Genomic DNA, 142,866 nt, shown 5'->3' on the forward strand with positions numbered 1-142,866 from the left:
TGTTGTGTTTTCATTTCCATGCCATTCAGAATAGCTGGTAGTTTCCATTCTGGTTTATTCTTTGATCTGTGGGTTATTTAGTTTTCAAATACTTGGAGGCCTCCCAGAGATCTCTGTTATTGATTTCTAATTGCACTGTGGTTGGACATCATACCTTGTGTGATTTCAGTCCTGGGAGATTGCTCCCTGGTCCATCCTGGTGCACTGTGTGCTCTGTGGCTGCAGTGGGAAGGGTTGTACACATGTCAGGTCTGGTCAATGCTGTTGACTGAGTCTACCGTGTGTCTGCTGAGTTTCTGCCTATTTGTTCTGCCAGCCACTGAAAGAATGGTATTGAAAATTATGGATTTGTCTATTTCTCCTGGACTTTCCATCAGGTTTTGCTTTATATACTTTGAAGCTCCCTTATTAGGTGCACAAACACTTAGGACCACTAAGTTCTCTCAATTAGTTTATTCCTTCATCAAAATGAAGTGACTTTCAGGGTGCCTGGGTGGCTCAGTTGGTGGAGTATCCCACTTCTGATTTCAGATCAGGTGACTCTCTCTTGGGTCCTGAGATCGAGCCCCATGTCAGACTCTGCACTCTATGGGGAGTCTGCTTGAGATTCTCTCCCTCTGCCCCTTCCCTACTCTCCTGCTCTCTCACTCTCTCTATCAAAATAAATAAAATATTTTTTAAAAAATGAAGTGACATTCTTTCCCTCTGGTTCTATTATTTGGTCTGAGATCTGCTTTTTGTGATATTGGTGAAGCACCTCTAACTTCTTTTGATTCATGTAAATATGACTTTTTTCTTCCCATTCTTTTACTCTTAATCCATTTGTGTGTCTTACAGCCTATAACTGGGTCTTGATTTTTTTAAATCCATTCTGACAATCACCTTTTTTAATCAGGAGAGTTATTTTCATTGCATGTGATTACTGAGGTGGCTAGTTTTGAACTTTTTTTTAAGATTTTTTATTTACTTATTCATGAGGGACACACACAGAGAGAGGCAGAGACATAGGCAGAGGGAGAAGCAGGCTCCACGCAGGGAGCCTGATGTGGGACTCGATCCCAGGACCCCAGGATCATGCCCTGAGCCAAAGGCAGACTCTCAGCCGCTGAGCCACCCAGGCATCCCAGTTTTGAACTTTATCATCTTGCTATTTGTTTCTATTTGTCCACTCTTTTGTTTCTTTTCTCCTCTATTTCTTTAGGATTGAGTATTTTTGTGTGTGTGATCTCATTTTATCTCCATTGCTAACACATTCTCTGTAACTCTGCTTTGCCATTTCAGTGGTTGCTCTAGGGCTAAGAGTATTTATCTTATTCCAGTCTGCCTGTGAGGGCTGTTGCGGCCCTTCACATACACTGCACTCCCACCCTGCCCCTCCTGGCCTTCCTGATGTTCTTGTCATGCATTTCACTTTTACGTGTTGTAAACCCCACAATATAGCAAGGTGTTTAAAGCTATTTTCTTTTAGAGAGATTTAAATAATACAAGAAAAATCTTTCCAAGTTCCATGTTGGCTTCATTTCTGGTGCTCTTCACTTCTGTGGGTAGATCCAGATTTTCCTTCTGCCTGAAGGGGCTCCCTCTAACATTTCTTGAAGTGTGGGTCTGCTGGTGAGGAATTTTTTTCAGCTTTTGTGTGTCTGAAAAGGTTATCATTTTGCCTTCACTTTTGAAAGATATTTTCCATGGGTATAGAATTCTAGGTTGACTTTTATTTTTTTTTAAGTACACACTTCTAAAATTTTGCTCCACTGTCTTCTTGCTTAGATTGTTTCCAGGGAGAAATCTGATGTCACTCCTATTTTTATTCTGTATGGAATATATTTTCTCCCCCTCTGGTCACTTTTAAGATTTTCTCTTCATCACTTTGACTCTGACGTGTTTGGCACAGTTACAGCTGTATTTCCTGTGTCTGATGCTGGGTGAACCTCTTGGATGTGGGCTTATAGCTTCCATCAAGTTTGGAACATTTTTGGCTGCCATTTCTTTAAATACTTTCCCTGCCCCTCCCCACCCTATTATTTCCTCCAGGGACTCAGGTCCTTGGATATGGAGACACTTGACATTGTCACATAGCTCAGAAAGTTTGTATTCCTTTCTGTGTCTCACTTTGCGTAGCTTCCGTTTCGGTGCCCCATGTTCACAAAGCTTGGATTCCCAATAACCCGCTGTTAATCCCATCTGGAGAGCTTCTCCTGTCTTCCAGTGGCTCTAATTTTCAAACACAGAATACAGTTAAAACAATTTTTATTGTCTTCACTAATACCAACATCTGTGTCCATTCCAGTTTGATTTTGATACCATTTTCAACATATGCCCTATTTTCCTGCTTCTTTGCCTGCTTGATCCTCTTTGATTGGAGGCCAGATAGGGTGAATGCTACTCTGTAGGATGCTGGATATTGTTGAACTTGCACAAATCTTAAACTGTGTTCTGAATACAGTTAAGTTTGATCCTGTCAGCTCCTGCTCTCATCATTTGTTGGATGGGGCTGGAGCTGAGCACCTGTCCTAATGCCTCATGGTGTGAAACTCTCTCCAGTCTCCTCAGCTGTAACAGGTGTTGTTCTCGGTCTTGTCAGAGCTCCAGACACCATTTCCTCAATCCTCTCCGGTGGTTCCTTCCCCAATCTGTTTTCCCCACAAACACGTGCTGCCCAGATTTCTGTTGTGCCCTCATGGGACCCTCTGCAGATCTCTAGGTCTCCATCCCTCAGGAATTATTATCCTTCCTTGCCTGAGGTCCAGAGTCTTGAAAACTATTGTTTCTATGTTTTTCTGTTTACTTTGTTGTTACCTTTTCAGAACGGAGGATAAATTCAGACCCTGTTACTCTATCTTGGCCAGATGAGGAAGTAATAAACTCAATTTTAACAAACATTCCTTGTATTGAGAAGAAGATCTATAAAAACGTGGTAGATAGTCTTCCCAGATCCTCTTCCAGGGAGGATCTGCTGCCTGCCACGGTGGGGCCAGCCTCCAGCTACTTTGCGTTACTCTCTGCTGCGACCCCCCAGAGCAGCCCACACCCAGCCACCTGGAGTAGCCTGGCCATTCAGCCCAATGTGGGGCATTCTGAAGGGCAGCGTGGACTCCAGCCTCCCCACCTGGATCAGATGTGTGGTCTGCCTTCCCTCTGTTTCATCTACTTCTTCCCCTTCCGTGTCTTGTACCCCAAACTGTGTTTCAGCTTCTGCTTTCAGAGAACCTGACCTGCAGGACCAATGCTCAGGTGGTGCATGTGGCCAGATATCAGCCCCCAGGGGCTCTTCTCCACATGAACTGAAAGCTCACCACTAGAATTTGTTTCTATTTTTTAAATTTTTTTTATTTTATTATTTATGATAGTCGCACACACACACATAGAGAGAGAGAGAGAGAGAAGGAGAGAGAGAGAGAGGCAGAGACACAGGCAGAGGGAGAAGCAGGTTCCATGCACCGGGAGCCCGACGTAGGATTTGATCCCGGGTCTCCAGGATCGCACCCTGGGCCAAAGGCAGGCGCCAAACCGCTGCGCCACCCAGGAATCCCTAGAATTTGTTTCTAAAAGACCATCTGGTCTTCAGCATGTAGATGTGTGTGTGTGTGCGTGACTTAGAAAGTCTTGTTCTCTTGACAAACTGTATCCAAAGGTTAATTCCCAAGACCTTTATTGCAGGGGAAAGTCATGAAAGAAGGGGAATAGGCCATAGAAGCTGGGACACACTATATATGTTTGTCTTATGATGGCATCATTAAATGACTATTTTTGGAAGCCCTTAAAGCAATTGGAATTCACCCATTTCTCAAGGCACTGATTTAAAAACTTGACAAGTTTCTGGACATGCTTAAGAAGAATCAAGCTCTGGAGTAACACAGTGCATAATTTCTACGTCACCTCTGTCAGCTTGTGTCCTGAAGGGAAAACTATGTGAATTAAACGCAAACATGAGTTAAACACACACGAGCCATGTGCATCATCCCTGCACTGTGTGCGCCACACTCTGGAATTTCTGTGGCACCAGGGGAATATCCTCAACAACACTCATCAGAAATCCCAGCCACCTGGTGAGACGTGGTCCCCACAGAGCTTGCACATCCACATGTTGGTTCTCCACAACTTAGGCACATCTGGTTGATGCAATTTCCTTCCATGTCCCGGCTCTATGCACTCAGTACCTACCATGCCCCAGGCCAGTGACATCTGTGAAATATGTTCTTCAGCAGGCATCAAAGGACATTTGGCAAGAGCATACCATACTGGGTACTCCATGGGAGTACTGGGAATCCTCACAACCACCGCTTTATTTTTTTTAATTTTTTTATTTATTATTTATGATAGTCACACAGATATATAGAGAGAGGCAGAGACACAAGCAGAGGGAGAAGCAGGCTCCATGCACCGGGAGCCCGACGTGGGATTCAATCCCGGGTCTCCAGGATCGCGCCCTGGGCCAAAGGCGGGCGCCAAACCGCTGCGCCACCCAGGGATCCCACAACCACTGCTTTAGATGGTAACTGTGCGAGGAAGCTGGGAATATCCCAAGACACTAGGTTATACGCCCATGGACACATGGCTAGGAAGGGGCCACACAGAAGAAGACGGCTTATGGCACCAAGAGCAGAGTCCCTTCCACTTGGCCACCCCACGACTTCCTGGAGCTTGTGAGGAGGATGGGCTGGGTGTCCTTAGCACACTTGATGTGGTGCCTACCACTCGGGGGACATCCAACACATGCTGGCTACTGATGACATCATAAAGGCCTCCACAACATCAAACCCACTGCGGGCTCATAGGGGGAAGGGAAGGAAGAGGACCCCTCACTTTCCCTCCATGAGTAGGGGGCTCAGGATGAACACGCATGTTTCTGCTGGGGAGATCGCCACCCACCACAATGCAGAACCACTGAGAATTTATGGCAGACAAAACCGATTTTTGAAGGCAGAGTCCTAACAGCAACACCGAATAGCACACTCTCCTCTGGAGCCCTCCTACTGGCATGGCCGGCCTGCCCAGGAGTGTCCTCATGTCCTTGCAGGAGGAGGGACAGCTGAAGGAACAGAGCAGACGCCTGGTGGCCCAGGAGGTCAGCTGAAGCAGGGAGTCACAGGGACCGAGCAGCCTAACGCTGGTAGGCGCTGCTCCATAACCTGTGAGGCGAGGAGCACCCCTGGCCTTCCGGGGTGGCTGAGGGAAGCAGATGGGCTAGAACTAAAGCTGACTGGCCTTGTGTCCAATTCATCTCTGAGTTTTATCTGACACGGGATCATCCTCAAGTCTGTACCAAAGGGGCATACTCCACATGTCAAATTACCCTTGAAGGTCCCCTGACTGGGCTGTGGGGTGCAGAGGACACACAGTTTTGTACTGTCATGCTGCACACACGGGCGTGTGAGTGCACCACATATGGAGCCTCGTACGGAACATGGCGAGAGTTCATGTACCCCCTGAGCACAAACGTGCTCAGCTCTCAAAATGGACGAGCAGAAACCAACAGGAGGACCTCAGCTTCACTGCTCCCACCCTACCCCACCCTGTGTCTTTGTTTTGGGGATGGCAAGGGGTAGCCAAATCCTCCTAAATCTGAAGATGCTGTAACTGCTTGAGCACCGCTCTCTGAGGTCCCCTAAATCCTGCTGTGGGCTATGCCCCTGGGCTCCAGCGTGGGGAGCGAAGAGTACAGTCAGTGCTGCAGTGGGAATGTTTTTGGAAAGGAATCGTCTGCTATACTCCTGAGCAAACACCTGATTTCAGCTGTAAGGCTGAGCAAGTTGGCAGATTGGGCAGCCCGGCGAGAACTGGGTACCAGATCCGCGGCTCCCCATGCTCTCCGCACGTTTGAGCGAGCTAGCTGTGCTCCAGGGCGTCGGTGCCTCTGGTGCCTCCTCACACCCATCCAGTGCCTATTCAGTCAGGATGGCTCTCTGCAACCCACTGCTTCCTCCTTCCCTCAGAGAGATGACCTAAAACAGGCACAAACCTGGGGCAGGTTTCCGTCACCAAGGGGAGGCTACCGCCTGCCAGCCCTCTCCTGGGTTTCTTGTCCCTGAGGATGCTCACAGACTACTATGACACACAGGAGAGTACCAACAGGGAGGAAGCAAGTCTCCTGGGATGAGCGAAGACCCGGGCTGCCTACAGGAGAGGGCACCTGCACTGGGGACTGGGGACACAAGTGTACTGACCGCACGCATCTCTCCTTTGCTGCATTCCAGGCTGTGGCATCTGGGGACTGCACAGGGACAGGCCATGCCCGGAGATGGGGAGGAGCTCGCCTGGGGGCTGCCTCCACTAGCAAACCAGCCCACGTGGAGCTTCATAGCGGCCTCTGCCGCCTTCATGTCCCCTCACCGCGCCCACCCTGCTCACCTAGCACCAGCTGCCAGACATCCCCTGTGCCCAGAACCTGCTGAGGTCACTCACACAGCTACTCCCAAACCTGCTACACTCTGCCTCACCTGTTCCTTCCCATGGAAGTTACAGTAACTGGCCAGCTGACCCTGGTGCTCCCATGAGCCCCCCAACCCCGGCAGGTCTACCCCTTGGGAACTGTGGGTAATGAGCTGCCTTCTGATCTGATGGCCACCTCCCACACCCAAGTGGTAATAAAACCTACATTTTCGGGCAGCCCCAGTGGCACAGCGGTTTAGCGCTGCCTGCAGCCCGGGGTGTGATCCTGGAGACTTGGGATGGAGTCCCGCGTCGGGCTCCCTGCATGGAGCCTGCTTCTCCCTCTGCCTGTGTCTCTGCCTCTCTCTCTCTGAATAAATAAATAAATAAATCTTAAAAAAAAATAAAACCTACATTTTCAAGCAGGATAAACAAGGCCAGGTGCCACCGTCACAATCTACCTGTTCAGCAAACTTTGACTCCACATGCTCTATGCTGGGGATGTGAGGGTGGATAGGACAGACACCTCTGGGCCCCCTTGGAGGCTCTGGACATGAGAGGGGGACACCCATGCCACACAGCCACCATGCCAGTGCCGCCCCCGGGGTAAGTAACTGTGCCCATTTCTCTTTGGAGGATGCGTGGGGTACTCCAGTGACCAAAGGGGACGCTCTGGACCAAGTCCCAGCTGCACTAAGTGTGTGTCCAGACAGGGGATGGTCGGTGTGTGTGCGTGTGTAGGTGGGGCACGGCAGCTGGGACCTGGTCCGGAGAACCATTCTTTGAGAAACTGTGTTGAGTAGAAGAAACTGGTTGTGAGTCAAGGATGCTGTATTATCCTGTCTCTAGAACTGTGGCAAAACCAAGCCCCAGAGGAAGGGGTCACGGGTGTCCCGTGTGCCCTGGGGGCCGCTGGCTGCCTGGCGAGAAGGTAACACCCTCCACCTCGATCTGGGGGATCCCATGGAGACATGTACGTGATTTATGGGGGTGAAGGACCAGCTGCGTGCCCTCCCCCCACCGTGCGGTGGTGGGGACAGGACGGCGGTGCACACTCAGCGTGGCAGGAACCTGAAGCCGGTCCCTGTGTGGGTGACCTGGGGACCCCACCCTGCCCCCACAGCTCCTCCCTCAGCTGTTCCAGGGTACCTGTCAGCAGGTTACTAACGCTGATGTTCTCAAAGTGACCATGCAGAGGGTGTGGCTTCCCCTCCTTGCTGTTTCTACCGCTGACCCTTCAGCCTGGCATGGGCAACCTTGAGAGGACTTTAAAACAAACACACAAATAAGTGAAACTTCCATGTTGAAAAATGAAAAGCATGAGTCAATCCAAGCATCTGGCATTTTGAACTGCCTCCCCCACCCCCATGTCCGCCCCACGGATGACTGTCCGGTCCGGCCTCCACCTGTGATGGGCTGCCCTCTGTTCCACAGCTCCCCCTCCTGAGATCCATTTTGCGTTTCTTCCTCCCTTCCCCTCCAAATCCCCGAGGGACCTGCAGGAGCTTATGGTGATTCTTGCGCTCCAGCTTGGGGGACAGACAAACATCAGGTCCCCGGATGGGTGGTGTGGATTATGATTTCCAGGTCCAGCTGCTGGCTCCCTGCTGCCCACAGGACAGAGTGCAGAGCCCTTTGCAGGACCTGTTGTACCCCTCAATAGGGCCTCACCTGCCCTGCTGGGGGCATGTCTCACTTCCTCCTCGGAAGCTCTCACCAGTAGACCCGCCCAGCATCTCCAGGTGTGGGCCCCTCCCCAGACCCTAGAATCCACCACTCTCTCTTCCCGGGATGCCCTCCCAACCTGCATCTGCCCTCTGTTCTATATCATATCCACCATCCACCGTGGTGCTCCCGCAGGTGCTAATGAACACTCCTTGCCCCCCGCCTGAGGGAGGAGGAGGGTTCTGGCTGCCTGTCTGCATTTTGCCAGGTATCCCCAGGCCTTTCGTGGGGCAGACTCTGAGGCCTGCTGACCAGAAAGAGAACTGCCACCTTGGCAGAGGGCCCCAAGCCTCTCTGTTTCCAACAGTGGACCGCAGAACTGCCCACTGGCACAGCAGGACCAGCCCAGGCCTGCCTGTGGGAGCCAGGGAGCAGTAGCATGGGGCTAGAGGCGCCAGGCCTTCCTCCAGGGACAAGACGCAAGGGCAGTTCCTCAGACCCCCTGGGCACTGGCCGGCATGGGGGGCAAATTACAGCCAGCCTGCCGCACAGCTCACCTGATACAAGTGGGTCTTACGTGTAAGACGTAGTAAGAAACAGACATGCAAATACACAATACGTAAGGTAGACCACATGTGGCCTGTGAGTCTAACACACTCACTTCCCAGCCCTTTACTGAGCTTGCTGACCTCTCTGATACAGAAGATAAACCGCCCACTTGAGTGTTCTGCAGGCTTGTTCCAGCTCCGGGGCCCGGGGGGCTGTGCGACCCTCCTGCTTGCACACGACAGTCTCCAGTGTGCACTTAGCTCCCCCTCGCTTCTAGCCCCTGCGGAGAGGGGGCCTGGGCCCTCCTGGCCTGTGGGGGCGCGAGGAGTGTGGACAGTGGGAAGCCCAGCCAGGCTGTTGCCACAGCCCCTCTCGCTGTCCTCATGTCCAAGGAGGCAGGCACAGGCCGCAGCCTCCACCTGAGCCAGGGAGCGGAGGCCTGGAGAGGGGTGGTGAACTGCCTGGGGCTGTACCTCATGAAAATGGAGAGGCTGATGTCGCGCGATGCTCCGCGGGCTGTGCCCGCACTGCTGATGGGCTGCGCTGCTCACCTATGAGGTCCTGCAGGCGAGGACGGTCCCTGTGAGACGCATGGCCTCCTTCCACTCCTGACGTGCTTGTGAGGCCAGAGGCAGCAGGGAGAAAGCAATAAGGACCCACTGTCCGCCCTCAGCCTCAGCCTCCATTCTAGAAGCACAAAGTCAGCACCAGACCTGCTGGACACACGGGCTGGCCGTGGGGGCCGCGGAGCTGCCACTCTGTGGGCTCACCAGCACCGTGCACGCACACTGCCCTGCACTCACCGTGCTGCTCCCCTGCCTTCGGTTCACACAGAGGGAGAGAGAATCTCTAGCAATCCAGCACGAAGCCTGACATGGGGCTTGATCTCTTGACCCTGAGATCACTAGCTGAGCTGAAACCAAGAGTCAGACACTCAACCGACGAAGCTGCCTAGGCGCCCTGGTATTTACTGTTCCAGCCATCCATCAGTGAGCCGCTCGGCTTGCCCAGTACATCTGCTATTGTGTGGCCATCCCCACTGTCCATCTCTAGGACCGAGCTCGCGCAGGTGGCATCACAGGGCCTGGAGGGGTGGGTGCAGCCGAGTGAGCCCCTCTGGGCACGGGGGTCAGCGCACCAAGGGGGGAGGGTGGGGTCCATGCTGCTTCCGGGGGACAGGGATGGAGGTCAGCCTGTGGGCTTGGGGCCAGCCTGGGCGTTGACCTGAGAAAGGCTAACACGCTCTGCCTTCCTGCCCCGTCTTGGCCCTGTGGCTTTCTGACTGGTGCATGGGGCTCCCGTCTGCCCCTCCCTCCATGGCCCTGTTCCGTGGCACAGACTGCTCTATGTGCCCCTTGGACGCTGTGCCACAGCCAGGTGCCTGCTGATCTGGGAGTCAGATTTCAGTCAGAAGCTGCCTGCCTTCCAAGAACCCGCAGCCCCCAGATGTGGACGTGAGTGGGATTCCAGGACAACCAGCCCAGAGAGGTCACTTGACCTAGGAGGCTGTGCAGAGAGGGTCCACCCAGGACGGCCCAGAAGTGTAGATGTCACCGGAAGAAGGGTGGAGGCAGAGCAGGAGGGGGCTCAGAGGTCATGGGGGTCATGGGCTCCCTGAGACCATGGGACTTGGGAAGGGAGGAGGAGGAGGGGAGGAGACTCTCCTTAGAAAGGCAGAGGTGCGGGTCTGGCCAGGGGATGGGGCACAGACCACTGCCCAGGAGACTGAGCTGAACAGATGGTGGTCATGGACAAGAGCGAGGCAGGGCCTCGGGGGTTCACCAGCGCAGAGGTCTGAGCTCACCGGAGGGCCTGTGGGCGCACAGGCAGGGCCGTGTCCTCATTCACAAGCACGAGCTCCTGTGAGGACAGACCCACAGGTTGTGGGAGCTCCCGAGCTGCACCCAGGCGCCACCATGGACACGCAGGACAGCGTGGTGCACCTGGTCAGGGCCCAGGCCTGCGGCTGCCTGACAGCTGAGGCAGAACCAGGACAGAGTGGCCACGCAGGGACAGCTCCGACCTGCTGCCAGATCTCTGTGATGCTGGTTCTGTGACTGGGGGTCTGCAAGACTAGGAACGTGAGAGGTAGAGTGCTTGGCTATGTTAACTCATTACACCTGAGTTTCAAGTAAGCAGCCCCTGGGGGACTTCCTGGGGGAGGCGGCCGAGCTGCGGTGGCTGAGGGGGGCTGGACCGTGGGGCGCAGCCCTGGGGGGTGGCGGGGGCTCCTCCAGACCAGGCTGGCCCTAGGAGCTGGAGAGGGTCACACCCCGCGACTGCATGTGCCCCAGTCGGCGGTCAGCGCCCCAGGCGGATCTGCCCCAGCCAGGCAGCTGTTTCTGCGTCCCCTCCACCCTCTCCCAGCAGGGCCTAGAGCCAGCTCCCTGGCTCAGGGGCAGGGGGGACCCCACAGAGGAGCATGGCCCCGCCTGTCGCGGCACACCCCGCATCCATGTACCCGAGTGCCTCGGTTCCTCGGGGAGGGGACAGGCCGGCCTGGCGGGAGGCACTGCCAGCTTGGGGGCCCGGCCTCGGGGACACACTTCTGTATGTAAGTGGAGACAAGCACGTCTCGGGCTGGCGGAGGCCCTGCAGCGGCAGGGAGGGGTCGCGGCCACAGTGAGGAAAGCGTCAAGACGGGCCGTGCTGCCCACCGTGTGCATGGGTCTCACACACGGGCCTGGGTGGGGGTGCTGAAACCTGGCACCAGCGTGAGGCCAGCGTCTCCCACAGCCCAGGACGGGAGGGTCTGGTCCCAGAGCCACGGCCGGAAGCACCTCCGCGGCGGCGGCTTCTCCATTCCCCACCCTCCTCTTCCCAGGGGAATACGGCTCTGGGGCCCTGCTCCTCCGCAGAAACAGCCCATCCTCCCAGGGCCACCCGCACCCTGGGGCGCCGGCTGCTTGTTCCTGTCACCCCCGGGGCTGGAAGGGGCCGCAGTGAGGCCCGCGCGAGTGACGCCGGACAGAACGAACATGGTCCTGCCTTTCATTCAACTTCCCCCCCATCCCACGCAGACACAGGCCTTCTGAAGAGCCATTTCTTGTTTGCCAAGGGTTTGTTTTGCACACGGGGTTTCTTCATGACTCACAGTCCCTGGGTGGCGGCCAGGAGGCTCTGTCAGAGTTCCCGGGGGATGATTTCCGGCGGCAGCAGCACCCTCGCGGGAGGTGGCGGCCCGAGCCTTTCAGGGGCACGTAATTAAATCGAGGTTTCTGTGCGCTCACGCGAGTATGTGACTGCCAGTTGTCAACGTTCTCCATGGCTGAAAAAGCAATCAGGCGGCGAAGGCAGCTCAATCTCCCCTGAACCCTTCAGGCAGAGAAAGCAGGAAGACAAACATCTGGCGGGAGAGGCCGAGCTCCCAATGGGCGGGGTGGCCAGAAAGTCCACGCATGAGTCACAGTCTGGGCAAACAGTCTCTCACTTTTACCAACGGAGCAGGCCATGTGGGACGTCTGTTAAAAAGCAGATTCTCCTCAGATCGGTCCTTCAGAAACAAACCTTTACAATCAGAACTGCATTTCGCTTCGTGTAAAGATGGCTGAGATGCAGACACAGGGCTCCCGCTGCAAAAATACCCCGATGCGGAGCGGCTCTGTGGCGGTGCAGCTCAACCAGTGCGAGCGAGCCATGTCTTTTCACTTTAAAACAGCAGCACGGGTATGATGTGGGCAAACGTGCGCTGCTATGGAAATTCAAGAACACTTAAAGCTCCTGTGCCCTCGACTGTGATGGCCTGTGTCCCCACCCGCTCCTACGGGTTCTCCTTCCAAAACACAATTTCCTGTCTTGTCACAAATACGGTCTCTTTTTGGAACAGTGTTATCGAGGTGAAATTGGCACAGGGTATTCCAAATGTGCAGCTGGAAGCCTCTGACAGGAAGCCGTGAACTTCATCTGGGAACCCAGCAGCCGGGTCAGCATCGCGAAGGGTGCATCTCCCCAGGGGCCTCCCCCAGCCCCGGGCGGCCAGATCTGTGCGCGGTCCCCACACGTTCTCCACATTCCCTAGTTTTATGTACAAGGGGTTACATGGCGCCTCCGCCTTTCGCCTGGCTTCTTCCCCTCGGCACCGAGAGGCTGAGTCACTGCGGCCGCGGTACAAATCACTGAGAGTTGGCCGCGTGGCATCCTACGTGTGGATCCAGCACCGTGAGGTTTTCCAGATTCCTGTTCACGGACTCTTGTGCTGTTTGCAGTGTTTCGCTGGTCCACACACAGCTGCTGTCGACACCCCTGGACAAATTTTTGTCTGGATGTATAGGGATGGAACGTCCAGGTCACACACCCCTGAAGCCCCTGCCAGACCGCTTTCCAAAACGTGTACCGCTTTCCATCCCCACTTGCAGCCTGAGTCGGTGCCTATGTCTCTGGATCCCTACCCACACGAGGTGCCCTCGGTCTTCTGCATTCTCAGCATTTTACAAGGTGTGCATGGTATCTCCTTGTGGTTTTTATTCACATTTCTGTGAATTCCAGTAAACATACGGTGTTATATGAGTGGCAGCATACACTGCAGTGATTCAACACTTCCTTACATCACCTCCCTCATCCCATCCCCAACCATCTCCCATCTGATGACCAGCAGTGTGTTTTCTGCATTTAGGAGTCTGTTTCTTGGTTTGTCTTTTTTTCCTTGTCTGTTTCATTTCTTAAATTCCACATTAGTGAAAGCACGTGGTATTGGTCTTTCTCTATCTCACTTAGCATTCTATGCTCCGGCTCCATCCAGATGGCAGATGGTAAGATTTCATCCTTTCTGACGGCTGAGTAATATTCCATTGTCTGTATAGACCACATCTTCTTTACCATTCATCTGTCAATGGATATTTGAGTTTTTTCCAGAATTTGGCTATTGTAGATAATGCATGCATCCCTTTGAATGAGTGTTGTGTTTTTTGGGTAAATGCTTCGTAGTGCAATTGCTAGATCATAGGTAGTTATATTTTTAATTTTTGAGGCACCTCCACACAGTTTTCTACAGTGGCTGCTCTAGTTTACATTCCCACCAACAGTGTACCCAGGTTTTCCTTTCTCCACACCCTCACCAATACTTGTGTTTCCTGATTGGTTAATTTTAGCCATTCTGACAGGTGTGAGGTGGTTTTGATTTGCATTTCCTTGATGATGAGTGATGTTGAGCATCTTTTCATGTGCCTGTCTTCTCATTTTTAAATCAGATTATTTGATTTTTTGGTGTTAAGTTGTATAAGTTCTTCATATATTTTAGATACTAGCCCTTTATCAGATATGTCATTTACAAATATCTTCTCCCATCCTGTAGGTTGTCTTTTAGTTCTGTTGGTATTTTCCTTTGCTGTGCAGATTCATTTGCCTTTCCACAACTAATAAAAGATGCTTAGCATCTTTTCATTTACTTATTTGCCAATTCTGTATTTTTGGTGGTGTCTTCAAATCTTTGGCACTTTTATAAGTTTGGGCTGCTCTTCTTTTACCTTGTTGAGTTTTGAGAGGTTTCACATAGTCCTTTATCAGATACATGCTTTGCAAAGAGTCTCTCCTAGTCTGCGGCTTGTCTTCATTTTTTTAAATAGTGTCCTTTGAAGAGCAGAAGTTTTTAATCTTGATGTAGTCCAGTTTATCAGCTTGTTCTTTAATGGACCACACTTGTTGTGTCATATCCAACAAATCTCTGATTAGTCTAAGGTCACATATATTTTCTCTTAGAAATTTTACAGTTTAAAATTTTACATTTAAAAGTTGATTTTTGTAGGTAATCCAAGGGTTTTTAATTATTGTTGTCATTTTGCATATGAATGTGCAATTGTTCTGGTGCCATTTGTTGAAAGACTCTCCTCTCTCCATATTGCCTTTTCATCTTTGTCCAAACTTGGGTGTCCACATGCATGTAGGTCTCTCTCTGGACTATCCTGTCCCATTGATGCACCTGCTATCTTTGTATGAGTACTGCACAGTTTTGGTTAGTGTAGCTTTCTAATAATTCTTGAAATCAAGTAGCATTAGTTTGCCAATTGTGTTCTTTTCCAAAGTTCTTTTGGCTGTTCTGGATCCTCTGTCTTTCCATATGAACTTCAGGATCAGTTTGTCAACTTCTACAAGAAAAGCCTGCTTGGACTTTGATTAGGATTGTATGGAATCCAGAGGTCAATCTAAACAGACATATTAATCATCTTGACCCCTCTGACTTACGAACGGGTGTATTTCTCCATCTTCTTAGGTCTGTTGAAATTTCTCTGGGAAATATTTTGTTGTTTTCAGTGTGCAGGTGCAGTGAGTTGAATGCCACTTATCTTCCCCTGCCCCATTCTGTCCATGCCCTCATCCCAGAGCCTGAGAACTTGAGTTTATTTTTTTAAAGATTTATTTATTTATTTATTTATTTATGAGAGAGAGAGAGAGAGAGAGGGGGGCAGAGACACAGGAGGAGGGGAAACAGGCTCCTTGCCAGGAGCCTGACATGGGACTTGATCCTGGGACTCCAGGATTGCGCCCTGGGCCAAAGGCAGGCGCTAAACTGCTGAGCCACCCAGGGATCCCCAGAACTTGAGTTTATTTGGAGAGTTTTGCAGTTGTTCTTGAAGGTCTCGAGAGGAGATCATCCCAGATTATCCATATGGACCTAAATCTGTCCTTATTAGAGCTCCACAGAGGACAGAGAAACAGAAGACAGTGTGAAGATGGAGGCAGAAGCTGGAAGAGGCAGGGAGGCTCCTCCCCTGGAGTCTGTGGCTGGAAGCCCCCCAGTCTGTGATAATCTGTTGTGGCCCTTGGAAATGGACACAACAGGTGGCTCACATTTTCTGTCAGATTCATCCCTTAGCATTTGATGCTCTGGTAACTGCCATTGTTCAACCTCAGATTCTTTATTGCTGATACGTAGAGATTCAGTGGGTTTTGGTGAACTGATCTTGTGTCTCCCCACTTCACTAAACTCACATAATAGTTGTCATAGTATTTTCTGTAGATTCCATCAGATTTTTTTACATGGATAGTCACATCTGAAAATAAAAATGGTTTTACTTTCTCCTCTGAATGCATCATACTTGTTTTTCCTGCCTGATCTCACCAGCCAGAACCTCTAGCATAATGTGGACAGGAGTGGGGCAAGCCCTCCCTAAGCTCTTCCTGATCTCAGGGGGAGAGCACTCCCCTCTTTTCCTCCACCCTCTTCCTTCTTTTACCCACAATTGTTGATCCCTGCTCTGTGCCAGGAGTTACATGGCATGTGGCAGGATCACGGATGGGGAGAAAGAAAACCAACTGAGCATCATGTGCGTAAGTGCCGAGAGACAGTCACATGCGTGCACAAGCACCGGAGAGGGGAGGAAACACAAATGACCTCCTGGAACACATGATGAAACTCACCGGGACACCATCTCACACCAGTGGAATTCAGCAGAAACAAAGAACGCAGTAAGTACTAAGTGTTGGCAAGGCCACTGAACAATGGGAACGCTCATTCACCATGGCTGGGATGATAAATGGATGCAATCAAGGTTTTAGAAAAACCTTGTCATTGAAAAGGAAACTGGACATATGTGTGCCCTGAAGCCATAAATTCCACTCGCAGCTCCACAGACTAGAAAAACTTCCTATTGTGCCCCCACATGTTTATATTTACCTACAAATATAAACCATCCAAATGCCAATCACAAGTCAAAGGGGCAAATTGTGGGGCATCCACACAAGAGCTGCCACACCCCAGTGAACACACAGGAACCGCAGCGCTACATATACCTACACAGATAAATGTGAGGAATGTGTTGGACGTGAGTGAGTCACAGGAGAATATATATTGTGTTCTTCAATTTGTATAGAGTTAAAGAAACAAGCAAAACCAAGGGATGTGCTGTTTGAGGTGACACAATAGAGAAGCACACAGCAGGTACATTGGAAGCACTGCGGAGTGTGTGGGTCAGCTCAGACTGCTCCAACAAACACCATGGCCCCGGATGACACAATAGAAATATATGTTCTCATAGCTTTGGAGGCGGGAAGTCCAAGGTCCAGGCTCGGGCAGGCCGGCCCCCCGAGGCCTCTCTCCTGGCAGGTGGACACCGTCCTCCCTGCGTCCTCACCTGGTCATCCCTCCATGTGTGTCTGTGTCTTCATTTCCTCTACTTCATGGGGACATGGGTCATGTTGGATTAGGGCCACCCCAGTGACCTCATCCTTCACTAATCACATCTGCAATGATCTGATGTTCAAATACAGTCACATTCTAGGTACCAGGGGTTAGAACTTCAACATGAATTTCAGGATATAATTCAGCCTGTAATATCCCTCCACCTCCTTGGACCGTATAGTCATGTAGCTGAATTTGACTATACTTAATATACTCTGTTCCAAGGAATCAGAGCTGAGTTTTGAAGGATGCTCAGAATTAAGTGAGTGACAGTGTTAAGAATCAGGCTTCCAGACTTCCTGGTGGCTTAGCAGTTGAACGTCTGCCTTCGGCTTAGGGCATGATCCTGGGGTCCTGGGATCAAGTCCCACATTGGGCTCCCTGCATGGAGCCTTCTTCTCCCTCTATCTGTGTCTCTGCCTCTCTCTCTCTGTGTCTCTCATGAATAAATAAATAAAATCTTTAGAAAAAAATGAGGCTTCCAGCAATAGTTCCAAGCATGTGCTAAACCAGGCTCCCGATGGAAGACAAACGACTGAGAAAATGACCCCGTGTGTCCCCAGCATCAGCAGAGTGTCACACACAGAGGAGGCAGGGCATTGCTTGCTGAAAGAGGAGGAGTTTCACATTGGTCCCTCCTACTTGTTTTGAAGCCACTGTGATCACAGAGAATAGTCTTAGAAAATAATTCATCATCTAATCTAAACTCTGCTAAAATAATTCAGGAAATATCACCTACTGGCCTCAGGAGCATTAAATTTAATATTAGGTTGAACCACAGGAAATAGCCACATTTGATCATTTTTGACCTGTAGGCTATTTATTCTACATAGTTCAGTCTAATTCAGTGTCTGAGTATTTTTAATTTAATTTTATTTTTAAGAGAAGAAAGAAAATGAGAAAGCAACTCACTAAGTCAAAGCCAAGAACTATTTTCAGGCTGTAATTAAACGGCCATGTAAGCAGGAAACTACTCCAAAAATATAACTTCTCCCCAAAACAGGCAATCTGAAGGGTAAAACATCTTTTCATTTTCATCAAGAAAGCCAGGAAGTGAGGACATAATAGCCCTCTGTTGTGATCTAAATTACCGTGGATGCATGAAACTTTTATTTCCAGCGCATGGGGCCTGATGATCATAAAGTCTGGTTTGGACACTGTGTTTCATGACTGGATGTTTTAAACAACGGCTGACAGCAAAGGTTTCCCTGAGCTACACTGCTCAGGCATCCATCGTGATAGCTTGCAAGACAGGTTTACTGTCAGTGGCAGGCAAGTCAGAGGCCAGCTCACACCTAGGGGCATAACTAAAATAAAATGCCTGACTGCATCATAGGATTAGTTGAATTTTTCTCCGGCCACGTTATCTGTAAACGATTTTCATGCATCTAGCACCAAATAGGCTCCTTTAGATAAGGTGATACTCTTGAGCCATTATTCATAAAAATAAAAAGCACCAAAGGGAATGTCCTTCTTGATTTACTTGCACTGAAAATATATTGATCCTTGTTCACTTGGAACAACAAGAACAAAGATGTCTTGAGTAAACTGTCAGATTTAATCACTCCCCGAAATTACTTGTGGGCCTTCAGCTCTCAGGAGCTTGGGGAATGCATGTTGTCTACAGCAGCATATTGTCTCTGGAGATTTCTTTAGACATCTAGAGAATTGGCTGAAACAGCACACGAGCACATGAGCAGGTGTCCTCCATTTGAGAGAAAACAGAAATTTTATTGAAGTTGGACACATGGTTTTTCACGGGCCCCCGACATGATGAAAGCACATGCTCTTCCTGAGATAAGACTGAGCAGCTGGCTATAGACTGAGTTCTGCAAACAGATAAAACAATCTCAAAACCAGCAGCACTTGGTGCAGAGGGCATCCATGAACTCTGAGAGAGAAAACTGGTAAGTGGCCGGAAATCCTGTGCTTCCTAAGTGAGATACGCTGAGACATGCGACAGTAGCAGGGCAGCCCCACCGGCTTTGCAGGACAGAGGAGGCAGGTACCTTCACCCAGTCACGAACAGCTCGGTGCTCCACAGAGCCCCCCCGGAGCCTGGTGCCGATAAGGTCTATAGTCCCCAGCGGGCACTCTGTCAGTAGTGCACAGGCAGGCGGCTTTGGAAAGGAGGAGGTCATGGTCCAGAGTCGGTCAGACTGGGACTCCCCCAGGCAAGGGCAAACAGTGCTTCTAGACAATGCACATGCATGGCCACAGTGTGGGTGTGTATGCTCTTGCCCTTCATGCTTCCATTGAGCTGAATCCCGCAACCCTGTAAGCTCTTCAGGTTGGAAGAACGATCCTTCGGGCTGCAGAGAACTCCTCATCCACTCAAAAATAGGAAGGCAGGAACCCCAGCAGCCTTAAGATTCCCTTCACCTGCTCCCCCCAGAGCTCCCCTCTCCCCTCCAGCCTGCCTGCTCATCCTGCACCAGCAGAGTCCGGCATGACTAGAGCCTGGCTGATGTCCAGGCCACGACCCTGTCTGCCCATTAGGCTCATCCCATCGCCAATCACACCTGTATCATCAGGACCCCAAGAGCTCCAAGCTAAACATGCATGAGGGCTATGGGTTGTTCTTTTCATACTTTTATTCAAATGCACACAAAGCCTGCAAATAGCCTCATTTCTCTCTCCCATCAGCTCTTGTCCTCGGGCTGGCACTGCCGCGGTCACATCGTAGCCGTGCAAGACCATCTCAGACACTTGGGCCGATAGCCATTTGTCCAGTGAGGCATGCTGGCAGCTGCCCACGTGAGACTTACAGAAATGACGGTAAACATCTTTTTGGGTAAAAAACATATTTTTATAATGTACCTTTGGATATAATGACATAATGTACCTTCTTTCCTGTGTTAGGCACTTAAAAATGAGAAATTTTGGGATCCCTGGGTGGCGCAGCGGTTTGGCGCCTGCCTTTGGCCCAGGGCGCGATCCTGGAGACCCAGGATCGAATCCCACGTCGGGTTCCCAGTGCATGGAGCCTGTTTCTCCCTCTGCCTGTGTCTCTGCCTCTCTCTCTGCATGACTATCGTAAATTTAAAAAAAAAAAAATGAGAAATTTCAAGAACAGCCAACCCAGTTCATTAAAATTCACTGGATCTGATTTCCTAAGAAAATTCAAACAGTGTGGGAGGAAACAGCATTCTTCATCTGCCACTGGAGTTCATAGGACAGAGAAAGACTACAATATTTCTGATGCGCCTGTGCCTCATTCAGAGATGCAGGAGTTGGGGCATCTCATCCATGGTTAGCCTCCTTCCCCCCAAATTCTGTCTCTAAAGTTAGGTCATAGCCTTAGCGTGGAATTTGTTAGATGAATATCTCATTTATTGGGAGAAATGATCACCTTCTTATGGCCTCTGGCACTGCTCACATTCATCATGGCTTCAACGGCTCAATGGTTGAGCCACCATTGGTATGATTCACAAAGACTAGTTAGGCAGTTACTAGGTAGGTAGTAACTAGTTCACTTGTTTCTTATCTAGAGCCCGTAGGGTGATCATGGCCTATGTGTATCATGTTTAATTTAAGAATCCTAGTTCTCAGAGTGATGCGTGGCTGAAGATCTGGCCCCAAGACGATGGTGGAAGGTGTGGGCTGGTGGTCACGCTGCTGCACAGAGCCTGCCCCGCCTGATGGTCCTCCCTGTGGAGTACTGCTTCCGAGCAGCTGCCCACATGGCCTTCCTCTGTGAAGACGCTGTTTGGTGGGCGTCAGGCTAGACATTCTGGGAAACGCTCCTGCCTCCTGTGGCAGCAGAGGTTGGCACTAGGGTCTGGAGGCCTGTTCAAGAGCAAGGCTACCTCCTGCAGTAAAAATCCCAACCGCTTCAGTCAACCCTTCAACACAAAGCTAAATTGGTCTGAAAAACAGTATTACTTTGAAACCCTTTGACACATTTGTAAAAAGAAAAACAAAAAGCTTGCAAATTAAAAAAAAAATCCTTAAAAACTGCTGTGTCAATAGCTTTCTTATTAACAAATACAAAACAGTTTAAGACACTTTGTGACTTCCATAGGCCATGGTTCAGGGGTACTGATCCCCACTGAAATCTTACTACTAAAATGACCTATTTGGTAAAACTCCAGCAAGGGTTCCACAAAATAACTGTTTCAGAAAGAAGAGTTACAACTTGCTTCAAAATGTCAAAAAGAATAAAGATGTAAACACCACATACTTAACATGTTTTTACAATAATATTAATTCTGTCAAATAAATACAAGGAAGTGGCACCAACATGATGGCAATTTTGACACAAAAATGTAGCTCCCGGATAGTTTAAAATAAATAATTGCTCCCAACAGAAATGAGTGTTCTGAGCACAAGCCAAGAGCGTCTGACATTAAAGTGCTGTGAGACCAAGTGGCTTCAGGTTCCAACCTGATCACCTGTGCGCAGAAATGCCACCTAGGTCTCCGGGTCCGAGCTGTCCGCTACGGGTGAAGTGGCACTAAACGCCAGACTGAAGTCCGTCTTTTGTCATTTTCCTGTTTTCTTCCAGCGTGTGTTTAAAAATTTTCTTCAGGGTGTCGTAAACCACTGGTCCATTTTCGGAGTCAAAATCAACCTGCTGACAGAGAACACATAGACTCAGGACACCAACCATAACAGAATCATAATTAGCTGATTTTGGGTGAAAAGAAAGGGGGAATGGAGAAAAACCTGACTTACAACACAATTCTATACAATAAAACAGCACCCACAACATGGTGCACACATTAATTTTAATTGAGAGACCACAATAGAAATGTCAATCCTGTCAATACTGCCCTTCTGGATCTCCTGCTCCATGTGCACTCTCAGAGACCGCCAACCACCAGAGGGCAGAGCTCTGAATCTGGAGCCTAACCACTCATGGGGGGTGGGGGGGCTGGGAATGGACACGAGGGGAGGCGTCCTCACCGCTGTAGGGGCTACCCTGCTCACACCCACCCTCTGTCCCAGGCACACCACAATAGCTGCCACCTTAGGGTTTCTTGAGTGGTAAATGTGAGAGTCCCATGTGTCCGTCTGCCATGGAGAAAACATCCACAGGCCTTAGTGTCCTTGCCCTTTCCTGGGACATACTGTGTCCATGTATTTGGGCTGTTTGCCCAAGCTCAGTGGGCTGCAGGGTCAAGTGATGATAGGACAGAGGCCCAGAGCGATTCCCACACCTCTTCCCCATCCCCTCCCACAGAACATGCGGCTCCACAGGAGGGCCCGCAGAGGCTCCAGCCTGGCTAACACGTGTGTGGACTCAAGACAGCCAGGTCAAACAAATAATTCTAGGATCCGGGCAGCGTGTATGTCACAATCACGTGGCTGCCCTGGCCCTTGGAGGTCCCCATACCCCAGAGGTGAGGGTTGCCAGGTGGGGTGGTACAGCAGGGGCTTTGCATCCTGGGTGACCTCCCTGGGCACAGGTGACCCCACTGTCTGTCGAGGGGCTGCGGCAAGCCTGGAGAGCTCTGGCCCAAGGGGCACGGGACATCCTCCCTAGAAGAGTGGACCCAGCATGAGGGTGGGTGGTCAGGGCCTCCATTCATGGGACTACGCACCCGAAGACAGAGCCACGAAAATCCCTCAACCATTCCAAAGCTGGGTTTGGAACAACTGTGTTTAACTTTCCATCAGGATTCCCCTAAAAGGCCAACAGAAACTGCAGAGAGTTCCTACCACATTAAGAGAAACCAACACTAAGGATTTTTTTCAGTTACATTCAGAAATTTCATTATATCGCCTAACCTATCTGCAAAAGCTTCTCATTAACGGTAATAATGGTTTGAATTGTCCACATTGCTAAGCACCCAACTGCCACCCCCCCAAGGGCAGGTGGCCTCATGGTCTGTGAAGACATAAACGTGAGGCGCAAAGGACCATGCATGCACTGTGGGTCTGAGCCACTGGTCTGGAAACTGTTGGGAAGAAACCAAGAGGCCGCAAAGCTCTGGAGATGGAATGGGAAGTGGGTTAGGCTGCACTTCAGAGTGTGCAGGGGGAGGCCGTGGGGAGCACGCACCATCATATGGGGCATCAGGCATCGTTGCTACCATTTACCGCAGACACCGAGGCTGAAAAACTGGGCTTCATCACAGGGTCACATTCCCTGTGAGAGTAACCAGACTGAAGGGGTGAGGGGAGCTCTCCTCCTGACATGGCCCCGGTTCTCCCTTCAGCCAGAACAGAGGCTGCAAGCCTGAAGGCTGTGCGTAGATTTTTCTTTTTTTTTTTACTTTCTGCTTTTTTTTTTACTTTCTGCCCAACCGGGGCCAGGCACTGGGTCATCGATGCTGGATGCTGGGTTCTCAGTGGCCGGTTACCTGTGGAGGCCCAAAGAAGACGGGCTTGGCCAGAAAACATTTCTCTGACTCCTGCCTGGCACATGATTTTCAAGATTTTTCTCAACATCCAATTGTTTTCATCTGAAAGCTCTTTGTTCCTATGTTCTCCTTCAAAAACCCACAGTTAAGCTTTTTCCAATATATCAGTGTTGAGAAACAAGTATTTTTTGGCCAAAGTCTACAACTATGTTTGAGAAATGTTAAACACACTTCATGCAGGTTTTATTTCAGAGCAGGTGGGAGACCCTGGATTCTGGTTTACAAGCTGTGGCCGGCAGCGTGGGACTTACCTTGGTGAAGGCTTTAATGGCACGGGCGAGGATGGCCTCCTCCACGTCTGCGGGCACTGCCTGCAGGCTCACTACGCAGTGCAGCACGCACAGGATGGTCTGGTGTTGGCCCTGTGCTGGCAGAAATCACAATCAAACAAGTGGTTTGGAAAATGCCTCAAGACATAGACTCAAAGCCACTGTGGAGCCGGGTGCTGGAGTGGGACCAGGCCGCGTCACCTCAAACACCCAACTGTCTACCCAAGGGCTCTGGTGCTGTTCCTGTGCGGTGTTAACACTGTCTGACAAGCTTTCAAGGAGGTAAAAATCAAAGCTGATGACACCAAGTATAACTGAAAATGAATATAAGTGTAATTTCCAGTCAAATGTCTTCCTCGCAGGGAGCTGATGAGAGAGAATCCACTCGTCTCTGGACAAAACTGCTTGAGTTCAGGTGGTGGATGCTGACATGCCACGGCGGGACAGCAGGACGGGGACGGGGACATGTAGTGGGGACCCGCGTCAGCACGTGCATGCCTGTGGCAGGAGCTGCAGAGGAATGGGGTGCTCTCCCAGTGCGCCCACTGGAACCTAACAGGGAGGGTCCCCGAGGAACGTGCCCGACTGGACTCCCAGGGGCTGTTCGCTCTACAGGAGCCAGGGAGACACTTTGCATCTGGAGCTCATGTGCACCCAGTATGCTCCCCACAGAGCCACTGACTTGGCTCCTGAAGATCTACTGTGAGGGCGTACTCGGAAATGGGGAGAACCCAGCAAGCATAAGTGATTGTCACAGGGATGGCTGGTGGGGGAATGTGAATATCCTAGAGCGGGGCTGCAGGGGAGGAGGGCCAGGTGCGGCAGGAGCCCCATGATGGGTGGGTGTGAGCTGTGTGCCAGAGCCACCGGGGGTTGCATCCTGCTGACACATGCTGCTGGCCTTTCCTGTAAGACGGGGCCTTGCCCTGTCCAGGCCACGTTGATGAATGAAGGGGACAACGGAAATCATGACCTGGTGAGGGCCTGGCCACCCCTGGGGTGACCTCCGCCCCCAGCCCCTCACCCAGGGGCCGGGAGGGCAGCCTACAGAAGGGACTCTAAAGGTGTGCATGCATGTGCATCTGGGTCTATGTGTGATTGAAGTGGACAGTTGTCCAAGCCCAGGTAACAAATGCAGAGAAGTTTGATGGAAAGCCTTCGCCATGTTTGTGGTGCTGCTGGGGGTACAGGCATTCTCCCCGTCTGGTTCACAGCTCCTATGTATGACGCTGGCTTGCATTTCTTAGCTTGAAAACATGTACATTAGACCCAGATGTGGGATTCTGCATGTAAAGCCCACACTGAGGGCCTCAGCTAACTTCGCCAGACAGTCTCCTTACCTTCTCTAATAGAAACAACGCTTCTGCGGCATCTGCATGGCTGGCAACCAGTGTGTCCACGTCCTCTTTGGTGATCACAGGCTCCTTCAGCTGCTCCACCCAGGACCACATTAGACTGCACAGGACAAAAGGGTCCCTTTCGCCGCATATTCTTTCCCAAGCTCCATCTCGGGAATTTAGTTCTTTCTAAAAAGAAGGGAAGAAAGAGAAAAGTGGGGGAGGGGTGGGAGGGGAAGAGGAAGGGGAGGAGAGGGAGCAAGGCGGAGGGGCAGGGATGGATGAGGGAAGGGAGGCAGGGGAGGGAGAAGGAGGAAGGGGGGGGCAATGATGATGAGGAGGGATGGGGGAGGGATGGGGGGACAGGGAGGCAGCACATGCTGAGGTCTGAAGGCCCTCATCCTGTCCATGAGCGAAGGTCTCGGGCCCTGAGACACACACCGCCCCCCATCCGCCACCGCCCGGGGTGGCACACAGGGCTGAGATGCTGAGTCTCTCCGAGCCTCGGTTTCCGTCTTTGAAGTTGGCCGCAGCCCCATGGGTGTGCTAAAGCCACTGAGAGAGGGACTGGCTGGCCCAAAAGCTCAGCTCTCTGCCCCACTCTGAAACCATAGACGCTGCTCAGGAAGAGGGAGCCTTCCTTTTAGGTTCCTTGGGACAAAACAGAAATATGTACTGCGATGATATAGAATGGTGGATGACATAGCACAAATAAGACAACATTTTCAAGTTACCCCAGAATGAGGAAAAGCTAAGACTTCCAAGTGTGCCCCAGAAAACTGCTGAATGGCGGGCAGCTGCGGCAGACACAGCTCTCTCACCCACCTTTTCAGAGTCCCCTGCAGGCCTGGACGCAGCCAGCCCCACACCCTGAGACTGGATGGGGCGGGGCAAGCTGGCCTTGCCCACATGCCACGTGCTGGGGGTTAAACAGGAGCCCCTAACAGTTTGCTGTGCAGAGACCAGGGGAAAAGCAGGAAGAATTTTAACTTCTGATGGGGCTCAGATGTATGTGCTAGTAAATAGAGCGTATACAGCAAGCGCAATCCTTGCACATTTGTTCATTCATGCCTCCAGTATTTTCATAAGACTTAGGACAGCCGGTAGCACATAACCTACCCGATTCCTACAACACCTGTAGTGAGACCCTGATGGCAGGTGTGTGGGTGCAGGGAAGAGGGTGCTTACCCAGGAGACCAAAGCACAACAGGGCAGACAGCTTTCATTCCCTAGGTTGTGCATGAGTCCAGATGTGATACTCCTGCCCCCGCCAGGGTCCTTGGCTCTGGGCTCCTCTGGTTCCTCTTTATTATTTCATAAAGAAGGCACTATGTTTAGTTGTGTGGAGGCCCTGTTCCCCACGGGTCATACACATTCGGGCCATGTGACCTTGAGCATGTGTCTTGACCCCCGTGACCCTTGGCTTTCCTACCTGTGATACTTAACTCATGTGGACTGTGAAGATTCACGAAGGATCTTGGGGTACCCTCTGCCCTACGGGTCCCTGCAATGTAGCAGACGAGAGGGTCCAGCACAGGAACAGGCTGCACTGTGCTGCCCAAATCACAGTTCACTGGGCTCTTTCCAGAACTCAGCTATGTTTTATTGCTCAAAGGCACATAACAAAATCCAGAAAGTGAAATAAAGGGCAAGCCTATCCAAACAAAAGGGTCATGTTCACCCCCGGAAAATGCTTTTGTGTGTGAAGTGCTGCAACAGTCCACCGTGCTAGGCTGACCTGGGAGGGAGGGGGCCAGCCACGTGTCCTCACAGATCGAGGCTGACTGACCCAAAGGCTTGTTCACTTTGGAGTAAGAAGTCACTACATTTAACCATTGGCTCAGCAAACATCTGCAGTTCTGACTTACAGCATGCACATGCTCTGCAGCCGCACAGCTGGGACTGGGTGCAAGGCTCTGTGGCTAGTATTCCCAACTCTGTATCTGGAAGGTTCTGACCCTCCTGGAACATGTATCGGCCTTGCTTAATTTATGTAGACTACAGAGGAGCAGCCACACAAATAATTTGTGGAAGATGATGGGCTAACAAGTCTAGACTTCACTGAACCAGGCCTCCCCAGGTCAGCCGCACATTTGGGCAGTTAACTAGTCTCTGGTAACTAGGTGTTAAGGCCTGCCTTTTGTCTACACCAGCTGCTCATTCAGGGCAAAGAGCACAACCAATTGAAGACTGTGTTTCTAATCAAAATACACCACAAAAAGGGTTAAAATTTAAAATTTCACATTCTGGGCAGCCCGGGTGGCTCAGAGGTTTAGCACCACCTTCAGTCCAGGGCCTGATCCTGGGGACCCAGGATCGAGTCCCAAGTCGGGCTCCCTGCATGGAGCCTACTTCTCCCTCTGCCTGTGTCTCTGCCTCTCTCTCTGGGTCTCTCATGAATAAATAAAATCTTTAAAAAAAATAAAATTTCACATTCTAATTTAAGCAAAAGCCAAGAAATGGCCCTGAAGACACAATCTTAGGTAAAACTAATGTACTAGGCACGTGGGCAGCTCAGTAAGTAAAGGATCTGACTCCATTTTGGGGCAGGTCATGATCTCAGGGTCATGAGATTGAGCCCCAGGTCAGGCTCTGTGCTGAACCTGGAGCCTGCTTGGGATCCTCTCTCTCCCGCTGCCCCTCCCTCCACACTCCTCTCACTCTCTCTACATAAATAACATCTTTGACAGCATCCGTCACGTGTTCTGACCTCACTCAACACTTGGATTGATGACTTTGGAAAAGAATTTTCTCTGATTTCACTTGGTCAGTGGTTCTCCAAGCATGGCTCCCTATCAGACTCAGGTTAGAGATGCTCACATCAGTTCCTAAAGCTGTGTGCTGTGGTCTGTCCGTCCACGCACCCAGTGGGAAAGCAGAAAGCTGCCACAGGTATTGGTATCAATGCCCTGCTCCAAGGACCCCGCTAAGTGCTAAACATCGAGCACTTTCACACAGAGATCAAGAAACCTGAAATTCAAAAGTTAGGTATTACACCAACAGGTCTTCAAATTCCTGTAACCCTTGAATTTGGTAACATGTATTACATTTTTGCTCTGCCATATGTATTTCTCACACAAACACAATTAAATGAAATATAAGTACCTGCCACATTTCTACCTTCCTTTTCACCTCCTCTTCTGCACATTCATTTAAACTTGCCAGGGCTTTGGCTGCCAGTATTCTCCTGGCTTCGACACTCAATTCAGACTGTAAAGCAGTGTTTGGAGCAACTGTGGGCAGATCTTTGCTGTTGGGGACTTGAGTGTGTCCAGCCGAGAAGGGTGCTTTGGGGCTGAAGCCACAAGACACAGGGCTGCGGGAAGGGTCGGAGCAGCAGCCAGCAGGAGTTTTGCACTGACAGCGGGGCACTTGCTGCGGAGAACAGCCTGGCTCCTTGGCAATATCTGCATGGTCCAGTAGAGCTGGTTCCCCAGGATTGTATGAACCTGAAACACCTGAAGAGAAGGTTCTGCTCCGCGGAACTTCCTTTGCCATAGTCTCCTTATGGAAAACCGGTGCCCCCTCATCTTTGAGTCCTTCCAGGCCTCCAAATTTAGCCTGATTCCAGAAAGAGAACGTATTTCGGACCAGCGTTTCCTTACTTGGATCAAGCTGCGGAGACTGAGGGGTGTGCCAGTGGCTTATGGGCTTCTGCTGCTCGGGGTCATGACCAAGCAAGGCCGGGGCAGGTCCTGTCCACGGAGCACTGCCATGCTCCAGAAGCGACTCAGCCCGCTTTAAATCTGAGTCGCTGTAGCTGAATTGCCTTTTCAGGTGAGTCAGGGGCTGAAGGCACTCGACATTCCGCCTCTTCCAAAGAGGGTCAATCTCTTGCTCGCTGGAAAGAATCACATCCTGATTCTCAAAGTCTGTGGCCACTGCGGTTGGGGGGAAGGAATCTGACACGTCGCTGCCCTGCTGCAGCAACTCTTTATCCAGCTGCAGGGTGATCATCTCAGAAACCGTCTTTTCAATTTCGGCAGACAGGCTGGGCACTTCGGCCACCTCTTCTGTCACCACTGGCCTATTCTCGGCTAAGTCCAGGAGCAATTTGCAAATGAGGTGGATAATTTTGGGAATGTGTTTCAGAAGTCGGGCCTCATAACCATGAAGCAGATGCCGCTGGCGAATGAGATACTGCGCTAGAGTAACAGCGTGTGCTTTGGGGTCACAGCAAGAGAATATATTGCGAAGAGGAATCAGAAACTGAGTAAATTCCCTCACACACAGCAGTTGTCCTCGAGTTTGTATGGAATTGGGCCGCTTTGCCCGAACAAATATAATTGCTTGGTCAGCAGTCATCCTTGTTGCAAAAACTAAGTAACATGCTATTAAAACACCTAGAGGGAAAGAGAAGATGGGTATGAAAACACATATAACTTATCACTCTTGGAGATTTAAATTTTGAATATGTGGTAAATCATTTAAAGGAACATTTTAAGGACAGTTATAACTTACTGACTTCTTGTGCAAGTGTTTATTCCCCTGTCTATATGTCATTTCTCCCCATGACTGAGAATCCACACTCATCTCTGTACCCTGAGAGGGAAAGTGTTGGTGAGGGGATGGGAGAGAGAGTGTGGTGAGGGGATGAGGGAGAGCATGTGGGTGAGGGGATGAGGGAGAGACTGTGGTGAGGGGATGGGGGAGAGTATGTGGTGGGGGGGATGAGGGAAAGAGTGGGTGAGGGGATGAGGGAGAGCATGTAGGTGAGGGGACAAGGGAGAGAGTGTGGTGGGGGGATGAGGGAGAGAGTGTGGTGGGGGGATGAGGGAGAGAGTGTGGGTGAGGGGAAGGTCCAGGCAGAGTTATGGACTGACTGGATGGAATATTCTAAGAGCAGTTCAGAGCAGGAAGTACAGCAGGAACACTTTTACCCCGTTGAAGAGGGTCTAAGGAATATAAGGAGCGAGCACAGTCCACTCTACTACCTGCCCTGGCTCACACTTACTTCCCACTCCTGCCATCTTTGCCATCACCTGTTGCCACATTCCCAGCCTGGCATTCTTCCTTTTTGGGTGTATTTTCTCTGGGAATTATTCACATTAACAGTTTATTTCTGGAGTTTTGTCTGCACTAATAGTTTTCTCCAGACCAAGACGTAACTTTATAAATACTTATTATTAAAAGAAACAACCTTAACGTTATAGATATCATTATTCTTGTTAACTAATATTAAATTAAAATGAATAACATAATTGGTGATAAATAATTAATCCAACTGATAGTTAACTAATAGGAGGGTAAAAGGCAAGTCAAAAGACATCTGTATGGTTCACTAAGTCTGTCAATCACGTCATAGATGATAATCAGGACTTCTGCAAACTGCACGGCTCTTAGTAGGGGCAGTGACTCAGAAATCTTTCTCACTGGGACACGGCACTTCAGAGAAAGTATGGAGACTGCAGTGCGGTCGTACAGAACCCCCAGGAACAGTGAGGCCTTGGCTGGACCCTAAGAGCTGATGTTCTAGGCGGGGTTGAGTCCTCACCTGAACGCCCTCGCCAGCAGGTGGGAGACCTGGAAGCAGGTACACAGGGACTCATGGACAGTGCTGAGCTTGGATGTCTGGTTGGACCCGAAGACAACTAATAGCCTAATCCTGTGGTATTTATTTTTGTGTCAGTATCAGCACTGCATTGACATTTGCTGCATTTTTAAGTAAAATAATTTATTTTTATTTGGAATTTTAGGCACAGATAGACTCTCTTCGCAAATATAATCCTTCCAGCCATGAATTTAAATCTTGGCTCTGCCACTTACTAACGTAGCAAATTATTTAACCTCCTTCAAAAGTCACATTGTTGCTAAAGACTTAACCAGTGTGTGTAAAATGCTTAGAACACACAAAGTGAGACAATGCTTTCTACTGTCATTACTTTGGTTAAGGAAAATTACATTTTTAAAAGACATTACTCATTAAAATAATGTGCTGGGGTTTTTTCCTTTGAAGAAAAACCAGAGTGGTCATTTAGTGAGCTGTGGAAACCCATCTGTTTACTAAATATGAGGAGTTTTCAGGCCTAAATCTCTCAAAAGAGAGAGATTGTGAGAGATAATACTCTCACAAAAAAATGGTCACTGAAACTGTTTAAGATATTTCAAATTTTCTGTTGTTCCTACCATTTGACTTCAAAACATTGATCGGATTCTGAAAAATATTTATCTTCTAGAGTTATGAAATATTATTCTTTACATATTTAAATATGTTACAAGACAATAAGTCCACTTCCTAGAATTTACCTGTTCGACCAAGCCCTGCATGACAATGGACAGCTACTTTTCCTTCTTGTAAGGCAAATGTCATCACCTTCACCATATCTAAGATGGTGGTAAGCGATGCTACACCATAATCCTTCCATCCAAAATTGTAGAAATAAACTGGATGATGAAAATAAGAAAACAGGAAAAAACAATCAACATACAGGAGATATCCTTGCATAGCCATTTGAAGAGAGTGAGTGAAGTCACGAGAAGTGTAAAGCTGTAAGGCACATGTATTGAACTGGATGCGTAGGCCTAAAATAATAGGCTTTTTACATTTCCAGCAAGTTCATTGTTAACAACACTTCTTACAAAGCACCTTCTATATTACCTAAGACATTGCCTGCTAAAACTCAGCCAGAAAGAATTACGATGAAACAGGATTGGAAATTAATAAAGCCCATGACCTTTGCCCAAATCACTCAGCTACGGAGGGAAGGCAGGGCATGTTGTGTAAGCACGGAGATGTGTCTGAAGGACTGATAAGTGGCACAGGTGGGGACATACAGATTTTCCATCCAGGGGAGACAAAAAAGCTAGATACACGCTTCTTAAGAACAAGTCCCCAAAGTGGCCAGGGTTGGTCCTTTCCAGCCTGGTCCTGACTCCATCCCTAGGCTCCCAAGACTGGGGCTTCTGGGACTGTCACCTAAAGAACCCCTGATTTCCACCCGGAAGCAGAGCTGGACAGCAATAAAAGCATGAGTTAGTCCTGTGTCCAAATCCTGTTGCCACGCACATGCTGTGTGATCCAGGCAAGTGGGTGCTCACTGCACCTGCATGGTGCCTGTGTGAAGCAGAAAGTACTCCGGGATGGTCCAGGGCACTGTTACGGTAGCGAATGTGGACATTGTCTTGACAGGGCTCCTCCCAGGATCCCTCCCACAGACAAAAGCAATCCTGTACTTTGAGCAGCAGCACTAGAGAAGAATGGTGGCATTATTTGGAATCAGCGCTCATCTTCTCTGTGGGGAGCCCGCCCCTGCCCCCGCAGAAAGCGGTCATTCTATCACCCTGTGAGCTGACGAGTCTGGGTACTGTTCTTGGTGACTCATGGAGGGGAGGTGGAACACTCACTGCCAGCCTCCATGAAAGCTTCAGGAAGGTACGTGAAGCCGCTTTCCTGTTCCAGAGGGTTCCCACAGCTGGCATGTTCACCCGGGCGCTGCAGGTTGATGATTGTTTTTATGCCGTGGCTTACAGGAGAAAAGAAAAAAGTCATCACATTGAGAGCTAGGGTTTTAAAAAAACCAACCCATTTTTGGCAATAATAAACATTATTAATCACTCTCCAAACCTCAATTTCCTAGTTGAAATAAGCTGCCTATTGTTTAACTATTTGAAGCCAAAAGCAATGGATGAGAAAACTCAAGTTGGCTTAGCAAGTGTGTCAGCAACGTGGCCTTTACCTCTGGAATTGCTCAATGAGGTGATACTTCTCCAGGAGCTCGGTGGACGGGCGAGCCATAGCCAGGATATTCTCAGTGACCCTAGAAAGGAGCAGGGGCTGGTGAGATGCAAAAACCTGGAAGGTTCTAGCTCTAAGAACTAAGAGAATGAGATATCAAGTCCCTATTTTTTCTACGATGTTAACAACTCTTGAACAATTTTCTTTTATTCATTCATTCATTCATTCGAGACACAGAGAGAAAGGCAGAGACACAGGCAGAGGGAGAAGCAGGCTCCCTGTGGGGAGACCGATGTGGGACTCGATCCCAGGACCCCAGGATCACCACCTGAGCTGAAGGCACTCAGCCCCGAGCCACGCAGGTGCCCCTAGAACAATTTTCTTATATAGGTTCTGGCTTCAATTTTGCACCCTGATGAGGGCTCTAAGAAACCTGAATCCCTGAAAAAAACCCCAGCATGTAAAGTATCTGTGGACTCTGGCAGCATATTTCCAAGGACTCTCATGAGACTTTGGAGGGCCTGGTAGATGTCCCTCGTTCTGCAGCCAAAATAACTCTGCCCCTTGGTTACTGATGGTGTTAAGCAGCGATAACGCCCGCCTCGCCGGGTTGGCAGGAGCATTCAATACCATGTGGGTGTGAAATCTTTAGCACAAATTCTGGCGTGTGGTTATGAATAAATGCTGAGTTATTGTAATTCAGCAGAACATATGGGCTTGGCAGTCCACTGGGCCTGGTTTCAAGTGCTGGCTTTTCTATGTCTAGCTGGGTAGTAGGTTACTCTGGACCCCAGTTCCTTCATCAGTACAATGACACTAACCATGGCTACTTTTCAGGAGCCTTATGAAGATGATGTGATAGTTTGACAGTGTCTAGCACAGTGCCTGGCCTGAGGATAGACGGGCAGAGGCCCAACAGACAACCGCCACCCCCCCCCCCCACAAGGGCTCTGGTGATAGATAAGCCAGGCAGTCTGTCAGGAGCAGTGGGTCACACGAGCCCAAGGAGTGACGGAGACATCAGCTGAGCAGAGCACGATCCCAAAAGACATCATGCCTCCCCACGGGGGCAAGCCCTGAAATTTGATGGGGGCCCCCCCAAATTCAGTAGCACTTATACGGAGAGAAGGAGAGAAGTGCTGTGAAAGCACGGGAGGTGAAAAAGACTCAGATGTTTAGTCAACAATGACCCAAAAACATCACTATGATCTCAAGCTGCGTTATTGGAGACCTGTGGTCTGACTGCACTGAGGCACAGCACTTGCTTTCGCACAACAGTCTTCAGACCAGACTGTGATCTGTGGGGAACAGTAGCAACAGCAGATCCCAACTCTGTTACCACACACGTGCCAGCCAGGCCTGTGTGAAAAAGCCCCAGCTGCAGGTTAGGGAGGCCAGCTGACAAAAATCTAGTCTGGAAATGGATTTTCACTGCTGGAAATGATCCACCACTAGTGTTCTTTAAACCCCAAATTCCTCTCAGCAGATTTCAAAGGCAACATGGCTTGATGATCAGAATCTGTCAGAGATATCACTATATCAAAAGAGGCCTACTCAATAGTTTACTATTAATAAGGAGAAGAGGGAAGCCAAGCCCTCTGAAAGGCAGGTCGCATCTGCACACCACAAACCATGCAGCATCTTACCCTGTGCTGAGCCCACAAGGCGTTCCACTGTGTACTGAGGCAACGGACAGTGTATTTGTGTATAAGCGTGCCCTTTCATACAGAAGACGGGAACAAAAGAAAAACGGGGCTAATATATACCCGTGTGAAAGGGACAAAACATGTAATTACCTCCTGCCTTCTCAAATGTGTAGCTGAACACGTTATTTCTAGCAACTTGAGAAGATATCTTAACAATAAATGATAACGAGAGCTATCTTGTTATCATTTCTTTAAGATAGGTTACGTACATCATTTCATCAATAAAAGCCCTACCAGTTGGTTTTATTATTTCTGTTTTACAGATGAGGTTTGGCATGCTGAGATCACACAGCTCATCATGCTGCAGGCCAGGCAGAGGTGCGGTGCTCTGACTTCACACCCACACGCGGTCTCCTCCACAGCCACTGCCTGCTGCACACCCACAGGGTCACTTACCACGACGAGTAGACCCCCTTAATGGCTTGCTCCTGCTCACTCCAGCGGGCGGGGTTTTCATACTTGCACGCTCTGCCACCACACGCCATGGAGCAGGCCATGTGTCCGGGAATCACATGCCGTAAGCGCTCTCCGACTTTCGTGTACTTTGGTGTTGGACGTCCTGAGTTTCCTAGAACATACAAGGGAGGAAGGACTCAAGATTCCACTCTCCAAATGGAACAGTAACACCAGAAACAGCTTCCATGTTATCTCAGGATTGTAGATGACAAGCCGGTGCTACATTTCTGTCATTTTGTCAGAAATAAAACCGTTTCCTTTTCATCTGAGTGCACGGTCTCTTAATACAGAAAAGGTTTCCACACACAATAATCTCCACCTGTCACATTGGTAATGAAGAGGAAGAAACAGTAAAAGCAGATCTCTTAACAAGGGGATGACTTTTTTCAAAAATTACATTTTTTAATGCAAAAGCACAAAACATTTAATCCCTTTATCTGCTAGTACATGTCCACTGAAGCTCTTAGCACAACAGAGAGTAGAAAGAACAACGGAGAATTAACCGTCAACAGTCTGAATTTAAACTCAAAGCTGTGCTTTACTTTTTCTCTGGAGGCAGGTTGGGTTTCCTTCGGCACAGCTGACTGAGGCCACGGCCACCATCACCTGGAGAGAGGATGAGGACAGTGTCTGGGCGGCCGAGCCACGCCGGTCCTGCTGCAGGATGGGGTCCGAAGACGAGTGCCGGCGGCCCTGGAGGAAGGAGCTGAGGAAGGGCAGGGCGGAGCACCGCCGGGGCAGGTCCTGCATGGCTGGGCTGCGGGGACAGCACGGGACTGCAGCGCACCAGCCTGCTCCACCACCAAGTTCCGCTGAGCCACCCCGCACCGCCCTTCGAGACCTGACAGCCGCTGGGGATAGGCTGATTTGTTTCCATGGCGACGAACAAAGAAACTACTGATTCCCGCTCTGAGCCATACAGGCGGAGTCCCACATGAAACGACAGCCTTTTGGACAGATTGTTCAAGGAGAGGGAAGTACATGTATTTTAAATAGATTACACTAAATTGCAGCTGTGCTGTTTTGTTTCTCATCCACCGTGGATAGGTCTGCCAGCACAAACAATTACACCTGACGCGGTGCAATAAATTTAGAAAAATGCGTTTATGATACAGACACTGCCTTTTATACACATACTGAAAGGTGTAAATTCTGCTATTCCTTAGGTACCTATTATCTGAACATTCTGAAAAAGCTTCTCGTTCTACTTCTCTCTGGAACAGGGAAAATAGGAAGTGAACCGTAATGAAGTAGGATGCGTAGTGTACCTCGTAACATGAATAAAACAGCATTTAGTTCATCAAAACCAGAAAGTCCCCTAGAACTTTCTTGATGGAACTGTTAAAAAAAAAAAAAAGAAAGAAATGCTTGGACAGAACACATTAAATGTCTGTAGGGCCCATGTTTCAATCAGAAGACATGGGCTTCCAGAACGTGAAAACACAGACCCAGATCATGCCTGCATCAGGTGGGCAGGCGGCTCTGCCTGGCACAGACTCCAGGACCCCATCCTATGCCTGTTGTCACCCACTGTGGGGGAAACGAAGCTCCAGGAAGGTCTCTGGGGAGGCTGGCGGAAAAAATCCACCAAGAATCACATTCTTCTCAGGAGCTGGATGAGGAGGAGGCTGTGATGTGAGGGCAAAGGATGCGGAGAACACAGAAACTCTCACACTGCCACCGCCTCCGCCTGGGAGAATACCAGGCCCGCCCCAGCCCGCGTCTCTGTCTCCAGCGGGTTCTTAGCCCCATACAGATGGAAACAACCTCGGGTCACAGAGGCCACTCTGGTTTGTGTGCTCGGTGACACTGGAAGTATGTGCCCTTTCCAGCGCTCCCCCACCTCCCACCTGAACAGACTCTGTCAAACAGGATGGACATGGAGCTCCATGTGGTGCCCGAACTCCTCCCCAAGGGCCGGTTCACACCCTTGTTATGTGCACAAGGTGACCGAAAAGAATTTTCTTTAATGTAAGCAATGGAGGAGAAGCAGGGCCTCCACAGAGCCTTACAAGAGAGGGAGGCCTGGTGGCCTAGCCCTAGTGCACACAAAGCCAGGGCGCTGCACCAGCCACGCAGGGTAGGGGGTCCAGGCAGGTCTCTGTGGGGGCTCTGGGCCTGTGGGACAGTGATGCCAGGAATGGACTTATGGGAGGCCCGACGACATGTAGGTGGACAGACAGCAACCAGGGCGCTGGCAAGAGGCCGAGGAGGCTCAGGTGGCCATGGGGAAGCCCAGCACAGAGCTCTGGGGGCACCACGGCACAAGGAGCAGCAGCCCAAGTCCCAGGAAGTTGGCGCCAGTGCGGGAGTGGGAGGTGCACGTCTGCAGACCAGGCCCCTCTGTGGGGTTTTCAACAGCACCGAGCATGAAAATGAATTTGACGACGGCTGGCCTCATCTGGGCGATGCCGAGAAGGGGTAGCTGTGCATCAGCTCAAGAACTATCTCTGCTGTGACATGTGGAGAACCAAGCCGACCTCCCACAAACGTGTAACTACCCGTGTGGGCTCACTGGCGCTCAGGGCCCCCGCAGCCAGGTCTTCAGTGAAGCGGAGTCAAAGGCAAACACGAGTCTGCACCGTCCCTCGATTCCCGAGGGTGTGGGGGCCACATCTGCTGCTCAAGAGGGGCTCTGTCCCCCCGTGAGTGCTCCTTCCCCACACAGCAGGACTGTTACCCACCATCTCCAGCTCCACACTCTTTGTTGGCAAAATGCCTAAACTGCGGCCAAACCCATCTTTGAAAGCCAGTTTTTATTTATGCTAAATGGCATAAAGTCATCTAACAACCTAAAAATCCACCAAAAATTTTAAGTTGGGATGAATCACAGATTGTCAGTGATGAACTGTTCCAACTCTCAGAGGTAACATTTTAATATGTAAATTACCAGCAGGAAAACCAACAGAGGCCCTCTCTAGATACAGGAGCCCTGTGATGTCATGACTAATAAAATGGGATGTTTCTGAGTGGTTTTGTGAAGGGCCAAGCTGTCCGCAGACACTTAAAAGGTAGAGTGTCCTCCTGGCAGCCATGGAGAGAACATCACTGTCATTTATTTGCAGGCCACTAGAATCCACATGAGTGCAGGTGTCCCACCCCCTGCTAAGAGCTCATGTTTTTGCTCCTCTGACGTGTTCTTCTAAGGACGGAGGAAGTCAAACGTCTGCATCCCAGGGCCATGGACTCAGGGGTGCTGCCATGCTACCGTTCGTCTTCTGCTTACCTCCACACATGCCGTCTCTAAAGAGACCAGGCTCCAGGAGAAAGCAGGAACACAAGACAAGGGGTACTCCCCAGGGCCCATCCTATACAGTCCATGCCTCTGCTGCCACCGGGGCATGGAGAACGTGAGCACTGGGCTCCGGGCTCCATACCGTTATACCTTTGTGGCCCTCAACCTGACTGCAGGTGGGCAATAGGCCTTCCCCGACACACGACAGTGCTAAAGGGCTGCGGGAGTCCCTGGTCACTACAAACGCGGGCTGTCTACCCCAGGGGTGCACACAGGAAGCAACAGGGAGACCCTCTGTGATTCCTCTTCACTCCGCACACCTGGTGGTCAGAGTGGAACCCCAGGCTCCAGTCATTTTCTCTTATACTCAAGATCTCAGAAGGGGCTGAGAACAAAGCCATGTGACCGTGGGCCGAGGGCACAGTGGGAGCTGGATAACCACATGTCCTCAGCTGGAAGCCACCAGAGCACTCACATCCGGGAGCAGCTTCTGCTTGCCGTGCTTTGTGGTGGGAGGCACAGCTACCAAACTCTCAGTGGCTGGACGGCCCAATGCGTGAACACGGGCTCTACTTCTTTCCTCCAAAAATTAAAACAAAGCATCTCTTTGACTTTGCAAGATCTTCAAGTATCTGAAGCAGAACTTCTCCAGGTCATCCCCTCCAAGGGCCGCAGTTTCTTAATTGTTCCAGCGTTCCTGCGTACATGACTGTTTCCAGACCCCTCACCACAGGCCCATGTCAGAAGGCCTTCCTCCATTCCCCTTCTTGGCAAAACTTCACATGCAGGTCGCCTGTCCCACCTATCGCTCTGGCCTCTGCCTCCACCAGCCACTGAATCCTGCTCTAGCTAAGGTCTCCGATGGTGCCGGACGGCTGTGGTCTCAGTAGGTTGCTCAGCAGCACACACCACAGCTGGACAATTCAGTTTGATGTTAAAAATTTTTTGGAGAAGACTTTACATTTCATTTTGAAGCAATCTCAAACTTACAGAAAACGATAATAAAGTATTTTTTTCTTGAGCCATCTGAGAATAAGCTGCTGATACACTGCCCTATTACCCCAAATAATTTAGCATATGTTTCCCATAAACAAGACATCCTGTAGATTCCCCCAAGCCAGAAGGTTACGACAGACACAGGACCAGGTGCCTCTGTCCCCAGATCTCATGCTCCTTGCGGCAAATCAGCCTACAGCATGTCAGAACCACATATTGGCCCACATCTCACCGATTTGCTCCAGGGCAAGCTCCAGTCTTTCCCTGACTTGTGCAGGGAACACGCCCATTATTTGGCAGACGATCTGTTTCCTCATGATGAGACCCAAGTAGCCCGGGTGCTCACGGCTGAGCAGTGGTGCTTAGGACACGAGTCCGGGCGCTGGGTGTGCTCCTAGCCATCAGCATGCAGGCCCTCCGGGCGGACAGGTACCCTCCCAACCTGACCCGAGGACCTAATGCCCAAGTGGGGCCCTCTGCGTGGGTGTCATGGCTGGGGCCGCCCCTTGTGGTAAAATATATATAACACAAGATAGGCCACTGCAGCCCTTTTGAAGGGCACACTACCTACACTGGCGTTAAGGACATCCGTCTGCATGTGTGACCATCCCACCATCTATCCCCATTAAACACTAATTCCTCATCTCCCCCGCCCCAGCGCCTGGCACCCACCCCTCTCTCTGTCCCTAGAATGTGAGCACTCCAGGTCTCCTGCAGATGAGGGGTTGCACAGTGCCCTCCTTGCATGTCTGGCTGCTGTCGCTCAGTGTAGTGTCCTCAGGGTCCACCTACACTCTGTGGGGTGTTTCCCGCTTTGGGCTACTGCGATCGTCTCCAGGAATGTGGGTGCACAGACACCTGCCGAGTCTGCTTTCTGTTCTCTGCTTACAGCCAGAAGCAGAACTGCTGGATTACATCCTAACTGCTTTTTAAATTTTTTGAGAAATGCCCATGCAGATGTCCATGGTGGCTGCACCACCCACACCAGCAGGAAGATGAGGGCCCCGGTTTCTCCACGTGTCACTGACACCAGTCATTTCCAGTCCTCGTGCTGGCTAACAGCCATCCAACTGGACACACAGTGGTACCTCAGTGTGGTTTTCACCTGCATGTCTGTAATGGGTACAGTGAACGTCTCCTGCGCATGTGGGGCCTCTGTGTGTCCTTTCAGAGACACATCTATTGCACCTGTTTCTGAACCCGCTCGCTCATGTTTGCTTGTTGAGATCTAGGATTCTCTACACCTTCTGGAGACTGGCCCGAATGAGAGGGATATGTGATCTGCAAGCAGTCTCTCCCATTCACAGACAGACTTTCCTTTCTGCTGATGGCATCATTTGTGAAGGAAAGTTTTAAATTTTGATGAAGTCTGATTTATCTACTGTTTGTTGCCTGTACTGTGCCTGTACTGTTGCCTGTACTGTTGGTGTCACAGCCACGAAATCACTGCCAAATCCAGGGTCCTGCAGCATTTCCCCTGGAAATGCTCTAAGAGTTTTATACCTTCAGCTCTTACGTTTAGGATTTTGAGCTATTTTGAGTTAACTTTTGTGCATGGCACACGGTAAGGGCCCAATGTCATTCCCCTACACATGTACACCCAGATTGTCCACCACCAACTGGTGACAGTCTCGTCGCCCTTGGCAGATGGCATCTGACCACCTACGTGAGGGGTCTCACTGGGATCTCTATTTCAGTCACTGGTTTACGTCTGTCTCTGTGCCGGGACCACCCTGTCTATGGACTAATCACTTGTCCTCGCCCACTGTCTCCCCAGCTTGGCAGTCTGCCTTCCCAGTGTGGGACCCTGATCGCTAGTTCCAGGACCAGCACAGAAGTCCTGATTTGAAGATTCTTGTGTGCATTTATTCTAACCTGTCTGGGCACCTCAGCACCTTGCAGGGCAGAAAAGTCACAGGTGTGACTTGAAGATACGCTGTGATGAGCCCAAAATCTGCAGCCTCCGGGGGCCGAAGCCTCCTGCTAAGACACTGGAAAATGCTACCAAATGTTTAAAGAAGAATTAAAACTGGTTTTCAAAATATCTTCCAGAAAACAGATGAGGAAGGAACATTTCCAACCCCTTTTATGAAGCTAGGATTACTCTTTTACCTAAGCAGACAGGGATAGTACAAAAAAAGGGGATGACAGTCCAGTGTCTCCCCAGAACTTAAGACAAAATCTTGAATAAAGTGTCAGCAAACCAAGCCGAGCGATGCATGAATGACTGTATGGCACTGCCAAATGGGATGTACTGCAGGTATGGGAAGGACGGTTAGACATCAAAAACCAATATAATCCACCACATCAATGAGCTAGAGAAGACATGATTCTATCAATGGACACAGAAAAAGCACACGACAAATTCCAACAACATCCGTGACAAAAGATCTGAGTAATTTCACAGTGGAGGGCACTGGGTTACCCTTGCTCCAGAGCGCCTGCAAAATCTTCTCCAGGGTCAGCGGGAAGGCAAGGCTGTCTGCCCTCCTAATGTCCTCTCTGCTCTGAAGTATCAGCCCGCCACAATGAGGAAAGGAGAGAATGGCACAGAGACTGTAAAGAAAAGAAAGAAAATGCCCCTTATCTGCAGATGTGATTATTTATACAGAAAATCCCAAGGAATCTCCCAGAACCTTCTGGGCCTAGTTAGTGAGGCCAGCAACCAGGATGAGACACCACCACACACCTGCAGGGACGGGAAGGTAACAGTGACAGCCCCTCACCCCATGGGCTGCAGGGGGACCTGACCACTTATCCACTGCTGGGAGACGTAAAATGACACATACATTTTGGATAATCCCTTGGCAGTTTCAGAGAAAACTAAACATGCCCCTGCCACACGCATGACCCAGGGGGCGCCCTCCTGACCAATTCTCCCAGAGTGACAGAAACTCCTGCTCATGTGTCAACCCGCATGTGTGCGTTTCTAGCAGCTCTGTCCAAGATTGCCCCGGACTGCAACAACCAGGCCACCCTTCAGAAGTGGATGGGTCGACCCCATGGCACAGCCCTGCTGGTGAGTGCCATTCAGCATTAACAAGCACACCGGAGAGACACACAAACCAAGGGAACGAGGCCAGGCAAGAAGAGCCATGTTTAAAGGTCCTGTGCTGTATGACTTCATTCATGGGGAAATGGGGACAGATCAGTTCTTGTGAGGGGCCAGATCATGGGTGGAAGTGGGTCTGGATACAGAAGGGCAACAGGAGGATCCCTGTAGTGACAGCGTGGTCCCGTATCCTTTTTTTTAGAGAGAGAAAGTGAGCATGGCTGAGCATGGGGTAAGGGAGAGAGAGAGCAGGAGAGGGAATCTCAAGCAGGCTACACACCCAGTGTGGAGCACAACCCTGAGATCACGACCTGAGCCGAGAACAAGAGGCAGACACCCAACCGACCGAATATCCAGGCGCCCCGGTGCTGTCCTATATGGTGACTGTAACTACATCAACATCCTGGCTGCGATATCACGTTGCATCTGCAAGACATTACCAGTGGTGGAAACTGCCTCAAGGGTCTTTCTGTTTGCAACTGGCAGTTGCGTGTGATGGTACAGTTACCTCAGTTAATTAAAAGTGTATACATAATCAAACACAGCCATGAGGCAGGCCTCAGGGGGAGGGTCACGTAGCAGAAGTTGGGCCCAACACAAGGAGGTGCTGGCAGGTGACCCCTGAATGGCATGCATGTGAACTGCATGTGCCTTTGGTAAATACAGCACAATATGGTGAATGTGTTTTCTCTACCTTGCTTTATTGTACAATTACAGTATGTAACACACGAAAGCTGTGTCAATCAATGGTTATGGATAAGGCTCCCGGTCAACAAGCAGCTGGCAGGGTTCAAGTCCTTGGGGAGTCACAAGTTCTCTGTGGATTCTCACTGTGCACACTTATTGACACATTCATCCTAGCTCTGCCCTTGCAGTAGTGAGCATATCATGGTTCCTGGACATGATTCTCCACTGAAAGGGACCAGAGCTCCCTGGGTGACTCCAGGGCTGGGACAGGGAAAAGAGGAAAAGACCACTGGGCCAGGAAGCAGGTGCACAGGGATGGTGGAGTGCTGCCCGCACCGACTGATAAAGGATGTTTGGGAGGACTTCCTTCCAATTGCCAGGTCTCAGGAAGAACACTCTTGGTTTCCTGGAGAGAGACGGCCCCCCCTGGTGGCTGGTTGGATTGCTACAATCATGGAGAGCCAGATGCTCCCAGAGGACAAAGAAGTCCCGTACCTGGAGGCACCCTTCCTCCTTTACTCCTCCTTATATCACCTGATCCACCCTAGGGGACAGTCCTTCAGAGCTCCCTGAGCAGGAGCACTACTGTGAACAATGCGAACCAACAGCAGGCCACAAGAAAATCACGCAAAGGGCACTGCCAAGAAAAATGATTCAACATCTCGCTGAATGCTGGTGGTGGTGGCCCCACTGGTGGTGCCAATGTGGCAGGAAGTCAGGGTGTGCCCCTGGCTTAGCACCTGCGACGGTGGGACAGCCTGAGGGCCGGTGTGGCAGCCAGAGGTGCAGTCATGGCGCCCTTCCTTTCCAGGGTTGCCGTGGAAAAGATCCAAACTGAGGGATGGCACAGAGGAGAGAAAGACTGGGGGACCTGGGGCTCTGTGCTCCTCAACGTGCCTCTAAGTGACACTTGGAGGAAGGAGAGAAGAAAGAAAGGAAAGCTTGACTCACAAGGAGGTGTTTGATGAGAGGAGCAGATAATTTCAGTCTGAGAGGATAACACAGGAGATAAACGTTGTTTTCAACATGTCTTCTCAAAAGACCTGTTATTCAGGATTTTGAAAATGAATTTTAATAGGTCAAAACAGTGAGGCAGAAATAAACAAAAGCCATAAGCAGCAGCTGCACTCAGGATCCCAGTATGATGCCTTGAGCTGTGTGTCTTGTCTGCTCACACTGTTTTATTAAGGCCACTTTGTACAAAGAGGCAACAAGTATATCAAAGCACTCTTACCCTTCATGTTTGCAGCATATGCACTGTTATTCACCAAAGTGGAACATGGTTCTTCATTTTCGGGCAAGATGCCCGCAGGCATGGTAGTCTGTTGAAGGAAAAAAAAAAGGATTAGTTTTTGAGAATTTACCTATGGCATGTTCATTTATGAATCACCTATCAAGTGCCAGACTTCTGCTGCCTATAATAGCCATTAGCTAAATGTCTCCCCAGCACCTGAAATGTGACTAGTACAGACTCGAGATGTGCTGTGTCAAATGTCAAATACAAGATTTTGTGTCTAGCACAAAATAGACTAAAATAGTTCACTACAATTTTTTTTACCTTGATTCTACATTGAAATATTTTTGATATACTGGGTTAAATAAAATATATTATCAAAATTAATTTTCTCTGATTCTTTTTATCCTTAATGTTGCTGTTAGAAAATCTAAAATTGACTACAAGGCTCACACTATATTCCACTGGACAGTGCCATGCTACGAGATATGGACATTATAGACACAAACCCACTGCTAACATGAGACTCAATGGGGAAAACCTGAAAACTTTAATAATATTGTAATAACTTTGTATGGTGACAGATGGTACCTAGATTTATTGTGGTGATTATTTTGTAATGTATATAAATATCGAATCACTATGTTATATACCTGAAATAAATATAACTATACTTAAATGAAAAAATGAATTTTAAACTGCCTGCTTCAGAGCTTATTAGCCCTGTTCCCTATTGGGACATTTGCCCCTTTCTTATTGACTTACAAGATGTTTTTCTATATTAAGAATATCAATTCTTCATTAAAAAAATCATACACCAATGGGTGAGCCAAGAAATCAAAGAAATAAGAAATGGAGACAAATTAAAATGAAAACACAAGGGTCCAAGCCACACAGAAAAGAATGAAACTGGACCATTTTCTTACACTATACACAAAAATAGACTCAAGGGATCCCTGTGTGGCTCAGCGGTTTAGCGCCTGCCTTTGGCCCAGGGCGCGATCCTGGGGTCCCGGGATCAAGTCCTGCGTCAGGCTCCCAGCATGGAGCCTGCTTCTCCCTCCTCCTGTGTCTCTGCCTCTCTCTCTCTATGTCTATCATAAATAAATAAATCTTTAAAAAAATAGACTCAAAATAGATGAAAGATCTGAATGTGAAACAGAAATCCATCAAAAGCCTAGCATCAAACACAGGCAGCACCTTCTTGGACATCAGCTGTAGCAAATTTGCAAGATACATCTCCAACACAAGGGAAACAAAAGCAAAAATGAACTATTGGGACTTCATCAAGATATAAAGCTTTTGTACAGCAAAGGAAATAGTCAACAAAACTAAAAGACAACCTATAGAATGGTTGAAGATATTTGCAAATATCTTATCAGATAAAGGGCTAGTATCCGAAATCTATAAAGAATGTATCAAGGGATCCCTGGGTGGCGCAGCGGTTTGGCGCCTGCCTTTGGCCCAGGGCGCGATCCTGGAGACCCGGGATCGAATCCCATGTCGGGCTCCCGGTGCATGGAGCCTGCTTCTCCCTCTGCCTGTGTCTCTGCCTCTCTCTCTGTGTGTGCGACTATCATAAATAAATAAAAATTAAAAAAAAATTAAAAAAAAAAAAGAATGTATCAAGCTTAACACCCCCAAAACAAAAAAAATCCAGTCATGAAATGAGCAGAAGACATGAACAGACATTTCTCCAAAAACAACCTACATATGGTCAACAAGCACATGAGAAAATGCTCTGTATCACTGGTCATCGGGGAATACAAATCAAAATCATAATGAGATACCATCTCACACCAGTGAGAATGGGTAAAATCACCAGGAAACAACAGATGTTGGTGAGGATGTGGAGAAAGGGGAACCCTCTCACACTGAGGATTGCTGGAGGGGAGGTGGGTGGAGGACGGGGTAACTAGGTGATGGCATTAAGGAGGGCACGTGATATAATGAGGGGGTTATATGCAACTGATGAATCACTGAACTGTACCTCTGAAACTAATAATACACTATATGTTAATTAATTGAATTTAAATAAAAATTAAAAATTAAAAAAAATACAAACACAAGGGTCCAGAATCTTTGGGATGCAGCCAAAGTGGTTCTAAGAGGAAGTTTACAGCAATAACTGACCTCTCTCAAGAAGCAAGAAACATCTCTAATAAATAACCTGACTGTGGGGAATCCCTGGGTGGCTCAGCCGTTGCACCTACCTTTGGCCCAGGATGTGATCTTGGAGTCCTGGGATCGAGTCCCATATCAGGCTCCCTGCATGGAGCCTGCTTCTGTCTCTGCCTCTCTCTCTCTGTCTTTCATGAATAAATAAATAAAATCTTAAAAAAATAATAATAACCTGACCTTACACCAGAATGAGCTAGAAAAAGAACAAGCAAAGCCCAAACCAGTAGAAGGCAGCTGAAATCATCAAGAATAGAGCAGAAATGGGGCTCCTGGATGGTTCAGTCAGCTGGGCATCCACCTCTTGATTTTGACTTGGGTCATGATCTCGGGGTCCTGGGATTGAGCCCCAAGTTGGGCTACGTGTTCAGTGTAGAGTCTGCTTGAGGATTCTCTTCCCCTCTCTCTGCCCCTCCCCCCACTAGCACACATGCACACACACACTCTCTCAAATAAGTAAATCTTTAAAAAAATATTCAAGCAGGAAATAAATGATATAGAAACTAAAGAAACCAATAGAACAGATCAATGAAATCAGGAGGTGATTTTCTGAAAAGATCAACAAAATTGATAAACCTCTAGCCAGACTCATCAAAAAAAAAAAAAAAAAAAACAGAGAGGGGACTCAAATAAAATCAATAATCAAGGAGGAGAAATAACAACCAAAAACACAGGAATACAAACAATTTAAGAGACTACTATGAAAAATTATATGCCAAGAAATTGGATAACCTAGAAGAAGCAGACAAATTCCTAGAAACATATAAACTACCAAAATTGAAGCAGGAAGAAATAGAAAATTTGAACAGACTGATTACCAGCAATGAAACTGAATCAGTAATCAACAAACTCCCATAAGCAAAAGCCCAGGACCTGATGACTTCACAGGCAAATTCTACCAAACATTTAAAGAAGAGTTAATCTCTATTCTTCTCAAACTATTCCAAAAAATAGAAGAGAAAGGAAAACTTCCAAATTCATTCTATGAGGTCAGCGTTACCCTGATACCAAAACCAGATCAAGACACCACTAAAATAGGGAACTACAGGCCAATATCTCTGATTAACACTGATGCAAAAATCCTCAACAAAATACTAGCAAACCAAATCTAACAATATATTTAAAAAATCATTCATCACAGTCAAGTGGGATTTATTCTTGGGATGCAAGAGTAGTTCAACATTCATAAATGAATCAATGTGATACATCACATCAATAAGAGAAAGGATAAGAACCACATGGTCATTTCAATAGATGTAGAAAAAAGCACTTACAAAGCACAACAACCATTCATGATAAAAACCCTTAAGGAAGTAGGGTTAAAAGGAACATGCTTCAACATAATAAAGGCCATATATGAAAAACCCACAGCTAATCATCCTCAATGGGGAAAAACTGAGAGCTCTTCCCCTAAGAGAAGAGGTTGGATTAAGTTTAGAAGACAAGGATGTCTACTCTCACCACTTTTATTCAACATAGTACTGGAAGTCCTACCCACACCAATCAGACAACAAAAAGAAATAAAAGGCATCCAGATTAGTAAGAAAGAAGTAAAATTCTATTGGCAGATGATGTGATACTGTAGTAGAAAACCTGATAGACTCCACCAAAAAACTACTAAAACTGATTAACTTCAGCAAAGTTGCAGGATATAAAATCAATGTACAGACAGCTGTTGTGTTTTTTATACAACAATAATGAAGTGGTAGAAAGATAAATTAAGAAAACAGTTTCATTTGTAAATGTACGAAAAGTAATAAAACCCCTAAGAATCAACATAATCAAGGATGTGAAAGATTTGTACTCTGAAAACTACAAAACACTGATGAAAAGAACTGAAGACAACACAAAGAAATGGAAAGACATTTAATGCTCATGACTTGGCAGAACAAATATTGTTAAAATGTCTATACTACCCAGAGCCATCTCCAGATTTAATGCAATCCCTAACAAAATGCCAACAGCATTTTTCATGAAACTAGAACAAACAATCCTAAAATTATTATGGAACCACAGAAGACCCCAAATAGCCAAAGCAATCTTGAAAAAGAAAAAACATAACTAGTAGTATCACAATTCCAGACTTCAAGTTATATTACAAAGCTGTAGTAATCAAAACAATACAGTGCTGACATAAAAACAGACACACAGATCAATGGAACAGAATAGAAAGCCCATGAAAAAAACCCCACAATTATGTGGTCAATTAATCTTCAACAAAGCAGGTTAGAATACCCAATGGGAAAAATATATTCTCTTCAATAAATGGTGTTGGGGAAGCAGGACAGCTACATGCAAAAGAATCAAACTGGATCACTTTCTTACACCATACACAAAAATAAATGCAAAATGGATCAAGGACCTAAATGTGAGACCTGAAGCCATAAAGTCCTAGAAGGGAGGACAGGCAGTAATGTTTCTGACATCAGCTGTGGCAACATTTTTCTAGATATGCCTCCTGAGGCAAAGGAAATAATAGCAAAAATAAACCAACAGGACCACATCAAAATAAAAAGCTTTTGTACAGTGAAAGAAACAATCAACAAAACTAAAAGGCAATCTGTACTGAACGAGAGAAGATATTTGCAAATGACATATCTGATAAAGGGTTAGTATAAAAATATATAAGGAACTTATAAAATTCAATACTCAGAAAACAAATAATCCAGTTATAAAATGGGCAGAAGTCATGAATAGACATTTTTTCAAAGAAGACATCCAGACAAATGACACGACAGACACATTAAAAGATGCTCAACATCACTCATCATCAGGGAAATATAAATCAAAACCACAATAAGATATGACCTCACACCTGTCCGAATCGCTAAAATAAAAAAGACAAGAAACAAGTGTTGGCAAGGATGTAGAGAAAAAAAAGAATCCCTTGTGCACTACTGGTAGAAACGCAAAAATGCAAACTAGTGCAGTTGCTCTGGAAAACAGTATAGAGTTTCCTCAAAAAGTTAAAAATAGAACAAACCTATGATCCATTAATCATACTACTGGGTGTTTGCTTCCTCCCCCTAAAAACGTGAATTCAAAGGGATACATGCACCCCTATATCCACTATAGCATTTACGATAGCCAAGATATGGAAGCAGCCCAAGCATCCATTGACTGATGAATGGATAAAGATGTGGCATGTGTGTGCACACACACACAATGGAGTATTACTAAGCCATTAAAAAAGAATGAAATCTTGTGTGGAAATTAAGAAACCAAACAAAGAGCACAGGAAGAGAGAGAGAGAGAAACCAAGAAACACACTCTTACCTACAGAGAACACACTGATGGTTGGGGGGGGGGTAGGTGATGGATGGGGAGGACAGGTAATGGGAGGAAGGAGTGCACCTGTCGTGATGAGCACGGAGTGATGTATGAAGTGTTGAATCACTATATTGTACACCTGAAACTAATATAACACTGTGTGTTAACTACTGGAATTAAAGCTTAAAACTTAAAACGGCACAGTCGGTGAAGCATCTGCCTTTAGTTCAGGTTATGATCCTGGGGTCATGGGATTGAGCCCCACGTCCGGCTCCCTGCTCAGCAGGAAGTCTGCTTCCCCCCTCTCTCTCCCTGCCCACCTGCCCAACATGCTCTCTCTCCCAAATAAATAGATAAAATCTTTTTTAAGAACGTAATTTTAAAAATCACACTTTTAAGAATTAGTTTATCATATATATGTTCTTGGTGTATTTTGCCTAGCAGTACTACTGGTTTCATGTTGTCCAACCTGTGAGATTTTTCCTATAACTTTAACTTTCCTACCAAAATAAGAAAAGTTTCTCTAATGCAGCATGTAGATCTCAATTTAATAATAGATAATAGATAAATGCTATCCCTTTGTTGCAGGCTGACAGTATTGCTAAAACATATAGTTAATCTACAAAATTAAAGATGGCCCATCTTCAAACAATATCATATGTATCCAAATGTGACTATAAAAGTCATCTTAAAAATAGTAAAATAAAGTAAAATAAAAGCTCTATTTGTTAATAATCTATGTGTGGCTTAAATATATGTCAAACAACACGAATACATGCTTTTTATGAAAAAGTAATTCTTTTAACCTAGAAAAGCCAGTGAAAAAAGGAAAGTATTCTTGAATGGTCTAATTACCTGAGAGTTACTGTATATGCTTAGAGTAAACTATAAACCTTCAAAGATCCGAGATATGTAATAAACATCAGTTTGGGAAATGGAGTATTTCCAGACCTTTCAGTCTGAGAGTTAAAACAGATAATCAAAACCATCCACACAGGCTCCTCTTCCTTCTCCTTGCAGCCGCTCATCACCTGCTCTGATCTACAAAGTCTAGCAGCCCCAGTTCCACTGCCCGACAAAGTGAACAGCCTCCTCTTTGCCCAAACACTGGTCCTGCTGTCGGCTTCACCTTCCAGCTTCCTCCAGGAAACCCCAATTAATTACCCAACGACCTCAACCACTCACTTCTCTTGTCTCATTAGATTAATTCTTTGGAACCAGTAGGGCAGCTGTAGGGCAGCCTTCATTCCAGGCTAGATCAGTCTCATGGTTTAAGTGACATCTCTCCGAGGCTTCCACCTGCTCCTCTGGGTGTCACAAGGCCTTTCTTCTCTGGCTGGTGGGCACACGATCCGCTTCCAGCCCTTGAGAGCCCTGGCAGTTGTACTGTCCACTCCTTCCTGCGTCTGTCCCCAGCCTTGGGTAGTGTGCACGAATCAGTATTCAGGTAAACACCGGGACCAGCAGAGACTGGCAGGCCCTCTGCACGCGGCCACCGCCCTCTCCGTGCTGCTCCTGTCATCACAAACTCTAGCCACTCTGGCTCTTGGCACATCCCCGAGGACGCTCTTCCTCCCATGCGGCAGCTGGAAACTGCTTCCAGGGAAGAAGCCAGTGCCATCTCAGGCTACCCGTGTCTTTTCTCGTCTCAGAGATTATCGTCCCGAGCTGCCTTTCTACAGTCCCAAACCCATTTTTATATACTTTGTCTGGTTTTCCAGTTGTCTAAGGCAGAAGGGTAACCCTGGTCTCTGTAATTTCACTGTGGTTGGAAGCAGAATCCCCTCCCTGGATCTCTCTGAATAACTGGAAGTCACGGGAACTCTGCCTGAAGACACTGACATATATAGTCCCACTGGATATAACTGCTGCCCAATCACATCCAGCCCGATGAGGTTAAACTATATCGAACAGCCAGAAGTTCTGTGTTTAAACTTTGACTCTGTTCATTGCCAGCTATACAAAATTTAAGCTTCAATTTTCTCTTCTGCAAAATGAGAATTATTATATCTTTTTTAGCTTGTTGTGGGGATAAAGAACGATTGTTTGAGCCTGTGCTTTTCTAGTATAATTTCTGGCATATAGTTATCCAATATAGTACTGTTATTTTAATTTGCAAACCAATATCAGAGTATGAGACTTCATTAAGTATTCCCTTCATTATCTATAAAACAGTCCTGCTGGCAGTTAGTAATGGCTGACTTTCTCAAGAAGATTTATAAAACATTAACTTCATTCACAACTGAATTCATTTCATGAGTCCTGGTTGCAGAGTCAGGAGAAAGAGGGTTGGAACAGCAATCCTGTCATTTCACTGTACAATCATCTTATTTAATTTCATTTCCTGCTGCTAATGACAGATATTTTGCTCTCTCTATCCTACAATTTGCTTTCATCCCAAGAAGTTCTTCAAAATGACTCAACATTTAGGATTAATCACAGGCTCACTAATTAGTACCTAATACTTTAAATTCAGAACAGCAATGGATGATCACTCATACCATTAAGAAGAGTCGTCACAAAGTAAGAGTTTGACATAAAGAATGTTCTCCTTCATAAAGGTCATTTCACACAAAAGACGGGCTCTGTGGTGATTCAAGTTCTGAGGTCATCGCTTTCTCTTCCATCTTCCCGACAAAAAGCCTGCAGGTGTACTTTAGGGGAGAATGTGTGGGGACTGTGTTAAAAGTGCAGGGGGTAAGGGATGCCTGGATGGCTCCGTGGTTAAGCATCTGCCTTTGGCTCAAGTCATGATCCGGGGGTCCTGGGATCGAGTCCCACATTGGGCTCCCCTGCAGGAAGCCTGCTTCTCCCTCTGCCTGTGTTTCTGCCTCTCTCTGTCTCTCATGAATAAATAAATAAATAAAATCATATTTAAAAAAAAGAAGAAGAAGAAATGCTGGGAGGTCAGAAGTGCAGCATAATCCTCCCCAGACTTGCAGAGCACTTGTGCTCCACTGGCATCAGGGCCATCAGGGATGCCTCAAGATACCTGAGGTGGGACCTCTGGTGAGGAGTCAACCTGCACTCTACCTCTCCTGATGCAAGAGGCCCTCTGCCCACATTAAAGACATGTGTCAGCAGGATTACTTCCTACATGGCAATCATGGTAGAAGAATTTGAGGTTGAAAAATTTAAGTTTGTACAGGCAAAAATAGGGATCTCCAAGTATGGGAGTGAACTTAGAGAAGTTATATACTTTTTTGTTCACAAATAAAACACATAAGCTTAGTCCATGCCAGTCATTGTTCCAAGACCCTTATTTGTCTTAACTCATAATCCTCACTACAACACCATTTGGGGATTACTACTATTACTTCAATAAAAAAAAATACTGTATTTTAGAGCAGTTTTAGGTTCATAGCAAAACCAAATGGAAGGTACAAGGAGTTCCTCTGGTACACCTTGTTCCAATCCCACACGCACAGCCTCCCTATCAAAACTCTGGTCTGATAGCACATTTATTATAGCCGATGAGCCCACATGGACTCATCGTCATCACCCAGAGCCCACAGTTTACTTTAGGGCTCACTCTTGATGGTGGACATTTTATGGATTTGGATAAATATAGATGAACACATATGTGCCATCATAGGATCACACAGAGAATTTTCATTGTTCTAAAAATCCTCTGTGCTCCATTCAGCCATCCCCTTCTCTGTCCTACCCCAACAACTCCTGATCTTTCACTGTCTCCACAGATTTGCCTTTCCCAGAATGTCATATAATTGAAATCAAACAGTACATCACCTTTTCAGATTAGCTTCTTTCATTTCGTGATAGGCATTTAAGATTTCTACATGTCTTCATCGCCTGGCAGTCCATTTCTTCTGAGTGCTGGATAATATTCTATTATCTAGATGAACCACATTTTATTTATCCAGTCATCTGCTGAAGGACATCTGACTTGCTTCTAAGGCTCGGCAGTTATGAATGAAGCTGTTGTATGTATTCATGTGTAGGTGTTTGTGTGTGCATAGTTCTCAGCTCCTACGGGCAAACACCAAGGAGCATGACTGCTGGATCTTCTGGCAAAAATGTGTTTAGTTTCATACATTATTCCCATTTTACAGATTAGAAAACAAACGTAAAGAAAAGTCAAATGCCTATAATCACGGCTATTAAATAGTGGAGCTAGGATCTGAATTCACACCTTTTACTCTTTTTTTTAAGATTTTATTTATTTATTTATGATAGACATAGAGAGAGAGAGAGAGAGGCAGAGACACAGGCAGAGGGAGAAACAGGCTCCATGCCGGGAGCCCGACATGGGACTCGATCCCAGGACTCCAAGATCATGCCCTGGGCCAAAGGCAGGCGCTAAACCGCTGAGCCACCCAAGGATCCCCCACCTTTTACTCTTTTTGTGCTCTTCACCACCACGCATACAGCCTCTCAACAGCAAAGACCTCACACTGGATAAAAGAAACTTCAATGTTACTGTATGCATCTTAACTCTGCTACCCTGATTATTCCTTAGCTTGCAGGAAAACTTCAGACCTCTCTATCCACAGCAAGATTTTCAAAATTGTTTTGCTTTGTGCAGACATTTTGCTAATCCTTTAGCCAAATCTTAATTCACTGATGTGCCAAAGACAAGTATCAAGAACAAAGCTCCTTTACACATTCTGGCCACCTCCCCCTGAACAGAAACAAAAACACAGCTGATCTGACTGCACAGTCATAAAATCCACACACGTTAGACAGAGTTGTTGCCACTTAACAGCTCTGTGATCTTAAGCACATTTACTAGTATCTCGTAGACTCACATCTGCCCTGCAGTCATTGCCGAGATGACCTACAAGCCCATATAACAGACCTAATTCCATGCCTTATCAATAATTCAGTTGATTATTGATAGCAGCCAGAGTGACCTTGTTAACTTCAGCCAAGTCATGCTACCCCTCTCTTCAAAACCCATCTTTCCACCCTGTTCACAATTTAAACCAGCTCCCCTTCCCTGTTTCATTGTTCTCCTCAGGATTTTTGAAGAAAACACACCTAACATGGTGCATACTTTACTGATTTATTCCTTTTATTGTCTGTCTTCCCCTACTAGAATAGAATCTCAGCTCCTTGAAGGCATATAGTTTTGTCTGCTTTGTCAACTACTGCATAGAACAGAGCCCAGTGCATAGCAGGTCCTCAGTAAAGACTGAATGAATGAATACATGAATTACTGCTCAAAGGTAGCTGCCACCAACACCACCATTTAGTCTCACTGAACCTCAACCTTTCCATCTGTAAAGGGGAAACCGTAATCATGCCTTTCCTCATGTCAAGGTTATTGCTGAGGCCATGAAAGGAAACAACAGTATCACTGTACAAAAACAAAGAGTGGCATTTCTCTTAGCTTTCCTGATCACATTTATGTCTCTAACTTCTTGCAGGTCTTCAACCAGACAGATCTGTGTTCTTTCTAATTCCTTGAGAGGTGGGTGTTTATTTTCAACCCTTGACCCAAATTTTATCTGCTTTAGGATGGCTTCCCTAATACCAACTACACATTTTCTTACATCCCTTATCATGTAGGGCTGACTGAAGATGTAGTGGCCCGGATGCTATAAAGCATAGCTTCCTGATACCACACTAGTATTTTGTCCTTAAGGAATTAAAGCACTCTTTATGATTCCACATGAAGTAAAACAAACAACCTCACTTCTGAATCTGCACCTCAAAAAAAAATGATGAAACTGGATAAAATTCTTTTTCTCCTCAAATCACCCCTGGGGGCAGGCAGGCAACATTTAAAAAATGTTTTTTTGTTCTTGAGACCCCTCCAGCCTTTTCCAGCAAGCTAAGTCCTCAGGGAAAGGACTAAGGGCTGCCTTGAATATACTGATGTCTTACAGTTTGCTATGAATTTCACCCACTTCTGTGATCTCACACCTTAAATGCACCTCAGGGAAGGTCATTGGGCTCTCAGGAGACTCATCACACATCAGGGAAAAACAACACCACAGCAGGATCCTTGCTTTTTTATCATTTAAAGAAATATGCTGTTTGGTTCAGATTCTTCAGAAAACATATTATGATAAAGCAAATGGGTAAAATGTTAACCACAGGTGGAGCAGATTTTTTGCTAGCAAGGTTTTCATTGTCCCTAGCCTTTTCCTGCAGCCACACAAGGTTCATTCTTACAGGTTTGAACCCACCTGACATCAATGTCACCACCATAGATAACTTCAAATTCATCAAGATATCAACAGTTACCGATCTGACACCTATCAGAGGGGTTTTCTTAAAAACCCAGACTTTTGGGTCCTACCCACAGAATTTCCACTCAGTAGGTCTGGGTGTGGCTGAGAATCTGCATTTCTACCTGGTTTCCAGCAATACTTTGAGAACTGCTGCATTAGGTAAACCATTACATTTATCTAACAGCAGATATTAATAGAGGTTACTGTGAAAGTGTGTCTCCTGGGTTCTGTTCAGCTGTCAGATAATAAAACCTTCCTTTTACAGTTCCTCAATCTTCATGAAATTCTGAAATGCATTAAGAAGCCCCATATCATCAACCAGACCTAGAAAAAGCTTCATATTCCTAGGTGAGACCTGGGTACTAATATTCCTCCCTAAATCTTAGTTTGGACCAAGTGATCACCTGGAATCAGGTCACTGACATGTGGTTGTTATCAGCAGGAAGTAAGACTCCCCACAGGACCACTTTTTGGTCAAGCAACAAATACCACACCATTTTGGACAGCATAATTTGGATTATTAACCAACAGATGTTTATTAACTGAATATTCCTTTTCATAAGTACATAAATATTTTGGATATATAATTATGTTCACATTTAAATATCCCTATGACATACTGTTCAATTTTTTCTCTATTTCAGGTAGTTCAACATGAAAAACTTAAAACAGGTAAAGCAGCTTGTGATTCTCTTGATTATTCCCATTTATTTCTAGACTATGAAGATAACGTGATTTTCTATCTCTTCAACTCCTGAACTATTTCCCTATGAGAAAACTATTCTGTGAAACATATTTCAAATACTTGGGTGACAAGCCTGGGTGATTTAAAACATAAGCAGGTATGTGGCTCCTGGCTCTTCAAAGGCTTAGATCAGACCTTCTATAGCAAGATATACAGAATGTCTGGTTTAGATGGTGGATTAGGGCTTATAAACTAGCTTTCTCCTTCTAAGACTTCAGTGAAAAGATATTTAAAAAAGAATAATCTGACAGAGCAAGGAACAAGAAGAGGTTATCTGTGGACTAGTTACCTCAGTAAGCTTCTGGAGGAAAGAAAACAGGTAGAAATAAGCCACTAAGCTACAGTTGAGGAAGTTGCAGCTCAGAATATGCCATGCAGAGAGTATACCCCCCATAGAACATAGGGCTGCATCTCATCAGAAAGATGGAAGAGAGAGGAAGGTAACCATCTTCCAAGTATTGAAAGAAATAGTTAACCAAGAATTCCATGTCCAGCTAAACTTTCCCTGAAAAAAATGAAGGAGAAATTAAAACATCTCCAGGTTTAAAAACAAACCATCCCCCCCCCCCAAAAAAAAAACCCGCAACAAAACAAAATAGAATTTGTTGATAGCAGACTTGCCTTATGAGAAATACTATACTTGAGGCCAAAATAAAGGACACTAAAGGGTAACCAGAATCCACACAAAGAAAGAGTAATAAAAAGTTCATGAAATAGGTATTATAAAAATAACTATAAATGGGGTGTCTGTGTAGCCCAGTAGGTTAAGCATCCAACTTAATTTTGGATCAGGTCATGATCTCAGGGTCGTGAGATTCATGCTCAGCTCAGAATCTGCTTGTGATCCTCTCTCTCCCTCTCCCTCCATCCCTCCCTCTGCTCTTTCTCAGCCCCCTGCCACACACACATTCTCTCTCAATAAAATCTTTTAAAAAATATAATATGAAAGAAGGCAAGAATCAAGGAATAAAGAAATGTGAAAGACATAGGACATATAAAAAACAAATATAAACATGGCAGGCATAAATTCTAATTTATCAGTAATTATATTAAATGTAAATGGATCACATGCCCACTCACTCAAGTAAAAGACTAGCAGAATGGATTTTAAAATGATCCATCTAACAAAAAATATATAAGATCTACATAAGAAATACTACAAAACTCTGATAAAATCAAAGAAAAACTAAATACATGGAGAGCTATTTATATTCACGGATAGGAAGGTTCACTATTGTCAAGATGTCAATTCTTCTCAATATATAGATTCAATGCAGTCCTGGCCAAAATAACAATAAGTTATTTTATAGACATCATTAAAATGATTCTAAAGTTTATATGGAGAAGCAAAAGACTTAGAATAGCCAACACAATACTTAGAACAAAGCTGGAGGACTAACACTACCCAACTTCAAAACTTACTATAAAGTGATAATAATCTAAACAGTTTGGAATTGGCCAAAGCACAAAAATATAGATCCATAGAACAGAAGGCCCTGAAATAAACTGACATAAACACAGTCAACTGATTTTTGACAAAGGAGCAAAGTTGACACAAGGAATGGAGGAAATACAGTCTCTTCAACAAATGGTGTTGGGACAACTGGATACCTACTTAAAAAAAAAAATCTAGACACAAACCTTACACTCTTCCTAAAAATTAACTCAAGTGGATGGCAGACCTCACCAAAAAATGCAAACCCACAAATATCCTAGAAGAGAACTCGGGAGAAAACCTAGATGATCCCTAGTGTAGTGATGCCTTTTTTTTTTTTTTTTTTTAGTGATGCCTTTTTAGATACAACACCAAACACATGACCTAGGAAGGAAATAATTCATAAGCTGGAATTGATTATAAAATTATGCTTTGCAAAAGGCAATAGCAAGAGAATGAGAAGATAAGCCAGAGTCTGGGAGAAAATATCTGCAAAAGACACATCCAACTATAGTAAGATGAAATAAATTACTAGAAAGATACAAACTACCAAGAATACCTTCATGAAGAAATAGAAAAATCTGAACAGATCTACAAGTAAAGAAATTAAATTATTTAAAAAACTTCACACAGGGACAGGTGGCTCAGTGGTTGAGCGTTTGCCTTTGGCCCAGGGTGTGATCCCGGGGTCCTGGGATGGAGTCCCACATCAGACTCTCTGCATGGAGCCTGTTTCTCCCTCTGCCTGTGTCTCTGCCTCTCTCTGTGTCTCTCATGAATAAATAAATAAAATATTTTAAAAAACAAAAAACTTCACACAAAGAAATGCCAAGCCAAGATGTGGTTTTACTAGTGAGTTCTACCATTTATTTATTTTTTTAAAAAATAAATTTTATTTATTTATTCATTCATTCATTCATTCATTCATTCATTCATTCCTGAGAGACATAGAGAGAGAGGCAGAGGGAGAAGCATGCAGACTCCCTGCAGGAGCCCGATGTGGGACTCGATCCCAGAACTTCAGGATCATGCTCTAAGCCAAAGGCAGATGCTCAACGGTGAGCCACCCAGGCGTCCCTCTACTAGACATGTAAAGAAGAATTCACATCAATCCGTTTTCAAATTCTTTCAAAAAAATAGAAGAAGAACATGTCATAATTCCTTTTATGAGCACAGTATTAAATTGATACTAAAATGAGAAAGATATCACAGGAAAAGAAATATTGACTACATCTCTTTTAAATATGGAGGTAAAAATCCTCAATGTTCACAAACTAAATCTAACAACATATAGAAAAGTATATATACCCTGAGCAAGTGGAATTTATCTCAGGAATGCAAGGTTGGTTTACATTCAAAAATCAATGTAATATATCAGTAATAAAAGACAAAAACCACATGATCATCTCAACAGACACAGAGAAAGCATTTGACAAGATCCAACGTCCTCTCAAGGAAAAACATTCAATACACTAGCAGAAGAAGGGAATTTCCTCAACCTGATAAAGGGCATCTATGAAAAATCCACAACTAACATGATTTACAGAAAGATGGAGGGCTTTCTCCTAAGATCATGAGTAAGACAAGGATATGTACTCCATCATGTCTACTCAGCATTGTAATGGAGGCTCCAGTCAGTGCAAGAAAAAGAAAAGGCTACCATATTGGAAAGGAGGGAGTAAAACTTTCTATTTGCAGATAGGATGTTGTATTTAGAAAGTTCTAAGGAATTGACTTAAAAAACTACAGAACTGATAAGTGAGTTCAGTAAGTTGGCAAGATTTAAGATTGATACACAAATCCAATTTTACTTCTCTAAGCTTGAATTATAGTTTTATTTCTATAAACCGTTCGAGATGCTTTTTCTTTTCTTTTTAATATTTTATTTATTTATTCATGAGAAACAGAGAGAGAGAGGCAGAGACATAGGCAGAGGGAGAAGCAGGCTCCATGCAGGGAGCCTGATGTGGGACTCGATCCCAGGAATCCGGGATCACAACCTGAGCCAAAAACAGGTACTCAACCACTGAGCCACCCAGGTGTCCCAAGATGCTCTTTTTCAAGTGGAGTCAGTTCCCTCTACTCCTGATTTTGAGAGTTTTTAATAATGAGTCACTGTTTAGTTGTGTTAGATGCTTTTTCTGCATCAACTGATATAGATACATAATTTTTGTTTTTTTAACCTGTTGATATAGTGGATTGCCCTGAATGATTTTCAAATATTGAACCAGCCTTGCACTCTCTCTCAGAGAGGGCCGACAAATTCTTGATATGTTGAGATTTCATTCAACTCAATGTATTTCCCAAGACAAGCACATCCACTCTTGCCACTTTTATTTAACACAGTATGGAGGTCAGAGCAATAATGCAAGAAAAATAAGTGAAAGGCTTTCATACTGGAAAGGAAAAAGTAAAATTATGTTTATTCAAGGATGACAAATTGTCGTACATAGAACAGAACATCTGATGCAATCCACAAAAAACCTATTAGAAATAATAAGCCATGACTGGGTGATGGGCATTAGGAGGGCAGGTGATGTGATGCGCACTGGATGTTATACTCTACATTGGCAAATTGAAATTAAATTTTAAAAAAGAAAGATAATAAGCCAATTTAGCAAGGCTATGGTATACATATCAATATATAAAATTAATCACATTCTTATATAATAAGAATAAACTAAAATTAAAAACACATTTACAATTGTACCAAAAAATATGAAATATTTAGGGATGTATCAGATAAAAAAGATAAAAAGGTTGTATATTGAATACTATATAGTACTCTAAGGAGCGTCTGGGTGGCTTAGTTGGTGAAGCATCTGCCTTTGGCTCAGGCCATGATCTCCAGGTCCTGGGATCAAGCCTCACATAGGGCTCCCTGCTCAGCAGGGAGTCTGATGCTCCCTGTTCCTCTATCACTCCCCCGGCTTGTACTTACTCTCATTCTTTCTCTGTCAAATAAATAAATACTTTAAAAAAAAAAAAAAAGCACTACTGAGAAAATTAAAGAGGACCTAAAAGGGGGGGTGGCGGCAAGATCTACTGTGTTCATAGTTCAGAAGACTACTTAAGATACCGATTCTTCCATAATGACCAACACAACCTTCACAATCTCAACCAAAATCCCATGAGGTGTTTTGTAGAAATTGAAAGCCAATTATGAAACATATGAATTGCAAAGGATCCCCAGTAGCCAAAACACTGTTGAAAAAGAAGAAAAAAGTTGTCCATCTAACACTAATTTCTAACTGAAGTAATAAAAACAATGAGGTAGGAGCTTAAAGCCAGATAAATGGAGCAATGGAACAAAAATCTATCTATCCACATCTGCTGGATGATTGACTTTTTACAAAAATGCAAAAGCAAGATGAAATAAATTACTAAATAAGGCAGACAGAAAGCATACCTACAGGTAACTCCACTTATAAGAAGTTAAATCAAGTGCCCCTTCAATATCTTTTATTTGCTCTGCATCTGAGCTAACCGGAGCTGATTCCAAAGACATGAATCATCCGTTCCTATTAGATCAGTGGCCATCCCCCTTATGGGCAAAATCTCCAGTGGATATTGGAGGAATCCACAGTGCACCTCCCATCAAGATTCAGATAGATCTTTCTAAATCTCTCCCCAGAACTAAGTAATACCCTGTAGATAAAGCAGCCCTTCGAGGCATCAAGTCCCATAACAGAAGATGATAAGGTTCCGGGCCTTGTTATCTCCTGCACTAGTACTAGTCTCTGTGATCTTTCTAGATTACCTGTGAGAACACTCAGTGGCTGAGCATGCAGGGTGGTCCAGGATCCTGAGCAACAAACAGCACTGCTACCCCTCAGCACCCTGCTGTTCTGACCCCACCCATACTGACACCCAACCCCACTGAAGACAAGTTTTTCACTGTAACTGATCTATGCAGTGCATTCTTCAGCATTCCAGTAAGTAAGGACAGACAAAATCTTTTTGCTTTCACTAGGGAAGAACTGAAATCCATCTGGACAGTTATGCTGCAGGGTTTCTGAGTCCTTACTTTTCACAAACTTGAAAAGCTGATAGGACAACGGAAGGTTTTCTGCAGGCTTTACTTTGTTCCAATATGTAGGTTATTTGCTCTTCTGCTCCTCTTCTCAAACCTCTTCACAGGAAGGCACTGCTCATCTGTTAAAACTTCTGCCCTTAGAGCGACATAAAATCTTCAAAGAAAAATGGCAGTTTGCTCCAACTGAGGTTTGATACTTAGGGCCCCTGATCTCAGAACCAGGACTAGACTTGGATCCAGATAGACTTCAAGGCATCCAGAATGTCCCTAAACCTACAACTAAGCACCAATGACGAGGTTTTCTTGGACTGAGTATGGTCGAAATTGGATTGCAAACTCTTACAGCTCAACCTCTACATGCTTTCCTGAAAATCAACACATCTGACCCTATTATTTGGAAAGATGAGGATGATAGAGCTTTTGGGACTCTAAGGAAAAGACTTTGGACAGTTTGGACATCCTAATTATCAACTTCCCTTGTTCTTTGTTTTTTTTTTTTTTTAAAGATTTTATTTATTTATTCATGAAAGACACACAGAGAGACAGAGGCAGAGACACAGGCAGAGGGAGAAGCAGGCTCTGTGCAGGGAGTCCGATGTGGGACTCGATCCTGGGACTCCAGGATCATGTCTTGGGCCAAAGGCAGGTGCTAAACCGCTGAGCCACCCAGGGATCCCTCCCTTGTTCTTTGTATGTGAGAGGAAAGGGAATGCCCTCAGAGCGCTCACCCCCAAAACACGGGGACCATCCTCACCACGTAGGGCATTACAGCCAACAACTGGGCCCTGACTATGGCTCCGGTATATCCCCCCTTGCCTCGCAGCCATTCCTGTCACTGCCCTCTTAGTTAAGGCCACTGCGGAAACAGTCACGGGGTCCCCTCTAGCCATCCCTGTGCCCCACGCAGTAGGAGCCCTCCTGAGTTCTCCTCAGGCTCCATACTTTCAGCCAGTTGCTTCACCTCCTGACATCCTCTGCTAACTGCTCCTCGTGTAATTCTACCTCACTGCGATAGCCTTAATCCTGCCACTCTTCTCCCCTCCATCCCTGACAAGACCCCTTGTGACTGCTTGATGATGAGAGATCACCTTTCCACACCCTGTGACAATTTACAGGAATTGCTCTGCAGATGAAACGCAGATTTCTTATGTTTTACTGATGGTTCTTATTTAAAAAATGAAATTGGTATGTATTGTGCTGGGTCTGCTACATGAACTCCCTTTCAAGTCACTGAGGCAGCACATTTACCTTTGGCTACTTCAGCCAAACAGGCTGAATTACATGCCCAGACTCGAGCTTGATACCCTAGCCAAGGGTAAACTAACAAGCATTTATACCAAGAGATGATACACCTTCCACTAGTCCATGACTTTTACTATTATGGAAATAGTGAGGTTTACCTCCAATGGAGATAAAATTTTAAGTGGCTATATCCAAAATTTATTACATGTCATATTTTTGCTGGCTGCTCAGGCTATTGCTAATGTTCCTGGGCATTCTGGATATGACTCCCGGGAGGCCTAAAGAAACCACCTCACGGGTATTTCTGGGGGGAAGCTGCTCTCAAGGAAACCCAATAGCTGGACTTCTATCATGGTTCAACGGGACATTCTCCCAAATATTAATTTGGAAAAATTGACCAGAAACCACAAAAATTGGCTTCAGAAAAGGAAAAACAGTGTTGGAAATCTAATAGTTTCTGGTTTGATAAAAGGGAGAACTCTGGTTTGGACCAAATAACAATCTGCCCACCAGAGGTTCCAAGATTCCCAGTACTTACCATGTACATGCTTTAAACCCTTGGTCTCCTAACACAGCAATCACGTTCATGAACCGATACTGGTGAGGGAAAGGTAATAGGGCCACAGAAAGTGCCTACATTGCTCATTCCACCTGCTCAAACCATGATCCAGGGATAACCACCCTGCTCCCAGACTTTCACTCCAGGTTTGGCGAATGGATCTCATACTGCTTCCCCATCTTAGTCGTGGTCTGCATGTTCTGAGACTAGACCAAAGCTTCCCCTGTAGACAGGCTATTATTTCTTCTGTGGCTAAAATTCTTTTTTTTTTAAATTTTTACTTATTTATTATAGTCACACACGGGGAGAGAGAGAGAGAGAGGCAGAGACATAGGCAGAGGGAGAAGCAGGCTTCATGCACCGGGAGCCCGACGTGGGATTCGATCCCGGGTCTCCAGGATCGGGTCCTGGGCCAAAGGCAGGCGCCAAACCGCTGCGCCACCCAGGGATCCCCTGTGGCTAAAATTCTTAAGAAAGATTGTCCTACCTGGAGACTCCTCTCAACATTCACAGTGATCGGGGAACCCACTTTACCTGTCAGATGCTTCAACAAATATGCACTGTCTGGCTGGTGTCACCACACTTGCCCTGTGCCCACCATCCTCAGTCCTCAGAGCTGGTCACACTTGCTGATGGCATCATGACGTCTCACATGGCAAAACTTGCAAAGACCATAATATAACTTGAAATTGTCATGTAACTTTTTCTGTTTTTTATAACTATTTTTAAGTCTTGCATTTTTTAAAAAGTAGACTCCATGCCCAACAGTGGGCTTGAACTCACAAACTAAGATCAGGTCCTGAGATCAAGAGTTGGACACTCCACCAATTGAACCATGCAGGTGCCCCAAATTTTGCATTTTATCATCCGTCAAACTTTTGCAAACATTATGTGCACAATAAGGTGATTCTAACTCATACTTCAAGATGATTTCCAACACTTACAACCTTGAGAAGACAGAGACTTCAGATGGAAAGTACCTGGGAGTTTCTCTTCACCTTCCTTGTTACTCAACTGTGGCCTGAAGTGCTTTCCAACTACTATGCACTTTCCCTCTGACCTAGGGCAGGACAACCACTAAATACAGAAACCTGAGGGACCAGCTATGCTTTCAGGGAAAGATCTTGATTAAAAGGGGCAATGTGGAAATGAATAAAGGAAACCTCATTTAAAATGGAGTTGAGGGACGCCTGGGTGGCTCAGCAGTTGAGCATCTGCCTTCAGCCCAGGGCATGATCCTGGAGTCCTGGGATCGAGTCCCACATCCTGCTCCCTGCATGGAGCCTGCCTCTCCCTCTGCCTATGTCTCTGCCTCTCTGTGTCTCTCATAAATAAATAAAATCTTTAAACAAATAAAATAAAATGGAGTTGGGAGAAGCCTGGGTGGCTCAGTGGTTGAGCATCTGCCTTTGGCTTAGGTCATGATCCTGGGGTTCATGTCTTGCACGAGGCTCCCCCCAAGGATCCTGCTTCTTCCTCTGCCTATGTCTCTGCTTCTCTCTCTGTATCTCTCATGTATAGATAAATTTTAAAATATTAAAAAATAAAATAAAATGGAGTTGGGGTGTCAGGGAATTTCTCATGCCCACCCCTTCTTGTAGCCCTTTGCAGTTGCAACAGGAGGAGCTGTAGGCTGCATTCCCACAGGACCTAATTCACTTTCTACCTCCTGCAGGAGGAAGGAAGATTTTCTCCTCACCTGCCAACAGCCCAATGAGGCTCACGGCCTGCCAATGAGAGTGGGTCAAGGCCCAGCCAATGAGAGAGGGTCAAGGCCCAGCCAATGAGAGAGGGTCAAGGCCCAGCCAATGAAAGGCTGCATTACTGGGTACTCTCTTTCCTCCAATGGACTTTTGCTTAGAACACTTTCCCAACTCCCCCTTTCCTCCATAAAAGTACATTCCTCTCCTTTGTTCTCTAAATGTGCCCATCGTTTGTAGTAAACTAAACGTCCTACATTGCAATTCATCTTCTATTCCCATACATAGCTATTTTGCTTATAAAACACTGGCTGTTTTACTTTTAAGATGGACAAAAAAAAAAAAAAGATCTAAAATCAATAATCTGGGATCCCTGGGTGGCGCAGCGGTTTGGCGCCTGCCTTTGGCTCAGGGCGTGATCCTGGAGACCCGGGATAGAGTCCCACGTCGGGCTCCCAGTGCATGGAGCCTGCTTCTCCCTCTGCCTGTGTCTCTGCCTTTCTCTCTCTCTGTATGACTATCGTAAATAAATAAAAAAAATTAAAAAAAAATAAAATAAAATCAATAATCTAAGCTTCCAACTTCAAAAATGGGATAAAGAAAAACAAATGAAGCCTAAAGCAAGTAGAAGGGAATAAATGGTAAACCAAACCAAGAAGAAAAAAAAAAAAGAGAGAAGACACAAATTATCAATATCAGAAATAAAATAGGAGCCATCACTACTAAATCCTAGAGACATCAGAAAGTTAGCAAGTGAATAGTACAAACCGTTCTATGGACATAAATTTGATAATTCAGATAAAATGGATGGACCAATTATTGAAGGAGACAAAACTCACTCCAAAAAATACACACAATATGAATAGCACTATATCTAAAAAAAGGAATTAAATTAGAAGAAAAGTTCCCCAAGAATGAAAACACCAGGTTCAGATGGTTTTACTGGTGAATTTTACCAAACACCTAAGGAAGAAATAATACCACTTTCACAATTTCTTCCGGAAATCAGAAGGGAGATTACTTTTCAACTCATTTTGTAAGGCCAGCATTACTTTATCCCAAAACTAGATAAATATATTATTAAAAAAACAATAAACCAGCATCTTTCATGAATTTACTTATTTATATTTAAGATTTTATTAATTTATTCATGAGAGACACAGAGAGAGAGGCAGAGACACAGGCAGAGGGAAAAGCAGGCTCCATGCAGGGAGCCTAATGCGGGACTCGATCCTGGGGCTCCAGGATCATGCCCTGGGCCGAAGGCAGGCGCTAAACCACTGAGCCACCCAGGGATCCCCATCTTTCATGAATTTAGATGTAAATATTAGCAAATTGACTATATAAAAAGGGCAATACATCATGATCACATGGGGTTCATTCTAACAATGCAAGGCTGATTCACCATCTGTAAGTCAATTTAATTCATATTAATGGACTGAATGAAAAAAAGATAGGATTAGGGCGCCTGGTTGGCTCAGTTGGTTAAGCATCTGCCTTCGGCTCAGATAATGATCCTGGGAACCTGGGATTGAGCCCTGCATGGGGATCCCTGCTCAGAAGGGAGTCTGCTTCTCCCTCTGTTTTGCTCACTTTAAGTAAAATCTTTTTAAAAAAATATATGCATCAGAAAGTTCAACATCCATTCATGATAAAAACTCTCAAAAAACTTAGAAGGGAACTTCCTTAACCTAATAATAATATTTTTTAAAATAACAGCTAGGGGATCCCTGGGTGGCGCAGCGGTTTGGCGCCTGCCTTTGGCCCGGGGTGCGATCCTGGAGACCCAGGATCGAGTCCCGCGTCGGGCTCCCGGTGCATGGAGCCTGCTTCTCCCTCTACCTGTGTCTCTGTCTCTGTCTCTGTCTCTCTCTCTCTCTCTCGCTGTGACTATCATAAATAAATAAAAAAAAATTTAAAATAACAGCTAACATCATACTAAATCATGAGATGTTAAATTTTCTCCCTAAGATCAGGAATGAGGCAAGGATGTCTTCTCTCACTACTTCTAATTCAACTTCATACTAAAAGTCCTAGCTAGTATAATCAGACAAGGAAAATAAATGAAAGGCATACAAATTGGAAAAAAAGAATTAAAACTGTCTTTATTCACAAACAACATAACTGTCTATGAAACCCCCATAAAACCCCAAAGAATCTACTAAATAACTCCTGTACATCTAAGTGAATTTAGCAAAGTTGAAGGGTACATAGCCAAGATATAAAAGTCAACTGCTTTCCTATATACCAGCAGTGAATACTTGGAATATGAATTTTAAAAAACAATACATTTATAATAGCATCCCCCCAAATGAAGTTTTTTTATAATAAATTTATTTTTTATTGGTGTTCAATTTACCAACATACAGAATAACACCCAGTGCTCATCCCGTCAATTGCCCCCCTCAGTGCCCGTCACCCATTCACCCCCACCCCCCGCCCTCCTCCCCTTCCACCACCCCTAGTTCGTTTCCCAGAGTTAGGAGTCTTTATGTTCTGTCTCCCTTTCTGATATTTCCCAAACATTTCTTCTCCCTTCCCTTATATTCCCTTTCACTATTATTTAAGTTCTGAAGTACAGGATCAGTGTTCTTGCATTGGAGGACTCAACATAGTAAAGATGTCAGTTCTCCCTTAGCAGATCTATAGCCTAATGTAATTCCTATTGAAATCACAGCCAGCTTTTATGAAACATACTTAGGCTTATTCTAACATTTACATGAATAAGTCAAGTTACTAGAATAGCCAATTCAATTCTAGAAAAGAAGAACAAAGTTGGAGGACACATACTATCTGATTTCAAGACTTACTATAAAGCTACAGTAATGACCATAGGGGGGCAAGAGAATGGACTCGCCCATCAATGGTAAGTAACAGAGTTGGAAAAAGACCCACAAAAACAGTTTTTGACAAAGGTGCAAAGACAATTCAACAAAGAACAACCTTTCAACAAGTGATGCCAGAAACTGAGCTTCACACAAATATTAACTCAAAATGGATCACTGATCTGCACATAAAATGCAGACACAATACAATTTCTAGAAGAAAACTTGGGGAAATCTGCTTGATGTTGGGTTTGTTGATGATTTTTAAGTACAAAGCAAAAGCAAATTTATGAAAGAAAAAAAATTTTAAGTTGGATTTAATTAAAATGAAAACTGAACTCTGTGAAAGCCACTGTGAAGAGGATGAGAAGACAGACTGGGAGAAAATGCCTGCAAATCCCACGTCTGATAAAGGACATAAAGGACATGCACCCTCCATCTGCCGAGAGCTTGTAAGGCTGGATAAGAAGACAACTCAATTTTTTTAAATTTGCAAATGAGTGAGAGAGAGGGTGACGGGAGAGGGCGGAGAGAGCATTATGGCACTAAGAGCAGGTTCCAGGAGAGAGAGAAAATGATTTAACATTTGCAGGAGGACTACTACTCTTTCCTGCTCATATATTGGTTGGTAATTAGAAATATTATAGAAACCTACATATTGTATTTTTATTTAAGGAAAAACTGGGAAGGCCATCAGCGTGTATGAATTGTGGTTGCTATAGTATTTTTCTTGTAGAAAAGAAACTGATATTAATTTGAAATTTTTAAAGAAATGGCTGAGCAAATTCTAGCATGTATTTCTCATGGAATACAAACCAGTTGTTTTCACCAAGTTAGGTATACATGTACTGAGCTAGAAGATGGACTGTAATACAGTGATAAGTTAAAAATAAAAGCAAGTTTCAGAGTAATAATTTTAGTCTAGTTACATTTATCTGTAAATATTTTCAAAATGATAGAAAAAGCATTTGTGAATTAGAAGCACAGGGCAAAATTGGCAGCATGTGTCAATCTGTAAACACCAGTTTTAAAAGATTTACATTTGGAGAAAAACAGGGAGCATTTATCTTATTTTATTCCCTTTATACACTTCTGTATTATTTGAGCTTTACTTTGAAATTAAAAATGAAACCTTGATATATTTTTTAGTTTCTACTGAAACAAAAAAAAAATGGGCAAAAGATCTGAACAGATACCTCACTAAAGATCTACAGATGAAAAGAAACATATGAAAAGATGCTCAGTATAGGGATGCTAGTTAAAATCACAATGATATGTTGTTGTACAACTATTAGATTAGCAAAAACCAAACACAGGAAAACCTAGCAGTATCAATGGTGGTACAAGTGGAGAGCAACAGGAACCTTCTTTCCCTGCAGGTGGGAATGACTGCAGCATGGTCCAGCCATTCAGAGGGCAGCTACAGGGATGGATACATGATGCCATCCATTGTCAAAACCCCTAGAACTGTTTTGTAGCACAAACAATATCGTTAATGTAATATTTTAAAATGAAAATTTTAAAAATCAACAAGGAGGTGGAGAGATGGGGGATGCAGACTACGACAAAAGAATTTAATTGTATTATGGGGTGCCGGGATGGCTCAGTCGGTTAAGTGTCTGACTTATGATTTCAGGTCAAGTCGTAATCCCAGCATCATGGGATCTATCCCACAACAGACTCTGTGTGTCGTGTGGAACCTGCTTCAGATTCTCTCTCTTCCTCTCCCTCTGCTTCTCCCCTGCTCACATGTATGTGCTATCTCTCTCTCAAAAATAAATAAATCCTTAAAAAAACAATATAATATTAGAAATGTACTACATAAACTCACGGGGAGGATGGGAAAAAGGGACCTGAGTAAGTTTGGAAATGACTGGATACTGAAAAACAAAAGAACCGAACTACTTCCACTGTAGTTGGAAATACTGTTTCTCCTGTTGGAAATACTGTTTCTCCTGGAGGTGCTGATTAACTATTATGATACTGCTGTACATATATACTGGGACTGAAAAAGTAGGTTAAAAACATGGTGAATGGCAGAAGTCAGGCTTCTCACTGAGGGAGTGGAAGATTACAGACAGCAGGTAGGTAAAGGGTAAAAGGTTAAAATGAACCATGGGGTTCTGAATTAGAGTCTGAGACATCAGTGGGAATTCCTGTTTAGCTTAATACAGAAACCGATGAGTAAAAGTAAAAATTATAGACGTGTATGCATACACAGGTAAATAAATACACATATATTTATTTCTTTTTTAAAAAATATTTTATTTATTTATTCATGAGAGACACACACACAGAGAGAGAGAGAGAGAGAGAGAGAGGCAGAGACACAGGCAGAGGGAGAAGCAGGCTCCATGCAGGGAGCCCGATGCGGGACTCGATCCCTCGTCTCGCAGGATCATGTCCTGGGCTGAAGGCAGGCGCCAAACCGCTAAGCCACCCAGGGATTCCCCACATACATTTATTTCCTAGCTCTGCTCACTGCCAGGACCTAAAAACAATGACACTCCAGTAGCAGTGAGCACATCAGAGCAAATTCTCATTTTAATACCATTCTCCAATAAAAGGATCCAGAGACCCTTGTTGAAATGGCTGATTTTAGGCCTGGAACAGGCAATATACACGATGAGTCTGGAGCATCCTCTAGTACCAGAAAGTGGGGAAGTGCTCAAAACATAAACTGCTGGGAATATGTCAGAGATACAGAAACCAAATGAAAGAGCTCCCAATGGCAAAAGCTGGAACAATCTGAGCCACAAAATAATAAAACAAAAATGAGGTTTTCAGTTATAGCTAGTAACAGAAACCTTTGACACGCTCAATAATAATATAAAACTGTGTCATTGTGCAGGCATATTTTTTTTAAGTAGGAGGGCAGAATATATCAGGAACTCAAATTAAGAAGGACAAACTGGAGTATTTTTTAGAGGGGGGAAAGGCCAGGATGCTTCAGGATTCACATGAACAATAGTCCAATGCAATATAATTAATACTGGAGTCTCTACTGGGCACCAAGAACTATAGAAACATGGGGGAATACGAGGATGAATAAAACAGCTCCTGACCTGCATGGCCTGGGGGACAGCTTAGCATGAAGGCCAGATGTTGTAACAGGCTGACTTGGTTCAATATCTGGCACAAAATAAGTAACTAATGTATGTGAAGATCTCTTCCCCAGGGCATCCTGGGTGGCTCAGTGGTTTAGCGCCCCCTTCAGCCCAGGGCGTGATCCTGGGGACCTGGGATCAAGTCCCACATCAGGCTCCCTGTATGGAGCCTGCTTCTCCCTCTGCCTCTGTCTGTGCCTCTTTCTCTGTGTTTCTCATGAATAAATAAATAAAAATCTTAAAAAAAAAAAGATCTCTTCCCCAAATGCCCAGTACAACAGGCATCGAAACCAACTGTTGAAACCAACAAATTTCACCACTTAGGTGACAAAAGGATATTACTTCCATTCTATACTGGTATAATCAACCGGAGAAGTTAGGTATTTTTTTTTTAAGTATAGAATTTAAAAGTCTAAAATTTAAGTCTAAAGAAAAAGAATTCAGATTTGTTTCAGCCTACATGAACATGGGGAATTTTCTAGTTTGACTCAAGGAGTCTACTGCAGATCCAAGTGATAGGCAATTAGAAAACAACACTCTAGATGGCACTAACTGAAAAGCACAATTATTGCATGATCACTTTCTAGAACTTTAGACCATTAAAGGCACTCACACTTTAAAACTCTACACATAATTAGCATTCTGTTTCCCTGTTTTGAAGTATCAACTTGTTGCGTCAGATGGAAGAGAAGAAAAATTATCTAAATGAGAATGCTTTTCCCATGTGCACCAGGAAACACACACAATTAATCACCAAGAGAAGAAAACCTCCCCCATGCTCCTGCTTATCATCTCTGCTTTCAATGAGCTTTTGCTCAATGGGAAAAAACCTGCCGATTCTGACAAACACCGACAAAATCAGCACATGTAGGCTACATGGGATGCATGCTAGGATCTTTGCAAAAGAGCCTTATGAAGGGAATGTGGAGGGCAAGTCAGCTGGGGGAGGAAGGGGAAAGAGGGGAAGGAGATAACAGCGTGATGTCAGTGCTCACAAGACACCGTGAAGGCGAGCTTGTTTGGGTAGGCCACTGACACACACCAAGAAGCCCAAGAAGTGTTCCAGGAACCACAGCAATGATGACATTGAGCCCTACAAAGGACCCAGGTGAGGGTGGGTGGCAGCCAGGAGCACAGCCTGCTGGAGCTGAGAAAGACGGGCTGGTGGGAGCAGCAGTGTGTCATTTTAGGAACACATTAAAATATTAAAAATTGACTTGAAATGATAAAACATTTCTGTTAAAGAAAGTCAAACACAAAAGTTGTACATAAAGAGACTAAATGCTGGCAGGAGAGTACAGCTGACTTATTTTCCCTTATATGTTCCATATTTTCCTTTAGTACTTATTTATTTTGCTATTGTTCAGTTGCTACTCAAATGACTAACCCAAACTCAAAAAGTTAGTTCACTCATACCTTTCCTAAAGATACACAATGAGCCAGATGTCTGAAGATAGCCAAAGTCAAAATCCGCTCTAGTTTTTTAACAGAGTGGATCAAAGCTTTTGACCTTGAAATAAGTTCGTTCATTCACAGAACAGGTTCAAAATAGATAACATACAATGGATGTATGTTCTCTGCAAATAAAGAGGGTAAAGCACTCACAGGAGAGCTGTCCTTTTATATGACCATTATGAATAAACCCACTGTGGAGTAACAAAGACAAAGTAAACTAACGGAATATTAACAGTGGTGGAATTGTTTTCTTTCTGGCTTATCAGTATTCCTTGAATATTTATATTCAGTAAAGTTTTACTTGTATGGGAATGATATTTCTATTTTCAAAAGATTATATAGTTCTCCTGGTTACTATTATATACATTTTAGGTATTTATTTTCATGCTACATATTACAATATATTCCTACAACTGTTCTTAATGTCTGTTATAAATTTAATTTGTGGCCTGAGTCTTTTATATATAATTTCTCACTGGGGATGAAGACAAAACTATCATATTTCAAAACAGCCATAGTTTAATAGTCAAATATATTTACACATCAATGACAACACAACAAAATTCCTAGAAAGTTTGAGGTACTATACAAAAGGCTTAGTGAAATTTAAAAACTGGGGCCATTTTCTTTGGAATACAAAAATTTTAAACTGAGCAGCCTGGGTGGCTCAGCGGTTTAGCGCCACCTTCAGCCCAGGGCCTGGTAATGGAGACCTGGGATTGAGTCTCACATCAGGCTCCCCACCTAGAGCCTTCTTTTCCCTCTGCCTGTGTCTCTGCCTGTGTGTGTGTGTGTGTGTGTGTGTGTGTGTGTCTCATGAATAAATAAAATGCCTAAAAAATTTTTTTTAAACTCAAATATTTATTACTCAACGCTAAATACATTTTTAGTCAGCTACCTCCCCTTTCCCTACAATTCTGAGAAAAAATTTCAGCCTGTGATTTTACTTTCTGGTACTAACCCCAAATCCTTCCGAGTCTACTATCCATGCTTTGCCTCCAGGAAATTAAGTAAAAGATAAAAATTCTAAGGACTGGCTGACAAGGTTTGAAGAGAACCCACAGTATTACGGATGGGCAACTGCTTGGGTAACCTTCCTTCAGAGGCTCTCGGACACAGCCCTTGCAGTGCGGGTGGAAGCCACAATTGGGAAGGAAAGCAACAGAGAACTGGAGTTTGTTCTTGGACTGGTGACTTGGGTTTCTAAATTTATCCTGTAATTTAATAAATGGATTTTTCTGGTCCCTATTCTAGCAATAAAACACCCGTTTAAAAAGAATCAGAATCACGTGAGCAAAAAGTATATTTATTTATCATAACTAGAAAAAAATAGAAGCTATAAAATAGAATGCAGAGTACAATCTTTTATAAAAGAAATATATAAATAAAATATGTATTTAGACAAGATTAGAAGAATATATATCAAAATATTAACAGGGTGTGTTTTATTTTCTGATTATCAATACTTTCTAAATTTGACACTAAGTACTTATTACCTTTAAGGGAAAATATGTAATTTTTTTTAAAAAAAACCCTATATGCTATATGCAAACTTCTTATAAAAAAGTACCAAGATGAGAATAAAATAAAAACACCATCACAACACCAAACTACTGAGCAATTTAATTCCTAAAAGACAATTTAAAAAAAATTTTAATTTAGTATAGTAAAATGGAGAAAATATAAAATCTCTAGATACTTTTCCACGTAGAGTTGATTTAGTCTTTATAAACTATAAAGGTAATGTATCAGGATTGACTGTAGAAAGGCACGATTCTAAATAAGAACATGTTTCTGTGAGGAGCTAAGATCACATGGCCCTTTTTTAAAAAAAATATACATATATATATATATTTTTTAAATTCATGAGACACAGAGAGAGAGAGGCAGAGACAGGCAGAGGGACAGAGGGAGAAGCAGGTCCCATGCAGGGAGCCTGATGTTGGACTCCATCCCGGGACTCCATGATCACGCCCTGGGCTGAAGGCAGGCATTAAACCGCCGAGCCAGGGATCCCTGGGTGGCGCAGCGGTTTGGGGCTTGCCTTTGGCCCAGGGCGCGATCCTGGAGACCCGGGATCGAATCCCACGTCAGGCTCCCGGTGCGTGGAGCCTGCTTCTCCCTCTGCCTGTGTCTCTGCCTCTCTCTCTCTCACTGTGTGACTATCATAAATAAATTAAAAAAAAAAAATTAAACCGCCGAGCCACCCAGGGATCCCCATGTGCCCCTTCTTATACAAGAATTTACCACTGATCCATCAAAACAGATCCATTTAAAGCATTACAATGCCTGGCACATAGTAAGGGCTCAAAAATTATTGACGACGGCAGCCCAGGTGGCTCAGTGGTTTAGCACCGCCTTCAGCCCAGGGTGTGATCCTAGAGTCCCGGGTTCAAGTCCCACGTTGGGCTCCCTGCATGGAGCCTGCTTCTCCCTCTTCCTGTGTCTCTGCCTCTCTCTGTGTGTCTCTCATGAATAAATCTTCAAAAAAATTATTGATGAAATAAAGTCCTGAGTTTATATATAGGGCCAGACATCTTTTCTCTTGAAGGGTTGAACACCACAAACTATGAGATCAACCATGCAGAAAAGATGGTGCTGCTTGGACTACAGCGAATAGAAATGGCTGCAAGACCAAGGTATTAGTGATCACTAATCAAGTTAGTGATTTTGTTTCCTCAAGGAACTAGCAGTGGGCTTTTTCCCAGCCAAGCTCCACCTGCAGTGGCCACCTCCTATGCTAAAATCAAGACAGTATCCAGACAGGAAGGTTTGACCAGAGAGAGACTGTGTTCACACTCACACAGAAGGAAAGATGAGCAGGAGTGCTCTTAGCTGCTACAATGAGGCTAGGCAATGGCCCTGTGGTGAGACCTGCCATTCAAAAGGTTTTGGACTAAAATAATAAGATTTACCACCCAAGGGGCACCTGGGTGGCTCAGTAGTGGAGAATCTGCCTTTGGCTACGGTCGTGATCCCAGGGTTCTGGGCTCACCTGCAGGGAGCCTGCTTCTCCCTCTGCCTCTATCTCTGCCCCTCTCTCTGGGTCTCTCATAAATAAATAAACTTAAAAAACAGATTTACCACCCAAGAGGACAAATGTTAGGTTGTAAACCATGACAAAAAAGTCATGTCCAAATACTTACCTAGATATAGCCCAGAAAATGTGACTAATAACAAACCGAGAAAATAATAAGCAGAAACCCTATTATTTTTTCATGCAAGTATAAGTAGTTGGGAAGTTTCAAATTCTCATCATTACAAACTAGTTATTTGCAAAATTTTCCTTAAAAATCCAATTTGTTTAATTTGCTGTGATTGGATTGATCACTGTTTGGTCAACCAGAAACATAAAAATGGGTAACTTATACATTATGTCTAAGGTTCCTGGGCTAGTTGCTCCCTGACACCTATTTTTTTTTAAAATATTTTATTTATTTATTCATGAGAGACACAGAGAAAGAGGCAGAGACATAAGCAGAGCGAGAAGCAGGCTTTTCTCAGGGAGCCGGATGGAGGACTCGATCCCAGGACCCCAGGATCACGACCTGAGCCAAAGGCAGATGCCCAACCGCTGAGCCACACAGGCATCCCTCAGACACTTGTTTAATGGTCAGCCCATACTCACTGTTTGTGTTAAAATTCTCATGAGCTTAAGGATCAATAAATTAGAGACCACGGAGAGGCACCTGGGTGGTTCGGTCGGTTAAGCGTCTCTTGGTTTTGTCTCAGGTGGTGATCATCGGGTTGTGGTCTCAGGTTTGTGAGACAGAACTGGGAGTGGGACTCTGTGCTCAGTGAGGAGTCTGCCCCTCCTCCTGCTCACATGCTCTCTCTCTGAAATAAATCTTTTAAAAATAATTTCAGAGATCACAGAGACAGATTTTTGGGGCCACAATTTTCTACCAAACTAGGTGTCCATTCTAATCGCCATTAAAGGGAATGATTTCCAAGAAAAAAAAATGATTACAACTTCTTAAAAATTAAGCCAAAGAACTATGGAAGCCTTGACATTTTTAGGGAACCAACATAAGTTACATCTCTTGGATCAACTGTAAAAGGTATTTCAGGCCTGTGAAATCTTTAACTGTGCTCTTTTATTTTCCTGAAGTTTCCTTTTTCTGACACAATATACTTTTCATAAGGTTAAATGAGACTTAAGAGTTTAAGAGAATGTTCCAACCACTATTTTTTATAAACTCAGAAACACATTTCTTCATCATGTTAATATTCAGAGACTTTATAGTTTCATTGTTCAAGCATTTATCATAATCTGTAATTATCTTGTTTTATTTGCTGATTGCTTTTTTTTTCCTATATAATTTCTGTAAGATCAGGGATGCTGTCTGCCTTTCTCACTGGTATATCCCCTTCACCTAACATAAAGCCTGATACTAAAAACCATTCACAAATACTACGTTAACAAATGGATGATTTTAGTCACAGAAAGGAAAGCATGATTAGGATCTAAATAGTCCACGCTCTCCAAGTTCTCAAAAAATTTAAAAGGTGGCTCATTCTTATTTTTATGGATTTTTTAATGCCTTGCACAGAGTAGATTCTCAAAAGTAAACTGCATCCTTTTTGGAAATGAAAATGACCTTGAATATTATAGCAGGATTGGAGCTCACAAATCTGCTCTAAAAACAGTGAAGGAGAAAGAGAACAGTAGAAAAACAGCTGTGCTTAGTACTCTACCAAGGCCTTCTATCCACTGTCTCAGATAAAACCCTCTGGAGGCACGGTCGCTGTCTTCAACATGAGCAAAGTGACAATCAGCCAGAAAGTCCGTGGCCCAAGGTCAAGAAAGTGTTGGAATTGGGATGAGAACACTAGTTCTTCCTTAAACCAAAACCCACATTATTTCCTCTCCCCAATGCTGCCTTCACAGGAACCACCAAAAAAATATGTATTTTTTTCGGTAACAACACATTAAGTGCATTAAATGACACAGTTAACATTTGCAAAAAAAAATGTTTTGATTATTCGACTTACAAACGTTTTGGGAAAGGAAAAACATGAATAAACTAAATAATTACATGTATCTCTTGGTGAGGCTGCAGTGATGGAAGAAAGAACAGATCAAGTCACCAGAAAAGAAACATCCCAATGTGTACACTTTCACACCCGCTATACTGCTCAAAGCTAAAGAAAATCTTCAGATTCTAAGGCATTTTTAGTTTGCAAAAAGGTTGAGATGTGCTTTTAAGAGAACTGTGATTTCAGGTTTGCCCTCAGGATAATTTCCAGATTTCCGAGTGGAATTTTGACGCGCAAGCCCCATCCCTGTCGGAAGCCTCTCCTAACTGCTGTGACCCCGAAAAGTGTAAGATCCACACCCACACCGGGGAGACCGTTCATTACAGCAGAGGCACAGGCGGGCCCCGGCTGGCAGGTTGAGGTGGACGGTGTCCTGGACCCCGTCCGCGGCGCGCTGCGGTCTAATATTAACTCTAAAGGAACTGCCTTGGGCCTGGAGTTCCCGAGGCTCGGAGAAGCGTGGAAGGGAGCGCTCCCCAGACGGGAAGGGAGGGGAGGACGACAGGGCAAAGCCAACCTGTGAGCACTTTCCCAGCAGGCGCGCCCATTCGGGAGCTCCGCAGGGCCAGCAGCGGTGTCCCTGCCAGACCTGGGGAGGGGTGCAGCACCTGAGGACCGGCGTGGAACCCCGGCCAGGCACCCGCAGCTGAGGGACCCCCGCACCTGGGAGGAGCCCCACCCGGAACGGACCTGCAGCCGGGTCCCTGCATCTGGAGGGACCCACACACCTGAGGGCTCTCGCACCTGAGGATCAGCAGCTGGAGACCCCCCCTCCCCCCGAGGTGGAGGGACATGCACCTGGGGCCCCTGCACCTGGAGGGATCCACACACCTGAGGGCTCTCGCACCTGGGGATCCCCAGAGCTGGAGGGACCCGAAGCTGGGGCCTCTGCACCTGGAGGGACACGCGCATGGGGCCCCCGCACCTGGAGGGATCCACACCTGCGGTCTCTTGCACCTGGAGGGACGCGCACCTGAGGGCCTCCGCACTAGGGGCGGGCAAGCGGGCGGCGGGGTAGCCCGCAGGGGGCTCCGGGCTCAGGTTTCCACCCCAGCCTCAGCTTCCCCCGCGCAGACCGCGGAACGACCCCCGCCCGGCCTCCCACGCGCTTCCCCCGGCCCCCGCGGCCGACGCCTCGGGATGCGGCTTGGACCGCACCGCGCCGACCCCCGCCTCTCCGGAGACCTGCCAGGCCCGACTGGCCCCCGCCCCGCCGCGCCCCGCCCCGCCGCACTCACCGCGCTCGCCGAGGTCGCTCCCGCAGACGCACGCCCCGCCGCGCCCCTCGCGCGCACCGCAACTGCCTGCGCCTGCCAGGGCCGCCGGGTCGCCGGCTGAGGCCGCTCCAGGGCCGCGCCGCCGCCCCGCCCCCCGCCCCGCGAGCCAATCACCGCCGCGCACTTCCGCACGTGATGCGCGCCAGCCAATGGCGGCCCGAGGCGGTCCGGGCTGCGGCGGGCGGCGGGGCGGTGGGGAGCTCGGCGGGGGCTCCCCGGTCCGGCCGTCCCCGCGCGCAGGCCGTCCCCCCCAGGCGCCCGCGCTCCCCCTGGCCCCGGCGTGGCTCCCGCACCCGCTGCCCCGCGCGCGGACCTGGTCAGAGCCCGAACCCCGGGGCCCGCGCCGATGCCCGAGGCTGCCCCCTCCCTCCTGGGGGGCGGGGTCAGCTGGGGACGCGGGGACCCGGCCTGCAGTCCCTCCCACCCTTACGGACCTAGCACGTCCCGGGCCGGGAGATACCCGGTTGAGCTCTCCCTCCAGGAAGGAGGGGGACGGTGCCTGCGGGCCGGACAACCCTCCTGGGTGTGCGGAGCTACTTACACGCTCTGCCTGACCCTGAGCCAGGGCTTCACAGGCATCCCCTTGCCGAGTTCTCAACAACCCCACGGTGCACAGAAAGGGGGCACGTGCAGGGTGCTTAGGGCTTGGAGATCCAGCAAGTGATGGGGGATCGGCTGCTAGGCACTGTCGCCAGCGCTTGGGCCAAGGAATGTAACTGTGCTAAGTCAACGGGGGCCGCCCTGACCTACAGATGACACGAATTAGCGAGATGACGAGGCGCCTGGGTGGCTCGGTGGGCCTGCTCCTGTCATAATCCCTGGTCCTGGGAACCAGCCCTGCATGGGGCTTCCTGCTCCCCCCACCCTGGGGAGCCTGCTTCTCCCTCTGCCTAGGCCCCTCCCCCTGCTTGTGCTTTCCCGTTTGCTCTCTCAAATAAATAAATAAAATCTTAAAAAAAAAAAAAAAAGGAATAACAAGACAACGCTACCCTTCTGTAGCTCAGGAAGCAGGCCTCATAATAAACCAATATAAGAATATTGTCATGTCGAGACAATGCAAAAGAACATGTTTTTGATAAATAGTGGAGTCTGAAAGTGAGGTGAAAAAGGTTGAACTTGCTATTCCTCAGCACTGTCCAAGGGAGAAGAGTACCCCTACTAGGGTTTATTAATAAGCACCAGGACTGGTTTAAATGGCTCTCGAATGCTTGTTGCTGCACCAAGCATCCGTGATTACTGAGGAAAATTAGACACTGCTCTGCCTGTAGGGAGCCCCTACAGGTCTGTGGGGAGAAAAGAGCACAGGAGAGGGTAACCCTGGATGGTGTGGAAACACATCCACCCTGGAGGGGAGGCAAGGAAGAAGGAGGGGGGTTGTCAGGACCCCAAGAAGTGATAACAGAATGGGGGTCTTGAAAACAAACTGGAGAAGACAAGCTAAGTATAGCGCTTTCTAGTCAAAATATTGATAAGGGAAGAAAAATTGATCAGAGGCTTAGTTATCAACTAAATGTATTCCCATGAGTCCGAATCCTTCCTTCCTAGTGGATAAAGTTGTGGATTTTAGCGTAGATGCATTTTATAACGCTGAGAGTCAATTAGAACTGACGTGCTAACACGTACTTTCCCTCCTTTTGCTGCTACCCTGGGGTACAAGTATCATTGTGAGAAGCCTATCACATACAGAATACTTTTCAAACTAATGTGGATGAAAATGTCAGTTCTCATCTGTCTAGTGACTGCTCTGTTTACCTAAAAATGACTTATGTGATGCATCAGGGAAACTTCTTAATTATTCCTGCTACGGGAAACCCTGCCTAGACAAATTGGTATTAACTTTGGAACGAGGGAGCCCTATGATGGGCTCACGATAAAGAGCAATAATGTTGAGATAAGAGGACACTGTGGGTGGTATGGAAGGAAAACACAGCTTTGCTCTTAAGTTAGAGCCACTTGCAAGGAAAATCTTTAACTTATTTTTGATATGTGATACTATGTTGCTGGTGACACCTTCTAAGTAATGTTTTTTCTTAGGGCATAAAAAAGTTGCAAGTTAGATTACATTAAGATGATAGGGTTTTTCTTTTTTCAGTATTTCCATTTAATTCCTACCTATTTTTTTCTTTCCACTCGAATCTCTAAAAACTAATGATTGATTGGACTAATTCAGTAGCCTGGCCAATGAGTTACAGCATTAATGAGAAAATTCTGATACAAGTAAGAATCTTTAAGTCATATTTTCAACCTTCCACATTCTTTGCTTAATATTAAAATGGTTTACTTGATGGCATCATTTCCAGTTATGTTCTTCTCAAGTATATAGTCTACTCACTGCTTCCATCCAGTGCAGTGAAGATAAATGGATAATCACTCCTGAACAGGCTGTGGGCTTGTATTGAAGCATGTGGCCTGTTAGCCTAGCTCCAATGTCCTCTTTCAGGCAGAGTGAGTTGTCTGGCATAGCAGTCATCCCTCTTGTGATTTTGTTTCCTTATCACCATTGCAACTGTGTTTGAAATAGCCATAATGCAATTTTCTCCATTTAATATGAGCTATTCTCAGCAGTGCAAAAGCTCTGACTGCAATTTATTTCATTTCTTAATATAAGACGGGATTCATGTTTAACCATATCCACAGACCACTTAATGAATGAAATGGGGAATGTTTACAGACTGTGTGGTAATGAGAGATCCAAACACCAAGTGCTCCAGAGGCTTTGAGTTTCTCACATATGCCACCGTGGAGGACATGGATGCAGCCATGAATGTAAGGCCACACAAGGTGGATGAAAGAGTTGTGGAACTGAAGAAGGCTGTCTCAAGAGAAGATTCTCAAAGACCTGGTGCCCACTTAACTGAAAAAGATTTTTGTTGGTGGCATTAAAGAAGACACTGAACAACATCATCTAAGAGATTATTTTGAACACTATGGGAAAATTGATGTGATTGAGATCATGACTGACTGAGGCAGTGGCAATAAGAGAGGTTTTGCTTTTGTAACATTTGATGACCATGACTCTGTAGACAAGATTGTCATTCAAAAATACCATACTGTGAATGGCCACAACTGTGAAGTAAGGAAAGCCCTACTGAAGCAAGAGATGGCTAGTGCTTCATCCAGCCAAAGAGGCCAAAGTTGTTCTGGTGGTGGTTGTGGAGGTGGTTATGGTGGGAATGAAAACTTTGATTGTGGAGGGAACCTCAGTGGTCAAAGGTGGCTTCGGTGGCAGTTGAGATGGTGGTGGATACAGTGGCAGTGGGGATGGCTGTAACGGATTTGGTAATGATGGTGGTTATAGAGGAGGTGGCCCTGGTTACTCTGGAGGAAGCAGAGGCTGTGGGAGTGGTGGACAGGGTTATGGAAACCAGGGCAGTGGCTATGGCGGGAGTGGCAGCTATGACAGCTATAACAATGGAGGAGGTGGAGGTGGCTATGGCAGTGGTAGTGGAAGCAACATTGGAGGTGGCAGAAGCTACAATTTTGGCAATTACAACAATCAATCCTCAAATTTTGGAGCCATGAAAGGAGGAAATTTTGGAGGCAGAAGCTCTGGCCCCTATGGTGGTGGAGGCCAATATTTTGCCAAACCACAAAACCAAGGTGGCTATGGCAGTTCCAGCAGCAGCAGCAGCAGCTATGGCAGTGGCAGAAGATTTTATTTATTTATTCATGAGACACACACACACACAGAGGCAGAGACACAAGCAGGCTCCATGCAGGGAATCTGACGTGGGACTCAATCCCAGGTCTCCAGGATCAGGCCCTGGGCTGAAGGCAGTGCTAAACCGCTGAGCTACCGGTGCTGTGGCAGAAGGTTTTAATTTCTGCCAGGAAACAAAGCTTAGCAGGAGAGGAGAGCCAGAGAAGTGACAGGGAAGGTACAGGTTACAATAGATTTGTGAACTCAGCCAAGCACAGTGGTGGCAGGGCCTAGCTGCTACAAAGAAGACATATTTTAGACAATACTCATGTACGGGCAAAAACCTTGAGGACTGTATTTGTGACTAATTGTATAACAGGTTATTTTAGTTTCTATTCTGTGGAAAGTGTAAAGCATTCCAACAAAGCGTTTTAATGTCATTTTTTTTTTTTGCACCCACGCTGTTGATGGCTAAATGTAATAGTCTGATCATGACACTGAATAAATGTGTCTTAAAAAAAAAAACAACAACAAACCAGCACACACTGTGCAGCTAAAGACAACACATATTTATGATCTCACGGTTTTTCGCAGCCAGGCTATAACTGAGGCGTTGGACAGGGTGGCAGCCTCATCAAAAAGTTGATGAGGAACAACCTGCTTCCAAGCTCCTCCACTGAGTTACTGGCTGCATTGGCCTCAGTGCAGCTGCAGGAAATTCACTTTCTTTGCTGAGGTCAGCAGTGTGCTGTTCGCAGCTCTGAAGCTGCCCTCAGTTCTCACAATGTGGTCCTTCCATACACTGTCTCACAACACAGCAGCTTCTTGAGGCCAACAAAGGACAAAGATTCATCATTTTAAAAATTATTTTTACTATCCAAGGCCTACCTTTATTTTTTTTACTTTTTTTTTTTTTTTTAATTTTTTATTTATTTATGATAGGCACACAGTGAGAGAGAGAGAGAGAGAGAGAGGGGCAGAGACACAGGCAGAGGGAGAAGCAGGCTCCATGCACCGGGAGCCCGACGTGGGATTCGATCCGGGGTCTCCAGGATCGCGCCCTGGGCCAAAGGCAGGCGCCAAACTGCTGCGCCACCCAGGGATCCCTATTTTTTTTACTTTTTTAAAAAAATAGAGTTGGTTCACAATGTTACATCAGTTTCAGGTGTACAACACAGTGGTTCAACAGCCCTGTCCATTATGCCACGTTTACCACAGGTGTAGCTAAAAAAAAAAAAAAAACCAGGGCACACATCATGAATATGCATGTCACCCTTGAGAGGGAACCATGTTGATCTCTGTGTCCTGCCATTTTGGGGGTATGTGCTGCCAAATCGAGCACAGAATCATTATCATTTCAGTGGAAGCATAATATTCCATTGTGTGGATGTGACATAATTTAACTTTCCTCTAGAGGTATTAGGGTTTAAAATTTTTCTTAATTATAAACAAAGCTACAACTCACTTTGTGAGCTCCTGTTCTTTCCTTAGTGTAATGCCTAGAAGTGGAACTGCCGGGCCAAACAATACACACTTAAAATATTTTTACAGCTAGGGGCACCTGGCTGGCCCAGTCATTGGAGCACCGGACTCATGACCTCCATGCTGTAAATTTAAGCCCCGCATAGCGTGTGCAGATTACTTAAAAATAAAATCTTAAAAAAAATAAGCAAAGCTTCTTTACATTTAGAAAACAGCCATCCAGAAAATTAATCCCATTATACTTCTACAAAGAATGCGTGAGAGTGTGGATTGGTGCACATACTCACCAACACTGGCATCATCCATGAATTTAAGCTCTGCCAATGTAACGGTAAAAAATTATATCTCATTGTTTTCATTTGTATTTTTTTTCATTTGTATTTTTTTTTAAAGATTTTATGTATTTATTCATGAGAGACACACAGAGAGAGGCAGAGACATAGGCAGAGGGAGAAGCAGGCTCCATGCAGGAAGCCTGATGCGGGACTCAATCCCAGGACCCTAGGATCATGATCTGAGCCAAAGGCAGAGGCTCAGCGGCTGAGCCACCCAGGTGTCCCTCATTTGTATTTCTTTGATTGATGAGGTTAAACATGTTTATGCTTATTGGACATTATTTTGTAAATTATCCTTAAATGACTTGCTGGCTTTGCAATTGTGAAAGCCCTTTGTTTATTAAGTACCCCTTGTGGGTTGCAAGTGTTTTTCCCAATTTATGTCACTATTTTGGGAAATCATTGGTCATATAAAAGTTTTAAGCTTTAATTTTGTTAGTCACTTTATTAATGCTTTTTGCCGTTGATGTCATGCTTAGAAATATCTCTTCTACCCTCAGAAGTGTAAAAATGTTCACACAGCATGATTGTAAAATTCTTATGGTTTCATCTTACGTCTTCAGTTTTCATTGTTCTGGAATGATTGTGCTATAAGACTGATGCTTTAGTGAGGATCATGACAAGGGTTTTTTTTTTTTTTTTCCCTTGAGTTATTCTAGATGCACAACTCCAGAGCTATTTTATTTATTTACTTATTTTTAGAGGTTACTTATTTATAAATGAGGGACAGAGAGAGGCAGAGATACAGGCAGAGGGACAAGCAGGCTCCTTGTAGGGAGCCCGATGCGGGACTCCATCCCAGGACCCTGGGATCACGCCGTGAGCTGAAGGCAGATGCTCAACTACTGAGCTACCTAGGCATCCCTCTAGAGCTATTTTAAAGATGAGTCACTCATGGCTGCAGATCTGTGGGAAACAGAATAAATTAGCCCAGTGGAATGTCTTTAACATGTGGCCTCTGAGTAATTTTATTTCCAGGAATATCCACTTTTTCCTGAAATTTTTATGCAAGTGTGTCACTTGTGCTGTAATAACATGATGTCAGAGTACAGGCTGAGTAACAGGGCTGACAACACGAACAAATCAACATGACCAATCAGGAAGACCCAGGATAAGGACCAAAACCACACAGCCCTTAAGGAAGAGGCCAGGATGATCTTGCCAGGCACCATTGCTTTCAGTACCATCAAGGCAGAGGGCACGAGGCTCCTGGTGAGAAAGCAGGTACTCCTTGCTGCAGGCGGGAAGCAGGGTCTCAGCACAGGACAGGATGGAGTGGAAAGTGGGCCTCCCGGGTGCTCTCTCCTGAGCACACTGACTCCTAAAGAAATTCTGGTGCCCAGAAAGCTACAAGAGCTGCCATGGGCCGTGATGTCTCTTAGCTAAATGAATGTGTGAACCCGAAATTCAGATGCTGGGGCTGATCTGCTCAATACCCCGCACTTAGCACAGAGCCAGCCCTGCTCCGTGTGGGGTCCCCCCATTGTCTCCCATGCGTCTCAGCCCCCCTCGCAGCTCCACAACTGGTGTGTTCTTAGGCACTTAGTGAATGTTTACGGGATAAGTGATTGATGGTTTGAGGAAATAAATGTGTAGGTATTCAAGAGGAGCTTAGCCACATTCCGACAACCAAAGTAGCCCGTTTGTGGAGTGCCTGTTTCTGCAGTAAGTGCTCTGCACACTTAGCCTATCCAATCTCCACAAGATAGGAATACTCTGATTGCTGCATTTCACCCAGGAGAAGCAGCTCAGAGAGGAACAAAGGCTACCAATTAAGTGGAGGAATCAAGCTCTAAACCCCCAAAAGTCTGATCCCAAGGCCCAAGGGGTTTCCCGATGCTCACGGACAGTCTCTGGATAGTGCACAAATCCCCGTGGTGGGGAAGCCTGGCCATGGTGTAGGCATGTACACACCTGAGGCAGTTCATGGGAGTGTTTATCTTCCAGAATGGACAAGGCCCACAACCACAGCTGGTGCAAGAGCATGTGAGCCAGCGAGAGCACCTTGACCTTGCATGATCCTCCAGCCTGGCCCCGGAGAGGGAAGACAACAGGTGACTTATGTGAGGCTCTCTTCCTCAGCAGCATGGCTCTTTCCAGAGATGACTTGACCTTGGCAGGCTGGCTTGCAATTCCTAGTGGCTGTGGGTGCTGGCACACTCATGGTTAGGGGGAGCCTGCCACCTGCCTGTTATATCTATTCAAAAGGGAGCCACCCAGCCAATACACTGGAAGACAGAAGGTACTAGAAAGAGCAGTGGACGCTCTTGGGTGGGAGGTCCGAGTGGCAGCTCATTGTTTTTCTTATTGATGTGAGTGATTAAGGGAAGGCTGGGAAAAGCTCCAGGCCGAAGGAGTAACCTCAGGCTTGTAGTCCAGTCCTTACCAAAGAGAACAATCAAGACTAGATTTTTAAAAGGAAAAAGGTACTGTGAGTGAAGGCAGAGGCGTGGGTCCAGACTGATGGTGTCACCGAGAGCTGTGCCACCCCATGGCAGCAGATGACTGAGGAACACACTGCAAGTCAGGTTTTCTCAAGCCCAGTACTCCCCGAAATGCTCGAGCAGACGACTGACCATTCCACTGGCTTCCAACTTTATCAGAAGGATGTGCAATCATCCCAGGGAGGGGTCACATTTTGAAAGGCATCTGTAAAGCGAGAATACACTTCTTTTTATCTTTGTCGCCCCTGTTAACTGGATGATCCCCAGTTACATTATTAAACTGATAAATTCCATTTAAAAGCAGAGAAGCGTGGTTCTGGTTTCACTCGGCCTCGGAGAACCCTGGCTCTGCTTTCCCCACCTCACTTCCGTGGACGATTCCCCCTTCTGAACGTGGAAATGGTACAATAGGTAGAGGAGCCCCTCCTTCATGAACTGAGTCAAGCTGCACCTGGCCGGCAAGTCCCTCCATGGGCCGCGCTGTGGGTTGTTAGCGCGCCCGTCCACTCCCACCTCCGAGGCTCCCCGGGAATCCCAATCCTGTTTTGGGTGAACTCCAGTCCAGTCCAGCCTTCTTATTTTACAGATGGAGGAGACAAGAGCCCCAGAGAAAGGACATGACCCCACGTCTGTCCTTGAGCTTAAACTGTTTGTCAATTTATTTGCAGTCATTATCAAGAAGTGGCCAGTGGGGATAAGGCCTGGTGCCTCCCTGCAACGCAGGACAGCCCAGGTAGTGGACGAGCAGCAGCCAAAGGCAGGCAAGGCCCACGCCATGCAGTACCCACTGGCCACCCTAGCTACTTGGTGTCTAGTTCAGGTGCTTGGGAAACCGATAAAGAATGTTCCGTGTTGGTTAAGATTTGGGAAGATCTTCACTGCTACATTTAAATTTTTTTAAACCATGTTTAAAATAGTCCAATCACAGGTTTAAAGGTATAAACTATTATGTAATCTTTTTTAAAAAAAGATTTTATTTATTTATTCATGAGAGACACAGAGAGAGGCAGAGTCACAGGCAGAGGGAGAAGCTGGCTCCCTGCGGGAAGCCCAATGTGGGACACAATCCCAGGATCCCGGGATCACGCCCCGAGTCAAAGGCAGACACTCAACCACTGAGCCCCCAGGCGTCCCTCCTCTTTCCTCTTGATGGGGTTCTAGGGCCATGGTTGTCCTCTGTCTGTGCTCGCAGCAAGGGACGTCGCATCTTCCAGCCGCCACGATTCCCAGTGGCTTGTTTGCTCTGCAGATAAGGGGTCCTCTGTCCCACTGCCTGAGTGTTCTGCTTCTGTGTCGGGTTCGGCTGTGATGTTTGGTGTGGGCTTCCTTGGCGTTATCCTGTTTATCCTCAACTCCTTGCATCTTCAAGTTTATGTCTTTTGCTAAATCTGGGGAATCTTTGCAGTGATTTCCTTGAAAATCTTTTGGCTCACCTTCTTCGTCCTTGTGAGATGCTGGTGCCTCAATGTGTGATTTCTGCCCGCAGGATCTGGGGGCTCCTTGTGTGTGTTTCTCCAGCTTATCTTCTTGTTGGGGTTGGGTCATTTCTCTTTCTGCCTCCAACCCCTCCTGTCCATGGGCCACATGTCCATCCACTGAGTCGTTCATTTGTATGTTCCATTGAATCTCCTTTACATCTTCTGTTTCTCTCCTTAGACTTTCTATTTTCTTCATTTGTTGCAACTGTGCTCAGAGCTGCTCTCTGGAGCATTTCTGTGATGGCTGCTTTAAAATCCTTGCCGGAGGGACGCCTGGGTGGCTCAAGGGTTGAACATCTGCCTTTGGCTCAGGTCGTGATCCTGGGATCCTGGGATCAAGTCCCGCATGGGGATCCCCGCAGGGAGCCTGCTTGTCTCTCTGCCTGTGTCTCTGCCTCTGTGTCTCTCGTGAATAAATAAATAAAATCTTTAAAAAAGAAATAAAAATAAAATCCTTCCCAGATAATTCCAGCATCTGCGTCCTCTAAGTGTTAGCTTCTGTTCATTGTCTTCTCTCAGTGAAGTTGAGATTTGCCTGGGTCTTGGGTGAACTAGTGGTTTTCTATTACATTCTGGACATAATAGGTCATGAGACGCCAGTTCCTATTTAAATCCTCAGTTTCCACACTTTCCCAACGTCTGTGCATCTTCTGTGCGGTGGCCTAACAGTGAGGGTGGGGCCATGGGAGCCAGGAGTGGTGGGAGGGCCCTATAGGCACAAGCCCCACCCCCACCCCCATTCAGGGCCACCAGAGGGCTCAGGGCTCCAGGGCCCTTGGGAAGGAACCACAGTTCTGTTCAGCTAGGCCAGGCCGGCCAGCTCCAGTCACTGAAGGGAACAGACAGCTAGAGATCTGCCCTCAGGGAAAGTAGCAGGAGGCGAAGAGCTGCTCAGGGAGGGCCTGGGATGAAGGTTCTGAAGGGTCTGACCCAGAACATCCCTCCTGAGACAGTAGTGCCTTTGTTGTGGGGCTTTGTTTACTGAAGAGATAGAGGAACAAACAGGAAGGAGTGATAACCAGGAGCCCAGGGGATACCACTATTCCTGCTTGGGACTGGCCACCTGCTCCCACCTGCTCCCCCCGGGGTTGGGGTGGGATGCAGGAGCCCAGGGTCCCGGAGCACAGCGATGCCCCCCCACCTGCAGAGCAACCTCCAGGGGTCACAGCCAGAGGAGCATCTTCCCTCCACCTGCTTCGGGGCTCCTGCCAGCACCTCTCAAATCGGGGCCAGAAGCCAGCTGTTGGGAGCCCCTAGGAGAGGCAGGCTTCAGACACTCCGCTCCAGCAGCAAAAGCCAAGGGCAAACGGCAGGGGTGCCTCAGTGACAACAGCACAACCACGAGTCTGTCCCTGCGGCGCCCAGCATCGCTGCCTCCCACCACCTGCGCCTAACGTCATGATGACCATGGAACAGAAGCCTCCTACTTTTCCAATGGGATGCAGTCACACGTTGTGGGGGTCCTCCCTTCCCATCCCCTGGAGGAGGCGCACAAAGTCCCCCTGCTCCCCATTACAGTGTCCGGAGGCTCATTCCTGTTCGGGCTCAGTCCCTACCTGGAAATGTCGTGACCCCAGAAAGTCACAGAAATGAATCGTTGCCCAAATTGCTGAATGCACAAAGGGAGGAGGAGGCAGGAAAGCTCAGTTTACACACCCAGGAGCCCAGGAGGGAAGCCCACACAAATGTGCACAGCTTCCACAGTGTTCAAGTGAACAACTGGTCCTGACGCCACAGTTAACATGTCGGTGTCTCCCACCGCCCCCTGTGTGTTCTCCTCCTGTCAGCCTGCCCCTCGGCGTGGGGTCCCTGCCCCAACACTGGGCGGTCTGAATTCCCAACAGTCCTGCTTTTACTGAGAGGCCATAGTTTTCCACTAACTTTTCAAAAAATAGCTTTATTCTGGCATAACTTACATGAATAACATGCACTGGTTTTAGTGTAAAGCCTAGGAGTCTTGAAAAATGTGTACAGCCACTTAAGCAGCATGACTATAAAAATAGAGAACATTTCCCATCATCCCAGAAAGTTCTGTGTGCCCCGTGGGGGTGAACTCTCCTCCCCGGAGCCCCACCCGGCGGACGCTTTGCCTGTTAGAGTCTTTCCCGTACGTAAACACAGCCACATGCTGGTGCCCTTTTGTGTTTGCTGCTCCTGCTCAGTAAATGCCTCTGCGATGGGCGTGTGCTGGGCGCATGCCAGCCAGGTGCTCGTGGTGTTTCCCGAGGCACAGACATGCCACGATTGTGTACCCGTTCACCTGCTGATAAACACTGGCATGGCTTCTGTGCCGGGGCATGTGCCAGGTGTGTTCCTTGCCCCTGAGCCCCAGCATGTCCCCAGAAGTACCTCTTCCTACAGCCTGGGCTCCACCCACGTCTCTGTTTTTCAGGGTAAGGGGGCCCAGCATGTCAGCGGGCAGCACCAGAGGCCAGGGCAGGAAGAAGGGGTCCCTCCCTCTGACAGCCGCGTGCTGTATCCCACGTTTTCTCTCTTCTGCTGCACCCACGCGGCTGTGCCTCTCCCAACATGATCCCCCACACACTTGAGACCATGTGCTGCCTGGTCAAAGCAAAGGCGAACCCAGAGACCACGGACCACCTCCAGCCAGGCCACCAGCAGAATCCTGTGCCATCTTGGGCTGCAGCCACCTGCTGCTGCCGATGTCAGAGTCCCAGGCTTGGGGAAACAGGACCCCTCCCAAGTCTGCTCTCCCCAGGTGTGCTGCACGCAAGAACCATGTAGCACATGTGTTTTCCCTGTGATGAGCCACGGTTTGTTTATCCAGCCATCAGGCTCCCTCTAGAGAGTTCTATTCATCTCGTTGTTATGCCCTCATCACAGCCTAATATTTCTTTAGACTCAACTGCCCTCCCCCCTGAATCACTATGTGGTTTCTGTCCCTTGCGTGGATCCAAATGGGTAGAGAACTGACTCTGGGACTGGTCCCAGGATGCAGACCTGTACTCACCAAGGGGAAGCAAGAGGTGGTAACGGGATGTGCCTTGGAGCAGCAGCAGCTGTGCTTGGCCATCACAGCAGGAATGAGCACCCTTGAGCTCTTTCCCAGAAACAATGAGAAGCTCGAAGGTGTTAATTCCTGGCTCAAGCCATGTCTGGGAACCAGGGAGGTTCCATGACAGCCCCCGAAAGGCATCATTTCTTGTGGCCACAAGACTGATATTGATGGGAATCAAGCACATTTATCTATGCGGGTTGCTGAATTTTGACAGTTGAGTTCAATTTTGGCCAAGTTTCTCACATAAAAGTTAGGGTATTGATCAGAAAGGAATGGGATCTTGAAAGTTGACGATGGAGAAACTCGGAAGGGAGAAATGTGGTTGGACCCAGATGAAACCAGCAGTCCTGAGCCCACAAGTCACCCTGAGCCTCCCCCACCAGCAGAAGCAGCTTGTCTTCTGCTGCCCAGGGAGGCAGCTTCTTCTGCTTTAAAGCCCTTTGATAACTTCACCTGGGCTGATGTCTCATGGGAGGATCCTCGTTCTTTCCAAGACACCACTACCGCTCCCTGTTCCTCTCAATGCAGAAGTAGGGTTGGACTTAGCATGACCTTTGGGAGCAGGTATGCACAGTGGTCCAGGAGGATCTGGATTAACCATCATGGTAGGAGAAGCTAGATGGCAGCACCTGGACCTTCTGCTCCCCCAGGATGGCAAATTGGCAGGAATGAAGGCTGCCATCAAAGCCCTGAAGGAAGGAGTGGTGATCCCGTGGTGTTCCCACTGGACCTGGCAGCTGGACCCATGCAAGAGCTCCTGAAGGAGGACGGTGGGCTGAGCAGGTGGGGGTTCTGGGTCGGCATTTACTGGGGCTGATCACATGGCCTCTGGCACTTGCTGGGCAGCCATGGACATGTCAACACGGTTCCCTCTACACTGCAAACACCTCACCAGTTTACAGAGCACCAGACATGGTTTGCACCACGTCAGGTGCACCTCACGTGTTTTGATGTGTGTTTTCATTTTTTTCAGTACAAAGCATTTTTGAGTCAAAGCCCTGACCTCTGGTGCTTCAGAATGTGACTCTTTGGGGGGAGGGTCATCACAGATGGTAAAGATTGGTTCTCATGGGGTCATTAGGGTGCGCCCTCAGCCAGTATGACTGAGCAGAGGTCAGGGCGCAGATACGCAAGGGACAGAGGGACAACTGTGTGAGGACCCGGGGAGGGCAGTGTCCACCTGCCACGAGAGAGGCCTCGAGGAGATGGCCTGCCTACACCCAGACCTCAGCCTGCTGGCCCCCGGGGCCCAGGACAGAATAGTCTCTGCGTTAAAGCCTCCTGGGCTGCGGTACTTTGTTATGGCAGCCTGAGAAAACCAATACAGAGGTGACGGAAAGACAGGAGGGCACCCTCTCCCAGGAGTGACATTCAGCACGTCTACTCACCATCCTGTGGCTATGGTGAGGGTCACACGCAATGCCAGGGAGGCTGGCTGGGTGGCCATGTCCAGTTTTGGAGGACAGCTGGTCATGTCTCTACCAGCAGCCTTGCTCTTGGGTGAGGAATCCGGTGGAACCTGCATCAGGAGAGTTGGAGGCAAGCAGTGAGCTAGAATACTGCCACCGTGTGTGTCCTCCCTCAGCTCACACAAGGTCAGTGTTTCCCACCTCTCCCCGCTGCAGAGAAGAGGGACACAGCCAGACAACCTGGGACGGGCAACCCTCTCTGAGGCCTGCTGGGAACCCGGCTTTCCCAAAGCAGCTACAAGAGATGTCTGGGGGCCACAAGATTTGAACCTGGGCTGGCACACTGGTAGTCTGCTTGCCCATCAGATCTGTTCCCTCCCTCGCACCAGCAGCGCTCATGGGCTGACCTCCGTAAGGCACCGTAGCAGGCTCCCTGGCAGTGGCAGGTTGTGTTTTTCATCACAACTAGAGCTGACATCTCTGCCAATGGACCCTCTGACAGCCGGCTGGCCTGGGTTCAGATTGGGAGGAGTTTCTGTTCTATGTTTGGACTTGGGACTTTAACCCGGGAATGGGGATGGGGCGCTGTCACCGCTCTACCGAGCAGGCACACACTCGGGACAATTAGGAAGAGGGCAGGAGTGGAGCTGGACTGGGGTGGGGGTGGGCAGGAGGGGGGCAGGCGGGAGGTCCCCAGGGCAGCTGCAGGTGGGGTTGCAGGGGGTCAGGCCCCAGGTGAGCTGGGATGGCTGGGATGGCACGTCAGGGAGGCTCCAGGGCTTCTCGCCTTGATGGCCATGATGGGGAGCATAGGGGAGACAGGTTTGTTTTATTTTATTTAACCCAATTCATAGTTTAAATTTATTTTCAAGACCACAGAGGAGCAAAAGATACAAAGCAAAAGCGGCCCCCGCCTTCTGTTCTCCAACTTCCCAGATGTGGCCCCTACGAAAACAGTATCATCTGTGTCCTTTCAGAAGTGTTTCTCTGAAAATCAGGGATCTAGGGGAAAGACAGGAAGTTTAGCCTGGGCCCTCAAGCCCAAGGTGCTAGTGGACATCTGAGGAGGTCTCCAGGGGTGACTGACGAAATGGGTCCGGAGTTTAATACAGACATTTGGACTCGATTTCCATGATATGCCCTCAGAAAATCCAACTCCTAGAGCCTGGATTTGCCAGCAACTGCCACCTGAATGATTTTTCCTGGATATTAATAGGATAACTGTGTCCCTAAGCTTAGGATCATACCTACTATACCCTAACAAGGTGGCTGCATATGTCATAGCAGTCAACCTCTTCTGTGCAAAGTTGTTGTGGTTCAAGGATCCTGCTGCCTGGCTTCAGGAAGAGGTGGGGAGAGGTCTGTTCACATTTCCAGCCTTGGCGTTCAGGAGCTCAGAGTGAGCCTCAGCTGCAGGGAAGTTTCCAGTTATGTGGGTCTCACCACTGGGTGCAGCCTCTGCCCTCTCAGGCTCCAGAAGTACTGCTAGGAAGAAATTAGGGCTGAGTTTTATTTCCCATAACAGTGAACCAGTGAACAGTTGTCTTGAACTAACCCTTGAACCAAGAATGACTAGAAGAGATGACCCAGTCCAAACAAGCATCTGTCAACAGCATTGCAGAAGGAGGGAAAGCCCAGGGTAGGGAGCTCGACATCTGGTACATCTTCCCCTCAAGGAATGTACCTGCCAGTTAAAAATGCTGCTTCTGCAGAGGCTGTGGAGTGCTCTGTTGGTAGCTGCATGGACCTGGGGACAAGTGTCATTCACAGGTGGCCGAGGAGGGGTGGACGTCCAACACTCCAGGCTCTTGGCTGGGTCCCCGGAGGGATACACCCTAACAGAAAGGGCAGATGGAGAGCAGACCATCAATCATGAGGACAAAAGGCCACTCAGTGTCTTGTGTGAATAAGGTGACCCTTCCCTTCCTAACTGCCTGCTAGAAGCAGAAGTAAATCTTCTCTGTATGAGAAAAAAATCCAAAGTCTCTAGCTGTCTTCATAGTTTTTACACCGCAAAGTTCTGGCACTCAACCATATTTAGGAAAGCATAAAAAAAGACAATAATTGACCAAAAATTAAGAGAAAAAATAAGCCTGAAGACAGATCCACAGAATGCCTTGATACTGGGATTATCAGACATGAACTTGAAAATACTTAAGTTTCATATTTCATGTCTTCAATAAGTCCAACAAGAACATGGAAAATTCTTCTCAGAGAACTGGAAACCATTAAAAACAATCAAACAGAAATTTTAGAATTGAAAACCATAATAACTGAAATTAAGAATTCAGTGGATGACTTCTACTTCTGCCCATGAAGGATTAAATGCTATGGGAATTGCCCTCTGGCCATACAAAAATAGAACACTTGGGAAAATGTCTGAAATGACAGTTTCCAGGCATCGGAAAGCAGGTAGCACAGGACTGAGACGCAGAAAGGCAGGCGATCCCCACAGGTGCCCTGACTTGCTGCCTGGGGGTGTCATGTGAGCAGCAGAGCAGGACTCAGAGGTCTTGCTGAGCTCAGGATGCAGATATTGGGTTCTGGGGACGCCGAGAAGGTCAGAAATTTCAGGACAGAATGCAGAAGGGGACGGTGTTGTAGACGGAGTTGTAGACATCTGCAAAAGGGTTCAATGAGTCTTGGTCAGAGTACCTGCGCATATATGGGAGGAAACTCTCTGAGACCAAGGAAAGAAACCCGCAAAGTAGTAGGCAACAATTCCTGGAGTTTAGATAAGGCTGGGAGTAGTCTGTGTTCCCATAGTCCTTGCCATGCCTGGGACACTGAGCAGTGTGTTCACGAGGGCCTAGTGGCAGGCTAAGTTACCCCTAGACCCAGTACTGCTCTGAAATCCCTGCAGTAAATCTTAAAATTCAAAAGGATTGAGGGATGCCTGGGTGGCTCAGTGGTTGAGCACCTGCCTTTGGGTCAGGGCATGATCCTGGAGTTGTAGGATTGAGTCCCACATCAGGCTCCCTGCATGGAGCCTGCTTCTCCCTCTGCTTATGTCTCTGCCTCTCTCTCTGTGTGTGTCTCTCATGAATAAATAAATAAAATCTTTTTTAAAAATTTCAAAAGGATTGGAATCATCTGCAAGTAACTACAGCCAGAACAAAACACAATCTCCTGTAAAATAGTGTAACACCACCTAGCACCGAATAGCACCATAAAGTTGTAATATCCACAAATGACTGGAGATACAGAGAAGCAAGAAGAAGGACCCACTACCAGGAAAAATAGCAGTCAACACAAACAGACCAAGAAGTGACAGATAATGGTGTTAATAGATGAAAATACTAGACAATTACATTAAAGATCTTGTAACTGTGTTCAAGGCTATGAAGGAGAATGTGAGGAAAGAAAAGGGAAAGTATGAAAAAGATGGAAGTCGGAAGTTGCAGAGATGAAGAATGTGACATTGAAGTGAAAAATAAACTGGATGGGATTGAGCGCAAATGAGATTCTGTAGAAGAAAAGACCAGCGACCTCACAGCTAGCAATTGGGAATAACCAAAATGAAGCATGCAGGGAAAAAGAATCCTAAAAAAGCCCTCCTCGAACTTTAGTGAGCTGTGGGACCATATTGGGTGGTCCAACAGACTTGTAATTGGAGTCCCAGGAGGAGAGGAAAAGCATAAAAATATTTGAAGAATTATGCTTGAAAACTTCCAAATTTGAGGAAAATTGCAAATCCAAATATCCATGAAGCTCAGCAAATGCTAAACAGAAGAAATATAAAGAAAACCCCACAAAGGTACCTCATAATCTAAACAGCTAGAGAAGAAAAGGCACACAGCCAAGGGGACAGGGACAGTGGCCTTTTATGCAGAAACCATGAGGGCCAGGACACAAGGTAACATCACTTTTAGGTGCTGAGAGAAAAACTATATATCAATCCAGAATTCCATACTCAGTGAACACATCTTTCAAGAATGATGAAAGAAAAGCTGAGCTACCAGTGGACCTGACTACCAGAAACATTAAAGGGATTGCTCCAAGAACTAGGGGAATGCTACCAGGAGGAAATTGTGTTCCTCCAGAAAAGAAATGGAGAGCATCTAGACTGGCAAATATGTGGGTAAATTTGAAAGACATTTTCCCATGGGATGCCTGGGTGGCTCAGCGGTTGAGCTCAGGTCATGATCCTGCAGTCCCAGGATCAAGTCCCACATTGGGCTCCCTGCATGGAGCCTGCTTCTCTCTCTGCCTACGTCGCTGCCTCTCTGTGTCTCTCCTGAATAAATAAATGGAATTTTTAAAAAAATGCATTTTCTCATTTTTAAATCTTCTTAAAGGAAGAAGATGGATTGCTTATAGCAAAACCCAACAAGGTATTTTGCGGTTTACAACATATGTAGGATTAAAATGTTTGATAACAACACACAAATATAGGGGAGAAGGACACGCAGGTTGACTGTTGTAAGATTCATATATGATATATGAGGTGATATAATATTATTTGAACATAAGTTGTGACCAGTGTAAACCCTAGGGTAACTAATAAAACAAATAAGTAAATAAAAGAGATCCACATAATAAAATAAGCATAGAGACAAGCTAACACCACAAAAATTATTGCCCTAAAAGGAGACAGGGATAAAAAGTAAAAAAGCAATAAAGAAAAATAAAACAATATCCATACTGCAGACCTAAATCCAGCCATATGGATAACCACATTAGACATCAGTGCTTTAAATGTTCATATTAAAAGAGTCACATGGATAAAAAAGCAAGACCCAATTAAGTGTTGTCAACAAAAAAGAAATTCATTTAAATATAAAAACACAAGCTCCTAGCCAGGGTACTTAAGAAAGAAAAAGAAATACAAACCATTGGAATTGGAAAGGAAGAAGCCAAATTACCACAATTTGCAGAAACACGGTATTATATACAGAAAACCCTAAAGACTGCACCCCCCAAATTTCAAGAACTCATAAATGAATTCAGTAATATTACCAGATACAAAATACACAAAGATATGTTGCTTCTGTACACTAATAATAGACTATTGGAAAGAGACATTAAGAAAACAATCACAGGGCACCTGGGCAGCTCAGTTAAACATCTGACTCTTGATTTTAGCTCAGGTTATGATCTCAGGGTCATGGGATTGAGTCCTGTGTTGGGCTCTGAGCTGGGTGTGGAGCCTGTTTATGATTCTCTCTCTCTCCTTCTCCCTCTCCCCCCTCACCCTGCTCGTGTGTGCATGTGCTCTCAAAAAAAAAAAAAAAAGAGAGACAGAGAAAAGAATCCCGTTTACAATTACATCAAAGAAGAATAAAATACTCAGAAATACATTTAACCCAAGGAAGGTCCTATATACTGAAAACTATGATAGCAATGAAAAAAACTGAAAAAGATACAAATCAATGGAAAGACATTCCACGCTTGTGGATTGGAAAAGTCACCACCATTAATATGTCCGCACGATCCACACTATCACGATGCTGCTACTGACACAGGGTGTTCACCGACCCTCTATCTGAGCCTCCACAAGTTGCCTGACAAATCACCCTGTCTCTGCACGCACACCTCCAAGGTTAGTGGGCTCACTGCCACACTGGTTTCAATGTCACCAGTGGACACTGGTGACCTACATAGCGGCGAGTGCTGCAAGCACTGAGGTTCCTGCCCCAGCTCCACGCTCGCAGCCAAGGAAACAGGCAACTTATCAGTGAGCTCACCTGGGGTTCCTCATCTGTAGGAGACCGTGCCTGGCCCCCAGGGCTGAGCGAGTAAGTGGCTCGCTCACGGAGGAACAGGTGCTGGACAATGAGAGCCGGCACACAAACGACAGCACCGCAGGGCAAGGGGCACCTGGAGAGCCATCCAATCACAGGCGGGGAAACTGGGCCAAGGCAAGGAGTGGGACCCAGGCTGCGTACACAGCAGCAGAGAGCTGTGCTGTGTGTACAGTGGTGAGGACGCGGCCTGCCGCCTTCTGACTGCGGCACAAGGACGAGTGTCTGTGGGTCCGTGGGAGGCCCACGGAGGGGACACACCTGCCCTCAGGACTCCCGCCCACAGGCTGCCCCACCCTGTGTCCACTTCCGCTGGCTCCCCACTGACCACAAGTCAGCACCACGGGGGTGCTTATAAGCTTACCCGAGCGGGGCAGCTTTCATCGTTGGGGGCAAAGCTTCCTGAAACTTGTCTGGGTCCTGAGAACCAAACGCGGAATCAGCCTGTATTCAGCGTCAGGGCCAGCGGTGCACCTGTGTCCACCTTGCAGACACTGAGCTGCAGGTGTACAGACGGGTCAGAGGGTGGAGGGCTCTGGGCAGAGCCGGGCTTGGGCCCCAAGCTGGTGGAGATGATTCCAGTTAACGGTGTGGACTGGGCCCAGCAACGCTCCCAGCATGCCCGAGGGGCTCGTTATTTAGCACCGCCCCCCACTATGCCACAAAGCTGGTTTCGGTTATAATCACGAAATGACATGAATCATAACCACTATCACGGCCCTAAAAGAGCTCAGACAGTCAACTTTTCCTGACCTACATGCCAGTGAAAAACAGACATATACACAATAGGAAGAAACTGACGGATTAATACCTCTAACTCCCTCAAATGTATTTTTTTCAAAGGGGAAGAACCAAGACGCCTGGGTGGCTCAGTGGTTGAGCATCTGCCTTTGGCTCAGGGCGTGATCCCGGGGTCCATGCAGAACTAGATCCCAAGACCCTGAGGTCATGACCTGAGCCGAAGGCAGACGCTTCACCAATGGAGCCCCCCAGGTGCCCCTGTTCTTTGCCATTTGACCACAGTTTAGTAGTGACCTCCATGTTCAGGGCACAGAAGGGTCTGCCTCACTGTCGGGAGGTTTAAACACAAATAGAAACTCCCAGCGGTCTCACACGATGGCCACTCGATGGAGCTTGAGGTCTGCCTTTGTCCTGGTGGTCGCTGTGCTTCCGGAGGGACGTGGGCTACCCTGGGTGTCCAGGATGTGCAATCCGGCGGTGCCACAGCCGCCAACGGTCCCGAGGCCTCCTGCCCTCATGATGGATACGGACGTCCCAGTTCTCAGAACAACTCTCACCAGGCCGTGGCAGTCATGGAAAGGCAGAGAGGGAGCATGTGCTGGTCTGAAATCTCCGTCTCGGTTGTCTGGAACTAAAACCAACGGAAGATTTGGGCTACATTAGCACAGATGGCACACGGTGATAATAAAAAGCAGATCAATTCGTGCTCAGCTTTGTGATTGTTCTTCACTTCTCTGCCGACAATGCACCTTGTATGGTCTCACCGGCTGCAGACCTGGCCTTGGCCTCCACCCTTGGCTCCAAAGCTCCTTCTGGCCCAGCTTGAAATTGAAATTCCAGTCTGGACGTTCCACCTGGGTGGGTGTTATACACGAGAGGTTCCGGGACAGGGCTGCTCACAGCTGTGCGGGCTATCCACTGCACAAGGGCACTGCCTCGAGGGCAAGTGAGAGGCTCAGTGCCAGCCTGTGGTCTGCTGCTGTGGCCATGTCGACCTGCGAGAGGCAGCATCTCTAACTTGTACAAAGATGCTCCCTGGGCGGTCCTGGTGACTTGTGTTCCCCCAGAAAGACCTACCAAAGTCCTAACTCCCCGCGACCCCTGAGGGTCACTCTCTTGGGAAACAGGTATTTTTGCAGGTGTAAGTAGTTGAGATGAGATCAGGCTGGGTCAGGGTGAGCCCTGGAGGCCTCTTGAGGAGGGAGATCTGGAGACAGACACAGGGGAAGAAGGCCCTGGCATCACAGGGGAGCCTGTGGACACCCTGGTCTCACCCCTCCAGCCTCCAGCACCGCAGGATGAGACACGCTGCTGTTCTGAGCTGCCCCTGTTCCAGAACCCTCCTCATGGGCGTTGTTAAATGTCAGAACGTCCCCCACGCCCCTGGACACATGAGGCTCTCTGCTGGGGTGGTGGTGGGGCCGAGAGTCTCGCTCTCAGAGGCCTGAGAGGCTTGTGGCTGAGAGAAGACAGGAGACACGCAACCAGGACTGCAGGAAGGTTCCAAGGAGGCAGCCTGGGCTGGAGAGGCCCTGTAGTTCCCCTAGAGCCCAGCAGAGGGCGGTGGGGCCACGCGGTCAGCGCTCCACCCTGCACTAGGCCCTGGCAGGCTGAGCTCAGAGCCCTGGGGGCACTTCCCAGGGTTCCCCCGTCCTCACAGCCCCACCACCACCCTGTCTGTGGGGTCCCAGGTCCTCCCAACATAGGCGAGGCCCACAGTCCTGGGGTAGGAAGCTGGGGCTCCAGAGGGACAGGGACAGTCCAGTCTGGATGCTCATATCTCCTCTGTCCCCATCTGTCCTGGGAACGCACCTGGCTTCACCCCAAGACTTGAAACCCAAAGCCAGGCCTGGACAAGAGAGGGGACGGGCATGTGACAGCAGCCAGCCAGCAGTTCCAGGCGGCGAGCACTCAGCCGTCTGCAGGGACAGGGTCCACACGGATGGGGCCGCAGGGCACCAGGCCACGCCACCTTTGTGCCTAGAACCGCCTGCAGCAGGTCTTTGCCCTCAAGCCTCTGAGCCGCTCTCAAACACACATATCCAGCACCAGGCCTGCCTGCCCACTCCCACCACACTCCCCTGCCACCCACCACAGGGGCTCTGGGAACTTCATCTCTCCCTCCAGCCCGGTCCATCTCCGCTGCTGGGCCACTTAGCTCCCCCTCCTCAGCCAGGCACCTGCAGGTCTTCTGGAACAGGAGTTGGACCGTGGCTGTCCTGCTTGGTGTGGGGAATGCCTCCAGGCCACCGTCCTTGCCAGAAGGATGAAGACAAAGCTACCCAATCCATGGGACTTACGCATGCAGCTCGATGCCCGCGCCCACAGTGACCACCAGCGAGGATTGTCAGAGCACCAGAAAGTGTCTACTTGTTCCAGTTGGTGAGCACTTCCTCTGAGGCTGATCTTTTGTGAAGCACCTTGCAAGTAGCACCTCATTTCAGGTTCAGTAATCCCTGAACGTGGGGCTGTTACCATCCCCACCATACAGACAGTAAAGTTGAGGCTCAGTGAATCCTGCGGCTTGTCCGCAGTCCCAGGCCAACGAGGGGGGCCAGGGCTATTGGGGTGCAGTGATCCGTCCTGGAAACATGGCACAGTCTGTTTTCATCGGACGAGGAGGGCCCTGGGAAAGCGCGCCCCCAGCTGCACCCTCCGTGGAGAGGAGGGACCAGACTCAGAGCCCCTGCTGCCCAAATGCCTGGCCTACCCCTTCTAGGTGTGCTGGGATTGCCCAAGGGAATGACCACAGTCACCCCCAGGCCAAACCATGCCAGCCACTGGGAAGTCCCCAGAGCCCCTCGTGGCCAGTGGTCCCACAGGAGCCTCCTGAGAGGGACTCGCAGGGAGGCTGGCACATACCACAGCCTCCCCTGCAGTGTCTTGACTGAGGTCCTCCTGGTTCTGCTGCCACCTACATGGCTCAGAGTGGGGCCCTGCCCAGGCCTCAGTTTCCCCATTGGGAAGTGCAGGAGCAGTACCAGTGACTGGAGAGTAGGATCCAGAGAGAGGCAGAGGGTGGGAATTGAGGGGAGCAGGAAGGAAGAGCAGAAGCAGGGCTGCGGGGTGGGGTCCATGACCCAGGGTCCAGGGAAGGCAGGAGCCCCGAGCAGGAGACATGGAGTCGCCCCAGTGGTGAGGCTTCCGTAGGTACTCATATGGGTATGTGTGTGGGGAGCTTTGTTCATTTGGCTCCCGTGGTGGGCCATGCAAGAAGGCAGCCACACCCTCAACCCTGTACCCTCCACCTGGGGCATGGCGACCATGTGAACATGACCCACCCCATGTCAGAGGCACAGGCAGTGCACATAGGAGCTAGAGGGGACCTGAGGATCGGGGGACAGGGAGGGGGGAGCTCGGGCCCCCTCTAGGAGGGGGAGCCAAGCAGGTGAAGGGCCCCAAGGAGGGCCTGGCCCAAGCCTGGGGAGGGGTGAGTGGTGTCTGGGGGCCGGGACACAGCTGGACCCGAGGCCCCCCAGCCCGGTGATTTCACTGGGAAGCTGGCACCCCCATCCCTTGACCTCCCACCCTCAGCAACATGGCTGTCAGGAGGGACTGTCCATAGGTGGCTTCAGGAGGGACTGTCCACAGCAGTGCTTATCTGGATCACAGCCTCCACCAGGCCTCAGGGTGGTGGTGGAGGGAGACAGACCCCAAACCCCAAGACACTCACCCGGCTCCCAGCACTGGAGCTTTCCAGAAGAACCACCGCAGTCTCCTTGCCAGTCTCTCCCCCAGGTGCCTGGGGCGCTCTGGCTTCGCACCTCCTTCCCAGCTGCTGCAGCTGCTGCGGGGGCTCCTGCAGGGTGTGGGCCGGCCTCTGACACCTCCACCACCTGCGCTCACCCAGCCCCTCCAGGTGGGGAGAGACTGGCTGCCGCCTAAGGCCTGGCTCCCTGCTCTGCCTCGGGGGTGCTAGTGGACGTGGCCTTGGGCCCTGACTGCTGGACACGTGTCCTTGGCACGTAGCTCCAGAGCCTGTCCGTACACACTGCAGGGTGGCTGCCACTGGGCTGTGTTCAGCTACAACGGAGTTGGGCAAACCTCTGCCAGAAGGCAGGGGCTCCTCCCACGGTGTCCACACGGCACAGCCATGGGGTAGTCAGAACCTTCCTCGACTCCTCATGTGTTCACCTCACTGCGAAGGCAAGGCTGCCAAGGCTGCTGTGCCCATCACGTCCTCCTGCAGGGAGAAGCGTCTGTTGGAGGGACAAGGGAAGCAAGGGCACAGGGAAGTCTGTCAAGGCGAGGGAGGAGAGGCCTCCTGTGGGCAGTGCCTTTGCAGGGGAGTGAGTATGGGGGCTGAGACGGCTGGCCCCCCACAACAGACCCAGGTCAAAGAACAGACCTAAATTCCACCTGCTACTTTGTGTTGCCCCCCAGAGCCCCACAAAGTCAAGTAGTTGTGGGTGACAGAGGAGCCATGTCCACCACTGGGCCTCTCTGCAGCTACAGACACAGGCAGGGCCTCCTGGGACTTAATCACAGCGAGATGGCATCTGGATACCAGGACATCAGGTGACCACAGTGACACCCCCTGTCCTCCGCCAGAGGGCCTGCCCACGCGGCCAGCTTGCTGCCAAAGGGGCCTCCTCAGGGGTCAGCAGGTGAGTGGGGACCAGGAGCATGGTGGGCCCTCAGCAGGGCAGACCCCCAGTTCTACCTCTGGGTCCCCAGACCATCCTATCGTCTTGTATTCTGCCTCCCGGGGCAGACGTCAGGTCTGACAGCACAGGGCTTCTCCCTGAATCTGTTTCTACTGCTGCCTAACAAGCTTCCACAAGCACAGGGGCCCAGCACTGGACACCCTGTCAGCTCAGTGTGTCTGTGGCTCCAGCACGCCCAGTGGCGGAGGCGGGCGGGGGGGTCCTCCGCCAGGGTTCCAAGACGGCCCAGCTGCAGGCTCACTGACCACAGGGCTGCCTCGGAGCTCTCCCAGGATGTCAGCAGAAGCTACGTCCTCACCCTCCGCTCCCAGAGTCCGCCCTGGGTCCTGGCCCCATGGCTCGTCATGGGCCCCTCAGCACATGCATCCGACCTCCAGGCCTGCAGAACAGCTCTGACTCAGGGAGGCCCTATCCCCCCATTAGGTTAGATCCGGGCTCATCTCCCTCTCTGTCTATTCAACACAACAGGTTAGGGACCCTCATTACATCAGCACGTCCCTTCTGCAGGTGAGGTAACAAGCCCATCAAACCACAGGTGGGCCCACATTCGGGGTCACCCAGGGCACGTCACCAGGGGGCACTCATGGAACTCAACCGGCCTTGCGTCCATCCCTCCCTGCTCAGAACTTCAACACATAAATTTTATTCTCCTCTGTAATAGAAACACAAAACAGCAAAGCATTTTAAAACTGGATCTCTGGACTAAGTAGGTCCATTATGTGATGTGTGTGGAAAGGATGTGCTTCCCCCTCGCTCCAACACGTGGCTCCTCATCAGGGAAAGGCGCCTGGAGACAAGGATAAGCTGAACGACAATAGTCTCATCCACCCCATTTTGCTCCATGAGAGCAAATGAAGGCAATGAGTACCTGGCAGGACTGCTGGACAGTTGTGCGGGTTGTGCACTGAAGTGCCCTTCAGAGCACAGTCAACAATACTCCCGAGAACTACATAGTCTGTACGAGGCCGTCTGGTTCTGTGTTTACCTCAGAAATCTCCAGACCTTCCGCGGGCCTCCAACAGCTGTCCCTGGGCACCAGAAAGGTCTACAACTCCCTGGCCGAGGATGCTGCCATATGCAGCACTGAATGTCAAACCATTTGGGAACCTCTGTGTTTCTAGAACAAGCCTTTCAGTTTCAAAGCAAGGGGACTAAACAGACCTCCCAGGAGGGCTTGGACACCCCTCTGAGCTAGGCTCCAGAGAGCTTTCCAGCCCCAGCACACACTGCTCCTTGGCCTCCTCCCTTGGTCTCCTCAGCCTGCCCACCCCGCCCTGACACCTACCTGGCTGCCTTCTCCCCTGACTGCTCCTGGGGTACTCGAAGCCACCATGTGTGGTCATCCTCTGTCCTTGACGAACATCTGCTCTCTCAGACAGTCAGGATGGGCCCCAGTCGGGGCCAGTAAGGGGCCAGCCTGTGGAAGGGGCCAGTACCCTGCTTGCCTTGCCCCCTGATGGGGCCACCCTGCCTTCTGTGTGCTTTCTGGCCGGAGTGGGCCTCCCAGGGCTGCCTCCAGCCAGCAGGCAGCGAGGTATGTTTGCAGCGAGGACTGTTCAGTGGATCTCCAGCCCCCGCCCACCCCCGGCCCTCCTGTGGGAGCAGGAACAGCAGCCTGTGGAGGGGGGGTGCAGGGGATGATGAGTCCAGATTTAGACACTGTGCGCATGGTACAGCGGTGGGCCTTTGGCTGTGAGGGCTACTAGTCTGAAGCTCGGTGGCAATCAGGGCTGGAGAGAAAGTTGGGGCTGAGTCAGTAGGTGGAGGAGCCCAAAAAAGGCCGTGGTGGATCTACGGGGAGAGCGGTTCAAACTTCGGCCCTGCCTCTCTGTGCCTGCTTCCTGACCTGTGAATTCAGGGTAAAAGTGCCCTTGCCCAGAAGCGGAATTAAGTGACATAATTTGGGGGGCTGGTGCTCAGTTCCCAGAGCGATGCCAGTTAGGGAGTGCACGCTGGAGCCGATAACTGGGTGCAGAGATGCCCTCTCTCAGCATCAGGGGCCAGAAAACATTCAAGGCCCTCAGGAGGGCGCGTGGGGCATGGGGCTCCAGCTGGGCGGTCTCCAAGGGCCCGCTGTAGCAGGCACTAAAAATATCCAAACATTTAAACACCGACATGCACCGCCAGTCCACTGATTGGAGCGTTAACACCCCCATATGAGCTGTGAGCTCACAACTGTGTCCGCAAGTTCCTCGCCCCTGGCTCCGTGTGGTGCCATGTCACCTGGTCTGGGAAGCTGTACACCTGTCCCCACCTGTCCCCACCTGCGTCCACAGCTCCGTCCCTGCCATCAGCCATGAGCACATCATCGACAGCTCTCCACAGCGAAATCGCTAAACTGAGCTCCCGGAGGACAGGCAACATGCCTTTTCTTTTGTCTCTTTAGTATCCAGTCAGCATCTGGTATACAAAGGGAGAGAAAATTCTGGCTTGTTTTTCATTTTCATGAGGGATGGAGGTTCTGGGGCCTGGCTAGAACTCAATCCCACCAGCAGAGGGCGCAAGACCCATTGAAGATACACAAGCAGGGGCTGTCGAGGGGAGGCCTCATCATGAGCAAGATTTCCTGGAAATATTTCTAGCAAGTAACACATTTGTAATAGCTATTTCTCTGTCATATCCTTTCCCCTCGCCTATTCCTTGCAAGATTTGTCACTTGGCAACTGCAAAAGCCTGCAAAGGCTCAGGGCTTGGGAAACTTCCAGAAAATCAAGGCTGTACCCCCACCCCCTCACCCCCACTGCTGCCTTGTCCATCCACATTTCAGCAGCTGGAGAGGATTTAGATAGAACTGAGCAGAGATGGAAAAGGATGGGCCCTGGAGGGGGCACTTATATCCACAGTGGTCTCTGTCCCTCCAGGGCTATCAGGCAGGTCACTGGGCTTTTGGTAGCTAGGGATCTCCAGAGGATTCAGCCCTTAGAGATTCTTAGGGCTACCACTGATGAGAGTGAGCTCCCTGTTACCAGGAGTATGCAAGGCACTGGGAAGTGGGGCGAACAATCCCTAAGGACTATTGTGAAAGCCCATCGATTATTTTTTTTAAGATTTTATTTATTTATGAGAGACACAGAGAGAGAGGCAGAGACACAGGCAGAGGGAGAAGCAGGCTCCATGCAGGGAGCCTGATGCGGGACTCGATCCCAGGACTCCAGGATCACGCCCTGGACTGAAGGCAGGAACTAAATCGCTGAGCCACCCAGGGATCCCCAAGAGAGTCCATCTATTAAATGAGCTGTACCCCATTCAGGTATAATAGAATATTAGCATCAAGAAGATTTTAAATCGTTGAGACATCAAATATGGTCATAAGGAATGAACTACATAATTTATGTGTCCAAGGCCCCAGTGCTGTAAAACTAATGGGTGCTTTTGTGAGGAAAAACTAAAATACACATACATATATATATGTATGTATTTATATATATATATACATATATATTTATATATATATACACATATATATATGCAATGCTTTTGACATGCAAGTGTGTATGTTTGTGCCATGAGAATTGAAAGTAGACTAGGAAACCATCAGCCCTGGTTTTCTATGGCCAGTAAACTGCCAATGGCTTTTACATTCTTAAAGGGTCAGAACAAATAAAAATAAGAATAGTATTTTGTTACGCATGAAAATTAAATAAAACTCAAGTGTCAGTGTGCAGAAATGAAGTGTGGTGGGATGTCCACATGGAAGGGCAGAGCGGGACTACTGCAGTAGACTGGGTGTAAAGTCTAAACTTTTGACTTATCTGGCCCTTTACAGAAAAAGTTGGGGAACCCTGATCTAGGCTATTAGAAGTGGCAAGGAGGAGCATTCATCCAGGTCACCCCTTTCATGGTATCATTTGGGGACACTGAGGTGTGGACAGGGAGTGGGCTTGCTCCAGGGCAGGAGGAGGAAAGGACTGGAAACCAGGGGTCCTGGGTTCATGGGGGTCCTTTGTGTTCTGCATGACCTTTGGACATTTGTGAGTTGGGCCTCTGAGTCCCTTCTTGGCACCCAGGGACAGGTCCAAGGTGGTGCAGGAAGCACGGGTGGGGGCGGGGTGGGGTGCCCCGGGGGTGCCCCGAAAGCCCCAGTGCATGTGGATGGGCACCAGACTCCGGACCCCATCATCACTCAGACTAGCAGGAGGGAGGAGCGCTGGCCTGGAATCTGGGGGCCAGGGCCTGGTTCTGCCCTGGTATCTGAGGGGTAGGGCAGCTGTGCCTTCTCTGTCCCCTGGAGCCCCAGCCTCAGTCCCAGTCCCCAGGAGAAGGGATTTCTGCATCAGGCAGGAGAGATGCAAGTGTGAGTCCCTACTTTAACGTGGACTGGCCTCCTACCTGCTGCCGAACAGAACCTGGAGGAGGTAGCAAGCCCCTTCAACCTGCCTGAGGACTGGGGGTACTTAATCTCAGCCTGGCCCCCAGGCAACCTCTTGGATTGGGAGGGAAGGAGACCCTCACCCAGCACACAGGCCACAGACCCCTCACCTCTAGAGGTTCAACATCTGTGCCTCTGGCACCTGGTTGCCACGGGTGAGTGCGACTCCTCCCCTTTGCGGTGGCTAGGCTCTCCAGCTCACTAAAAGAAGCAGGGGAAGGAGGGGAGAGGGGAGCAGAAGGGCAAGAGGAAGCACCAGCCAGACTGCCAGAGCGGAAGGTGGGCCAGGTGGTGGAAAAGCTGGAAAGTAAAAGAAAGAGGGTAACTAAATGGAGGGAGGGAAGAAAACCAAGAGAGCAAAGAATGAAGGACAAAGAAAACGAAAGGAAGGAGACCCGACCACCACTTGGCCGATGGCGCCCGAGGGATTTGGCCGCTGCCCCAGGGCCTCTCCTTTTCTGCCCCTCGAAGACCTGGCACCTGCCAGGACGAAGCCGCAAGGGCCCTGGGGGCCGCCTGCACCGACACTCACTCTCCCGGAAGGCAGAGCAGCCCCTGAGTCCCAGTGTGATCCCGGATGGGCGCAGGACAGGAGTCAGACCCAGTCTCCAGGGCCTGGCGCCCGTTCCCGGGTACTCAGCGCCCAGAGCACACGGCACATCTAGGAGGGGCACATCTAGGAGGCCGTGGGACTACCCACATCCTGCCCCAGTGCGGTCACCCAGCAGCTCCAGCACGCGCTGCGGGGCCCCACCAAACCCAGGCCTCAGTAGACACCAGTTCCGGCCCTGGGTGTGGACTCAGATGCTGACCAGACTAGCGTGTGCCGCTTAGCCAGGATCTGAGGTCCCTGCAGGAGCCGCTTAAAAGGTGGGCATGGGGATCCCTGGGTGGCGCAGCGGTTTGGCGCCTGCCTTTGGCCCAGGGCGCGATCCTGGAGACCCGGGATCGAATCCCACCTCGGGCTCCCGGTGCGTGGAGCCTGCTTCTCCCTCTGCCTGTGTCTCTGCGCCTCTCTCTCTCTCTGTGACTATCATAAATAAATAAAAATTAAAAAAATTATTAAAAGGTGGGCATGAAGCCGAGGTGGCCGGGTCTGTGCTTGTCCAGCAGGGTCACTCTGGGTTTTCGATATGTCAGGCCAGTCATTACCTGCTTGTAGATTTCTTTTAAAATTCATCCTTTTTAAAGAAAACCATACGCTGAAGAAAAATAACCACACAACAAAAATAAGGTAATACATTCCAAAGAAGCAAGTTTGTAAAATACCCAAAAAGGGATAATTTGAAGGGAAGACAGAGGGATGTGTCCCGAGGCACGGATCCCAAACCCGATTTGAGCCCTGAGCTCACAGGGGTTTGAAATGATCCAAAACGAAAAGTCCACCCTCGACATCGAAATTTTGTTAAACGAAGGGGCCACAGAGACCGGCTTCTCCAACGAGAAAGTAACTCGGCGTCCCTGGACCATGTGACCTGCGAGCGTGAGGACACCGCGATTTCCCCCTCCGAAGGCAGGACAGCGGTCACCAGGCTCGAACCCACGCACCAGTAGCACGAGCAGAGCCGGGGCCGAGGCCGGACGGTGCGCTCCCGGTGCGGCCCACCGAGGCGGAGCGGGGCCATCGGACGCGGGGCTTCCTGGAGCGCAGCGCCGAGCGGAGGAGGACCGCGTGCGGGCGCGCGAGCTGAGCTGCGGGGCGCGTGCTGGGGACGGAGGCCTGCGCGGCCGGAGCTGCAGGGGGCCCGGGTTCCCGATTCTATCCACCGGGAGGAGGTGTGGGACTCCCCGCAGGCGGCTGCTGGGTGACTGCGCCCGGAGAGGAGACCGCAGGTCCAGAAGCAGCCCACCCTCCATGCCCACCCCGCTCCGTTTTGCCGCCTAAGATTCTAACCGGCAGCCGCAGGTGCGAGAGGAGACGCCGGGAAACGGGCCGGGCCGGGTGGGGCGGGGTGGGGGCCGGCGGGGAGTTGGTGCCGGGACCTTCCACCCGCGCAGAGGCGGCGCGGGGCCGCCGACCTCACCCGGGCCTGCGCGCTCCCGGCTCAGCTTCCCGGCTGCGCGGGGCTCGGGACCCCTCCGGCCAACGACTGTAGCATCCCGCGGGGAGGCTCCGGGGAGGGGGAGGCTGGGCTGGCGGAGGGGGAGCGTTTAGAACCTGCGCACCCCGGCCGGGGGCTTGGCTAGGGGAGGAGGTAGCCCCTGCCCCGCGCCTCCCCTCCGGCTGGGCCGTGGGGTCCGGAAGAGCAGAGCGCTGGTGGGGGAGGGCCCCAGCCGGCGTCGGGGCGGCGCCGGGACCCCCCTGCCGCCCGAAGCCCCTCGCGCCCGCCGCCGGAGTGGGTGGCTGGCCTGGGCGCTGAGGTCACCTTTTCCACTGCGCCCGCCGCGAGCGGACGGTTTCCGGGATTTTCGCGGCGGCGGCGGCGAGAGGCCCCGGCAGGGTCCCAGGCGTTGGCCGGGCTGCTGCGCCCCTGGGGTGGGGGCTGCGGGGCTCGAACGAGCAGGAGGGACCCGCTGTGAACCCTCTGTCGGCCGACGCCGCAGTTCCCCAGCAGAGGAGGCCCTGCCGCTGTGTGCGCGCAGTTTTTCGCCTAAAAGGGGTTTATCTTTGGGTCTGCTTTGGGATCGCCAGACGCGGGGAGACCTTGTCGGGCTGGGGGAGGTCAGAGGCCTTCTCGCCTCTGGGATGCAGGGGGATGGTGACGGGCCTGCCAGGCAGAACTTTATCTCGACAAGGCCTTCCACTCTTCCCGAAGGGCATTCCCCAAAGAGCCACGGGCCTGGTTCCCTCTGCAGCAGCCCCGCTGGGCCACAGGGAAGGAGCCCTGGCAGATGTCCAAAGGGCTGGGGGAGGCACCTGTGGAATGAGGTACAGTCTGGGCTGCGCTGGTTTTCTGACTCCCCAAAATCTAGACGGGAGGTCTCACCCTGAAAATGACCTTCCCCCAAACCTGACCTAGGAGACGGACTGCCGGCCAAATAGCTTTGGTGAGGGCTGCTCAGTACCCAATGGGACTCCCACCAGGTCTTCATCTAAGGGACATGAGCCCCCCCCCCCCACCGGCCCCCAGAATAGCAGCTGCCCAGAAAAGAGGTGGTTCAAAGCTGGGCAGCTTCCATCAGGGGTCCAAATGGGAGTGAAGGGATAGAATGGGGGTGGCTGGGCCTAACCCTCCAATGAAAACACCCCCAGGCTATGCCCTTGGAAAGACCCTGAAGTGGAGAGGAGGAGGAGGTTGGGGAAGAGATGGAGGCAGCAGTGGCCTGTAGGTCCTACTGGGGTGGGGGGAGCTGAGAGGAACAGGCTATGGTGCTGATGCATGCAGGGAGTAACAGCAAAGCAGCCCACTCCTGTGCCCCCCCCCCCCCCCACCTCGCAGTGCTTCCAGGCTAGGCTGCCCATCATGGCAGGAGACACTGGCTTTTCTCTTTTGGACTGGTGACAGCATGGCCCCACCCACCATCCTGCCACCTCTCACTGGGGGGAGGCCTGCTGGGTGTGAGATACTAACCCTGTCCCTTTCCAAACAATCTCCATGTGATTCAGAGGACCACCCACAGGTAGAACACTTGGAGACCACCTTTCAGACCTGATGATGGCTGTTATGTTCAGGAAGGGGCAGCCCCAGCAAGTCACCCAACCACTGTGGAGAGAGGCAGCTGGGATCTTAGAGCCTCTGCTAAGACATTCTCTTTGTCCATAGGGACATCCAGAGGGATGTCTTGGCCATCTCCTAGTTCTTGAAGGGTCTAGGGCAGGTGCCAGTGCTTGGAACTGGCCACAAGATCTCATTGCTAGCAGCTGGAACTAGAGAAATTCCATCAACTTGCAGAGTGTAGGGCCATAGGTATGGTAGGCCCTATTTCCCAGAAGCAAACACTGAGGCCGGGAGCAGAGCTCACATCATGGGAGAAATGGTCCAGGACCCAGGCAGATGGACTCCAGAGGGATAAGAGGAGAGGGCTGGCACTGTCCCCAGCCTCCCAGAGACACCCATCGACACCCATGGACACCCCACCCTCCTTGCCCAGACAAATGGTGCATCCTCCCCAACAGACCTTAAGGCACATCCTGTTCAGTCATCACAGCCTCCCTGGAGCCCTGAGGCAGCAGCTCCTCAGGACGGGTCAGGAGGCTGAGGCCCTGATTGGGCAGTGGCTTGCTGGGAGTGGCAGAGCCATAAAGAGAGACTTGGCAGAGAGCTGGGGGGATCCTTCACCCCACAGCTTGGATTTATATTCCTGCAGTGACGGCGGGGGACCAGGGAAAGTTGGACCTCTCTCAGGCATATGGGGGGACTCCCAGTGCACCCAGTGCCCCCTCACCCAGCTCCGCCTTGTGCCAGTTTTCCCTCTCACTCTAAAGCTGGGAGGAGGTGAGGCGGTGGCATGGCATCCATCTCTCCCTCTAAGCTGGGGGACAGAACCCGCCCCTCAGGAGGGGGATCGCCAGGGAGGATGTGTCCCTACATCACTTGGCAATATAATAAGCGCATCTGGGCAGGAGAACCCGTCCGGGCAGCTCGGGACAGGTGAGGCCGTGTCTGGTAAACTGAGGCGGGAGTGCACAGGTGCAGCCCCTGTCTGAGACCTGCACCCCTGCCTGCTGCTGCATCCTGCGCTGGCGGGTGGTTGTGAGCGCCTGCGGGGAGGCTGCGCATGGCTACTTCTTTCCCAGCCACGCTGCGCGGCCTTCGCCTCTCCTCCCCCGACCCTGCAGGCCTCCCTCACCCCGGCGGGGCCGGGCCGCTGCCTTCCTCGCCGTCCCCGCTCCTTCTCCACGGCCCCTCGCCCGGCCCTGCCTGCCTCTGTGCCCTCCGGCACGTCGCGGCCCGCTGGCTCCCGCGCTTCCGCCGGCCTCTCCGTGCGCACGCCCCGGCGTCCGTGGCACCCTCTCATCACTGTCTCGCGTCTTGTGTGGCCTCGCTGTTTCGCGCTGGCCCCTCTCTCACCTCTGTCTCGAACCCTCCGCTCCCTTCTCTGGGGGTCTGGTCTCCGAGCTCTCTCCCGCTCTCGCCCTCCTGGGCGTGCGCTCCGCCGGGTCCCCTCTGGCCCGCCGGCCCGCCCCTCTCGCGGCCCCCTCCCTCCCGCCTCCTTCCCCGCTCCGGCCTCCCTCGGGCTCGGCCCGGGGGGTGGGGGCGGTGGCGAGGGCGGGGCGGGGCGGGGCGGTGACGCGGGGCCAGCCCGGCTAGAGGCGCGGCGGCGCGGGGCGGGGGCGCAGTCCCGGGTCCGGCCGGCCGGCGGGGGAGGGGGCATGAGCCGGCGCCCGCGCACCGCCCGGAGCTGCGGGCCGGCCTAGAGCCCCGCGCGGGCCCCCGCGCCCGAGCCGCCGCCGCCACCGAGCAGCGGGCGCCGCGATGCAGCGGCCTGGGGAGCCGGGCGCCGCGCGCTTCGGGCCGCCCGAGGGCTGCGCCGACCCCCCGCCGCACCGCTACCGCAGCTTCATGATCGAGGAGATCCTCACCGAGCCGCCGGGGCCCAAGGGCGCCGCGCCAGCCGCCGCCGCCGCCGCCGCCGCGGGCGAGCTGCTCAAGTTCGGTGTGCAGGCGCTGCTGGCGGCGCGGCCCTTCCACAGCCACCTGGGTACGTGCGGGGCCGACGCGGGCGGGGTGGGGCGGGAGCGGGCCGGCAGCCTCGAGGACGCAGCTCGGGGGCTCCGGGCGCGCGGGCCGGGAAGGGAGCGGCGGGCGCTGGGCCGCGCAGAAAGCAGGCCTGGTGTCGGCGGGCCGGGCGGGCCGGCGGGCCGGGCGGGCGTCCGCGCCTTCGGCGCGGACCTGCGGCCTCCCACGAGCCCACGAGCCCCCGAGCCCGCATCCCCAGCGCGGGCGCCCGACCACACTGCGGATGTCAGACTGCGGTTCGGAGTGACCTCGGGCCTCGGGCTCCCGGGCCTACGCCGAGGACAGTAGTCGGGAGTGGCCCCGGCTACCCACGGCGGCCAAGCCGGACCGTGGGGGGAAGAAGCCCGCGTCTCCGAGAGCCGTGCTGGGGGCAGACGCAGGCTTTGGGGTCTCGGGTGGGGCACCCGCGGCCTGTGCTGCTGCTCCGCTGCCTGCGGGCCTTGCCGGGAGACCAGAGGCCTGGCAGTGAGCCGCAATCCGCCTGGCCCTAACTCCAGGTCGGCTGGGCCTCCTTGGAGCTTGAGCTGCCGCCACTGGTTCTCTTCGTTGGCTGATGCCACCTTTCCTTGCTGGTGCTCTCTCCACTGCACCCCTTCTTCTTCCAGCCTTCGCCAGGCCCTCTCCACTCATAGGTGGCCTTCTTTCCATGGGGTCTGTGTGCCCTGGCTCTTCCACCTTCCACCCCAGGATGGCTTCTCCCCTCTGTGCATTTGCCAGCACCTTGCCTGGTCCCTTGCCGGTTCCAGCAGGGCGAGCATCCGAGAAGGGAGGCTGCCTACATTCCAGCAGGAGCCGCCCTTGGCCTTGCTCTGCACCCACGAGCCCCCAGGCACTGCCCCACCAGCACGAAGGGCAGCAGGGCCAGCTTGTTCGTTTGAAGTGCAGCTCAGATGCAGCCTCTCTGCTGCTCTTTGCACTGTGCCTAACAATTCGTTTGAAGCGGGCAAAAAAAAAAATCATCATAGGACTAATGAAAACATGGAAACATCTTGCAGGAACAGTCCAGAGACAACAGGAAGGACAGTTTCCTGGTGCAGGGGGTGCTTGGAGTTTCCAGGAAGCGCCCAAGCCCTCCGGGGCTGAAGACCCCCACTTGCACGCTGCGTGGCTGTGCTCCCGCTCCACAGAGCAGATGTGCTCAGGCAGTTACCATTCCTGCTTTGGGACGTGGCAATGCCGACTTGGTGGGGGCAAACGCTCACCTTCCTGACTGCTGCCGCCGTTTCCTCCTGCTTTCCCTTTTCTGTGAAAGACACACTGTGCTTCTCAGAGAATCCCAGAGGCCGCTGGGGCCTGGGGAACACCAGGCAGAGGCCTGGGGGGTGGGGAGGTCCCCCCTCCCAGACTCCAGTGACACTGGCTTTGAAGAGGGTCACTGGAGGCGTGCAGCACAAATCTTGCACTTAGTGGCCAGGCAGGAAGGAAGGTTTCGAGCTGGGTGGCACTGGCCTAGCGTGAGCTCTCCCACGATGCACAGTGCGGGGATCTCCAGGAGGAGAGCGCGGCCCCAGCTCACCGGCTCTCCACTCTCTTCTCCCTGCAGCCGTGTTGAAGGCCGAGCAGGCAGCGGTGTTTAAGTTCCCGCTGGCACCGCTCGGCTGCTCCGGGCTGGGCTCTGCGTTGCTGGCAGCGGGGCCTGGACTGCCCGGTGCCCCCAGCGCGCCGCACCTGCCGCTTGAGCTGCAGCTCCGGGGGAAGTTGGAGACACCGGGCCCCGGAGAGCCGGGTGCCAAAGCCAAGAAGGGGCGTCGGAGCCGCACCGTGTTCACTGAGCTCCAGCTGATGGGCCTAGAGAAACGCTTTGAGAAGCAGAAATACCTCTCCACGCCGGACAGGTAGCTGCGGGGGCCAGGCTGAGCCCAACGTGGGTGGAAGGGTGGGTGGGAGGGGTCTCCTTGCTCCGCTGAAGGTGCATCCTACTCTTTCCAGAATAGATCTCGCGGAATCCCTGGGTCTGAGCCAGTTGCAGGTGAAGACGTGGTACCAGAATCGCAGGATGAAGTGGAAGAAAATAGTGAGTGTGCTTGTGACTTTTCACACCCCGGTCACCCTCTGTGCCCTCCAGGAGCTCCCACCCACCCACCAGGACCCCCTGCCCTCCAGGAGCTCCTGCCCAGGCCCCCTTGCCTTCCCGGAGCTCCCCCTACCCTCACCCCCACCGCAGAGACCTCTACCCAACCCTTCCTGTTGTTCCCTTGGTGCCTGCCTGGTGCCCGCAGGGACCCTCTCTGCTCTGTCCCTGTCCCTGGGTGCCCCAGCATTCCTTTCTGCTCTGCTTCACCCTCAGGCCTTCCGGCAGCCTTGAACCCCTAGGTCCAACCCTTCAGTTGCTTTTCCCCAGCAGCGCTCAGATGGCGGCTGCCCTGTCCCCGGGCTAGGCGCGGCCTCAGAGAGCCTGGCTGTGCCGGGGAGGCCGTGCCTGCGCACAGAGCGCGGGTTCCGCTGCGCGGCCCCGCTCACCGCCCGGCCGGCCGTCCTCCGCGCAGGTGCTGCAGGGCGGCGGCCTGGAGTCTCCCACTAAGCCCAAGGGGCGGCCCAAGAAGAATTCCATTCCCACGAGCGAGCAGCTCACGGAGCAGGAGCGCGCCAAGGAGGCGGAGAAGCCGGCGGAGGCGCCCGGCGACACCATCGACAGGAGCCAAGAGGACTGAGCGCGCCCCGCGCCGCCGAGGCCCCTCCGCCCGCTGGAAGCCGAGAGCGGCCCTTCCGCGGCCACGCCGTTTGCTTTCTAAACGTTTTATTATTACCTTGAATGCGGACAGTTGGGGCCAAGCAAGAAAGGACACAGAGCCTGCAGCCAAGCCCGGCCCCCGTGCGCTCCCAGCCCCGGCCCGGAGACTGGCGTCCGGCACCCGGGCCTGGAGCTCCGCGCACTCACGCCCGCACCTCTCCCGCACCCCCACCCGCCTCAGCCGGCCCTCCGCGTCCCGACGTCGCCGGCGCGCACCTGCTCCCGCCTGTCGGGGCCCCCGAGGCTGGCGCGGACCGGCCCGCCCGGACATACCCCACCCCGAGGCCGGGTCCCCGACGTCCGTCGCTGGGGCTTCTACCCCTCTCTTGCGAAGACAGTGATTTTTTTTCCAATAAAATATTTTATGACACAGCGGGCCTTGATGAAGGGGTTTCTGAGTCTGCAGGGCTGGAGAGGGGGTCGCGGCGAGGTGAGAGGGACCCCCACACCCACCCCGGGCTGTGGAAGCAAAAGGTGACCTGCCCCTGGGCTCCGAATGCTCGGCAGGCGGCCCGGTCGCTGCAGGGTCCCCGGCGCCGCTTCCTCTCCGTGAGGGGCCAGGGTGAGCCTCCTGCACTTTCTTCCCAGGCCAGGGCACGGGCACGGGCGGGGGCAACCTGGCCGCACAGGGGTCGGAAAGGACCAGGAGCCCAGGAGCCCCGGAGCCGTGGAGCTGGCTCCGGACGTGTCCCGGGGCTTGGAGCCCCTTGGGTTGCTGGTTCGGTCTCCAGGGACTCGGAGAACCGCCTGAGAGGTCCTGGAGATGGTCCCGGCCCGCTCTTCAACAGGCAGACAGGACGCCTGGGATTCGAGGCCCGCACCGCGGTGCGCCACCCGCCGCAGCCCCATCCGCAGCGCGCCTGCGGCCGGGTCTTCACGTCCTGCGATGTACGAGGTAGAGGCCAAGTGCCGGCATCTCGCCCCAGCTCCCGGCAGCGAGGGCACTTGACCAGGCGGAGGACATCGGGCCAACCCAGCTGGTGCAAGACGCCCTTTCCAGAGGTGCAGCTCCGCCGCGTGGGCCCCCAGTCGCCCTCTCCTTGCCGGAGGGTTTCGGTTGACTTCTGTCCCTCTAGGCTGGATTGGGCAGGCCTGTGGCTTCCTGTCCTTGTACTTCTACGAGGACCACCACCAGAGTATGGGGATGGAGAGATGGCCACTTCGCTGGCTAAAGTCCAGGGAGAAACCCCATCTTGGCCCTGCAGAATTCCAGGTGGGTCCTCCAGCCACAAATACGGGGGACAGAGGAACAGCATACCCAGATTCGGGTTTCGCATGTCGGAATGTGAAAATGACAGTGATGGCCTCCACCTGGGGTGGCCATGGCTGCCCTTCACACGGAAGCCTGACCTTCCTGGGTGAAATCAGCACTGGGATTTCCAGTCCCAGAGCACCCCGGGGCCTTGTTTAGGGCAGGAGGAGGGGAGAGTGAGTTTTCCCAGGGCTGCAGACAATCTGAGAGGCCCCGGCCCTGCCAGGTCTCAGGGAAACTAACTCCTGCTCAAAGGCCGTTACCCGACTTTGCAAACAGCTTCCAGTCTACTAAGTGGCACATCCCCTGGGGGCCCAGGCCCCTGGAGCCAATGGAGGGGGTGTCGGACTGACAGCACCCCATCCTTCCCGGCCCTGGGGGATTACCTCCCCGCCTCTCAGCCACTGCCTGTGGCGTGGGCGGTATCCTTCCCACCGCCGGGCGCCAGCCCAACTCCCAACTCGGTTGCCTGCTGCGTTTCCTTATGTGCACTTCAAAGGGCAGGGAAAGTTCTGTCCCACAGTTCGGCCCCATGGGCCCTGGGCATGGACTCCAGCTTCAGCCTCTGGCAGCTGGGGCAGCTGTAGAAGCAAGGAGGGTCCCAGAGGAGAGCAGGAGGGGTTCTGACCCACCCCTCCCACTCGGTTCTGGGTTCTGGGTTGGACTTACTGCGAGGAATGCGACTTTAGGCACCTGGCCTGCGGTCCTGCGGGGATTCCCCAAGGCAGCCCCTCACTGGAGGGCGCGGAAGGGCCTCGAGGGACCAGAGCGAGTGTGGGGGGTGGGAGGGGAGGGAGAATCGGGTGCCTGAGCATAGGGGCCCCAACAGTCTAAGGACCACAGGCCCACCAGACGCAGATGGGGAGCCGAGCAGGCACTGCTGTCGAGGTCGCCAGCCCGTCAGAGGCGGAGCGGCCTCGTGCGGAGCGGGTGGGAGGGGTTCCTGGCGCTGCCCGCCGCGGCCCTCGCTGGGCCCGGAAGGGGCGGCCGGCTGGGCAGCTCGGGACAGCCCGGGAGGGAGGGAGCTCAGCCCTTCCCGGAGAAGCCACGGCGAGCCCACGGCGCCCCAGCCGTGGCGCGCAGAGCCGGGACTGCAGGAAGGGCCGCACCCTCCCCCTCGGAGGTGACGCGCTGAGTCCGCGGGGAGCCACGCGGCGCAGAGGACCCTCACCGCGGGCCGGCGGGCAGGGAGGGATGGTCTGCTCACCCCCTGTCCGCTCCCCCCCGCTCCCCTCCCCACTCCCCTCCCCGCTCTCCTCCCCGCTCCCCTGCCGCGCGAACGTCTCTCCGCTCCCAGGTCCTGGGAAACACTAGCAGGGGCTGAGCGAGGTCGCGGCGGCGCCTCCGGAGCGCAGGGCCGGCGGCCGGGGAAGGGAGCGGGCTCAGGCGTCTCGCAAGAACCGAGGTGCTGGGTGGGGGAAGCGTCCTGGGCACCTGGGACCCCCGCCTCCGCTGGAAGGTCGAGGTCCCCCGGAGGGCTGCTCAGCGCTGGGTGAGCGGGGCTGCCGCGGTAGGCGACAGCCGCCAGATCTGCGCTCTCCGTTCTTCTGGGACGGAGGCCCCGCAGCCGGCGGAGACCTTGGAGGACGGCTGGCTGCCGGTCGAGGCAGGGAGGGGGCACTGTGACCCCGGCCCGAGAAAGCAGCACTCGTCGGTGGAAGCGAGAGCCTAGCTGGGCCGTGGCACCTTGGAGCGTCTGGGGACAGGGTGGTCTGATCCAGGCGGGCCTGGGGCGAGCAGGGTGGGTGCAGAGCCTGCACCGCCAGACGTGACAGGTGCAACCGGGAGCGGGGGTTCCGCATGCCACTCCACCGCATAAAACAGAGAGTTTACTCTGGCTTCACCCTCTCCCTGTCTGGAGTCCTGGACGCCATTGGTGGGACCCGTAGGTTGGATGAGCAGGAACCGGGGCCCAGCCACACCAGTCAGGCCGGTGGGAAGTTTGCGCCTCCTGGAGGGAGGGGGCTCCATTACGCAGAGAGGGAGCAGCCTTAGCTGCTCAGCCTGGACTTGGCACAACTGCTCACCCTCACAGGCCTCCAGGGTGGGAGGACAAACCGGGCATCTCCTTCATTGTAGGTCACCCACGGCCTGATTTTTTTATACAGTCTAGAGGAGCTCCTGCCTCGGAAGTGACAGCTCTGATCCCATCTAGAGATCCCGCTTCCAGAGAGAGTCCCAGCTCATCCAGGAAGCCTCTGCTCTCTAGGCCTCTCCAGGAGCCACAGTAAGGCTGAGGAGGACCACAAGTGCCCCACCAGCCTCTCCAGCTCAGCCAGACCTGCACTCTTGGAGCTGAAGGGAATGTCTGACACCACCTCTCCAGGAGCGGGGGAGTCTTACTCAGTGACTAGGGCAGATGGGTGGCCACAGAGACAGGGCCAGGCACACAGAGCCAGCCTGGCCCTGGCCCCGACCCCAGACGCACAGGATTCGGTGAAAGGCAGGTGCTTTGATTAATTTTTATATCCCCCAAATGAATGAGACCATATAATATTTGTCTTTCTCCGACTGAATTAATGAAAGGGAATAAAGGGAAAGGAGAGAAAATGAGTGAAAATATCAGTGAGGATGACAAAACATGAGAGAAACCTAACTCTGGGAAACGAACAAGGGGTAGTAGAAAGGGAGGTGGGTTGGGGGTTGGGGGTGACTGGGTGATGGGCGCTGAGGGGAGTACTTGGCGGGATGAGCACTGGGTCTTATGCTATATGTTGGCAAATTGAACTCCAATAATAATAAAAAAAAAAGTAAGGCAGGTCCTGCTCCTGTCTGCAGTAGGGCCCAGGGAGGTACCTCATGGCCTGGCTCTGCAGGGGCCTCTCCCTTATACCCCCCTTGCCCTAGTTCTTACACCAATTTCCTGAACCTCACCAGGTTTAAGACAACATCTTCCCTTTTCTGAACTCTCAGTTCATATGACAGTTTGGGGGAGGTGTCCAGGGCCCTGTGGGCTTCGTGTCTGCAGGATGCAACTGTCCCAGCAGCAGGTGCACAGACTTCTCACCTCAGGGAGAGATCCAGGAAGCCAGCTGGAAGAGGGAGACCTTCCTTGAGGTGCAGGGAGATGGGGGGGGGGGAACAGAGGACAGATGGCCTTCCAGGCAGAGGCCAAGGGGCTCAGGCTTTGGCTGCAGGATGGCGCGGATTCAGATACAGCTCTGACCTTAGAAAAGTGTTGGGACACCCCGAGCCACGGATTTCCTTTTTATGTAAAAGTTTCCTTTTTATATAAACTCAGTAGTGATCTGTGGGGGGGGGGGAATCAATGTCTTAATAGGGATCCCAAAGAGATCTTTGATTAAGTATGACAAAAATTCTGGCGACATGAAAACATCAGGTAACAACTCTATTGGCAATATCTTCACAAATGTTTCTTTATTAGAGCCTCCGGAAATATCAGTGTCTGACTTTAGTGGCATCATGGACCCTGATGTTCATCAAGCAGTTCCTTGGGCCATTCCTTTGTTTAACAAAGCGGTTACTGAGCATGGTGGGCAGTGCCCAGTGCAGTCCCACAGGCCCCTCCTCTGTGTTGATCCAGTGACAGCCCAGCAAGGTAGGTACCTTACTCCCGTTTTGCAAATGAATATAAAGTTTAGAGATGTTCGGCAACTTGCCCAGGGACACACAGCTATTAGCAGCAGAATTTGGATTGACTTCACCACTCTGGGTCTCTATTGCCTCTCACCCAGCAGCGAAGAGGTTCAGTTTGGGCAGTCCCAGATGCCTTAGGGTTCCCAACAGCCTCTGCCTGCCCAGAATGAGTGTGTCCAATTGTTCATTAAGTATTTATTAAATGCCTGTTGTGCACCAGGCACTGCACTATAGCCTCTGACCCCAGGAGCTCATCTGGGAAGTGAGGGGCCTTGGGTAGGTCCCAAAGGAGCCACAATTAAACCCACAAGATGATTTCAGAGTCACACATGCCTTATAGAAAATAAAGCAGGTGATAGACAATGAGTGGGTTGGGGGCTTAGTCAGTGTGGTCAGCATGGTCAGTGAGACTCTGGCAGGAGCTGAACCTACAGTTGAGACCTGAAGGAATGTATGCCAGGCAGCCCACATAGCAAGTGCAAAGGTCCTGAGGCAGTTAGGAGTTTGTCCTTAAATGCTGGCAGGAGTGGGGGATCAAGGGTGGGGAGGTGGTCGAGGGTAGTGGGTGAGGGGATGACACTGTGGGCCCAGGCCTACCTGGAAGGCGGCATCCTGGCTCCCTCCACCAATCGGTAGTCCTCACAGCCTGGGGCAGGCGCCTCCCGCTGCTGGCCCCTCCAAACTGGGCGCCCGGCTGCCAGAGCCCGGCGGCAGCTCCGCCTCCACCAGGCAATTTGCTTTTTTTTTTTCATAAGGATGCAATTTTCTGCGTGCTTTAAGGACATTAGAAGGGCGTTTGACTGACGCGCCATGCGAAACGCATTAGCGAGGCTCAGGCGCTGTGCACTGGAGGCGGCACCGGGAAGGGGCAGGTGGAGGCGGGGCGGGCCCTGGGGAACGCGGGGAGAGGCGAGAGACAGCAGGAGGGGGCGTGCCGGACCCAGAGCAGAACTGGAGCCACGAATGTGGTTGGGAGGGAGTGGGCGCTGCGTGCACCAGGAGCGCACAGCCTGGCCTAGGTGCAGACAGAGGGCAGGGCCCTGCAGGGGTGAGGTGGGGGTGGGGTGGGGGGTACAGGAAGGGGACAGAGGAGCAGGGGAGGGGAGGACCTGTTGGGGACCTCAGAGCTGGGGACCTCAGGGCTGGGGCTCCTCCCGGGACCATATCCCCCATGGCCAGGTGACACCAGGTGTTGCTCACCTGAGGGTGGTGTGGCCCGGAGACTGGGATGTGGATGGCAGGCAGCTCAGGTGCCTTTGCCCGCGGCTTTCCCACTGTGTGTCAGCTTCTCAAAGGCTCCAGCCTCCCTGCTTCCCGGGCCCTGGCCTTCCCAGCGCAGCTTGCTGACTGGGACTCTTTTGGCCCCTCTGCCCGGTGCCTTTCTCTGGGGTCTGTGCCAGATGGCAGCCCCAGCTCTCCCACCCGCCCACAGCCCTGGGACCCCAGAGCATAGCTGTTCTGCACCTGGCATTCCCTTGCACGACAGGCAGTGCTGGTTGTGCGGCCAGGCAACCTGGATTGGGACCTCTGGGCTTTGGCTGGGGGGGGGGGGGAGGGTGGGTGCGGGCACACCCTGCAGGGGTTCTGTAAGCTCCCAGAGCCCAGGCAACCTGTGGCCAAGATCTTTCCCCCTGCCAGGGCCTCCGCTGGGTCCTTCCTGCCTGCCTGAACAGGCTGGGGGTGGGGGGCTGGCCTGGGAGTGGGGTCTGGAGCCAAGCACTGTCCACCTTCCAGGGTGCTGCCTGAGGGTGTGCAGAGTTCTGCGCGACACCACCCTCCCCAGGCTTGTAAGCCTGCCACACGCTGCCTCCACCCTTTTCAGGTCACTGCGCACGGGATAGCCTCAAAGCCCTTAGACACAGAGACTATCGAGTGGAGTCCTTGTCATAGGTGAGGAACCTGGGTGACCCGCCTCCACTTCCAGGGCAGACAGAGCTCCTCCGGCTCTGGCTCCAGCTCCAGCTCTGTGTCCTTGACCCCATGGAGGCTCCTGGGACTGTCTGGCCAGGAGCAATGGAAGCAGCTTGCCTCACAGTGAAGGGCATGGTTCCTGAGCCAGGTGGCCTGACTTCACCACTCACTGACTGGGTGATGCATTCTTTCCATGCCTCTCTCTCTCGTTAAAATAGTGACTGATCATAAAATCTCACATCCTGGGGCACCTGGGTGGCTGTGGTTGAGCATCTGCCTTCAGCTCAGATCATGATCCTGGGGTCCTGAGATTGAGTCCTGCATCAGGCTCCCTGCAGAGGAGCAAATTGCCTGCTTCTCCCTCTGCCCCTTCTCCAGCTTATACTCTCTCTCTCTCTCAAATAAATAAAATCTTTAAAAAAAAAGAATCTCATGTCCTCCTTGAGGTGCCAGACCACTGAAGTGAATGGGATTTGCTCACAAAGGAGTTTTGGAATGAGTTTGAGGGCATGACATGGTGTGGTGTCTCAGAGGCTGATGGGAGCTGCTGGGGTGCCAGCAAGGAAGTAGCCCCTGCCTTCCCGATTCCCCCCTCATGTCATCATGGCACTTACTATCCTTGTCATCGTCGTGGTCATGAGTTGATGGATTTCTGGCATGTCTGCCCTGGTGTCCTGCTGGCCCCTGCACCCCTCTTCCTGGGACATGCTGAGTGTACCAGAAACACCTGCAGGCCAGAGGACTAGATGCCACCTAGAGGCCTGGAGATCTGGGCCCAGACTCCTGCTGTGCCCTGAGGATGCCCGTGAAGGTCTCACCTGAGAAAGTTCTCCTGATCTTTGCTCTAGAACGCAGGGCCCCTCCTCCCAGGGCCTTGGGGGTGGCAGGCTATGCCAGGGCAGCCTGGGTGTGGCCCCGGGCAGGGGGGCTACATGCTCTCGGGGACAGGGCTACTGCTAACTCTTCATCAGGCCAGCCCTCCCTGCACCCTCTTCTCTGAACACACCTTTTCCGGCTAGTTCCAGGGGCCAGCCTGTCCAGGCCCTGGCCTCCAGGGCTATGTTGACTCCTCGGTCCAAGGCTCCACTCTGCTCTTCCTTAGCAGGCTGCCCACAAATGCTTTGCAGCATCCCCATCCCGGTTGGCACCGGGCCCGACCCCAGGCTGTGCTCCCACAGTCCCTAGGCTTGCCCAGAACCTGGATGCGAATACACGTCCCCTCCAGGTTGTGGGCAGACACTGGCAGGCCTGTTACAAAGGAATGAGTGAGTGCGTGAATGAATGCTGGCCCAGGTCTGACTTCCACCTGCCAGGGCCGGCCTTGGACTGGCTGGGGGCCTCTGCTGTCACCAGCCCCCACCCCCAGTGAGTGAGCCATGGCTGGTGAAATTGGAGGGGGGAGCGTGGCCACTCACTCCCAGTGGCCCACCGCAGAACTTACTGGAAAACATACCCCTCTGTCCCCTGTGTGGCATGTTGCTGTTGGTAACGTGAGTGGGACCATAGCAAGCATTTCCCTGACAGCTCTGAGTTAGTGGGGCTCTGGTATGATTGCATTTGAGCCATGGGGTCTGGGACTGTAGGGCCTCCTGAGGACCCCTCCCAGCTCAGAGCTTCTGGGGCTCTTGATGCCATCCACCCACCTTCAAGCACTGCAGGCTCTACATGGCTATGGTCCCTGGCGTGTGGCAGGGGGCGGGAAGGAAGCTGAGGGTGGAAGCAGAGAAGGACACCAGCTCAGCCCCAGAGTCCCTGCCAGCGCCGTCCAGACTTCTGAACACCAGCCTGCACTTCCTGTGTGTCTAGGAGACCTGAGTGGTAGACAGTGTTGTGAGGCACAACCTGGCAGGAGCCCCTGTAGAGAGGGGGCCATGTGGTTGTTGGAGCCTAGGCCCTGCCAGGTGAGCGGCACCTAGCTGCTGGAGGATGTGCAAGCCCAGGGTGGTGCGGGGGGGGGGGGGGACACAGGGGCCATTCCAGAGGGTCTGCGGGAGCACCCTCAGCCTGCATGCCCCATGAATGCGTGCACATCTGACTGCCTCCTTTGATTCTGTAACACAAAGGTTTTTATGCCTATTTTCACATCCATGTTCACAGCAGCATCCTTCCCAGTGGCCAAGAGGTGGAAACCACCCAAGTGTTCACCAATGGATGAATAGATAAGGAAAACGAGGTATATCCAGAGCATGGAATAAAAGAACATCCTGGCACCTGCTACACCATGGATGGACCCAGGGGCCACCTTGCCAGGAGAAATGAGCATCACACGAGGATGCAGCCCACAGGATTTTAAAAAACACACTCTTCTCTGACAGCAGTCAGACTCAGACAGAAAGGAGGGGGAGGGCTCGGGGATCAGCGTGTCACACGTGCAGTTTCAGTTTTACGACATGAACAGAGTTCTGGACATGGGTGCACAACCACTGACCTGTAAGCTTAGAAACGGTTGACGGTGGGGGCCTCGAGCAGGAGCAGGGCTGGGCTGGGGCTCCTGTCAGCTGCCCGAGGAGGCCTTGAGGGCGTGAGCTCCCCCACACGGGTGGTATGAGGTGTGAGAGGGGCCATGAGAGGATTACTGTGCCAGGGGGAAGGTGCACCAGACTCAGGCTCCCACGCTGGGCGGGAGCTGGGACTCGATGCGCCCACCGAGGGAAGGCCGACCAGTGTGGGGGACACGGCTGTGCCTCACTCACATCTGTGCCCCAATCCCTGCCAGGTCTGGGTCTGTAGGACGAGCCTCCATTCCCTGCCTTCTTGACCACAAAGTGCTGTTTGTGAGATTTTAAAAAACACACTCTTCTCTGGGTGACTCATGCGTTTAAAATTATTTTAATATATTTTACACACTTGTGTATAAATGGGGCCGTGTGTTTCTTTTTACTAAAGGCATCTTATTTGGCTGGTCATAATATGATCGGGAGGCTCTCTGCCTCGGCCGGATATTTATAGGGACGGAGAGTAGTAAACAGCGTGCGGGGCAGGTCTGCCGCGTGGGTTCCAGGCCGTGCCCATGCCCAGTGGGCCCCTCTGGGGTGCCGCAGACGCTGGGCCAGGCGTGCAGGCTGCCTGCCTCTGTGCCCAGCAGCATGAGCTGCCCGCCCTGGGACCCTGAGACCTGCTCCCAGGGACAGCCGGGTCAGGTAAGGAACATCAGGTCCTGGGCTGGATGCTGGGGTGCACCAGGCAGCCAGGGGGCCCTGTACTTTTGAGAACCTGCCATGGGGTAGCTCCCAGAGTGTGGAGGTGGGTGAGCCAGCCATGCCCTCTGCCTCTCCCCGAGGCCCCTTGGGTTCCTGTTCCGTGGATGCAGTGTCGGCTCACCGGGAATTTTCCACTAGCGCCTTCTGCTGTGATGATTGCCATGTGGGCATCCCGATCGGTGACGTGCTCATTCGGGACCTCTTCCTCATTCCTATGGGCCACCTGGTTTGTTTTCTGTTTTTTTTTTTCCTTATGAAGTTGTAGGAGACTATGCACATTGTAGATTAAATCCTTGGTTACACTAGGGCTGCTGGGAGGGCCTGGCCTGGGGAGTGCCACCTGGCCCTCCTCCCCTCCTCAGGCGGCCCCTCAGGCAGGACCCACAGACACGTGTCCCCAGGCCTGTGCCAATTCCTGCCGCCTATTTGCCATTGTCAATGGTTATATTAACACAGCACCTTGCAAATGTTCTTTGTAGGGCGGCATCATAGAGAATGTGCTCAGGGATGTGGATGCCCCCCTGCAGCCTACCCCCCGCCCTCCCTAGCTGGCCATGTCCTGGATGCTTTGTGGGGACGCCCCCCTGATCTCCTGGTCTGCTGAACTCCTGCTTCCCTTTCAGATTCAGGTGAGAAGCCATCTCCCCCCAGGAAGCCCTCCGAGATCTTCCTACCCTGGAGTCCCACAACTCAATTGCACCATCCTCAACGATGCGCCTGCCTCCCAGCCAAGTGGGAGACTTGGAAGGGCAGGGCCACTGCTTCCCTGGCCTCAGAGCCCTCTGCCCACACACGGCAGGCCCAGGGCGCAGTGGGTGCTCCGGGGTGACATATGAGTCGGAGTCTTGGAGCTGTGTCCTTTCCCTGGTCGGCCAGCAGAGGCTGCAGAGAGAGGACACTAGTGTCCCCCTGCATCGGTAGACCTCTTCATTAATTTAAAAAAATAATAAATTCCTGTTTCTATATTTTAGAATTTTCAGTATCTTTTTATTAATATAAACACTATATTTTATTTTTTTGTTTTTTGGCAGATAAAGGTTTGTTTTATTGAATAACTGATCTGATTCATGCTGAGGCCACTATGTATAGACAAGAGAGAGGGAGTTTTATTTCTTGGTCTCTTCCTCCTTGGAGAGAGTCTTGATGATTTCCTCCTTCTTGGCCTGGAGCTGCTCTTCACGGTGCTTACTGGCCTCCTTGGTCTTAGATCTGCAGGCCTCAGCCTGGTCAGCCAGAAGCTTCTTGCAAGCCTTGTCTGCCTTCAGCTTGTGGATGTGTTCCATGAGAATCCGCTTGTTCTTGAACACATTACCCTTCACTTTCAGGTACAGGCTATGATACACGTGGCGGTCAATCTTTTTAGATTTACGGTATCTTCTGAGGAGCCTGCGTAGAATTCTCGTCCTCCTCATCCACGTTACCTTCTCATTCAATCATTGGCAGTACCTTTTCTCTTACCAATGCCCATATGCCTGCCCTTCCACGGGCCAGAGTGTTTTTCTGGCACCAAGCTCAGGAATGGACAGTCACAGGCTTCCAGATTATCAGCCCATCTTTGATGAGTTTTCGTATCTGCTGATGGGAGTTTGCATTGGCGATTTCATTGGTCTCATTGGGGTCCAACCAGACCTTCTTTTTGCCACAGCGGAGGACACTGGAGGCAAGCCTCTTCTGAAGCCTGAGCATACTCATGGCTGCGGCCGCAGCCCTGAAAGGCTATAAACACTATTTTTAGAGCTGTTTTCGCTTCATAGCAAATTGAAAAGGTACTAAAATGTGTGCCCCCCACCCTCCACACCCCTGCCAGATGGTACAACTGCTACCACCGATGTGCGCACGTGGGAACCATGTCACCTGGGGATGCGGAAGCTGCCCTGGGGTGGTGACGGCGCCCTCCCCGCCCCACACACCGCCCACCACCCCAGAGCCCATAACCCTGAGGTGTTTTGGTGCATCCACCAGGTGTGTCTGCTGTGGTCCCGCATGCACAGTGTCACGGTGGGGAGCCTCACCCCCTCTCCACACGCCCAGCTCCTCTGCGTCCTTGGCTCTGAGGCCCGGGGGGGCTCCCGAGCTGGACAGTCTTCCCGGGTCCCCATGGATCATGGTTCATGTGCCTGTCACCCACTGAAGGGCATCCTGGGTGCTTCCAAGTTCGGGCAGGTGCAGCCAGGGCTACCGCGGACACCCGTGAGAGTGGCCGGGACTCACATGCACCCCAGGGTGAGTCTCCAGAGCGGGACGGTCAGCCCACTGGCATGCACCCCAGGGTGAGTCCCTGGAGCGGGACGGTCAGCCCACTTGGCCACCCCCGTGGGCGGCTGTTTGCAGAGAGGCCTTCCCCGGCCGATGCGGTGGCAAGGCCATGACAGCAGCCCCATGAAGAAGAGGCAGCAAGCGTCCAGCGCTGGGAGAGAGGCCTCAGGGAGATGGCCTGCGTGCCGCAGGGACGGAGGGACAGCGGGGTCTGGTCATGGTGGGCCAGCAAACTGACAAAGCCCTGCGGGTTCTCCCTGTGCATAGGCTTGGGGCTGGGAGCCAGGTCCTGCCCACGCTTCCAGGGGAGCAGCTGCCCCCTACCTGGGCCTGGGCAGCACAGTGACCATAGTCCCCTGGTCACTCCCCTCACCTAGCTGCCCCCCCAAGGTCTGCTGGGGCATAGAGGGGAGGAGAGGGGAGAGGGGGAGGGGAGGGGGACGGGGGAGGGGGAAGAGGAAGGGGGGAAGGGGAAAGGGGAGAGGGGAGGGGAGGGAGGGGAGGGGGAAGGGGGAAGGGGAAAGGGGAGGGGGAGGGGGGGGAGAAGGGAGGGGAGGAGGGAGGGGGGGGGAGAAGGGAGGGGAGGAGGGAGGGACATTCACCCTCTGGTGCACTCACTCACTCATTCATTCACTCATTCATTCATTCGTTCACTTGTTCACTCAATTCACTCATTTATTCACTCATTCATTCATTTGTTCACTCATTCATTTACTCAATTCACTCATTCAATTCACTCATTTATTCACTCATTCACTCATGTATTCATTCATTCATTCACTCCTTCACTCACCCATTCACTCAATTCACTCATTCACTCCTCACTCACTCTTTGGGCAAAGGGCAGTCCGTTCTGCCATGGTGCCTTGAGGAACTAAAGACAAGACAGAGGGTGGGGAGCCGGGCTGGCTCTCCATCCTTTGATCCCTTCGCTGGATCAGCAGGAGGCTCCTGCCACCTCCTGGGCACATCACCAATATTCACAAGTCCCCAGGGCAGAGGAGCCCAGCACCCACACAGATGCAGCAGATGTGGTGTGGGGCCACCAGGCTTTGGGGGTTCTGATGGGGCAGCAGCTGATAGGGCACTGCTGTTCAGGCCTCCCTGCTCCCCCGTCTCTCAGGGAGACCCTGGAGTTCTGTTGCTGCAGGAATAGGAGCCCCCGGCCTCCCTGGTGGCCCCTTGTCATCGCCCTGCTCCTGCCAGGCCCTTGCAGGAGCCAGCCTCTGTCCTGAGCTCTGCGTCCTCCGACCTCCTGGGGCAACTGCACAAAGCATCACACAGGGCAGCTTACATCACAGAAATTCATCGCAGGTGTGGGTGAGCTAGCCTCTCCCTGCTCCAAGGGACAGCTCGGGGCCACCCCTGAGCTTCTGGAAGTGCGCTGACCGTCCTAGGCTGGGGGAGCCTCCTCCTGCCTCTGCCTCCCTCTGCACCCGGCGGCTGGCATCTCCAGAGTGTGTCTGTGCCCAGGGGTCCCCTTTCTGGATTAGGGTTTTCCCGACTCCAGCCTGACCTCATCTTAAACTACTGACGTCCACAATGATCTATTCCCGAACAAGGTCACATTCTGTTGTCAGGACTTGAACATCTAAGTCTAGGGGGGCCCATCACAGGGAGGTGGACATGAGTGCGGTGGTTGGGGATGCTGACAGAGAGCCCTGAGGCTCCTTTGGCAAGGGTGCAGACAGTGTGTGTGCCGTGGGCCTCCCCGCGTGTCTCCAAGGCCCCCCAAACCCACCGTGTCTGCGGCACAGTTCCTGCCTTCTCTCTCAAGCCCCCTTCCCCAGGCCCACACAGCAAATGGCAGCACCACCCCCAGACCTTGTCCACCCTCATCTGACCCACCTTCACCTCCACGGAGACCTTGGCCTCTGCGTGGTCCCATGGCCCTCCCTTCATCTTTCCATCTGCTTCCCAAACGCTGTGGGCAGGCCCCACCATGCACAGAACTCATCTTGCTCCCTGATGGCTCACAAATCTCTAGGGTTCTTGTGGCTTTGCACCTGTGGCCTCACCCCCTACACCTGCGTGCCCTCTGCACTCAGCAGCCTGTGTAAGCACCACATGTGTGTGCTTCCGGCCCCTGGGTCCTTGCATGGGCCACCCCCTCTGCCTGGAAGGCCTGCCCCAAGTCCCTCCTCCGTGTCTTCCCCTGCCCTGCGGGGAGAACACCCTCTTCAACAGCCCTGCCACACACAGACACGGCTCACTGTCCACCTGCACTCACTCTGTGTCCGCACTCGGGCCCTTACCTCTTACCTGTCATGAGCTGAGAATTGTTTGTCATTCAGTGTCACTTTCCCATGTAGAGTGCGGTGGCCGCTGCCCATGCCCATGTGTCCTCAGGGCACAGCACAGAGCCTGCTGCTCGCCAGGTGCTTGTGGAGTTCCCCCGGGAGGACTGAGCGGGAAGAGCAGAGCAGAGAAAGCCTGTGGGTGTGGACAGATGGTGGCTGAGGCTTGTGCAGGTGCCCTGGGGTCCTCTGCTGTTTCTCCCCCACCTCCTCCCGTCTCCATCCCCGCCCACACCTCTCCCTCTGCACCTTCTCAGAGTCCTGGTCGGAGGCCTGGGGCTTTCAGCAAACCTCCCCCCGCCCGTGCTGTGGTCATTGTTCCCCCAACCATGTCAGTATTGAACAAACAGATGTTTATAGTTAATCCCTAATTTTGCCATCAAAAAATATACAATCTTGGGTAGAAACCGAAGAGGAAAGAATTTTTTAATTTACAGTGTCTCCCCACTGCCCCACTCCTGAAATTTGAAATTGCTGAACGGACTCCAAATTCAATATTCCAAGTCAAACAAATCTATGTGTTCTCCAAAAGGAAGTATTGAATGTCTGACCAAGATGGAGCGGGGCGGGACTCAGGAGAGGAGGGAGAAGCCGCCTCCCAGGACGCCTCTCTTCCGGTGTTTGTTCTTTCTTCCTACTTGTCTGTTTTAGTGAAAGGAATGCCTCTGGCAGTGGCCTTCCCTGGAGGAGTGGCCCGCGGGTCCCAGGGGGCAGTCAGGCTCCCCAGATCCCGGCTGGCAGGGCCCAGGGGGTGGCCTCCCGGGACAGACCTGCAGGGGGCAGGGCATCAGGAAAGCTCCATGCTGACACCCTGATCTGGGCCTGCAGGACCCACCGACCCCCAGGTCGCATGAGGAGGGGACCCCCTTCTAGACCTGGCCCTGGAGCCCTCCCCACTCCTCAGATGGAACCGCCTCACCCCTCCAGGCCTGTGGTCCGGGTTGTTCCCGGGAACCTGTTTCCGATGGACAAGTAAATGCCCCATCTGCTCCTTCTGTCGCCCCTCCAAGGCTTGGGCCAGGCCGGGTGCCAGGGGCTGCCTGCAGGGGACACGGTCCCAGACCCCCAGGCACTGCCCCCCCAACACTTGTCTCCCCCTCCCTGATCCTGCCTTGCTCAGTCTTGCTCCTGGCCAGCGGTGTGGCTCCCTGCTGTGGCCTCCGACCAGGTAGAAGCTTCCCCTATGGGTGGGGCAGCTGACAGTCCAGGCTCCTGGCTGCAGAGGGACAGGAACAACCCCAGGTGGTGGCCAAGCATCCGGGAAAGGGCGCCTTTTCCTGACAGTCCAAGCGAAGGCGGGGACCAGCCGGCCCTGCAACGGTCACCAAGGTAGGCAGGATGGGGCCTGCTGCTATGGACTCACCTACATCCCAGGGCCTGGCCAGCCCCTCAAACCCCAGACATCCAGGGCAGGGGTCCCTAGGAACGTCAGAGGTCACATCTGAGGACCGTGGACAGGGTGGGGATTACTGACTGGCTCCAGGACAGGCTCCAGACCACACTGCTCGCTGTGTAGGGAGCAGGATCCAAACCTGAGATCCGGGAGGGGCGCGGCCAGGCAGTGTCACAGAGGCCATGCTGTCTGCCCTTTCCTGCCGCCTCTTCTGAACGCCGCCAGCATTACTGTGGGGCTCATCAGGCTGGACTGCAGGAGTGGCCGGGACGGTCCTCTGAGGATTGTGGACCACTCACGTGGGATACTTAGGCACTGTCTGCCCAGCACAGTCTCGACCAGGACATGCTGCTGACCCCCATGGTGACCCTCGGGGTGACCCTGCAATGGCAGGGCCTCTGCTGACAAAATATTTTTTGGAGTCCTGAGGTTGCGTATCATTCACTCAAAGTACATGCGGCAAATGTTTGCTGGGCCTGGCACTGGAGGCCGGATGGGAGCCAGGGAGGGGGGTGCAGGGGGGAAGCAGCCACCCTAGCTCATGGGATGGTGGGAAGGGAGCAGACCAGGCTGTGCATGAGCTGCAAGGGTGAAACCATTTCCTCCTTTCTTTCTACAAATATCTTCCTCCAACCTGTCTCTCCAGAGCATGGTGACAAGTGCTAGAAATGCCTCAGACCCAGGAGGGTTTGCCATCAGGAGTTGGTGTGTAGGCCAAGGGCTGGAACCCGCGTGAGCATGACATAGACCCCTAGCTGCCCACACCTCTCTTGTGTGCATTTGACCCAAGGTCCCGTGTCAGGTGAGGGGTCCCTGAGGCTGTTGTAGTCAGGCCAGAGTTTGGGAGGGTCCTCTGCCCGGGGCAGTGGGTATGAGCACTGCTGTCTACATCGAAGGGTGCTGGCCCTGGCTCTGCTCGCCAGGGGCTGCCGGGGGCTGGGTGTGTTCAGCTGGGCAGGATGGGGGTGTCAGGAGCCCTCATGGGTCTCTTGTTGGCCCCCATCCATGAGAGGCAGAGGGGTCAGGGGACAAGGACCCCTGGGGCACCTTGTATGTAAGGACGTGGTGGCATCTGTCCACGGGATCAGCCAGGCTGTTCGTTTTAGTCTAATCCAGGCCCCGCACATACAAATGTCCTGAGGTGCCTGTGCACTCTCATCACCCCAGGCTGCCCAGGATCTGTCCCCCAGCACCCCTTGCCCTGTCTTCGGTGTCTATGTGGTGGCCGGGTGGCAGCCTGGCCTCATGGTGCATGAATGGGAAGGGCCTAGTTACCATGAGCCCCAAATCCTCCAGGCTGTGGGCCCAGCTCCCGGGAATTCCTGTGTGTGTTCCTTGGCTGTCGTCTGACAACAGGGCCAAGGAAGAGAAAAGTGACTTGGTGGGGGGGGGGGCGGTTTGGTGTGGACAATGAGGGCCCCAGGCTCCACCACCCTGGACAACCCCCAGGGCCCAGTTCTGGGGCCAGACTGTCCTCTGTGGTGGGGGTGCCTGTGTGCAGGGTCCTGCAGGGTGTGGGCACATCCCAGCGCCCACCCACCAGACCACCCCCTCCCCGTGGTATGTTGTCAGGAGTCTGGGGGCTCAGGGAGACAGACCTGGCACAGACCAAGGGACAGTTGGCCCAGGGGGTGGGAGAGAACAGAGAGCTGGAGGGCTAGAGGGGCGTGTGGGCCAGGGTCTCCATGGTGGGGTGTGGGCAGCCAGGGCCAGGAGGGGCAGGGTAAACAGAACCCCTGCACTTCTCTGTCCCCCATCACACAGGCCCAGCAGGCAGGGTCCCACTGCTGGGAGGTGAGGGCAGGCCTATGTGTGCAGCCTCTGCTGAGGGTGTGGAGACATTGCACCCCCAGGGAGGACTTTCTGGATGCTGCATCCACAGCACCAGCACCTGCCTCCAGTTGGGGAGACCATGCACACCAACCCCCACCCTGAGATCCTGTGCACCAGTTCACTGCCTGCCCTGAAGATTAATAATGGGAGACCTCATTCAGGAGGAGCCATGGGGCCCTGAAGGGGAACTCTCATGTCTGCCCCACCTGCTACAGCTGACAGCAGGCTCTGGGGCTGGACAGTCTCTACCACCCAGGCAGGAGGAGGGCAGATTTTCTCCACCCTAGTAACAGCCCAGCCAATGAGAGAGGCTCACAGTCCAGCCAATGAGAGAGGCTCACGGCCCAGCCAATAGGAAACCATCACCACCCTGAACCCTGGCTCTCCTCCAAGGGACTTTTCCTTCAAGCATCCTGCAGTGTGGCCTCTCTCTTTTATGCTGTGTGGACCTGCCTGTGGTTCACCACAGTGAGCATATCCTGGATTGCACTTCCCCTGCTATTTCCAAATAAATTCATGTTGCTGATAAGATGACTGGCTATTTACTTATTTAGTGGGCTCCATGCTGGGCTGGAGCCCAATGTGGGGGTTGAACTCACAACCCTCAGATCAATAACTAAGCTGAGATCAAGAGACAGATGCTTAACTGGCTGAGCCACCCAGGCGTCCCTGTTATTTTATTTTTAAGGCCGATATTCCTCGGTGTCACAAGTGGGGATCTGAAGGCCAGGGACCCCAGGGAGTGGATGTCCTGGAAACATAGGTGGTACCCACGTGAGCCCTTCATGGACTCCAGCTCCAAGGGTCTGTCCTTCCCAGTCAGGATCTGGTTTTGTTTTTATGAAGGCTTTGCTCTTCTTGGGTAAGACTCTTCTGTTTTCTATTTGTTCTATTTCTGTTTCTAGAAGTTTCTTGGGACATCACCCATCCTGTTCAGAATGGATAAACCCATGATTCCCCATGATTTGGAGCAGCTGTTGGCAGACAAGGACCCTCAAAGTTAAGTCGTTTTGGGGAATCAGAAGGCAGGATAGGTTCCATCAGGCCTTTGGACCAGGTGCTTGTGCTTTCTGGAAAAATGGGTGAAATTTCCAACAATGTGGAATTGTAATGGCCATTCTGGGGGAACTGACTTAGGTGAGTCCACTGTAAGGGGCTCTGATAAAAGAGGATCCCAAACCTCTTGGAGACAATTGAATGCATGGTTTTATTGGCATGTAGAAGCTTCTAAAAGACAAAATAACTTCAAAAACAGTTCTAAATGGATCTTTACAGCATGCAAATAAAGAACCTTTGCTTTGAGTAATGAATAGAATTGTTGAATCAATATGCTGTACATCTGAAACTAATATAACTTTGTATGTTAATTATACTTCAACAAAAAAACACTTTGGTAAAAATTTTGGCCATCTGAGCAAGTAACCTTAACTTAGCCCATCTGCCAGAAACACAATTTAGATCCACAATTTAGTTTTTTACCTGAGACATGGCTAAAAAATTCGTGATTTCTGTGTCTGTCTATATGTTTATATATGATATATTTACACCCTAGATGATGTCACCAAAATTAATTTGTAGAGAGTTCTATTTAATTGGCTTAAAGAAAGGTAAGTGCTTCTATAAATTAACCCAAATGTTTTTCAAGTTCACATGATCTGGGATCATCTTTGATAATTAAATGCTAGTTGAAGTTCGTTGGCTTAATTAATACATGCCTTAGGATTATCAACTTTGAATACAATGCAAACAGAAGAGTTATTTATTTTCCCTGAGTTATTTATTTTATTTTCCCTGAGTTATTACTCACCTAAGTGCATGTTATCTCTGTTGCAAGATTTGTCAGCAAGAAGATTTGCTTGAGATGATGCTAACTTTGTCTAGTATCTCATCAAGTTTTTGCAAATTATCTAAACATAAATGTTGGGAACAGAATGATTTAGATACATGAATAAAAATGGGATAAGAGTTTTTAGGTATTTTATGATATGTATGCTTAAGACAAATGGCTACCCTTAAACTTTTTGTGGTAACTTGAAACTTCACAGTTTTTCTAAGTGAAATTAAATGATGGAATTTCCTTAAATATCTGGCACATTTTCTAAGCAAGACAAAATACAAAAACATTAATTACTGGACATAGGTTTATTCAACTTTGACTTCTTATTTCAGAGAAACTAAAGATATATGAGTTCTTTACTGAACATGTTTCATGCCATGCTGATAAACTTTTTTGTTTCTAGAAATTATGAAATGTATTTATAGGTTTGCTATTGCACAATTGCTTACTTCATAGTTTTCACTAGGAATTAAGGATTCTGATTAATATATGTAAAACTACTGAAAGCAATAAGGATGAAAGAAAATGTATATGAAATGTTGGCAAGGAAAGTAGGATGTGTGTTTTCAGTAAAATAAGGTCTGAGGAATGGAAATGCATTTTGTTGAGGGAAATAAATGTGATTTTGTCCCCAATTATTTTGGAAAGGGCAAGAAAATGAGAGATAAACTAAAATGGACATAGAAAGTTGTAGAAGATTTGCAGGAAAGGAATCTTGGGAAGGGAATTATGTGTAATCAAGCTGGCTAAGATTAAAATGAGTTTACTTAAAAATGAATTTCAATATAAAAAGCACGCAGTACAAAATTAAAATTTGGTTTTGTTATGTCACTTTCCATTCCATTTTGTATAATTATTTTTAGGTTTTGCATTTTATTGCCCGTCAAACTTTTGCAAACATGATGTGCCCAATAAGGTGATTCTAACTCATGCTTCAAGATGATTTCCAGCACTTACAACCTTGAGAAGACAGAGACTTCAGATGGAAAGTACCTGGGAGTTTCTTCCTCCTAACCTTCCTTGTTACTCAACTGTGGTCTGAAGTGCTTTCCAACTGCTATGCACTTTCCCTCTGACATAGGGCAATACAACCAGAAAGGTCCCTCCTGGCTCCAAGGGACAAAACCACTAAATACAGAAAACCTGACTTGGGACCAGTGATGCTTTCAGGGAAAGATCTTGATTAAAAGGGGCAATGTGGAAATGAGTAAAGGAAACCTCAACATAAGTGGAGTTGGGGTGTCAGGCAGGGAAGCTCCCATGCTCACCCCTCCTTGTAGCCCTTCGCAGTTGCAGCAGGATGAACTGTAGGCTGCATTCCCACAGGACCTAATTCACTTACTCTCTCAGGCAGGAGGAAGGAAGATTTTCTCCTTACCTGCCAACAGCCCAATGAGAGAGGCTCACGGCCCAGCCAATGAGAGAGGTCATTACCCTGACCTCTGGTTTTCCTCCAACGGACTTTTGTACAAAGCAGCCACTGCTCCCAACTTCCTCCTTTTTCCCTGATGCTGATGGGTCCTGCATCAGGTGGGGGCTTCCCCCCAGAACCAGATGGGGAGGAGGGGAACAAACCTCAAAAGGCACCATAACCCAATCTGCAAAGCAGAAAACTAAGGCTTAGGATATAGGGTGCCCCCTCCAAGGTCTCTGACAGTGACAGCGAGCCACAAGAACCTGAGCAAGGAGATGCCACTAGTCAGCGTGGGGGATGGGAGACATGGGAGCAGGGGAGACAGAGTGAGCATGGACGAGGCATCCAGGAGCAGAGAGGGGGATGGGTGGGGCCTGCGAGGGGGTGCGGCCCGGATGACCAGGGCCCTTGAGAGGCTCAGAGAGCTTGTTTCACAAAGGGAGTGGGGCCCATCATTAGATGCTGGCCACGAACATGTCTGCTGGTCCAGGAGGGGTGGGGCCACATGCCGCAGAGCAACCCATCCTCAGCCAGGTCGTTTGTCATACAGCATCATGGCAGAGTGGTTCCTAGAGATGGATCTCATCACGGTTCCCCCTTGAGACATCTCTAAATGATACCATTTCTTGGCTTGCCCTGAGGACTCCTGTGTGCGAAGGAGCAGACCACTCGGCCAGGCTCAGAGCAGGGAGGTGAGGCCCGTCCAGTCCCCAAGTCCCTTGACCCCCTTTGCAGGACACCTGGGATGTCCACCAGCAGCTCTGTGTTTCTGTCTTAGAGCCATCGCAGCAAAGAACCACAGGCCTCCCAGTCAAGGTGTCCACAGGGCTGGTGTCTGCTGAGGCCCCAAAAGAGGCTCTCAGCTGGCGCTCCCCCCCACCCTCCCACCCCACCCCCAGCTTTCATGTTTCCTGACATCTTGGGCATCCTTGGCTTGCAGATGCATCCCCCAGCCTCTGCCTGCATCTTCACATCCTTGTTTGTGTGTGTGTGCAAACCTCTCCTTTTTATAAAGACACCAGGCCTACTCCAGCATGACCTCATCTGAGCTAATTACCTCTGCAATATCCCTGTTTCCAAATAAGGTCATATTCTGAAGCACCAGGGGTTAAGACTTCCACAGATGAGCTGGGAGGGGGGAGGGGGACATAATTCAACCCTTCGCAGCCTCTTGGCGTGGATGTCAGTGCTGTGGCTGCCAGGGGAGTGGGGGGACCCTTGGTGGGGTGCTCCCCGGAGGCCAGGGCAGCTCCCGTGTCTGCTGAGGGCCAAGCCATGGGTGGTTCTCAAGGAGAAAGAAGGGACGGGGCTGTGGGGCAAGTCAGCTCTGCACAGCAGGGAGCAGAGAGAGCTGGTGTGCACATTCTGCCATAGTGACCCCCTGGAACTGCAGAAACCTGCCTCTGGAACAGTGACCTAGGGGGGGCGTGGGGCAGGTGCCGTCCCCAATCACCCACCCACGTGTGCATTTCACTTGTGGAGCCTGAGAGAGAATTGTAAAAGAGACTTTTAGAAATCTTATTAAAAATAGCTTCAAACCTTAAAAAACAGGACCTACCTGGTAGGCATGGTGAGGAGCCAGTGAGCTAATGGATGGAAACACAGAGCACCGTCCTGCTATTATTAGCTCTGAAGCCTGCGCCGGCCTCGGTCGTGGTTCCAGCCTTGATGCCCTGGCGGAGCGGAGATGGGCCAGTGCCTCCCCGCCCTGCCCCGGGAGCTGGGGAGCGGGGGAACCAGCCTGGCCCAGCCTGGCTTCAGGAGCACGGATGGGCTGACATGCCAACAGGCCCTTCAGGGGCCTCCAGCTGGGGGACCTGTCCCCGCCTGCGGCTCTTTCCCGGCCTGGACAGGTGTGAAGGCCCAGAGGCCTCCCAGCTCCAGGCCCCTTTCCGGCCCTGCCAGCCCCGCGGTGAGGCCAGGCCGCCCTTGGGCTTGGCAGCCGGGCGAAGCCTCCAGCTGGGCGGATGATGGATGGGGCAGTGTCAGCGCTCACCCGAGAGCGGATTTTGTGTGTGTTTGACATTTATTTACTGTCCGTATAAACACTAACACCTATGAAGCATGCTCCCCGTGTGATAGCTTGGCTGAAGGCAGCTCTTAAATACATAAATTATGCACACCTCGCTAATGAACAGCCTGACAGCCGGGAAGGTCTATTTACCGCAGCCGAGTTTCCATATAAAACTGGGCACCGGCGAGCCAGGATTTGCGCATGATCCCAGCCCTGCCTGTTCAGACGCGGATTCGCTTCTTCTTAAGAAAAAAAAAAAAAAAAAAAACCAAAAAAACCTCTCCTCCGTCTTCTTTTTTATTTCCCCTTTTAAAGGTTTGACATAAAACTGAAGCCGATGTGTAACGCTGCCGCCTGGAGCACATGTGGGGAGCCAGCACATCTGGCACAGGCTCGGCCAGCGGGCGTGTGCGCGAACAATATGTGGTTTGACAAATTTCAAGGCGGCTTATGAAAAACTCACAGCAGCACAGGCACTGCGGTGAGTGTGCATCCACCTGTGGGTGCGGCAGAGGTGCCAGGCCACGTGAGTCAGGGTGCCTGGCAGGGACTAGGAGGCCCACACCACACGTGTGGACGGTGGGGTCATGGCTCCAGAGGCCTGTCCCAGCACTGGGGTGCAGCCTCAGCAGGAGTACGCATGCTCCCCTCTCGGAGCCTCAGGACCCTGCAGGCAGGTGGTCCTCTGACGGCTCAGTGTAGTCATCTGGGAAAGGGGTGCATGTGGTGGCCTCTGTCTTCAGGCAAGCCGCACAGCAGAGCCTGGCCTGCTTGCCCAGTGCCAGGAGGCAGGGACATGGGGGCTTGGGCCTGGTAATCCTGCCCCGCAAGCCCTGGCTGGCTGGCTCCTCCGATGCCTCGTTTCCACCCCGGGGAGTACCTCTGACATGGCCACCACAGATGCTCTGAGGGGCCAGACCTGGAGTTGCTGGAATACCTGGCAGAGGTTCTGGGCACTTCCTGTGGATTTAGGGCTCTGCCTGGAGGGAGACGGCGGGGAGGGGGGTGGCTGTGGCCTCTGCCGTGTGGCCACCTCTGAGGTGTGTGCAGGGCCGTGCTCCCAGGACGGACTCAGGAGGGACGCCCTACGGAGGGGGCAGTGTGAGCCAAGTCGCAGAGCCAGAGGGGCCACGACTGGTGGCAGAGGCTCTGGTGGCTGTGAGTCAGTGGGCAGGGGGCAGTGGTGACTCTGCAGCCCCAGACTTGCCCATGGAGAGTTTGCAGACCACTCCGAGGCTTGGAGGGGATACAGGTTGCCAAGGTCACAGAGAGCCGGTCAGTGGCGGGGCAGGGCAGGACAGGAAGGCAGTCCGTCGGGCCCTGCTGTGAGCGCCTGGGCGCTGGGATGCTGACTCTGAGGCCCCGAAGCAGGACCATGTGCCGCTGGCTTCATTAAATTCATATTTCCACCTCTGCTCTGTGCAAGTATCTGTATTCACCATCATGTTGGGCAGTATTTATTTTCTAAAGTAGTTCTGTTTAAACAAGGAGTTTCTCTCTTAAATTCATCGACTCTAATTTCCTGTGGACCCCGGCCCTCCAAGGAGCTGACATTAATCATTTGCGTGACTGTAGGTTCTGTGGTCACCAGGGCCTCCGGCAGGCGGCAGCCACAACACCCGCCTCACTGTGGTCCCCCGACTCTCCAGGTTACACAGGGACCTAGGCACCAGGTCCTCCCCTCGCAGCTCCCTGCCATGCTCGTCATGCCCCGGGGAGACCAGAGCTGGAGCATGGCTAGTGGCTCCTGCAAGCTCCTTTCCCACAGGCCCTGGCTCGGACCTTGGGCTTCAAGACCTAGTGCCCAGACCCTGCCTCCAACCCAGCCTCACCTGCCTCGCTTGTAGATCTGTGAAGTGGGATCTGTGAAATGGGACACGAGCCGCCTGTCCTCCTGGTGTGAACTCAAGGGCAGGGTGGCTGTGGGCTGTGACCTTCCTTCTGTGGCTGGCGGGACCCCAGGTACAGGCAGGCACGTGGTGATGCTCCGTGGGGGTCTCACCCATCGCTGCCCTGCCCCTGCTCAAGACTCCCAGCAGGGTCCTGCTCTGGGCTCCACCGCCCCAGGGGTGATGTGCACACGGTGGGGTCCCACACTCCTGCCAGAGGCTGGACCAGAGACCTCTGTAGCCCTAGAGCGGGAGGGGCAGCCTGGGCCAGCCACCCCGCCCTGCCCTGCCCTCCCTGCCCTGCCCTGCCCCAGCCTGTGGCTCCGCTTGCTGGTCCTGCCGGGCCTCCTGGGCTGCGCTGCAAGCAAGCTGCGTGTGGGCTGTGACTGCTCTGCTGCCGGCAGCAGGGAGGGGACAAGCTGGAGAGCTCAGGTGAGGGGAGGCCTGAGTGTTGGGTTTGGAAGGAGACAGGAAGTAGGTCAGCCCCGGGGAATCGCGAAGCCAGGGCTGCCAGTGCCAGGCAACAATGGCAAAGGGCTTCAGCTGCGCTCCTGGAGCATCGGGCACCCGACACCATGTGTGCATCAGCCCGAGGTGTCGGGGGTGGGGGAGGGTTGGAAACCAAGGCACAGAGTGGGCCAGCAGCCCAAGGTTGCACAGCCCGTGAGGCGGGGAGCTGACCCTGGACTAGGCAGCAGGCTCTGGTTCTGCAGGCTGCACAGGGGGAGCCCCCTGGAGGAATGCAAGCAGCAAGGGGGCAGTGGGGGCAGGGGCTGGATGGGTCATGTGCCTCCCTCCCAAGAGCTGGACAACAGGCACTGGAGCCATGTCCAAGCTGGCCACCTCCAGGGGAAGCAGGGATTCTGGAGGAGAAGCAGGTGCTGGACCAGCCGTGTCACCAGAAGGGCCTGGTGGCTGTGCCTGCTTCAAGAAGCTCACTTCATGACTGAGGGGACCGAGACCTCAAAAAAGAGGGCATAGCCAAACCCCAGGCTCCTGCCTCAAGCCCTGCTCACCCCGTCCCCTCCTGCAGCTGCCCTTTAAGGTGCCAAGGGCAGTGGCTGTCTTGGGTGTGAAGTCCAGCTCGTCTATCCCGCCGGGTGGAACCCCGCATCCGACCAGTGTTGCCCGATGGCCATCCCAGGACCAGCATCTGAAACTGCAACGATCTGTCAGTTAGTGGCTGTAGCTTCTGCAACCAGGGTGGACCTGGCATGGCAGCACTCTGCCCCATGGTGGTCCTGCTTGCAGACCCCCCGTCCACATGGCCTTCCACTCACTGGGGTTCAGGAAGGCCTCCTGCAGGTGGACCAGGCACACGAGGCCCCCGCGGCCCCGTCTGCAGGGGTGGGGCACCCCTGCCACCTTTTGCTGGCCAGGGCAAGCCACTAGGCCAACCCCATGCGCAGGGAGGAGGGGCTGTGGGGACAGAGGCTGCGGGCCACATCTGCCACTATCCTGTTGAAGACCCTGCTACAGCGGGAGGTGGCCAGAGGGGTGACTCTGATCCAAT

The 142,866-nt window shown here is 50.4% G+C and overlaps 2 protein-coding genes, 1 long non-coding RNA gene and 1 pseudogene across 5 annotated transcripts; 1 reads left to right on the forward strand and 3 right to left on the reverse strand.

Annotated features, from left to right (window-relative positions):
- Positions 1 to 18,451: 18,451 nt before the first annotated feature.
- On the reverse strand, positions 18,452 to 78,830 carry PTPDC1 (protein tyrosine phosphatase domain containing 1). 3 transcript variants are annotated; one of them, XM_055311861.1, is made up of 10 exons: positions 78,742 to 78,830; positions 43,712 to 43,799; positions 34,448 to 34,619; positions 32,347 to 32,427; positions 32,015 to 32,133; positions 30,917 to 31,054; positions 27,776 to 29,013; positions 24,674 to 24,859; positions 23,316 to 23,426; positions 18,452 to 21,269 (listed from the first exon to the last, which is right to left on the reverse strand). In XM_055311861.1, the coding sequence occupies exons 2-10, from the start codon at positions 43,791 to 43,793 to the stop codon at positions 21,153 to 21,155; spliced, it is 2,244 nt and encodes a 747-aa protein (XP_055167836.1). In that variant the 5' UTR covers positions 43,794 to 43,799; positions 78,742 to 78,830; the 3' UTR covers positions 18,452 to 21,152. The 3 variants fall into 3 exon arrangements, with proteins under 3 accessions (XP_055167836.1, XP_055167834.1, XP_055167835.1); XM_055311859.1 differs by having other exon boundaries at positions 18,452 to 21,272; XM_055311860.1 differs by lacking the exon at positions 78,742 to 78,830 and adding an exon at positions 52,910 to 53,008 and having other exon boundaries at positions 18,452 to 21,272.
- Positions 78,831 to 85,072: 6,242 nt separating this feature from the next.
- On the reverse strand, positions 85,073 to 103,003 carry LOC129500511 (uncharacterized). The gene is made up of 5 exons (XR_008662558.1): positions 102,746 to 103,003; positions 94,272 to 94,422; positions 93,835 to 94,072; positions 92,567 to 92,697; positions 85,073 to 86,886 (listed from the first exon to the last, which is right to left on the reverse strand). It is a non-coding gene; the product is annotated as an uncharacterized LOC129500511 (long non-coding RNA).
- Positions 103,004 to 113,465: 10,462 nt separating this feature from the next.
- On the forward strand, positions 113,466 to 116,380 carry BARX1 (BARX homeobox 1). The gene is made up of 4 exons (XM_055309428.1): positions 113,466 to 113,691; positions 115,273 to 115,564; positions 115,659 to 115,743; positions 116,216 to 116,380. The coding sequence occupies exons 1-4, from the start codon at positions 113,466 to 113,468 to the stop codon at positions 116,378 to 116,380; spliced, it is 768 nt and encodes a 255-aa protein (XP_055165403.1).
- An 11,146-nt stretch (positions 116,381 to 127,526) lies between these two features.
- On the reverse strand, positions 127,527 to 128,121 carry LOC129500653 (60S ribosomal protein L19-like; annotated as a pseudogene).
- Between the last annotated feature and the right edge of the window lie 14,745 nt (positions 128,122 to 142,866).

The sequence above is a fragment of the Nyctereutes procyonoides genome, unplaced genomic scaffold, assembly GCF_905146905.1.
Source record: "Nyctereutes procyonoides isolate TBG_1078 unplaced genomic scaffold, NYPRO_anot_genome, whole genome shotgun sequence".
Taxonomy (NCBI): Eukaryota; Metazoa; Chordata; class Mammalia; order Carnivora; family Canidae; genus Nyctereutes; species Nyctereutes procyonoides.

What these genes read in the sequence shown, in the direction of transcription:
- PTPDC1 (XM_055311859.1), bottom strand. Translation starts at nt 43,793, where the DNA reads ATGCCTGCGGGCATCTTGCCCGAAAATGAAGAACCATGTTCCACTTTG. An exon ending in AAGGGGGTCTACTCGTCGTG is followed by an intron (nt 32,428 to 34,447) that starts GTAAGTGACCCT and finishes GCTCCTTTCTAG; the next exon opens with GGTCACTGAGAATATCCTGG. An exon ending in TGCAGGGCTTGGTCGAACAG is followed by an intron (nt 29,014 to 30,916) that starts GTAAATTCTAGG and finishes CTTTCCCTCTAG; the next exon opens with GTGTTTTAATAGCATGTTAC.
- BARX1 (XM_055309428.1), top strand. Translation starts at nt 113,466, where the DNA reads ATGCAGCGGCCTGGGGAGCCGGGCGCCGCGCGCTTCGGGCCGCCCGAG. An exon ending in GCCCTTCCACAGCCACCTGG is followed by an intron (nt 113,692 to 115,272) that starts GTACGTGCGGGG and finishes TTCTCCCTGCAG; the next exon opens with CCGTGTTGAAGGCCGAGCAG. An exon ending in TACCTCTCCACGCCGGACAG is followed by an intron (nt 115,565 to 115,658) that starts GTAGCTGCGGGG and finishes TACTCTTTCCAG; the next exon opens with AATAGATCTCGCGGAATCCC.